This window comes from Prionailurus bengalensis, chromosome A3 (assembly GCF_016509475.1).
Source record: "Prionailurus bengalensis isolate Pbe53 chromosome A3, Fcat_Pben_1.1_paternal_pri, whole genome shotgun sequence".
Classification (NCBI taxonomy): Eukaryota; Metazoa; Chordata; class Mammalia; order Carnivora; family Felidae; genus Prionailurus; species Prionailurus bengalensis.
Genome location: NC_057354.1, coordinates 29196040 through 29324620, shown reverse-complemented (window position 1 = coordinate 29324620; position 128581 = coordinate 29196040). Strand labels below are relative to the sequence as shown.

General features: G+C 50.5%; 2 protein-coding genes across 2 annotated transcripts; both read right to left on the bottom strand.

Moving 5' to 3' along the window:
* Positions 1–12774: 12774 nt before the first annotated feature.
* On the bottom strand, positions 12775–69029 carry TGM6 (transglutaminase 6). Its single transcript, XM_043553309.1, has 14 exons — positions 68869–69029; positions 47191–47297; positions 39461–39670; positions 38698–38940; positions 37824–37942; positions 36194–36322; positions 34701–34878; positions 33540–33678; positions 31248–31351; positions 30928–31170; positions 20417–20758; positions 17321–17475; positions 16915–17048; positions 12775–15883 (listed from the first exon to the last, which is right to left on the bottom strand). The coding sequence occupies exons 1-14, from the start codon at positions 69027–69029 to the stop codon at positions 15730–15732; spliced, it is 2418 nt and encodes an 805-aa protein (XP_043409244.1). The 3' UTR covers positions 12775–15729.
* A 17475-nt stretch (positions 69030–86504) lies between these two features.
* TGM3 (transglutaminase 3) lies at positions 86505–125365 on the bottom strand. The gene is made up of 13 exons (XM_043602729.1): positions 125239–125365; positions 113829–114002; positions 113243–113485; positions 112495–112613; positions 111143–111271; positions 108272–108449; positions 108046–108181; positions 98591–98694; positions 97203–97448; positions 93536–93844; positions 91009–91166; positions 87498–87631; positions 86505–87124 (listed from the first exon to the last, which is right to left on the bottom strand). Exons 1-13 carry the CDS (start codon positions 125243–125245, stop codon positions 86977–86979), a joined length of 2085 nt encoding a protein of 694 aa, XP_043458664.1. The 5' UTR covers positions 125246–125365; the 3' UTR covers positions 86505–86976.
* Positions 125366–128581: the final 3216 nt, after the last annotated feature.

Sequence of the window (128581 nt, the reverse complement as noted above, 5' to 3'; positions counted from 1 at the left end):
TTTATATGATAAGGGAAGAGGCAAGTAGTAAAAATGAAAAACAATCCCACTGGAAGAGGAACAGTTTTGGTATAACTCTCCCACCGTCACACGTGCATATAGCCTAAGTCGTGGGGCTCTGTGATTTCTTCCCCCTAGAGTCCATGTTCAGTTGATGGTCACTGAGCGGTACTGTAGTGCTTAGTACATCAAGCTTTGAGGTTACAGAAATAGGAAGTGGATGCTACTCTTAGGTTACTGTCCGGGGGAAGACGATTCTAGATGCAAAGGAGCCCTTGGAAAAAAAAAAGGTGATGCACTACTGGGGTGTTAGGAATTTCTTCAGGAACGTGAGGGTGGTTCAACACAAACAACAGAATACCCCGCATTAATAGAAAAAAGTCCCTAATCGTTATGTCAATAGATGCGGAAAAAACATTTGACAAAATTCTGACACGCGTGATAAAGACACTCTGCAAATTAGGAATAGAAAGGAACTTTGTAAACATAGATGGGTTTATTTGAAAAACCTACAGCCAACAGAATAGTGAAAACTCTCCCTTTAGTGGAAGGAAGCAGTAAGCGTGCCTGCTTTTAACACTGCTGTTCAACATTGTCCTGGAGGTTACAGCCACAGCAATTAGGTAAGGATATAGAATGAAAGGTCCACTTGGAAGACTTGATACTGTTAAAATGGCAATACACTCCAAAGTGGTCCACAGATTCAAGTGCTCTATCTGTCAAAATTCCAATGGCTTCTTTCTGTTTGTTTCTTTCAGGAACAGAAGCGGATCCTGGAGTTCGCATGAAGCTATAAGGAAGAGGCCCTAATTAGCAAAAATCTTGAAAAATGCTCAAAGTTGATGTCTGATTGTAAAACCTAGTACAAAGCTTCAGTAATCCAAGCAGTGCGGTACTGGCATAAGAATAGACATATAGACTGATGGAATAGAATTGAGAATCCAGAAACAAACCCTTGCGTGCACAGTTGGTATAAGAAGTCTCCAACAAACAATGCTGGGACAATTGGATAACCAACGCAGAAGAATGAAGTTAGACCTGTGCCTCACTCCGTATGTCACTCATTAACTCAAAATGGATCAACAGTCTGTAAGAGCTAAAACTATAAACCTACTAGAAGAAAACAGGTAAATCTTGACCTGGGGTCTGGTGATGGTTTCTTCGATTTGATATCAAAAGAACAACTCTTGTGCATCAAGGGATATTATCAAGAATGCGATAAGGCAGTCTGTAGAAGGGGAGAAAATACTTGCAAATCCTAGATCTGACTTGGGTTTAATATCCAGACTCTGTAAGGAACGTTGACGACTCAACAGTAAAAAGATAGACGGCCCAACTTAAAAGCAAAGGAATGGCCATTTCTTCAAACAAGATCTATATACAAATGGATAACAGGCACTGGAAAAGGACGTTTAACATCCTTGGTTATTAGAGAGATGCAAATTAACACCACAATGAGCTACCATTTCATACCCACTGGATGGCCTTCATGGAGAAAAAGGGCCAGAGGTGGGGCTGGGGAGGATGGGGGGGAAATGAACGCTTGTGCTCTGCTGGCAAAACACAATGGTGCAGCCAGAGTGGAAAACAGTCTGGCGGTTCGTCAAAAAGTTAAACATAGAAATACCATATGATCCGGCAGTCCCACTCCTAAGTATATACCCAAGAGAAATGAAAATAGATGTCAACACAGAAACTTGTATGTGAATGTTTACAGTACATGAATCATAATAGCCACAAAGCGGAAACAACTCGACGGTCCGTCGATGGATGAGTGGAGAAACAAACTGTGGGCTATTACGCTCAATAAAATATTATTCAGCCATAAAAGAAATGTAAGTATTGATACGAACTATCTGGATGAATCTCAAAAACACTGAGCAAAGAGAAAGAAGCCAGAATCAAAAGGACCCGTTATGAGATTCCTTTTATTTGAAATGTCCAGAATAGGTAAGATCACAGAGGCAGCAGATTAGAAGCTACCAGGGCGTAGGGATGGGGCCAAGGGAAATAGAGATTGATTACTTAGTGGATATGGGGTGTTTCTACCTGGTGATGAAAAGGTTTTGAAACTAGAGATGGCTGGTTATTGCACAACATAGTGAATGCAACTAAATACAGTCGGCTTCTAATGGTCACATTAAAGTGGTTAATTGTTAATGTTGGGTGAATGTTGCCTGAATTAAAAAGGAAGGAAGAGACAGTTTCTTTGTGGAGAGTTTACCAAGGCTTTTTATTGTGGGCGGGATATGTTAGCAGAGGAAAAGGCCGAGGAGTAAGGTGCTTGGCAGTAGATTTTGGCAGAAAAATCAATGGCTGGCTCAGACAACGTCACCGGAACCTATACCCTGAGTTGCACAAACCGCAAAGCAAGGCTGAGGCACCCGCCCCCCTCCCCTGGCTAGCTTCCCATTTGCCTGCCAGGTGTGACCCAGAAGGGTTTTGTATTCTTAGCCTGAGCTGGAAGGCATAGACTCTTTCTTACTTTACCACACACAAAAAACATTTTTTTTTTTTTTTTCAACGTTTATTTATTTTTGGGACAGAGAGAGACAGAGCATGAACAGGGGAGGGGCAGAGAGAGAGGGAGACACAGAATCGGAAACAGGCTTCAGGCTCTGAGCCATCAGCCCAGAGCCTGACGCGGGGCTCGAACTCACGGACCGCGAGATCGTGACCTGGCTGAAGTCGGACGCCTAACCGACTGCGCCACCCAGGCGCCCCAAAAACATTTTCTTCAACAAAGGAAAAATATAGAGAGTCACGCATTGCCAAGCAATTAGCAAAGTAAAACTACGAGATGCTTACAACTATCCTTGAAAATCCATAAAACCCTCTTGAAGTATGGTCTGCGTGGTTCTGTGTATACAACCATATGCAGAAAAATCCTTAGGAACCATGTACTAAACAAGAAAAAGAAAAAAAGTCTGCTGTCAGACATCTGGGCATTCCAACTATTTTCTCTTGAAGATAATTCCTGTGTCTCTGGTGGTGAAAGAGGTTTGGGATTGAATGTACATTTGACCTGCCTGTAGGCTTTTCTCGGCTCTGGTGTTTGTAGTAAGCCTTTCTAACATTAGTTCAGTTAGTAAATTGGTCTGTGGCTTGAGGATTGAAAGAGACAACAGAGTAAAACCATCAGGTTTGCTGTGGGTTTACATCCAAATTCTTGGTCAGACCCATGTGCATACTATTGCATAGTTTATATATTCTGCTGGTTTCTTTTAAGAATATTTAATTGTATAAGTGTTCATTTAAGAATGACTGTAGAGGGGCACCTGGGTGGCTCAGTCGGTTAAGCGGCGGACTTCGGCTCACGTCATGATCTCGCAGTTCGTGGGTTCAAGCCCCACGTCGGGCTCTGTGCTGACAGCTCAGAGCCTGGAGCCTGTTTCAGATTCTGTGTCTCCCTCTTTCTCTGACCCTCCCCTGTTCATGCTCTCTCTCTGTCTCAAAAATAAATAAATGTTAAAAAAAAAAAAAAAAAAAAAAAAGAATGACTGTAGAAAAAATACTCGGTCCTAGCACTCTTAACGTTCATCGTGAATCTTTGCCTCCTTGGATTTTGTGATCTTGCTATAGCCACAACTTTCTGTTTGTTTTAACATCAGAACATCTCCAGATCTTTGCAAACATTATAATGACTTTAGTGTCTCATTAAGGAAACACTGAACATATCACTGTTTACTTAACCAGATCTCTGCAGTTGGACATTTAGCGTTTTCGCTGTCAAATAACGTGATAATCGTACTTGTGCATAAAGATCATTCTGTTTTTAGGTAATTCAAAAGGAGTGTCTGCGTCAAAGGTTGCAGATGTTTTCGTTAACTTTATTAAAACCCGAGTTGATTTGCCCTGTTCCAAAACACACGACTACACTTTTCACAGAATCCTCCTGAGAATTGATAATTGTCATTAAGAAGAAATACACTCCTGAAAATGGTATATCGTTGTTATATCATTGTGTTCTTTTTATTTCCAAGGGGGGATTTCTTTTTCTTTATTTTTTTCAAAGTGGTAGGTTTTATTTATTTATTTATTTATTTATTTATTTAGTGCCAGTGTGGGAGAGGAGCAGAAGGAGAAAGGGAGAGAGAGAATGCCTTCCAGCTCAGGCTAAGAATACAATACAGGTTCCATGCTCTGCTTAGAGCCCAGTGAGGGGCTGGATCCCATGACCCTGGGATCATGACCTGAGCCAAAATCGAGTCGGACAGTCAACCAGCTGAGCTACCCAGGCAGCTTAAGTTATCAATTTCCTCTGTTGTGTATGTCTTTAAAAAAACTTTTGTGATAGACGTTTTCCTGTTATTACCTAAGTCCTAAGAATGATGATGGATGGATGTCACCTGATCCTTCTTATTTTGGGAATTCATACTATCTCTGATTTTTCATGACTACAACCAGGTAGTAATGAATATTGCGTGTAGAAATACTTTCTCTTTGGATTTTGTAAGTTTTTAGGAGAAATACTCATGATTCAAAGGCGGGCACTAGAAAGAAGGAAGTTCTCGTTTACTGAATGGGGGCGTGTGCCTACACCCTCTGGAGGAGCTATGTACTGGGCTCAGCCAGTTAGGTTGCCTGTGGGGAAAGGAATCTAGTCCCAGGGGAACAGACATGAAAGGAAGTTCCCACTGTATACCATGTAGAACATTTAAACTATGAACCATGTGAGCGCATTACCTCATTAAAAAAATTCAGTACGTTTTAAAAGTTAAAAATGGCGAATAATGAATGTACTTAAAAACAAATCCACCAGGAGGCAGCATTGCTCTGTCAGGAAGGGAGCCTCCAGTGTCTGAGCTCAGTCTTGCACCTGTGCTGGGATTGTGGGTTGATCTTTTTTCTTCCTCATCTTCTGTATTGTTCTGATTTTCTACAAAGACCCACACGGAGATAAACTACACTTTATTTAAGCAAAGGAGGAAGTGTCAAGCCCTGCCCCTCTTTGGCTGTGGGCCATGCCTCTGTACGTGTGTATAAATTCCTGAAAGTAGATTACCAAAGGAGAGAATGGATACGCTTAAAATGCTGATAGATACACCAAATAAATAACCTTCCAATTGTGTTATCTTGCACTGTTTGTAACAGTGTAGGCAGGTGCCTGTTTCCCACATCCTTGCCGAGTCGGTGTGTTGATACATTGTTAGATCTTGTTCAATCTGATAAATTTAAAAAAAGGCTTGTTTTAATTAGTAAATAGTTATAAGGAAGGATAGTGATGTTTTCATATATTTATTTTTTTGTGAGAGACTCTTCCCACTCTAATGAGGGCAGGAAATTCATCCATGTTGTTTCCCATGGCTTTGTGCACTCCACACATGTTGTTGAATGAATGAAAGATAAAATAAATTTTCTAGGCTCTGGTTTCCTCATTTGTAAAATGCCAGCGTTGTCTTGTTGGGGGGATTGACACCCCTCCCATCCAAATTTGATTGAATAGCTGGGACTGATGACCCTACACACGCATCAAGGGGATATGAAAATTTTTATTGTTGACATAAAGTGGCTTTTGTGGCAGAGCGGGCAGGCTCCTAAGCAGGTGTGAAAATGGTTTGAGAGAGCAGGGAGAGGTGACTGTCCCATTTTATTGTGCTTACAGGGTGGGGCTGTGGTGAGGGTCCCTTGAGAGGGACCACACGTGCCAAGGGAGGGAGCCCAAAGGCTTTCTTGTGGGCTTCAAAGCTGTTAGCAGTGAAACATAAAAAAATGAAATTGGACTTTGTATTACAGGGTGATGGAACAGCACCTCACTGAAGATTAGACGACGTTATATAATATACATAATAAGGTTAGCACAAAGGAAGCCGGTAAATACTTGTCATTAGTATTGTTCTTGAGTCTTTCAATTTTAACTTTGTAAAGGGATTTTTTTCTTTTGAATATAACCCTAGAATATTTTTTTTCAGGAGTGGGATCTGTAGTTACAGGGTTTGGCTACTCTTATGTAGGATGTGGCTTGTTTTTTTCATCCCGGTGGATTAGCTACAGTGCTTTGCATGAAGTCAAAGATAGAACATGCTCATTTCCAGAATGCCTTGTATTGTGGGCCTTGCATAGTGCTGGGTGCTTCACATGTGTTATGTCAGGGAATGCTTGTTGACATGAAGGAAAGAGAATATCCCTGGGGTGTGGGGTGGGGAGGCTGGCTGGTAAAGCTGAACATATGCATGTTCTATGATCCAGCATTTCCACTCGTAGATGTGTACCCAACAGAAATGCTGGCATATGCTCACAAAAAGAAATACACAAGAATGTATATAGATAGCAACCCTATTCATACACAATAGCCCAAACTGGAAACCACCTAAATATCCATCGACAGTAAGCAGGATAAATTGTAGTATACAGTTTGAAAGATAGGAAAGATAAATTGCAGTATACCCACACCGTGCAATATTGCACATCAAAGAATATGACAGATCTACAATAATTTGCAGCAATATAGATGAATCTTCTATACGAAATGTCAAGTGACAGGAGTCAGGGCCAAATAAAAGATACATATGTGCAATTCCATTCATATAAAGCACAAACACTAATCTTTGCTTCCACAATTTAGGATTATGGTTACTCCGGGAGGGGACACAAAGGGAGCTTCTAGGGTGCTGGGAATATTCTATTTCTTGATCTGGGCGCCGGTTACCTAAGTGGGTTGTTTGTGAAAATGCAGCAATGCTGCACACTTTTGATATAAATACATTTTTGTATGCATGTTAAGCCCCTATAAAAATTAAAATGAAATTTTCATTGGGGGAAAATGTAAAAGGAAGCTTCCCGCTATGCTAACTGTGGTAGTGTCTAGGCGAGGAGACTCTGGCTGGTATTTTCCCTACTCTTTCTGTATTTTTTTTTTTTACATTTATTTATTTTTGAGAGACAGAGCACAAGTGGGGGAGGGGCAGAGAGAGAAGGGGACACAGAATCCGAAGCAGGTTCCAGACTCTGAGCTGTCAGCACAGGGCCTGACATGAGGCTCGAACTCACAAGCCATGAGGTCATGACCAGAGCTGAAGTCGGACGCTCAACCGACTGAGCCACCCAGGCGCCCCTCTTTCTGTATGTTTCTGATTTACTATAATTCATTCATTCAATAAGTATTTACTGCATGCCTCCTATGTACTAGGCACTGATCTATTCAACTCTGCTGGGTATAAGAATGAACAAAATAGGAGAATTCTCTGTACTTGATGGACTTACATTCTCCAAGAGGGAGATGGACACTAAATAATAAACATGTAAGTAAATTATGTCCAATGGTAACAATTGCTACGGAGGAAAACAAATCAGAAAGGGAGATGCAAAGTGCTGTGAACATTAGGGTGGTCAGGGACCGTCTTCTGATAAAGAGCAGTTTGAGCAGAAACCTGTTAGAACAAGGGAGCAAACCTGGTAGGTGTTGGTTGGGGATGGACCCTAAGGGTTCCAGGTGGGTGGTACAGCGACTGCCAAGGCACTGAGGTCGGAGCGCTCTGTATTTTTCAGAAAACGTCAAGAAGGGCACAGCCCCAGTTACAAATTTATTCCATCTCGGCTCCAAACCCACCTTTGTCAGTAGAGGGCGCCGGAGAGACACTGCAGGATGGAGAGGGCTTGCTTTCTCGCTTCTGGCGTGCTCTCGGCGGGCTTCTGCAGTTTCCATTGCTTCCCCAGGGCCCGGCTCCCACAGCCCCGGTGGTCTCGGCAGCACCAGGCTTCCGCAGGGAAGATGGCTTTGTTAGCACTGGCGCCTGCAATGCACCGGCCATCAGCAAGCACCCCGTGACCAGCAGCCTCCCCAGGCACCTGTCTTCGGCGGTTTTGTAAGAGCATTTCAAGGGAGATACCTCACCATGAATGGCTCTCCCTTGCACCTGGAAAGGGCAGATTTCCAGCAACTTCCACTAGTGAAGCACCACAGGGACTTCTCTGCCAATGTTCAGCCATAGCATATTCTCCCCAGTAGATGTGATCTCGACCTTGTTGGTGGGGGCGGGGGGTTGGGGGGGGTGGGTAGTGGGCTCTTCCTGGGGCTCTCTCCAGCCTAGGGCTAGCAGCCGCTTGTTAAATATGAAATTCCGAAATTCTTTGGAGGGCTCTTTATTTCTTATTAGCCAATCTCCGATTACTCCACCCCTTGTTAGAGTCATTAATTCTTTATATTATACTTTCCCCATACAGATTCAGCATGGTAGCTCCTGACTGATCCACTCACTCTGGCTCTGGAGGAGTGGTAAGTACGAGAAATGATAGGAGAAGCCAGAGAGCAGCCAAGGGGACGCCAGAGGACCCTTGCTTTCACTCTGTGTGAGATGGGGCGCCCATGGAGGGGGTGTGAACAACGGGATGACAAGATGTGACTTAGATTTGGAAGGCTCCCCTGATGGCCTCGGGGAGGAAGGAGAGAAGGCAAGCAGGAGCAGAGGCAGGGGAACCAGCGGGAAGGCGACGGTAATAATTCTAAGCAAAAAATGGCCACGGCTGGGATCTGAGTAGGCTTTTGGTGGTGGAGTCAAAAGGCATATGAATTCTGGACCTTTCGAAGGTGGAGCCCACAGGATTTGCCTTGGATGTCATGAGACGAGAGGGAAAAACGGGTAAAGAATAACTCCAAAGGGTTTTTGACCTGAAAGGCTGCTGTAAGGAGGGAGTTCCCATCTGCCATGGGAGGCGACGGGAATCAGGGATTCGGTTTTGGATGCGTTAAAATAGACACAAATTGAGAAGCATTTATTTAAGAAAATCTAGCAAACGACGGCAAAACCAACGGGAATCCACGGCATTTCAGCTCAGAGCAGCTGGTCTCCCTACCCCCAGCTCTGTGGTCCTACCGGGGCGAGGCAGGTCATGAGGATTGCAGCTCTGTGGGTGAAAGGGCCAGACTTTTTTTGTAGAAAAGGGCAGAAAACTACATGCTCAGGGTTGATCTCAAACCCAACAGCAAGATCAGTGGCAAACTATCAGGCAAGGCCAACGTCACAGTCATAAGACGTGACGTCCATACTGGTTGGGGCAAGCAGCAGACTGGTAGACCAGCCAGAAGTTTAACAACGAGGGGCACCTGGGTGGCTTATTCAGTTAGGTGACCGACATCGGCTCAGGCCATGAGCTCATGGTTCATGGGTATGAGCCCAAGTTGGGCTCTGTTGCTGACAGCTCAGAGCCTGGAGCCTGCTTCGGATTCTGTGTCTCCTCTCTCTCTAACCCCTCCCCTGCTCATGTTCTCTCTCTCTCAAAAATAAATAAACATAAAAAAATTAACAATGGATATCTGGGAAGGAGGCAGCCAGAGTGGGTCTTGATTAAGATCCTACTTAAATCCCTTGTGGGCTGGAAGGCTGAGGTCATACCCAAGGCTGTGAGCACCTAAAGGGAGATCAGAGGGCACATCGGCCAGCTGTTCCCTGCTGGTTGACCCTGAGGTGTTGTAAACACAGAACTTAAAAGATGGGGCCCACTTGTAAACTGCCCGAATTTTGCATTCCTGAAACCACCCACAGATTCATTAGCAAAGACTAGGAGCCTGGCTGCTCAAGGTGTTTCAGCGCAAGCTCTTGACTAATCTGCTGACCCAGGGATGACCTCTAAGAAGTCAGACTTAAAAACAAGGATCAAAAACACAACACCCCCAAACTCCAAGTGGAGAAATCAGTCACCACACAATGCAAGGGAAATAGACTTCATAGAATGAATCCAGGCAAACACACCAAGGACACAAAGAAGCAAATAAACAGCGGTAACAATTGTCTCTCCCGGGAGGGATCAGAATTCAATGTGAGAGCATTCTCTGATGTAAAATGTCTGGTCTTCCGTAAAAATTACAAGACCTGCAACGCGCATGTGCGCGCGCACACACACGCGCGCGCGCGCGCGCGCGCGCACACACACACACACACACAAGCTAGGAAAATGTGACCTCCCTTCTCCCCGCCCCCCCCATCAGGGGTAAAAAACAACAACAGTCAATACACACAATCTCTGAGCAAAGACTTCAAAGCTGCTCTTATCAATTCACTGGCCTAACAGATCTATAGGACACCCTGTCCAACAAGAACAGAATACACAGTTATTTTTTGGTTAAGTTTATGTATTTTGAGAGAGAGAGAGAGAGCTGGAGGGGCAGAGAGAGAGGGAGAGAGAGAGAATCCGAAGGAGGCTCCTCGCTGCCAGCACAGAGCCCGATGTGGGGCTCGCACCCACGAACCGTGAGATCATGACCCGAGCTGAAACCGAGAGTCGGACACTTTAACCGACTGAGCCCCCCAGGCGCCCCCCGGAATACACCTCCTTCTCAAGCACGCGGTAACATTCTTGAGAGTGGATGATATGCTACACAATAAAGCACACCTCTATCCATTAATTTTTTTTTAAACTTTTTATTTTGAGATAATAATAATTCACGTGCAGTCGTAAGAAACAACACAGAAAGATCCCAGGTACTCTTTAGCCAGTTTGCCCCAATGGTAACATCTTGCAAAATTTATAGGACGGCATCCCAACTAGGATACTGGCGGTGACAGAGTTCAGAGTCCACATTCGAATCATCACGGGGATGCTTGTGTTGCCCTGTTATAGCCGCATTGACTCTCTCTCGCCTTCAGTCCTCCTTAACTTCAGGCAACCACTAATCTGTGCTCCCTTTCTAGAATTTTGTCAATTCAAGAAAGTTCTAGAAATGGAATCCTATACTGTGTCACCTATTAGAATTCGCGTTTTTTTTTTTTAATTCGGCATAATTCTATGGGGATTCCTCCAGATTGTGTAGGTATCCATCGTTCATCACTTTTTATCTCTGAGTAGTATTCCATGCTATAGATGGACCACTGTTTTTTGGTTTTGTTTTCAAAGTTTATTTATTGATTTATTTTGAGAGAGAGAGAGCAATCAGGGGAGGGGCAGAGAGAGAGAGAGAGAGGGAGAGAGAGAGCGAAGAATCCCAAGCAGACTCTGCACTGTCAGTGCAGAGCCCCATGTGGGGCTTGAACTCCCAAACCGTGACATCATGACCTGAGCCAAAGTCAAGAGTCGGACGCTTAACCCACTGAGCCATGGAGGCGCCCCAATTGTTGAATTACTTAGCAATGAAAGGACATCTAGGTTGTTTCCAGCTTGGGGCCGCTACAAATAAAACTGCTAAACATCCATGCACAGATGTTTATATGCACACAAGTTTCACTTCCTGGAATAAATGCCCAGGAGTGCGATTGCTTGCTTGTATCTTAGTGGCATATTCCTCCCTCCCTGTCTTTCTCCCTCCCCCTTCTTTTCTTCCTCCCTCCCTCCATCCCTCCCTTCCTCCCTTCCTTCCTTCCTTCCTTCCTTCCTTCTGAAACCACCAAATTATTTTCCACAGTGGCTGCAACATTTTACATTTATTCCAGCAAGGTAAGAGTGATCAAGAGTCTCCTTACCAGCATTTGGCATTGTCACCTTTTTGAAACGTCAGCAATTGTGTTGGTATATAGTGACATCTCATTGTGGTTTTAATTTGCATTTCCCTAGTGGCTAATAATATTGAATATCCTTTCATGGTTTTTTGTTTTTGTTTTTGTTTTTGTTTTTTTTGCCATCTGTATATCCTCTTCATCGAAAAGGTTATGTCTTTTGCCCATTTTCTTAGATTGCTTTTTACCGTTGGATTTTGAGAGTTCTTTATGTATCCTGGATTCTAGTTCTCTGTCAGATACGTGGTTTGCAAACGTTTTTTCCCCCCAGTATGTAGCTTGTCTTTCATTCTTTCCACAGGATCTCTCACAGACGCACACATTTTGAATTGTGATGAAGTCCAATTTATCAAGTTTTCTTGCTGAGATTTTGATGCGAGTTGCATTAAACCTGTGTATCAATTTGGGGATAACCGACTTAACTCTGCTGAATCTTCCCATTCATGAAAAAGAGATGTCTCTCCATTTATTTAAATCTGCCTTCATTTCCCTCATCAGTATTTTTTAGTTTTCCGCACGGAAATCCATACGTTTTGTTAGATTGACATCTAAATATTTCATGTTTATGGGCTGTAAATGTAAATTAAAAATAAATATGGTTTGGATTGCTCGATGAGAGTCCACAGGAATACAGCTGATTAAAATATTGGTTCCCGTGATTCTGGAGGCAGACGGGTCTGATATACACATCCCGTTGGTTCTGTTTCTCGTGAGAACCCCGGCTCACACAAGCACCCCCATTACCACAACCACTTTTCCACCTTGCCTGCTTCGGTTTGGGAAATAGTCTCGTAACCCACCAAGCCTCGCCAGTGAAGAGGAGACCAGGGATCTTTTGCGGGGACAGTCTCTTAGGCCTGTGGCAGAGGCAAAGATTACGTGAAGGGGAAGCTATTGGAGGGGTCAGGGTCAAGGTACTGGCCTCTGAATCTCCCTTGTCGGTTACCATCTCGAGACTGAAGGTTAGGGCTGCTGACCCATATCAAGAAGGTAGTGAGCTGCAACACACTTTGGGCACATTGGCCTTCACTTTGTTCCCGGGGTGTCCCAGGACAAGGTTGTTTTTGCCTCAGCGTCTCCATGAATCAGACTTCTTGGCTGCAAGCGGAAGAAACTGATCCTTGTCGGCTTAAGCAAAGGGGATGGTGTAGAAATTAAGGGCAACCTGGAGAAGATGGTAAGACACGGAGCAGACATCGGGAAATATGGGATTCGACGAGTCTTCAGAGGGTCAAGAAGTAGGCAGCCCGAGACAGCACGGCAGATTGTGTCTTTCCAGAAATATCTACGGCGATATTTTCAGTCCGCCAAGCTCTTCCAGAATCTTTGCACCTTTTTTTTTTTTTTAAAATCATGAGCTATTTCCTCTTGAAACTTGGAGGAACCCTGTAAGTGCCTTGACGAACAGGATGTGGCAGAAGTGGCACTGGATGACCTCTAACCCCAAGGCATAAGGGCAATATGGCTTCCGTCTGACTCTCTTGAGATGCTTGCCCTTCTACTGTGTTGTGAGGAAACCCGGGCCACGTGGAGAAGCTGTAGGTGGGCGTCCTGGCTGACAGCCCAGCGTGGTGCTTGGCCAACAGCCAGCATCCACGGCCAGAAACGTGAGTGGATAAGCCTTCAGACATCCCCGGCCCAGCCTTTGAGCTGTCTCTGCTCCCCTAAGTCAAGCAGAGATGAGCTATCCCTACGCAGCCCTGACCAGACTGCAGTTTCATCAGCAAAATAATGGTCGTCGTGATTTTAAGCCTTAAGTTACGGGCTGGTTTGTTACACAGCGGTTGATAACTGGAACATGTGGCCACTATGTCAGAGCAGAAATTACCTGGCTGGGACACAGCCCAGGACCCCGAGGACCCCTCCACCCCTGTGAGACCGTCTGAACATTTATTCCCTCCATCCTGATCTCAGGAGAGAGCCCGTGCCTGCGTGAGTGAAGGTGCCCAGCCCTGGCTGCGCCGTGAGGCAGGTTGAAGATGGAGAGAATAATAGTGTCTCCTGCGCTGAGTCGTTATGAAGGTTAAATAAATTCATATGCATCAAGCCCCCGAAACAGTTCCTGGCATGTAGTAAGAACACGGATTCTTACTACATTAGTTTTAATCGTTAGTTTTGTTACTATGAAAACGTGAACTTGGATACCACTTCCTCGGGGAGACTTTCTCTGATGCCGCCATGGGGACAGGTGTCATCCTAGCCCCCACGCCTCGGGGACGTGTAATTGGCTTATTTACAGATTTGTTTGCTTGTTTCCTCTTAGGTCTCCTTTTACTTTCCGCACCCTTTAAGGTGCTGTGATTGAATACCTGTGTCCCCTGGCCGGAAAGTCATCGCCCTGGGCAGAGGGACCTTGTACTGTCACTGCTCTGTCCCTGGGTTGGACAGAATGCGGGTGGACGTGGCGACACATTGTCCAGACCTTCCTTCAGTGGACGGCTTGTTGCACCAACTGCTGGGGGTGCTGCCTGCAGATGACCGTCACTGTCAACCCCCTCAGGGATGGCCTCCACTGTCGGGAGCTATCTTGCCCAAAGTCACACCTCTTCGGGGGCCAATCGGCGACGGATGCAGGCGTAGGAAGGCCCAGCCATCTTGGCCCAACTTAGGACAACTCTCAAAGGCCATGTTAGCTCCACAGCTGCCCGTGGGGTGGTCCCCAGCTGGCACTGGGCCGGCATCAGCACTCTCTTCCTCTCTCTCTGCCTATCCTGCTTTGTCCCCCTCCCTTCCACTGTGTTGACCCCCAGGTCATTCCTTACTAAATGTCCTGCACCCTACACTCCAACTCAGAGGGTCAGCCTCCTGGGACGTGAAACTTGGTTCAGCCAAGCCTGAGGAAGATGGGCAGTCGGCACTTGCTTCAAGGATGGGGTGTCTGGGGCCACTGGGGGGGGGGGGGGGAGACCATCTTGGTCTCCCTGCTGAAAGGAGCGTCCCTTTTACTAAGAGTGGGAGATCCACTCTGTTGTACTGAGCCCCCAGTACCCCTTCCTGCTGCTCAATCCTGAGGAAATGGCTGCCTCTTCTGAACCTCCAGCTGCCCCTCTTACATGGACAGGATGAGCATCCAAAACCTAGGCTTGGAGAGGGGGTCCTTCACGCATCTGGGTTCTCTAAGCTGTCCTGCTGTGTAGACTCGTCAGAGAAGTGCCTTCACCGAAGCCTTGGTCACAAGGATCACCCACCCCTCACTGTCTGTGTGTTTGCCTGACGCCCTTTTAGCAAAGACTCACTACATAAATTGTTTCCACGGAAGTCCGTATTCAGGAGGTGTCTCACTGCCTGTTTTGTTCTTGTTCAGATGACTTAAATTCCGTGACTAATCGTAATTCTTTTGACTGTCTGGGACATTTCGAGCTGATTTCTTTGACCTGTGCAGTTGTCCTCAGGTCCTGGTGGTCTCTACTCCAGTCCTCGTTCCAGAAATCTCTGTCCTGTTTTGATGCCAAGAACACGGTCGTGTGTAGTAAGCGGCTGGGGGTGTTTTGCAAAGTTAACACTGTTTCCATTTTCAGAAAGTAAATAACCCCTGGGCTGGTGGTAGGAGGCCCCTGATGACCGTGATGGGATCAGATTTGGGGTTTCATCCTCAAATGCAATCCGGGCTTGATGGCCTCTCTCCTGCTGTCCGCAGGTGCTGGTCGTGGGTCTTCACTGAGGGAACATCTCCCATTGCTTCAAATCTAATGATTTCCAGAACATGACTTTGGGGGTAACACTTTGGTGGTGTAGATGGCATCCACGCGGACCCCAATTCTGTCTGTAGCTCCCCTATGGCTGTGGACAAGGCTCTTCCCTCTACGTAAAATGGGAGTGTGGAGGGATGTGTGGGTGTCAGCTCTAACACTTTCGGGTTCCCCTTCAACGCTGGGAGGACATTCTTGGATCTGGATCTGGTCAGAGTGTTGAGGACCTGAGATGGAAGCAAGGAGAACCTAGGGCTCGGCCAGGGTGATGGTGGGCTGGCAGGGCAGGGGTGGCAGAGCTGGGTGGGCCATGGTCACAGTGATGCTTGATCAGCCTCCCGGCAATGATGGTGATGGGTGACGGGGGGAGAGGTTCCCAACATCACCCATCGTTGTCCAAAAGTTTAAGGATTGCTGAGTCTAACACCTTGTTTCACAGATGGGGAAACAGGCCCAAGAGAAGAAGGGAGACTTGCCCATGTTCGCAAAGTGGGGCAGAAACCGAAGCAGGACTGGAACCCAGGCCTCCTGGCTCCCACGCAAGAGAGGCAGAGAGGTGGACAGGGAGGGACCAGGGGCCATCTCCTCCCCTCTCAGCCCCCGGTGGTGGCCAGTCACTTGGCTGTGGCCACGTGGATGATCACAAAGCCTTTGATGTCTGGGAAGTCAGGGCTGACGAGGTCCACCTGCAGCTGCCTTGGGCCGCTCTTGGAGGGGGTGATGTTGAACTGGACCGAGGCCCTCTCCTGAGGCTCCAGGCTGGGCACACTGGGGAAAGGGGATGGGAGAAAGGCAGACCATCAGCCCCCTCTCCTTCTGAACCTGGCCTGCCCTCTCCAGAGCCCTTGGGATCAAGGACACACCTTGAGACTTGACATTTAAGCCTCACCAGTAGGCTTCCAGCATAATTTTCCCTTCCACCACTTCTCACCCCTTTCCACCCAACCAGGCTTGTCTCCTCCCTGTGCCCTGAACTTACCTTACACTTCCTCTCTCTGGGCTTTTGTCTGCACTGTTCCTCCCACCTAGGTTGCCCTTTCTATTCCGATCACAACCAAGGGCCAGATCAAGTGTCTCTTCTTCCAGGAGACCCTCCCCGACAATACCAGCCATTGAGACCTCGGACTGGGAAACCCTCCATGCTTCTTGGTACCTGAAAACTTCTCAAGTCAGCATTCAAGGCCCAGCTCAAATATCAGCTCTGCTTCAGCTTTTCCCTGGTTCCACCTCATCCCCAATTAAGGGCTACTCCTGATTCTCTGGACCCTGGAGATCCATTCCTCTGCACAAATCACACGTATCTTCCTTTGAAGGACCACCTGTCTAGGAGAACACTTCCCCAGGCAGAACCCCATCTGTTCGTCCTGGTGTTCCCAAAGTTGACACATGGCTCAGAGAAGAGGTCATTATGATTAAGGATCATGTGAACGAGTGAGCGTGTGGATGCAAGAACGAAGGAGTGGATGGTTGAGAGTAAGTCAACAAGTGCATGAATGAACAGAACATGCGTGGATGAGTGGGGGAAGAAACCAGTCAAGACTGAGTTGAGCAGATAGATGAAGTGAATGAATGAGGGAATGAGTGAGTGGATGAGTTCCACAACTAAGCTAATGACGGAAGGAAGGAAGGAAGGAAGGAAGGAAGGAAGGAAGGAAGGAAGGAAAGGATACATAAATGAAGGCTGATGTAGGCTGTGAGCTGGTCCCTGGGAGTCCAGGGTATCTCCTGCACCCCTCTCTGTTGGTAGCTTCACCATCCTATAAGGAAGGTGGACCTTCCACTCCCAGGCTGGTACTTACTCAATGCTGAGCTGTCCCTGGAGAAGGCCACTGCCCTCCACCATCAGCATACAATCCTCCACTGTCTCCAGGAGGGGGTTGACCACCGTCACTTTCACCACAACCGCCACCCCTACCATGGCTGGGCCCAGCACCTGGAGGGGTAACACCCATAAGTCATCTTTCTCCTCCTCCACACTCCCCCAGGAAACCTATGGGGCCTGCTGGGACGCCGGTTGGATCCTGGCATGGGCATTAATCATGGCATCCTCCCACCCCCTCAGTGAGCTCCATCATTATATCTATCCCCCTGCATCCATGCCACCTCTCCACTGCCAGAGCTCATGGCACAACCCCCCGGCCTCTGATGCCCTCCCTCAGCTGTGAACAGGGACTTCCAGGAATGGGGGGTGCAGACTGGATTCACCTTGATGGTGATGACATCCTCCAGAGTGATGTCCTTCTCCACCAGGAGCTTCTCTCCTTTGGTGACAAAGCACATCGCAGCCAACAGGATCTTCTTGTCCTCTGTCAGGTCTTCCTTATACTGAGAGTAAGCTATTGTGATTGGGATCTTTTTCTCTGGAAGGGAAAGCAGAGGTGGGAGTTAGGGGTCCAATGTTTTCTTTCAGCGGGATCCAGAATGAGGCAGAGGTCTCAATTCCTAGTTATACTCTCTTTGGTCCTTGTCCCCAAGCTGGGATGGGCATTATTAGTACCAGTTCACAGATGAAGACACCTGAGGCTCAGAGAGGTTAATTTCTTGTCCAATAGCAGACAGCAAGTAAGTCAAGGAGCCAAGAGGAGGTGGGATTCAAATTCAGGCCAGTGGGCTACCTTCACACCACACAATTTCTCCATGAACTCCCGGAGGTGTGTTTAAACTTCCCCTCATCATTCCAGATGGAAATCCCCCAGTCCATTATGTATTCCTCCCATTAGGAATCCACTCCCCATTTATTGAGCACCTACTATGTGCCAGGTGCAGAGAAGAGAGAGGTCAAAGGTCTGCCTCAAGCTTCCAATCCAGTGAGGAGGCCAACTTCTTTGAAGCTTCTCCAAATCCTCCCTCGCCATGAAGGCCCATCCTAATCAGCCCCACCAGGGGTGGAAAGCCTTCACGGACACCCCACTCAAGTGATCTCGTGCCCTCTGCCTTCTGAGCTCCCATGGTCCTGGGACCCTCACCAGCCACAGACACCCTGCCTATGCATTTCCTTCTTTCGAGCAAGGCCACAGCTGATTGCCAGTCGTATTTGGGTTTTTTGGACCACCGTATGTTTTTTCTTTTAGGTACGATGTGTTCTTTCCAACTTGCTCTAGGTCCTACCACCTCCCACTGCTCTTCTTGTAATCCTGTTTCCTTCTTGTCCCTGAAGTCATCTGAGTTTTCAACGTGTGTATTTGGGTCCTTAAAGGATTTGAACTCGGTTCACTCCATGCTCCCCCAGAGCACATGTGCATACAGTAGGTGCTTCCTGAATGCCCAGATGCTGATCCATTCATCAAAATTCTACATTGTTTTATGGGTTTCCTTAGTCCAGTAGGCCATTACTAAGACTCCTTACTACAATCACAGCAATAATTAATAATGGGAAAAGCTGACTTTTACTAACTTCGCTGCTGGGCCCTGGGGATCCAGCATATTCATCAGCTAATTCATTCCGTCCGTACAACGATTCCATGAGCAAGTATTATTATCCCCAACTTGTAATAATATCAATAACACTGTCAGTCCCTGCAAAAAATCACACGTTCCTTAGGTTGTAAGAACTATGCCAAATGCTTGATATATTTTACATCATTCACTCCTTGTGTGGTGGGAGATGGGTGGTTCTCAAAGTGTGGTCCTGGGCCCAGGGGCACTAGCATCATCTGGGAACTTGTTAGAAATGCAAATTCGGGGTGCCTGGGTGGCTCAGTCGGTTAAGCGTCTGGCTTCGGCTCAGGTCATGATCTCACGGTTTGTGAGTTGGAGCCCTGTGTCGGGCTCTGTGCTGACCACTCGGAGCCCGGAGGCTGCTTCGGATTCTGTGTCTCCCTCTCTCTCTGTCCCTCCCCCGCTCACGCTCTGTCTCTCTCAAAAATAAACATTAAAAATAAAAATAAAAGAAATGCACATTCTAAGGCTCCGCAACAAATTAGTGACTTGAATCCCGCAACGTATACACAGAACTATCTATTTATTTAAAGATTATGCCTCTATTAAAATGATGCGAATGAAGAGCTTATAAAAATATTTAAAGAACAATGTGATGTGGAAAGAGTGGAAAGATGTGGAAAGAACAATGTGATGTGGAAAGCACTAATGAACATTAAGCATGCACAGTTTAATTAGAGCTGTTTCGCAAAAGGCAAGAGGAATTAAAAATATGGAAGGAAAACATGGTAACAATTTGTAGGTGGGTGGCAGGATCACGGGTGACCTTTCTCTGTGCTCTTGAAATCCTTAATGAATATATACTACTTTTTTTAAAATATTTATTTATTTTTGAGACAGAGAGAGACAGAGCATGAACGGGGGAGGGGCAGAGAGAGAGGGAGACACAGAATCTGAAACAGGCTCCAGGCTCTGAGCTGTCAGCACAGAGCCTGACGCGGGGCTCGAACTCATGGACCATGAGATCATGACCTGAGCTGAGGTCGGATGCTCAACCGACAGAGCCACCCGGGCGCCCCTAGTATATACTACTTTTAATATGAAAAAAAAAAAAACCCCAGGAGAAAGCGTCTGTTACTATTTCCTTATGCAGTGTTATTGTGTGAGTTGAGTTTCGTGAAAAACAAAAAGCAAAAACGCGAAAAGGTGCGTGACATCTCCTCTACGTGTTTTCACTCAGTCAAAACACACAAGCTTCCCCAGAAACGGGCCCAGGGGAGCAGTTTCTTTGTTTAATTGAATCCTGAGAGTTCAGAATGTCATGTGAGGGAGGAGAGGGAGAGGGGTGGGGGAAGGGAGAGGGTAGAGGGGGAGGGGTGAGAGTGGGGGAGAGGGAGGGGGAAGAGCAGGAGGGGAGGGAAGGAAGGAGTGAGGACAGAGAAGGGTTGTAGGGATGCTGGCTCATGTGTGCAGAATTCTCGGGACAGACCCTTGCACCTGCTACCACGTGGCAGCCATTTCTTACTGGTCCACGCCTCTCACACAGGACTCTTGTAGCCAGACGGGCTCCAGAATAAGTTGGATGTTAGAAAGGTAACACGGGGCCTATATCGTGAAACGCTCCCAGCAGGTATTTACTCGGGGTGTCAATATTCACACGAACTGCGATCCCCTCTTCTTCATACGTTTGTCACCAGACGGTCAGGGGCTTTTATTATTAGTCCCATTACTTAGCCCCTCTGAGCTCAGTTTTCTCACCCGCCAAATGGGGACGAGAGGCAGGCACTGAACAAATGGCCAGAAGCATGCCCATGTTTCCTGGGAATGGAGCAGGATGCTGGGAAGTCCCGCCCCGTCCCCCCAACTCCCGCCCCGGTCCCCCCAGTAAGGGATTCCCACCGAGCGGAGTGGCGGCCTTCCTACCTTCTTCGGGCCCCAGCCGCACCGTATGGGATTCGTGCAGGATCTCCGCCACCGGCCTGCGGGTGTAGAGAATGGTGGCGCCGCTCAGGTTGACTCGGACCCTCTGGGCCCGGGAGGTGAGGTTGGCCAAGCACAGGGCCAGTCTCAGGTCGTGGCCCAGCATGGGCGGCTCCAGCATCTTGAACTTGCCGGTGATGCTGGGCTTGGTGGCGGGCTCCAGGAGGTCCTCCCGCCAAAGACCACGGCCGCCGGCCCTGCGGACCCGGCTCCTCCTCCCGGAGGCTTCCACACTGAACAGCTTCCTCACGGCCTTGCGGTACACCTGCCTCTCCTTCCGGGATCCTGCAGGCATCGTGCAAGGTGAGGCGGGCACCCCTCTCCTCCTCCCCCCCGTCCGGGGGCCCCCGGGGCCGTCCCTGCCCATTTCCCTTCCTCTCCAGACAAAGCCACCGTTTACAGACTGACAGCCCAGGAGCCAGAGGCGCACCTCAGCCAGGTGCCCTGTGTTCGGTTCTGGGACCATTTGAATACGTTTCAAGTCAGTCGCCAACAACTTCAGATCGGGAAATTTCGCACAAAAGTGCAGGTTCGCGGCTTCCCTGACAACTGGGTCGGAAGACTCGTGACACAGATAGCTGACGCTTTTGTACACTTGCTATGATGTGCCGGGTTCTACAGTTCTAGATGCTGTATTCTCCCCGAGGAGGTCGGTACTGCTATCATCCCTGTTTTATAGGTAAGGAGATATATATGTATGTGTATATACACACACATATATATACACACATAAATATATATAAACATATATATTTATTTATTATTTACTTATATTATTTTATTTTATTATTATTATTTATTTTTAGTCATTATTATATTTTATATTTTATAGGTAAGGATATATATATGTGTGTATATATAGTGTGTATATATATACACACATATATATGTTTATTTGTGCATTTATTTATTATTTACTTGTATTATTTTTATTTTATTGTTATTTATTTTTATTCATTATTATATTATTTTATATTTTATAGGTAAGGATACATATATGTGTATATACACACATATAGATGTGTATATATATGTATTCATTTAATTCATTTATTCATTATTATATTATTTTATATTTCATAGGTAAGGATATATACACGTATGTATGTATATGTATGTATATGTACATATATGTATGTCTGTGTATATATACACATATGTGTATGTGTGTATATATATGTGTGTATATATATATACACACATATATATGTTTATTTGTTCATTTATTTATTTACTTATTATTTTTATTTTATTGTTATTATTTATTTTTATTCATTATTATATTATTTTATATTTTATAGGTAAGGATATATATATGTATATATGCACACATATATATGTGTGTATGTATATGTGTGTGTATATATATATACACACACATATATATGTTTATTTGTTCATTTATTTATTATTTACTTGTATTATTTTTATTTTATTGTTATTATTTATTTTTATTCATTATTATATTATTTTATATTTTATAGGTAAGGATATATATATGTGTATATACACTATATATATGTGTATATACATATGTATTCATTTTATTCATTTATTCATTATTATATTATTTTATATTTTATAGGTAAGGATATATATACGTGTATATATACACATATATATATGTGTATATACACACATATATGTGTATATGTATGTGTATATATATGTGTGTGTATATATATACACACACACATATATATGTTTATTTGTTCATTTATTTATTTTTTACTTATTTTTATTTTATTGTTATTATTTATTTTTATTCATTATTATATTATTTTATATTTTATAGGTAAGGATATATATATGTATGTATGTATGTATATGTACATATATGTATGTGTGTATATATATACACATATGTGTGTGTGAATATAATATAATATAATATAATATAATATAATATAATATAACAGTCTACAGGTGGGTAATGGCTGCCCCCACCCCCCCTCCCTGGTGGGGATGTACTTTGGGGTTCTCCACGGTCCCACCTGTAATCCCCACTGGCCTGATGCACTCTCGGTGCTGTCTACAAGGTGACGGGCAAGGTCAGGACCCCTGATCTCCCACCTGCCCGGTTGCTAGCACGGACTTGTCTTTTGACCTCCAGACCAATACGTCCAACTGGAGCCCTCCCGGCTCCACTGCATGATGTCCCACAGGTGCCCCAAACCCAACCGAACCTGCCATCTTCTTTCTGCCCAGTGGCATTCCCCCAGTGGACAAGCCAGAAACTGGCCGCATCCTTGGCTCTTCCCAGACCTTCCCCTCCCACAGTGGATCAGTCACCCAGTCCTGCGGAGCACCCTCATGGATCTCTAGAATCTGCCATCTTTTCTCCTCACACCCCCATATACATTGCCTCACCAGGGGCGCCTGGATGGCTCAGTTGTTTGAGCGGCAGACTTCAGCTCAGGTCATGATCTCGCAGTTCAGGAATCCGAGCTCCACGATGTGCTCTGTGCTGACAGCAGAGAGCCCAATTTGGATCCTCTGTCTCCCCGTCTCTCTGCCCCTCCCCCGCTTGTTCTCTCTCCCTCTTTCTCTCAAAATAAACTCAAAATTGCCTCACCATGGGGCCAGTTTGCCAGCAGATGCTGTGGACTTGTATTGCGATTATTATTACTTAGCCCTTCCTAGCCTCAGTGTTCCCATCTGTAAAGTGGAGACAAGAGGCTCACAGGCAAGGCACAAAGTGCTGTGTTCCAGAATGTTCCCTCCCTTCCTGGGAATGTAGGCTCCACCCTGACTCCAGTCCTTTTGCCGCCCTGAGCACCCCCAAATCTGGCTTTGATGGCTCCACTTCCCCACTTGAAAGAAACCTGTGGTGTGTGGGCTCCCACCATGCTTCCTCCCAAGCAACTTCTTCCAAGTGCCTTGATCCTATGTGACCTCTGCTTGAAGGGACCCATGTGGATCCAAAGGTTCTTTAACATCTCATGTTTCAATATTGAAATGTGTGTGAATGTTGCACTCTACCCTGTAATATAGTCCCAATATATTTTTTACTATAAAATGTTTCATTTCCCTGCCAAAGATTCTAATGTCACTTTCTCAGGGAGGCCTTCTCTGCCACTCAAGAACAGCCTTCCTCAGAGATAATTCTGTCAACTTCAAAATTCACCCATTTAAAGAATACAATTCAGGGGCGCCTAGGTGGCGCAGTCGGTTAAGCGTCCGACTTCAGCCAGGTCCCATCTCGTGGTCCGTGGTCCGTGAGTTTGAGCCCCGCGTCAGGCTCTGGGCTGATGGCTCAGAGCCTGGAGCCTGCTTCCGATTCTGTGTCTCCCTCTCTCTCTGCCCCTCCCCCATTCATGCTCTGTCTCTCTCTGTCCCAAAAATAAATAAACGTTGAAAAAAAAAATTTAAAGAATACAATTCAATGCTTTTAGTATGTTCACAGAGTCCTCCACTTATCCCCACAATCTAATTTTAGGACATTTCATCACCTCAAAAAGAAACTCCATAACCATTATTGGGGGCTCCCAACTCTGCCCCCATTGAGCCCAGTCCTAGGCAACTGCTAGTCTGATTTCTAATTTACCTATTCTGGACAGTTCACATAAAGGGAGCCATACAATGTGTGCTCTTTTGGGACTGGCTTCCAAAAAAATTTTTTTTAATGTTTATTTATTTTTGAGAGAGAGAGTGTGAGTGGGGGAGGGGCAGAGAGAGAAGGAGACACAGAATCTGAAGGAGGTTCCAGTCTCTGAGCTGTCAGCACAGAGCCCGACACGGGGCTCAAACCCACAAACTGTGGGGTCAGGACGTGAGCTGAAGTCAGACACTTAGCCGACTGGGCCACCCAGGTGCCCCTGTGGCTGGCTTTTTAAACATAACGTAATGTTTTCCAAGTTCGTCCGTGTCGTTGCGTGTATCAGTACTTGGTTCCTTTTCATTGCTGAATAATATTCCATTGTATGGATATACCACATTTTGTTTATCCATTGATGGATATTTGGGTTGTTTCCACTCTTTAGCTATTTTGAATAATGTTGCTATGAATGTTCACGTCCAGGTTTTTTGTGTGGATGTTTGTTTTCATGTCTCTTGGGTATGTACCTAGAAGCGCATCTGCTGGGAATGGCAACTCTGCGTTTAACATTTTGAGGAACTGTCAAACCGTTTTACGAGGTGGTTGCACCATTGTACATCCCCACCAGCAATGTACGAGTGGCTCCCTTTTCCATAAGCTCACCGACACTCATTGTCTATTTTTGATAATTGCGGTCCTAGCGGGTATGAAATGGTACGTTGTGGTTTTGGTTTGCATTTCCCTAGTGACTAATGACGTCAAGCATCTTTTCATGTGCTTATTGGCCATTTGTATATCATCCTTGGAGAAACATCTATTCAAATCCTTTGCCCATTTTCAAGAAATTGGATTATTTGTTCTTTTATTATTGAGTTGTAAGAGTTCTTTATATATTCCAGATATAGGTACCCTTATTGGGTACGTGATTTGCAAATATTTTCTCCTCTTCTCTGGGCTATCTTTCCATTTTTTGGAAAAGTATAATTTGTAGCACATGTTTTTAATTTTGATGAAGTCCCATTTATCATTGTTTCTGTTGTCCCTTGTGCTCTTGATGTCTTAACTAAAAAGGCTTTGTTTACCCCAAGATCATGAAGATTAACTCATGTTTTCCTTTAAGAGTTTATACTTTTAGGGATGCCTGAGTGGCTCAGTCGGTTAAGTGTCCGACTTTGGGTCAGGTCATGATCTCACGGCTCGTGAGTTCGAGCCCTGCATCGGGCTCTGTGCTGACAGCTCAGAGCCTAGAGCCTGATTCGGATTCTGTGTCTCCCTCACTGTCTGCCCATTCCCCGCTCAAGCTCTGTCTCTGTCTCTGCCTCTGTCTCTGTCTCTGTCTTTCTCTCTCTCTGTTTCTCTCTCTCAAAAATAAATAAACATTAAAAAAAGAGAAGTTTATACTCTTAGCTCTTACATGTCGGTCTGCGATCCACTTGAGTTCATTTTCAAGTATGGTGTGATGCCGGAGGCCAACTTTACTTGTATTTGCATGTGGATAATCAGTGGTCCCAGCATCATTTGTTGCAGATTGCTCGTTCTCTTTCCCCCCTTAATTGTCACGGCACCCTTGTCCAAATCAATTGAGCATAATTTTTAAGGTTTATTTCTGGACTCTCAGTTCTGCTCCGTTGATCCATATGTTCATTTTTATGCCAGAACCTTACTGTCTGAGTGATCGTATATTTACAGTAAGTTTTGAATTTGGGAAGTGTGAGCCTTCCAACTTTGTTTTTCTTTTTCAATTGTTTTGGCTATTTTGGGTCCTTTGCATTCGCAAATGAATTTTAGGATCAGCTTGTCAGATTTGGAAAAAAAAAAAAAATAACAAAACTCACCTGGAACTTTGATCGGGATTACACGGAGCCTGTAGATCAGTTTTGGGTCATTGCCATTTTTCATGCCATAAAAATGAGAGGTCTTTCCATTTATTTAGGTCTTTGATGTCTTTCAACAGTGTTTTGTAGTTTTCAGCGTCTCAACTTTGCTCTTCTTTTGTGAAATTTACTCCTAAGTATTTTGGTCTTTTTGATGCTATTGTAAATGGATCTGTTTTCTTCCTTTCACTTTCAGATTACACATTGTTAGTGTCCAGAAATACGATTAATTTTTGTAAATTGATATTGTATTCCACAACCCTGCTGAACTTAGTTTTTGGTTCTTAGAGCTTTTTACTGGATACCTTAGGATTTTATATGTACAAGATCATGCCACGTGCAAACAGAGGTAGTTTTATTTCTTCCTTTCCAATCTGGAAATTCGTCTATTTCTTTTTCTTTCCTCTCCCTCCTTTCCTTCCTTCTTCCTTCCCTTCTTCCCTCCCTCCCTTCCTCCCTCGCTCCCTTCCGCCCTCCCTCCCTCCCTCCCTTCCTTTCTTCCTTCCTTCTTTTTATTTTTTAAAACTGTGGTGAATTATATATAACATAAAATTTACCATCTTAATAAGAGGACACTTCAGTGGCATTAAGTACACTCCTCTCGTTGTGCAATCATCACGACCATCCATCTGCATAACTCTTTTCATCTTGCAAAACAGAAACCCTGTATCTCTTAAATAACGAAACTCCTCATTCCCTCCTCTGCCCAGCCCCTGGCAACTACTGTTCTATTCTCTGTCTTCATGAATTCGACTACTCTGGGTGCCTTATAGAAGCAGAGTCACAGTATTTGTCGGTACGTTTGGGACGGGCTCATTTCACTTAGCGTCATGTCTTTGAAGTTCACCCATGTTGTAGCACGCGTCAGAAATACCTTCCTTTTAAAGGCTCAATAGTATTGCATTGTATGTAAGTACCACCTTTTGTTTATGCATTCAGCTGTCAACAGACATTGGGGTTGCTTGTACCTTTTGGCCCCGGTGAATAACACTGCTACGAACGTGAGTGAAATATCTCTTTGAGTTCCTGCTTTCCCTTCTTTTGGGTATCTATCCAGAAGTGGAATTGCTGGGTCACACGATGACTCTATTTTACATCATAAATTGAATGTTATAAAGAACCTCCCTACTATTTTCCCACAGGAAATGGAATCCACAAATACGGTGTGAGCTATGGTTTTTTTATAGATGGCTTTTTATCAGGCTCAGAAATTCGCTTCTGTTCTTAATTTGTCAAGTGGTTTCATCACAAAGGGGTGCTGGATCTTGTCAAATACCTTTTCTGATTATATTGAGATGATCATGTAGCCTTCATCCTTTTTCTTCTTTCTATTGATAATGGTGTATTTTATTAATTAATTTTCAAGGTGAAAACCACCCTGTATTTCTGGGATAAATCCTACTTGGTTGTGACATGTAATCCTTTTTATAATGTTGCTGGATTCAGTTTGTTAGCATTTTTGTTGATGAGTTTTGCTTCTACATTCTTACGGAGTATTATCTCTAGTTTTCTTGTGATGTCGTCGTCTGGTTTTGCTATCAGGATGAATGAATTGGGAAGTGTTCACTCCTCTTCTATTTTTTTTTTTGAAAAACGTTTGAAGCATTGATATTTATGCTTTCAGTGTTTGGTAGAATTCACCAGTGACATCATCTGGACCTGGTCTTTTCTTTGTAGGAGGTTCTGGGTTACTAATTCAGTCGCTTTGCTTGTTACACACCCATTCAGAACTTCTATTTCTTCTTGGGGCGGTTTTGGCGATTCCTGGAGGAATTTGGCCATTTTATCTAAAGTCGCCTAATACGTGAGGACAGTCAGTGTGTTATTTGCACGTATGGTTTCCTTGGCTTGAAGGGCTTGCTCTCTCGTGGCTCAGCATCTGGGCTGGCTCGGGGGTACGAGCAAAGCACACTACATCCAGGAGCTCTGAATCTTTGTGCCCTATTGTGTGTGTCCTGCTTCAGTAGACAGAGCGAGCAGACGGGCCCGAGTCCCTGGCGTCCCACCTCCAGAATGGGCTGCCCAAGCCCATGACTTGGATGAACAGCGCTACCTACAGGGAGTCTGGAATCAGGAGGCAGAATGCTTTCCCAGCCCTTCGTCTCCTGGTTAAGTCTTGTTGCCTTCAGCCTCTCTTCCCCTGGAATGCCTTTCCGGACACTTCCCCTCTGGCTGAGTCAGGACTCCCTCCTCTGTGCTCCTTCAGCCTTCTGGCCTCCCCAACACAGTGCTGACCACCCTGTGCTGTCCTCACACTATCGGCTCACCGTGTAGCGAGTTCTCTGGACTCTTCTCTTTGTTTCCTGCCTCTGAATTTGCCTGTCAGTCAGGAGGCACTCTCTTTCCAGCACATAGGAAAGAGCTTAGCGGGTATACAGAATATTGTGGGCACTCATGGAAGAGAGGGGCAGTCTAGCCCCGGGGGGCGGGGAGAGGGGGTCAGAGGTCCTGAGATTAGACATCTCGTTAGAATCCCCGCTCTTTTGAGGCTTGGGCCACTTGGGGAGGTGACTTGACCAAGCTGTGCCTCGGTTTGAGTATCTGTAAAATGGCATTTTTATGAATATTAAATAAGATAGTGCATGGGCACCGGTTACCACCATGCGTCACACGTTTCAGACGCTCTTGGTGTGATTATTATTATCAGCCTAGACGTGAAGCCACTTGACCCACCATAGGCGGTCGATCAGTAGTAGATGCGACAAGACAGTGGCCAGAAGATGTACCGCAAGAGCGTGGGCTCTGGAGCCAGACTCCCCGTTTGCTAGCCACGCCCCTTGGCTGAATCCACTTCCTTAACTGTGCCAGCGTCTACCCTACAAGCTCACGCGAGCGCTTTACAAGCACTTGTTAAATACAATAACTAAATAACATGTGAAGACGGCCGGGCCCTGGCAGGCGCTCAGTGATGGTGACCGCTGTCACCTGTTACATGATGGCGATGTGTCCCGTGGCCATGGCAAGAGTTTAGGACAAAAGACTTCCAAGACTCCGTGCCCTAAGCTCCCAATGCTCCCAGCGGAGGGGACCAGACATCAACCCGCAGAGCTTAATGAGAGAGGCGCCAGTTCAGAGGAGGCCTCGCCACCTCCCGCCCCGTCCACAGCACCCTGAGACAGCAGGAAGGGGCCTGCGGGGGCGGAGGTCATCAAGAGCGAAGGAAGTGCCCCGCTCCTAGGGAAGGGACCGACAGAACATTGGTGTGCGTGAGGACGCAGGGGTGTTTACAAGAATCGGTGTGAGGGTTTGGGGGTGCTGGCTGGGAAAGATCGGGGTTGACTAACGGAAGGGGAAGCCGGCACTGCGTCCCCACGGGAGAGGTGTGCGGATCCTGCGTTGCTGACTGAACAAGCAGTGGAGAACTGACGGGCCTTGGCAGGGGGAGGACGGCGTGCCAAGGCCTCTCTCTCACCCGCCTTTGAGTAAAGGCCCTGCAGAACCTGCGGTCAAAAGCCGCCGTGCAGCAGAGGGAAGCCGTGTGACTACCAGTGTGGTCGGGGGGCATCTGCTGAAAGTGGGGGCCAAATGTCTCCAGAGATCGGCAGTGCCTGGCGGGGGAGGGTAGGGCCCGGAAGCGGGTCCAGATAGCCCAGGTTGTCCTGGAGCCACCACCTGCCCTCAAGCAGAGAGAGTGAACGGGGGGGCAGGGCACACTCACCCAGGGGCAGGGAATCCTTGCCTGCCCAGTACAAAGACATCTGCTCTCCTCTCTCCTCCTCCTCCTCCCCTCCTCCTCCTCCCCCTCGGCCTAACACTCTAGAAGACTCACACTGTGTTCTCAACATCAGCTGTGCGGCGGGATCACCTCAAGAGCTTTAAAAAGTCCTGGTGCCTGGGCCACACCCTCTGGGCGCTGTGATTCCTTTGGGCAGGGCACACGCAGTCGGGGCTGCAGCGATAGACTAAAAATGGCCATAATACTTTCACTGTAACTCCTACCACCAAAAGGTGGAGTCTGCTCCCCTCCGCCTAGAGCTGGGGCGGCCTTGAGAACGGCTTTGACCAACAGAATACGGCAGAAGTGGCACGATGCAAATTCTGAGCGAGGCCTCTAGAGACCTCGCAGCTTTCATTCTCCCCCTCTGGGAATCCCGCCCCTTCGTGAACGAGCCAGGGTTGGCCTATTGGGCCAGGAGAGGCCACGGCGGGGCGGGGGGTGGGGGGGAGGCAAGACCAGGCTGTCCAGCGGACCCATCCAACGCCCCAGACACAGCAAGATCCCAGCCGACTCCACACGGAGCAGGTGCACCATCCAGCCGAGCACAGCCCAGATTGCCGAGCTCCGGAATCCTGCTCAAACAAGGAGCTGTTTGTTCCATCTACACAACGAACCACAGCGCCCTCGGTGATTCCAGTGTGCGACTAGAGCTGCAGACCGCTATGCTGGGGAGTAGACAAGGGAGGGGTGCAGGCGTCCAGAGAGCCCAGTGCCCCCTCCTGGAGAGCAGCCTCCCGGGGGGAAACTGGCTTGCACTCAGGGGAGCGGAGAGAGACAGACCCGCTCGTTATTCAAATCACATTGTTTTAATAAGCAGAATTGGGCCATATTTGGATCGGATCATGGCATTGGTAAGAGACCTGTTATCCCACGGGAAAGAGTGACGAGAAGCGTGTATAGCTGGAGTTGGCTATTAAGAAAATACGCCTGTTGTCTTCTTGTACCCCGACGAGCAGAGGCTCTTCAGGAAACCAGTAACCAGCAATCTGTGAATTTCTAGAATTCACTAGAATTCTTGGCAGATGGTAAACTGAAGCTGCTATCATTACTATTATTATTTTAAACTATGCCTGGTGCTGTGCAGCCCACGTGCTCCAATACCTGCTGCTATCATCACCATTATTCGTATTTATGATCATGGGGGAATATACCTAACACAGTGCCTGGCAGAGTAAGTGGTCAATGAAATGTAGCTTTTATTATTAGATGTGGGAAGCCTTCCACTTATACACGGAGGAAGCTGTTAACAGAAGCTAAAGGCACTCGGCTCAACGCACAGACACGGCGCCGAATACAGCTCTCGAGGCTGCCATATTGTCCTTACCTTCCGGATACTTGTAGAAGCTCGTGATGTCCACGCGGGAGTCGCTGCCCACGGCCTTGGTGCTAATGCACCTGCCGATCTTCTTTGTGTCCGAGTATACCCGCTCCCGGCTCTCATCCTCGTGCCACAGCCAGGTGACGTAGTCTGCATTGACCTCCGCAAACACAAAGGGGCCGTCGTGGGCCAGGTGCACGTCCCCCTCGCGGATGGCGGTGACCGAGGCTGGGCCGCACCGGAACACGCCTGGGCAGGAGGGATGAGCGTGAGCGGAATGGGTGAGGCAAAGCGGGGGTCTGGGACCCGCCCGGCTGAGCCCCTACCTTCGCTCTCCTCCTGGGGGGTGGCGTCCAGAACCTGCCAGCCATTGTAAGAGGGGCCCAGGTCCTGACGGGCAAACCAACTCTCGTTCCAGACATGGAAATTCCTGCCACAGAGAGAGGATGGGGCAGGGTGGCCTTCAGTGAGACAGAGGCCCATAGGATGGCAAGTTTCTCCCGTGAGCCAGGCCCTGGGCCCAAACTCCGCAGTTCTGGGGCTGGATCTTATGAAACATTCAGTGCACCACGTTGATGAACAGTTCTATATACGATCTGTATGTACAAATGTATGTATGTGTGTATATATGCATGTATATATATATATTCCACTTGTAAGTATATGTATGTATGTACGTAGATGTATATATATGTGTGTGCGTATACATATATATACGTGACATATATATATATGAAACTGTTGCTCAAGGTATCAGAAATACAATCACAGACAACACAGAAGATCTTGCCCTCATGCAGCTTACGTTCTAACAAAGGAGAGGGAGGGGGAGGCACCAAAAAGAAGGAAGCAGCTATAAATAAAACAAATGCAAGTGACAATAAATACTGTGAAGAAAGAGAGAGACCTGAGTAGAGAGTAACTGCTGGAGACCTGCTCTAGGAAAATGACGTCTAAGGTGAGGCTTAAATAAGAAAGGCTTAGCCGTCCAAAGAGTGAAGGGAACAGTGTTCCAGGGAGAAGGAACAGCACGTGCAAAGACTCTGAGACCAGAAAAGGCGTTGTGTATTCAAGGAACAGAAAGCGTGTAAGTATGGGGTACCTGGGTGGCTCAGCGGGCTCAGCGTCTGACTCTTGATTTTGGTGTCAGGGTCCCAGGGTCATGGGATCGAGCCCCGCATCGGGCTCTGTGCTGAGCGTGCAGCCTGCTTAAGATTCTCTCTCTCCCTCTGCCCCTCTCCCCCACTCACACTCTCTCTAAAAAAAAAAAAACACACAAAAAACCCAAAAACTAACCAACCAACCCCCCCCCAAAAAAAAACCCAAAACAAAAAAAACCCAAGAAGGTATGTATCTCTAGGCTACAGCCAGCATGAGGGGCAGGTAGGGTTCAGATTACGCAGAGCTCTGTAGGTCTTGGTAAGGAGGTCAGACTTTAAGTTTCCCGTGTCAAAGATGGGACTATGAGAGCAGCAAGGCAAAGTGACATCATTCGCCCAAGGTCACGCAGTAAGGAAGCAGGAGGGAGAAACCCCGGGTTGCCCGTCTTGGCATCTTCAGAGCTGACCTCAGCATTCCTCTTAAGGAGGTAGTGATCTTTGGGAGAATATCTGGATAGGCATTTGGGGGCAAACTGATAACCTGTGAATTGACGGGCCCCGACACCAAAATGTCCATTCTGTGTGAAGAAAAACTTGTTGTTGTTGTTGGTGGTGGTGGTGGTGGTTCTCCTGCAGGGAGAGGGGATGAGGGGAGCCAACAGGAGAAGGAAAGGGGAGAAGGGAGGCAGAGAGAGAGAATGAGGGCAGAGACCCAGAGAGTGTGCATGTGGGGGAGGGGCGGAGAGCGAGAATCCCAAGTAGGCTCCATGCAGACACAGTTCCACGCCATCAGGGTGGGACCTGACTCGGGGCTCAGTCTCCCGAAGTGTGAGATCATGACCTGAGCCAAAATCAAGAGTCGGAGGCTTGACCTACTGAGCCGCCCAGGGGCCCCCCGCCGCCGCCCAGTTTTATTTTAAAACTGCGAAATGCACGAGCAAGATGAACAGTATTGCACTCTGGTGCCGATACTAAGTGGGTAAAAAGCGGGGCCGTGAGAAGACTGAGCGTGTATGTTCTTGTGTCTGTAGAGCCTCCCTCTGAAGGGACGCGGGAAGCGAGTCGCCATGTTGGCTCCGTGAGGAGGACGGGAGGCTGGCACCTGGCGGGTGGCCCATTTTGTACAGTTTGAGCGTGAACGCACATGCGTGTATTTCCTATCAAAAACATTAAATTAAAATGAATTGTGCAAAGCTCTCGGGGAAGAGTCTTGTCGCAGCTGAGGAGGGAGGTTGCCTCCCACCTGAGACACACACATGGCACGCAGGCAGCTGACAGAGGCAGGGGCGTGACACAGGGGCCAGGATGCAGAGGGAATCTCGGTCCTCATCCCCAGGTCACAGGAATCTAGGGGAAGGCTCAGAGTCCCCTGGATGGGGAACCAGGTTCAAGGCACTCAGATCTTGAGTCCCCTCTTTGGCCTCTGGGTCACCCCTGAAGGTGCCTCTCCTTCCTGCCGACAGGGTCAGGGAGCCCTTGGGCGGGGCTGGGTTGGGGACCCAGGGGACGAGGACCCACCACATGCTGTCTTCTGTCAGGTCCTCCAGGGTCCGCCCGAAGGAGTCCACGTATTTGTCCACGCTCAGGTTCCTGTCCGTGTCATGGGCCGAGTTAAAGTTGGACACGACCCGGGTCGCGATCCCCAGGCACCTGAGGACTGAAAAGCAGGAGGCTGGCGAGGTGCCCCCAGCAGGCAGTAGGCCTCATCTCTTCCACAGCCCCTCCCGTGTCTGTCTGTCTGTCTACTTTTCCTGCTTCCGCCCTCGGAAGCGCCTCGTTCCCTGTAGAACCTCTCAAGGGACTTCCGAAGACACTAGGCCACCCCCATTTGAATCGCAGGCTCTGAGGCCAGTGGGAACTTGGAAGCCATATAATAACCATGTAATTGCCAGTTTGGGTTCGAGGGGACTGGAGGCCTGGGGCGGGGGGGGCCACAGGACTTGCTCAAAGGCACTCAAAGAGCTCGAGACAGGAGCTGGGCCTCCTTCAGCAAAATAAAAGATCAAAAGTTACATAAACGAACTATCTGGTTTCTCTCATCGTTAACCAGACTTCTACTTCCCCATCACCAATTAAAGAACACTTGGGGTGCCTGGGTGGCTCAGGCGGTTAAGCGTTTGCCTTCAGGTCAGGTCACAATCTCAGGGTTCAGGAGTTCAAGCCCCATGTGGGGCTCTCAGCTGTGCACACAGAGCCCACATCAGATCCTCGGTCCTCCTCTCTCTGCCCCTCCCCCACTTGTGCCTGCTCTCTCTCTCTCTCTCTCTCTCAAAAATAAATAAATAAATAAAAACTAAAAAAAAACTGGGGAGCCTGGGTGGCTCAGTCGGTTAAGCGTCCGACTTCAGCTCAGGTCACGATCTCGCGGTCTGTGAGTTCGAGCCCCGCGTCGGGCTCTGGGCTGATGGCTCAGAGCCTGGAGCCTGTTTCCGATTCTGTGTCTCCCTCTCTCTCTGCCCCTCCCCGTTCATGCTGTGTCTCTCTCTGTCTCAAAAATAAATAAAAACGTTAAAAAAAAAAAAACTAAAAAAAAACTTAAAAAAATTAAAAAAAAGAAACACATTTTAAAGGGGGGTGAGGGTGGGGGTGGAGGGGTGGGGTGGACTGTATGCAAATATATACAAATGGAGGCAAAAGAGGGAGCCGGCCTGGGGTCAGGGACCCTCTTTCCCTGGGTACCTGTGCACATGACTCCAGCGAAGACCCAGCACTGGCCGTATTTGACTGGCTTGAACCTGCCCTTGAACCACTTGTGCAGAATGGCCACGCTGCCACGCCAGTGCAGGGGGCTGGTGCCACCGCCGTACTTGCCCTGCCACTGGCCTTGAACCACTCCCCGGTCGTTGTTGCTGTTCACCTGGACGGAGGGGGGCATGGGTCCGTCACCAGGCAGGGCCTCCCTCCTCAGGGCGTCGCCACTGTAAAGTCCCCTTACGCTTTGGACCCCCTCCTCGTTTGGGGTCACCCCTTACTTTTAAATTACCTGAAAATTAGGGGCATCTGTTCTCTTAACATACCTACTTTGGGTACCATTTATTAAATGACCTGCCATGAGGATTCTCTGTTACTGAAAATTACCTATGATTTTGCAGCATTTCCCCTTTTAAATGATCTGTTTTGGGGACTGGTGCTGGGTATAAGTATAGAGACAATGAGATTAACACCGAGATTAAGAGGGGTGAAGGGACCCGTCCAAGTCACATGGCAAGTTAGCAAAAAGTGTGGGTGACCCCCCAAGTTCAGGACTTTGACTTAGAGCCTGCACTGTTATCCCACAGGGCTGTGATGCTCTACTCTCTGGAACTGGTCACTGCTTTTGAGTCTCTGTGTTCCAACATCCCTCTGGGATCGTGAGGAATGAAGGGTACCAAATACGAGAAAATTGGCTCCATCCAATTGTGGAATCACAGGTAGCCATCCACTGATCTCGACACCTGCTTGCGGTCGGCCTTCTGGCTATCTTTGCAGGAGGAAGCGTTGTTGTGTGTAACGTAATAAGGAAGGCACTCTTCCCAGGGAGAGATGGGCCTGTGCACTCCCTCCCTGAATCTGGGCTGGACTGTGACTGCTTTGACCAGTGACTATGGCAGAAGGGATGCGGTGGCAATTTCCAGGGCTTCTTTTTTGGAACAGTTGTTCGGAGAGAAGCCAGCTGCTACGTCTGATGACCCTGAGATCGCCATGCCGTGAGGAAGCCCAAGCTAGCCACACGGAGAGGCTGCGTGGACAGAGAGCCGTGACGGGCCAGCCTCAGCTGTTCTAACCACCCCGGCCCAGGGACAGGAGAGTGAGCGAATCATCTTGACATTCCAGCTCCAGCAGACACAGCGTGGAAGAGAACCAAAGATCCAGACTTCTAGAACCAAGGCCGCAGATATACGGTCTCCTCAAACCATTTCCAGCCATCTGCAGCCATTCAGATGCCCCCAGCGGAAGCATCTTAGAGGAGAGACAAGCCATCCTGTCCTCACAGCGCTCTGCCCAAGTCCCTGATCTATAAAACCGTGAGCATAATAAGCGGCTGTTTCGTGCCACTGAGTTTTGGGGTGGTTTGGGGGCAGCGATAGAGAATTAAAACAAAAGGTGACTTGGGAAAATCATAGGATGGGACCCTGGGGTTGGCTCAGGGACCCATGAGAAAGTGTGTATGCAGGGACGGTGGGGCTCCTCACCATGGCGCTGATGGCCCTGGTGACGTAGATGGGGTCATGGCGGCAGGACACGTCGATGGCTGGGTCATCTTGGTAAAGAGGACTTCGGTCCAGGATGGAGAGGCAGATGTTCAGAATGTCCTCCTCAAACTGTCCCCAGAGAGTCTGTGCTTAGAGGCCAGAGTCTCACCCATATTCCAGACCCTCCTACAATACTTATCCAGTGGGTCCCTTGTGTTGTGCACGGGAATTCACCTACCCCCACCCTGGGACACCACAGAGCATCCCCAGCTCAGAAACCCTCCCTCAGAGAGTCACCGAGAACCAGAAGCTCAACCTTAATCAAGTCCCTGCCCTGTGCCGTAACTGCCCCCAACGCTCCCCACTACCCGCGGTAAAGTTTGTGGTAAACGAGTGACTCTGGAGCCGCGTCTACCCGGCCTGCCCACTCCTTCGGTTCCAATGATTTTTCCAAATACACTTGAATGAACGGACAACATTTAAACACCGGAGCATCTTGGGGCGCCTGGGTGGCTCAGTCGGTTAAGCATCCGACTCTCGATTTCGGCTCAGGTCCTGGTCTCACCATTTGTGGAATCGAACCCCATGCCGGGCTCTGCGCTGACAGTACGGAGCCTGCTTGGGATTCTGTCTCTCTCCCTCTCTCTCTGCCCCCCCCCCCATCTGTTTCTCAGAATAAGTAAACATTTAAAAACTGGAGGATCTTTACATACAAATTAAGATTTCAGGTCTCTGAAGCTCCCTGAAGGATCTTGGGAAGGTCCGGGGAACCCTGGGTTCCCTTGGCCACATGGCAGGAAGAGGTGGGTGCTGAGAAGTGGTTACCCCTCAGGCGGGCCCCAGACTCTCCAGTACCTCCATCACTACTCGGATTCAAACTCTGGCTCCTGAACCTGACAGTCAGGGTCCTTCACTGGCCCAGCCAACCTTTCTCCAGGACACCCGCAGCCCAAGCAGACCTAATTCCTCTAGCAGACCCTCCTCTGCTCCCTGACTCCCACCTGCTATGGGCTCTGCCCTCTCCCTGGCCAGGCTGTGCCCAGCCCCATTATCGGGAAGTCTCCACCATCCCCGGGGTGGATTTTCTTTCACACTTTTCTGACTTCCCTCTGGCCCCATCTCTACCACTCTGATGCCCGCCCCCCTCCCCCCTCCCCCACCACCATCACGCCCTTTATTGTCATTATTTATCTGCCAATGTCTCTTAAAAGTGTGGTCCCAGACCCGCAGCCTCAGCACCACCTAGGACCTCGTTAGAAATGCACATTCTCAGAGCCCACCCCAGATCTACAGAATCAGCAACTCTGGGGTGGGGCCCAGCCACCCGTGTGTTTTAAAGAGCCCTCCACGGGATTCCGGCACACGCACAAGACCGAGCATCCCTGATCGAAGCTATTGATTCTTCTACAAAGCACCGTATCCAAAGCACCTCCCCTTCCCAAGGACCCAGAGCCTGTCTTAGCGCAGCTATTAGTAGATTAGTGAATGAATGGATCTGTTCTAAGAGTCAGCCCGGCTTGTCCCCGCTGGGGAGGGAGGAAGTGAGCAGAGCAGACAGAAGGGCTCCTGGCCTGACTTTCTGCACACCCCGGCCCGCATCCCCCCGCCTCTGGCCTGTGCTTCTGGAGACCTGCCCGTAGTTCCAGCCCTGGGCTCGGATGTGCTTCTCCACGCCTCGGAAGATGATCCCGCTGTCATTGAGCACGTACTCCTGTCTCTCCTCCTCTGAGGCCAGAAACACGTCGTCCTCTGAAAAGCAGTTGTCAGGCTCAGCATGGGCTGGGGCTCTGGCCTTGCAGGCCTGGGGAAGGGGCTACATCAGGGAGAGCTCCGGGACGGGTGCCGGGAGGCTTGGGACGGGAGAGGGCAAGAGGGGGCTTGCGGGCTCCTGGGCTGCCTTCCGGCGGGGCCCCATTCCCCCCGGGGGCTCCGTTCCCCGGGGCAGGGACCCACCCAGCCCAGCCCAAGACTGAAGGACTTGAGGAATCCTGACACCTTTGAGAGGCCCTGCTTCATGGCGACAGCAGCCTCATATTGTAGAAATATTTAATAAGAATGCTGGCCCCAGTACCCCTTACGAGGGACCTTGTACATTACAACCATTAGCGCTATGAGTTCTCACCATAATCCCAGGAGGTAGGCACTGTTACCACTCCCGTGTCACCCATGAGGAAACCAAGACTCATAGAGGGAAGCAGAGCTAGGACTGAGCCAAGGCTGCTGATGGCTCAAGCCGGGCTCTTGCCCATTGCTGGGCCTCTCCTCCCACGAGGCCCCATCCCTGCCTACTGGCCCCCGCGCGCCAGAAACTGCTGATTCTTGCTCCTCCGGCCCAGGATCCTTTGTAGCACCTGCTTCCTCTGCCCAGTGCCCACCTCTGCCTAAGCTCAGCTCTCGCCAAGCTCTGGGCATCCACCTCCCCGTTGCTTAGTCTGTCTTCCAGGCCCCTGCTAAGGGCAGGCCCACCTCTAGGACAGCTTCCGGGAAAGCTTGCCAGCTCCTACCTGGGCACCATGGGTTGAAAAGGAGAACAAACTCGCCCAGCTTTCGGTCATTATGTTTTCGGCGAGAGGAGACCCTGGTGCTCATCAGGTAGCGGCCGATGACAGCGTTGGGAGGGCTGCTGATGCTGACGGTCACGGTGTTCTCCGTCTCAGCCTCCTTCACTGCTGTCCAGGTCTTGCCCACTTCTGGTTCCGATATCTGGAACACGGCTTTGGTGTGGCGGTCCTCGGAGGCCTGGGGTCCTGGCGGAGGGGAGAGGCACTCAGGAGATCCAGCTGCCCCTAGGGAACCCAGCTCTAGAGAAGCAGAAAAGCTACAAGCCTGGAATGCCCACCTTCGCTCCCTGAACTGCTGGGACACTGTGGGGGGCCACCTCCGCGGTTCTGATTCCCACCCACCTCCTGGATCTAGGAGAAAGTAATGGGGACTTTCAAAGCCCACCATTTGTCTAAGAAAGAAAAGCTTGGGCTCCCAAAGTACCTGAAGAATTTCCATCATCTTCCAGAGCCCTCGATTCCTTGGTATGCAAAGAATTCCAGAGCTGTCCTCTCATCTCCCCCACTGCCTGCTGGCAATGCCTGCCAGCCGTCCCCGCAAGCTGTCATCAAAGACCTCTAGGGTTCCGGAGTTCAGCCCCCCCCCCCCCCGCCCCGGCAGGGACATGCTTCCCTCTGGGCTGATGACCAAAGGGTCTCGGGTCACCGGTCACAAGACAAATCTTTCTGAATGTAGACCAGCGGAGGGCATTGGCCTGACAATTACCTGTCTCCACCGTGAAGATGATGGTCTCCTGGTCCTCCAGGGGTCTGCTCAGCTCCAGCACCAAGGTGAACGTGTGGCCCCTGCGTACCACCAGCTCAGGGCAGGGGTACTCCTGGGTGTGGTGGGCAACGCCATTTTTCAGGCTCTGCCAGTCCACCTCGGTGACTCTGATCCCTGAGCCGGGGGAGGACAGGGAGGTGAGGCCAAGCCCTTGACATGTTTCTCACCCCCCTCCGCCTTGCCCTCCTGCAGTCATTTGTTCACGCGGCTACTTTTTATCCTATGCAATTGATTCCGGTCATTCTCAGTAGATCACGTTCCTTAAAGTTTCCGCCGACATCGAATTAACGAATACCGAACCATGACTCTTACAGCAAATGCAGGGTTAGGTTCTTGTTAGCTTTTGTTCACAATTCTTCCATCCGCCGATCAATGGGTAACCTTCTCTTGTGTGTTCTTCTGTTTAAAGACACCTTATTTAATATATCGTTGAGTCATTAACGTTGCACTCACGGACAACATAATTCATGCCTGAACCAAGTTCATCTGACACACTGGTTTTCTTAGAAGGCACATCACAGCCTCCTGTGTTTAGGAACATTGGACAGCGCTTCAGCCCTACACTTGGGGCCCTTTTAAACAGCAAAATCCCCGACAGAGAGGGACAAACATGCAAAAACCCGTGGCATGAAATAGACCCAAAAGGACACACTGTTTCCAGTAGGAGAGTGGAAACAAGAAGGCAGGGTGTGGACTTTTTCAACCCTGTCTGGAAACGAGCATGTTAGGTGACTCTGTTTTTCCTATTCTGTGCCTGGCTGCAGGTGATCACGAAAGTACCAAGATTTGGAATTCAGAATAAATTTTAGGGGCGCCTGGGTGGCTCAGTCAGTTAAGCATCCGGCTTCGGCTCAGATCATGATCTCACGGTTCGTGAGTTCGAGCCCCTCGTCGGGCTCCGTGCTGACAGCTCGGAGCCCGGAGCCTGCTTCGGATTCTGTGTCTCCCTCTCTCTCGGGCTTGCCCTGGCCAGGGGAGGAGGTTGGCGTTAAGCATATAGAGCTCAGATGTTTAAGAGCATGCTTTGAAAGCGTCCTCACAGCACGGCCCCCAGTGCTCCCCTGAGCAAGTGATCTGAGGAACCGAGGTGGGAGCTGAAATGCCTTTTGTGACCTACCCTCCGAAGTTACAGGGTCGCCCCCACTGTCTGCTATTAGTCAAGGCAGCTACAAAGGTCTGCCCAGGTTCAAGGGGAGGGAACACACCCCACCGCTTGATGAAAAATGGGTCCATGTTACATGGTGGGAATGTGCTGGATTAGATATATATTGATATGACCATGCTGTGAAGTATGGCCTGCCACGGTCGGGTCTGTGATTGTATGGAACCCGCAAGCCCTGCTGCCTTTACCTTTGGCCCCACAGGAGTCACAGACCCCAAATCCCTGACTTTAAAACAGCATGGCTTTGGACCATGCGCACCAGAGCAGCGGCTCGTCTGGACCAAGGTCTGGGGAGAGCCGGCCAAAATGTTTGGCTTTTTAAAGGCAGATTGTATTTTCCAGAGATGGTTGCAATAATATCGCCCATCGCTCATGCTTTTCCTATCATATGATGTTGGTACTGCCCTCATCAAGATGTAGGATAAAGGTCAGGGTACCTGGGTAGCTCAGTCGGTTAAGCTCCAGGTTCGGCTCAGGTCATGATTGCACGGTTCGTGAGTTCGAGCCCAGCATCGGGCTCTGTGCTGACAGCTCAGAGCCTGGAGCCTGCTTTGGATTCTCTGTCTCCTTCTCTCCCTGCCCTTCCCTGACTTGTGCTCTGTCTCTCTCTGTCTCTCAAAAATAGATAAACATTTAAAAAAATTTTTTAAAAAGCAGGATAGGGGCACTCGGGTGGCTCAGTCGGTTAAGCGTTGGACTTTGGCTCAGGTCGTGATCTCACAGTTTGTGAGTTCGAGCCCCGCGTCGGGCTCTGTGCTGACAACTCAGAGGCTGGAGCCTGTTTCAGATTCTGTGTCTCCCCCTCTCTCAGCCCCTTTCCCTCTCTTGTATGCTGCCCCTCTCTCTCTCTCTCAAAAATAAATAAACATTAAAAAAAAAAAGAAGAAGTAGGATAAGTGCTCCCTCTGCCAGAATCTGACAGGACTTGTGGCTAAAACAGAGTGACACTTTGTGACTTGCAAGTCTAGACCATAAAAGTGGATAGAGCTTCTGCCTGGTTCCCTTGAGTTGCTTGACCCGGGAACCCAGCGGCGATGCCATGAAGAAAGTCAAATGGCCCGTGGAGAAGTCCACGTGGAGAGGAACCAAGACTCCCCACCCACAGCCCCCTGAGCGCCCACCTCTGGTCACGTGCCTCCCCTGAACCTGAGTGAGGCAAAGACAAGCCGTCCCAGCTGAGCCCCGCCCAGGTTGTGGGTTTGTGAGTGAGCGAATGATTGCTGTTGTTTTAACTGTCCGAGTGTCGGGGCCATTTGTTACGCAGCAGTAGATAACCGAAACATGCGGGGAGCCCCAGTAATAACTTGGATGGAATTTTCCAACACGCCCGGTGGGAGCAGGACTCAGATTCCTTTTGATTGAAGAGTATCAGTAAATGTGACCTATATTTCACATCCAGGTTTGGGTTGTCCATTCATACCTGTTAAACTTTTTAATGTGCAGCTCTGGGATCTGGATAAATCTTTAGGAGCTTCTTCACCAATAACACTCAGCTTCTTTCCAATACGCGTATCCTAACTTAGAGGCTGGGTAAGGCTGTCCCCGGTGATGTGAGAACCACCCTGCCCCCAACTATGACAATAAGAATAATAAGGTGGGGGCACCTGGGTGTCTCAGTCGGTTAAGCATCCGACTCTCGATTTCAGCTTAGGTCACGATCTCACGGTTTGTGAGCTCGAGCCCTACCTACATTAGGCTCTACGCTGACAGTGCAGAGCCTGCTTGGGATTGTCTCTCTCTCTCTCCCTCTCTCTCTGCCTCTACCCCACTCACATGCTCTCTCTCTCTCTCTCTCTCTCTCTTAAAATAAATAAACATTAGAAAAAAATAATAAGATGAATAGCTAACATATATATATGTATTTATATATATATTTAATGCTATGAGCTAGACATTATCCTCTGTGACTTACATTTATGAATTCATTTAATCCTGACAGCGATATTTTTTTTTCAACGTTTATTTTTATTATTTTTGGGACAGAGAGAGACAGAGCATGAATGGGGGAAGGGCAGAGAGAGAGGGAGACACAGAATCGGAAACAGGCTCCAGGCTCTGAGCCATCAGCCCAGAGCCTGACGTGGGGCTCAAACTCACGGACCGCGAGATCATGACCTGGCTGAAGTCAGACGCTTAACCGACTGCGCCACCCAGGCGCCCCAATCCTGACAGCGATCTTGAAGCAAACACTATTATTACCCTCACTTTACAGATGAGAAAACGGAGGCACAGAGAGGTGAAGTAACTTTACAAAGGTTGCACAGCTAAGGTGGGTGATGCCCGGATTCCGTGCTATCCTGCCTCTCTGATGATCAAGGGCTGAGACCGGGAATCGGCAAATCTTGAGTAGTTGGGGTGTGGAATGGAGAAAACACAGGGTTTGGGGCCAGAGAGACCCGGACCCTGACCCCGGTCGGGCTGTGTCTCGTGTGCCCTCGGACACATCACGTCACCTTTCTGAGTCTCGGTGTCCTGGTCTAAAAACTGAAGGTACTGATGGCACCTGCCCCACAGGCCTCTTGGAAGGAAGACAAAAAGACCGCCCCCATATGACATCCAGCGGTGTGGCATTTTGCATATGGCAGACACTCAGCAAGTGTCATTTTCTTTCATCTTTCTGGAGAAGGTGGGACCTACGCTCTGATACCACAGACTTCTGTCCCTCTTCCTGCCCGCCCTCTGCCTCCTCCCGTGGGCAAGGCAAAGTCCAAGTCCTCTGTGCAGCCTGGGAGCCCTGAGGAAGACCCTGTGACTAATTCCTCCCATCCTTCCGCCATAATTGGAATGGACCTGGTCCCAGGATTACTCTTCCTCAGCCTCTAACGATGATGGATCAGTGATAGTCAGTTAATAGTGTCTTTGTAGCCACTCTACCCCTGGCTTCCATGACTCCTTGGGGTGCTTCTCCTCCCCCAAGGAAGAGCCTCAACTCCTTGGTCTGGTTCTTGAGACCTCCACTGGGAGGCTAGCCCCACTTTCCAATCTGTCATCACCCATGTTCCCTCTCATTTTCCTGGAGTCACTTAGACCTGGGTCGGCATCCTAGGTTTGCTCATTTGCTCATTTGCTCATTTGCTCACCGTGTGTCCTTCAGCATGACTTCACCTCTCTCATCCATAAAATGGGTACAATAATCGCTTTCTCTCAGCTCTAATAACGACATTGAATAAGATGATGTGTGGAAAGCATCTAGCACATATTAGGTGCTCCTTAAATATCCATTTTGTTTCTTCTCCCGTTGCATGATGTGATAGTTAATTTTATGTATCAACTTGGCTGGGCCATGGTGCTCAGATATTTGGTCAGACATTATTCTGGATGCTTTTGTTAAGTTGTTTTTTGGATGAGTTTACATTAAATTGGTGGACTTTACATAAAGCAGATTACCCTCCGTAATGTGGGTGGGCCTCATCCAGGCAGTTAAGGCCTTAGTAGGACACTGACATCCCCTGAGCAAGAAGCAATTCTGCCAGCAGATTGCCTTCGGACTCCAACTGCAACTCTTGCTTGAATCTCTAGCCAGCCAGCCTCCCCTGCGGACTTGGACTTGGTGGCCTCCATAATCGTGGAAGCCAATTCCTTAAAATCTCTCTCTCTCTCTATCCCCTCTATCCCTATCTATCATCTCTCTCTCTCTCTCTCTCTCTCTCTCTCTCTCTCTCTCTCCTCTATCTCTATCATCTCTCTCTCTCTCTTTTAATGTTTACTTATTTATTTTTGAGAGACAGAGAAAGCATGAACAGGGGAGGGCCAGAGAGAGACCCACACAGAAAGAGAAGCAGGCTCCAGGCTCTGAGCTGTCAGTGTGGAACCTGATGTGGGCTCGAACTCATGAACCGTGAGATCAAGACCTGAGCTGAAATCAGATGCTTAACTGACGAAGCCACCCAGGTGCCCCCCTATCATCTATCTATCCATCCATCCATCATCTGTCTATTCACCCATCCATCATCTATCTATTCATCCATCCATCATCTATCTATCCATCCATTATCTATCTATCTATCTATCTATCCATCCATCCATCATCTATCTATTCATCCATCCATCATCTATCTATCCATCTATCTGTCCATCCATCATCTATCCATCCATCCATCCATCCATCATCTATCTATCCATCCACCCATCATCTATCTATCCATCCATCCATCCATCCATCATCTATCTATCCATCCATCCATCATCTATCTATCCATCCATCCATCCATCCATCCATCATCTATCTATCCATCCATCCATCATCTATCTATCCATCCATCCATCCATCCATCCATCATCTATCTATCCATCCATCCATCATCTATCTATCCATCCACCCATCATCTATCTATCCATCCATCCATCATCTATCTATCCATCCATCCATCATCTATCTATCCATCCATCCATCCATCCATCCATCATCTATCTATCCATCCATCCATCATCCATCCATCCATCCATCATCTATCTATCCATCCATCCATCATCTATCTATTCATCCATCCATCTATCCATCATCTATCTATCCATCCATCCATCATCTATCTATTCATCCATCCACCCATCCATCATCTATCTATCCATCCATCCATCATCTATCTATCCATCCATCATCTATCTATCTATCTATCTAGTCTACATACACACACATCCTGTTGGTTCTATTTCTCTGGAGAACCTTGAGTAATACACAAGGAAAGTGTGGAACATTGTATTTTTCAAAGTTGGCTTCACTAATTCATATAGATGATGGATGGATGCCATTCTACACATTTTTCTTATAATGTGATTGAAATCCTTCCCACTGTGGGGTGGGGTTTATATACTCTCTCCTTAATTCTGGGCAGGCGCTTGGGACTGTTCTGACCAATTTATATGGTGGAATGTGAATGCCATGGGCCTTCTGATGTTGAGACATAAACAGGATGCAGCTTCTGCCTGGCTACTTCTTCCTCAGGATAAGCACCTTTGAAGCCCTGAGCATGTGCCCTCTCTCCCTCTGTCTCTCTCTCTCTGTGTCTGTCTGTCTGTCTGTCTGTTTGTCTGTCTCTCTCTCCATCACATCTATCTACCTATCAACCAATCACCTATCTATCTGACAAAGTGCAGCAACACAGAGACCACCGTGCTGGAGAGGCCTTGAGGAAAGACCAAGATAGAGTCTGAGAAGCCCAAGCACCTGACAGGGCAGGAAGAAGCGTTTATGGTAATCCCACCCCAGCCACAGCCAAACCACAGGGATGAGGAGATCTGGGCAGCAGGTGCATGGCTGGACCAGGTGCAGCATCAGAACGGGGAGGGACAATGGTAATAAATGACTGCTACTGCCTGAAGCCAGTGTCTTGGGGTGATTTTTTATGCAGCTACAGTGAGATAGGATTTCAGAAGTTGCATCTCTATATGAAGAGGTGGAAGGAGAAAGTCAGCTTAGAAAAGATATGATTTGGAGAAAAAAAAATCCCTTGTGTGGTTTCCCTTCATTACATAGACTATGGGCGCCAGGTGTTCCTCTCTGGGTCAAGGAATGATGGGACCTCTGTGGCCTGAAAAAGGCAGCTCCTCTAAGTCCTGCTTGATATAGGAAACTGGGGAAGAGGTGGGTACATTTATAGAAGGAGGAACTCAGGAAGAAAAGAATGGGGTCCCTAAACTCTCGCCTTTTGAGGTTCAATATTACTGGAGGGTTTTTTTTTAATGTTTACTTATTTATTTTGAGAGGGAGAGTGAACAGAGGAGGAGGAGAGAGAGAGAGAGGGAGAGAGAATCCCAAGCAGGTTCCACACTGTCAAACGTGGGGCCCAACATGGGGCTCGAACTCATGAACCACGAGATCATGACCTGAGCCGAAATCGAGAGCTGGACGCTTTCCCGACTGAGCCACCCAGGTGCCCCTGGAGGTTTTTTTCTGATAATTAAGTGGTCTTGATTGGAGATCTCCTGCTGATAATGCCAAGGTTACATCTCCACTCTGATTTCTCCCTTGAAATCCAAACAATATGTTCAGCCATCTACTTGATGTCTCCATTGGGTGGTCTTCTAGGAAAATCCAGCCTAACACACCCAAAGCAGAACTCCCCATTTCTTCCCTACCCCATCCCCAAATCCCTGCTCTCCTGTGTCTTGGGAGATGTCCCATCTGCCTTGGCACTCAGGACCAAGGCAAGGAATCTCTGATTTCCCCTTTGCTCTCACCCCCCTTATCCGATCCATCATCAAGTCCCGATGGGACCACCTCCAAAACCTGCATCAAGCCCATCACACACCTCTACCCTAGGCCAAGCAATGAAGGTCTTTCTTGTCTAGACTGCAACAGCCTTCCAACCGGTCTCCACTTACAAAGAGCTGGGCTGGTACCACAGTCTCAATCCCCAGGCCTGAGATTCATGGAGAAGGTTAGTTCTAGCTAACTCTAACCAGGCTGGAAGCCCCAACCTGGCACCATGATCTGGGGATAATGACCAAACATGCAAATGAGAACATAGCTGACGCGTGAGTCCCAAGCTTGGGAGCTCCTACAGCCAACCAGCGTGCTGGGTGAGCAAGGACTGGTTACAACAGCGACCCCTGTCGGGAGGTGGCTGGAACAGCAGCGCCAGGAGACTTGCCTCGCTGGAGAGCTCCCTCTCACATCTGAGAGTAGAGTGGAAGCCTCCCACTGACTTTGCCCCTGCGGTTCTTGGTCAGGAACTTTCCTCTCAAGTCGCAGAAGTCTGCGATTGGGTGGCCTCTGTTTTGTCTGCACACACAGGCCAGAACCCGAGTTACCTTGTATGTAGGATTGTCTAATAACCGCAGAGCTGAGAGGGCCATTAGACGCCCAGGTCTTTTGTTTCATTGACAGAAACTGAGACCCAGAGATGGGAAGAAAGAGACTTCTTGCCTGAGGATGCTAAGCCAAGCCACAGCTTGCGCGGGGAAAGGCCAACACAGGGTGCAATTGTTTGTGTGTGTGTGTGTGCGTGTGTGTGTGTGTTTAGGGGATGAGTGAGGAGTGGGACGTGAGGTTGTTGGGTGGGAATTATCTCAGTGCTGGCATGCCCCAGGGATTCTTGCAAAGGGGGTGGTTAGGAGGTAAAAAGAGTCCCTGGGCTCCGGGTCATGGGTTCAAGTCCCGGGAGTCCCGCCTTGGCTTCGCCTTTCCCCACCACAGCCCAAAGCATCTCCCACCACCCTCCGGGCAAGAGCCTCATCACAGTGGGGCAAGAAGGGTAGAACGAGCCAGAACTGCCATTGTCACCATTACCCCCGAATCTCAAAGACCGCCTCTCTCACAACTTCCTGCCGGAGTCGAATTCCCTCCTCCGAATATCCGGTGGATACGTGACCATAGTTCCAGCTTGCATGCCTTTGGCAGGCCACTCACCCGCTGCCCAGATGTTAAAACGTCCTTCCTTCTGCTCAACCAAAGACTTTTTTCTTGCAACCTTTCCCCCAGCTGTTCCCACTCTGCCTCTCCGTTAACCCCCCCACCCCCGAACATGGCTGTTCTTTTTGCCCTTTGCTGGTTTTGCAGAGCTGTTACCGAGAAATCTTGACTTGCCACCCGTCCCCCCAGGCCAGACTTGCCCTGACCCAGGAGGTCACTGCTCTGGTCCTTGTGTTGTCTGTCCCTAGAGCTGCATCTCCGGTGACTTAAGTCATCCGTACTTGTGAACGTCACACCCTCAAGACCCGGCCTGGGTGGGCCGATTGTCAGGGCTAGGCAACCAGGATCCTGCTGGGAGAAAGCAACTTTTCTGGTGGTTACAGCCCAGTTCTTTCCTAACTGGTGTCCTCCTCAGCCCTCCCGGGGACAGATGGGCACAGAGGAGGGCAGCCCAAGGCCAAGGGATACAAGGGACACAAGAGATACAAGAGATACGAGAGATAGGGGATGGATTCCAGATCTCCAATTAAAACGAACCCAATGTCACCCCCTCCACGTGCTCGGCGAGAATCCTGCCGAGACCAAGGCTGTGTCTCTAATCAGTCGCCAAGGAAGCCCAGTCACAGTTGTTTGCTCACAGGTCTTTCTCCTCCACTGGACTGTGGGCTCCGTGAAGGCAAGACCTGGGTCTCATTCTGTCTGGGTTGTTAGAGCCCTGCTCAGGGCCCAGGACGTAGTAGAGGCTCAGTGAATATTGGTTGGATGAACAAATATCCCTCCCTGTCCCTTGGCTGGGACAAGGGTGTGAAAAGGGGAGCTCCCCAGCTTCCTGGAACACCCTTGGGGATCAACACCTATGCCCCGTCAGCTGCCCACACCCCGTCCTCTCCACCCACTTGTAATCCCCTCTCTCAAGCGGCCACATTCCAAAACCTGCCTTTCCTTCCTGTCTTCCTGTCTTCTGCAGTCATGGGCCCAGGACATGGGTAGAGCCCCGGCCACCAGCTCCCTGTGGGATGTGGGCTAAGTTGCTTCCTCTCTCGGGGCCTCAGTGTCCTTATCTGTGAAATGAGTCCGGAAGAGCACTTAGGGACTGGGTTGTGGGGGGGGGGGGGTTGCTGGACCAAGTGTCTCTGACAGCCCCAGGGCTCCTCTAAGCCCCTCCCCACAACACACCCCCCACACCCCCAAGCCCGTGCTGATGTAGGCTTGTCACATAGCCCCTTGGTGGGCACCGGGGAAGGGATGGGAGAGGCGACGTCCCACCAAGGCCTTCTCTGGTCCACACCTGAGGCCCTGAGGACAGAATGGATGACGTATTATTAACCCTGGGCCCCCACCCTGGGGATATGCTGGGTGAGCTCCAGCCCCGAGCTCAAGGCCCATGACCGCCAAACCTGAGGCTGTGCCCGCCACACATACAGAAAGAGGGAAGCCGTAAGAGCATTCTCTCCGCCTACCCTCTCACCCCAAAGCCTCGTGGCCTCTCCACCTGCCGTCTTTTTCTTCTCCTTCCCACCTTCCCCTCTTGGCCTTCCTTCCCATAGCAATTAGGCGCCCAACTTCAGAGGCACACACTTCAGTTCAAATGCAGACTTCGTGGATCCTTGGCTGTGTGACCTGAGGCAAGGGACTGAACCCCTCTGAATCCTGGGACTGGTGATAGTAGCCGCCTCCCCCGGTTGTAACGATTAAGTGAAACAATTTCCACAGAGTACGTAGAGCGGGACCCGGCACGTATTAGGTGCTCAGTAAGCATGCGTGTTATTAATCGTATGATCGTCAGTATTTGCCCAAGAACGGCTGGCTGCCAGTCCAGCGTTCTGCCAATTAGTGCTATCCCGAACCTTCCACTTATTGGCTGTGCGGCCCTGGATAAGTGAGTGGACCTCTCTGAGGTTCAGACTGCCTGCCCTGAAGCGTGGCAATACTAATACGTTCCTCATAGACTTTTCTGGAAGATGAGGTGACGGCCAGAAGTAGGGCGAGGAAGAGAACGCGTCTCCTAGCCCTGGAAACCCAGAGTGTGGATGGAGCTATCAATAAACACTCTTGAGCCACAAGCTTCAGCCACGGCGAGTGGTCTCGCTCTGTACACGGTACTTAGCCCGGCGCCGGGTCACCCTTAGCTGGGTCAGCAGATGGGAGTCCTCCTCCTCTCCCCGGATCCCTCCCGCCACTTCAGTCCACCCCTCCCTGTTCCTACGCCCATTGTTTTTCCTTTTACTCTCCCCTCTTCGCCTCTTGCTTAAATTACTGCCTGGCTCCCACAGCCTCCCGGCATTTTCCAGCTCATTTCATTCGCTCCATCCTGTTACTATGGAGAACCCGAGCTTCAGCAAGGAGAGGGGACCCTTCTGACCGCACGAGCGTCAGCATGTCATTGCCCCTGCTCTAGAGCCATCAGATCCACGGCCGTTAGGCTGGCGTTCAAGGTCCCTCACCATCTGCCCCCGCCTCCCACTCCCCTCCCGGCCAACCTCATCTTCGCTCCAGCTCACTTGCTCACCAGCTGGTCCCAGAGGCCAGCCGAAGAACGAGTTTTACTTGGAGGGAAGGTTGCCTCCCGCCCGCCCAGCTCTTCACCACCAACCCACCCCCAGCCCTAGCTCACCCCGACTATTTCTCCTCCCGCCCTTGGGTGACACCAGTCAGCTGATGATGCCTTCCTCCCCAGATCTCTGTCCCAGCCCCAGGGATGGCACCCAGTGGGGCCGAGCCCAGGAGGTTCTCTACTGACGCCAGCAATCTCTCCCAGACACTGGACTCAGCATAATCGGTTTTTAATGGGCCCTATTATAACCCTATCCGTAGTGTGCGTCATGGGCACCTGACCTCCACAGCTAAACGTTTAACTGGGGAGTTGCCTGGGGCCACTGTCCCTTTCCTTCCGGGTCCTCTTGGAAGCTGCTGGCCTCTGTCGCCAGTAGGCAGTGGTGAGAACATCCCAGCCGGAACCAACCATGCACAGAGTATGCCCCCTGATTCTTAGAATTTCTGAGCTGGGAAAAGCGAATTATAACCCACCAGTGGCAGAAGGGTCTCATTTCGTCTGCTAGCACCGATCGATTGCTAGGACTACTTGAAGAACTACGTTGAGGAGAACGCTGGGGCCCTGTAGGGAGGAGTTCGGGGGTCAAGCAGCGACGTCTGCCACGGACAGTGAGGGCAGGAGGAACAGCCCACAGGCCACACGCTTTGCTTCCAGAATCTGATGTCTCTGTCATTCACGTCCCGATTGCGTGATGGGCGCACGCCCACCGCTCTGAGGACTAGGTCCCCAAGAAGCCAGGAGGACCCAGAAGACCGGGGAATTGAATTCAACCTAACTATCTATCACTGCTATTTGCTAGGCGTGATGGATCTCACGCTGTGATTTTACAGGTGGAAAAATGAGCTGCAGAGAGAGGCATGGCCACCCAGCAAGTTAGTAACAGACCTGACATGGGAACTCTCTGTCACTGGCTTCGCCTCCCAGAAGGGTCCTTTCTCAGCAATTAAACTCTGTCCAGCGGAAGGCCCACAGTGTATCAGAGAATCGGGGTGGAGGGACCTCTCGGTGCGCCCTGAAAAGTAGATCCTGAAGCAAGCAGAGCCCGGGGCTCTGACGGGGAAGACGAACCCCAGGTCTCGAAGCAGCAGTCTGGGGTGTGAGCCGGGGTGGGGTGACCCTCAGGGAGCAGACCCCATCCGAAGAGCCAGAAAGGCCCAGGATGCCTGTAAGTGTTAGCAGCTCGCAGGGTGGAGCGAGAAGAAGTTCAAATATGACAAGGAAGCTAAACTACCTGGCTTTGAACGTCAAAAAATAAACAAGAGTTGACTCATGTAATTGTCACATGATCCTGGACGATAGAAAGCAGGAAGCACCACGTGAGGAACACCTTTAAAGACCTATGAGAGGGGCGCCTGGGTGGCGCAGTCGGTTAAGCGAACGACTTCAGCCAGGTCACGATCTCGCGGTCCGTGAGTTCGAGCCCCGCGTCGGGCTCTGGGCTGATGGCTCAGAGCCTGGAGCCTGTTTCCGATTCTGTGTCTCCCTCTCTCTCTGCCCCTCCCCCGTTCATGCTCTGTCTCTCTCTGTCCCAAAAATAAATAAACGTTGAAAAAAAAAATAAATAAAGACCTATGAGAGCAGGACCCCCGCGGGTGCTGACTCACTCACCGCGGGACCCCAGCACCTAGCCAGAGGAGGTGGGAAACCCATAAGTGTTAGCTACCCAGAAGTGTTGCCCCTCACTATTCTGGCACGTTTTCTGAGCCTGCTGCCTCCGAGGCCCCACATGTGAAAACTGTGGGGAGTTCAGCACCCTCGGTCCCATCAGTTCCTCACAGCGGGCCTGCGAAGTGTATTCTAACTCCCATTTTACAGATGGGAACATGGAGGCACCAAAGGCAAGTTCCCTTGCTCAAGGCCACATAGCTCCTTTCACCTCAGACAGAGCTGTTCTTGCCCTCGAATCTTGGGGGTGGGAATTAAGAGGAGGCGGCCCCTGGGGGCTCTCTCTGCCCCTTCTCTGTCTTCCCCTGCTCGTCCTCCTCTGGTTCAGCAAGGCCTATGGGGAAGGCCTGGCCCCAGCCCAGGAAGGGCTCTGCCAGGGACTTGCTGGGCAGTCTGGGGCCGGCTCTTTCCATCTCTGGGCCTCCCTCAGGAGCACGAGGGAACGACACACGGACCATGCAGCAGCACAACCCCAAGGATCAGTGATCCAAGCTTCCCCGCGCAGACACCCCCTTTCCCGAAGCTCCTCTCAGCGGCCCTGTGCCCCGAGGCCCCCAGGCCCTGCCCGCTCACCTGCCATGCCAGGCCGGCCTGCCCTGGCTTCCTCGGCGTGTGATGTGTGCACCTTCAGGACGGCGTGTCACAGCAGCCAGCCGGACCTGCGTTAACAAGGCAGATCCCGGGGCACTCCTAGGCAGGACGCCCAGCGTGCAAGCGGAGGCGTGGCCCCTCTCGCCCTAGCAGTGGCACCTAATCGCCCAGTAATTGCCCTGGTTTGCACCTCGAAGGTGTCCGGCGTGGGAGTGGCCTCAGCCAAGAGGCTTTCCTAACACAGAGTTGAGGGCTGGGCTGTGGGAGAAACTGAGGCCCAGAGAGGTCCCGGGACCTGGCAAGAACAGAGGAGGGAGGAGAGGAAAGCAGTTGAGGTGGGGGGGGGGGATCTGGGTTTGCCGTCTCCCATCCTTACCCTCCCAGCGAGAAAACAGAGGCTCAGAGAGGGTGCCCTAAGGGTACATCGTGATAAGCTGCAGAGCAGGGACCAGGACCCGGGTCTCGTGGCATCTGGTGCGGGGCCGTCTTCTCCCGTCCTGGGTGGGATGAGAAGGCTCCCGGGCCCCAGTGCCCTCTTCTGTGCGGCCTCCAGAGGCATGTACGGGGGGAAAGGCCCACGGTCCTCCCCAGGCCATGCCTCCACCACACCACACCCTCCACCTCCTGCACGGCCCCCCACCGACAGGCTCGGCCTCGAGGGAGGAGCCCTGAGTGTCAGACGGAGAAACTTTAGGCCCACACAGGCCTGGGTTTGAAGGCCAGCTCATCTCCTGGTGACAGGAGCAGTAAAATGCAGACGGCGGTCTCTCCTTACAGGGCAGCTATGGGGGGACTCACGGCAACCATGGGGGACTCGCGGCCAGGGCCTGGGCACCCAGGGATCCTGACTCCCCTGTCCCTCCCCTCTGGCATACTGTGGGAGCCGGCCCATTCCGGAGCTCTGTCTCCCTAGGCTCTTGGGAGGAGGTTAATAAGAAAGAGGGGAGCGGCTCTCTGGCTCGAAGGCAAGGCTAATTCACCTGACTTTGTGAGCTGGATCTATCCTGGAGCCACCGGGGGCCCTGACCTTGAGCAAGACCTCTCCATCTCAGAACCCCGGCCTCTCCACCTATGACCTAACAGGACTGGCCTAAAGTATTCTTAAGTGTCATCCTAGTTCACAGGCTAAGATCCCGGGGCTCCAAGACCCGGGACGGCAAAGCGGCTGAAGTCTCATGTTGTCGCTGTCGAATGAAATGGAGGGGTTTTTTTTATTTGTCTGGAAGCTGGGAGGGAGGTTTCTCTCTGTTGGTAAGCGCCTGACTTGGGGCCCACGGGGGCTGGGTGGGGCTGGGTGGGGGAGGAAAGGGGAGGTAGGGGGGCTAGACGCTGGGAGACAGGGGCAAGGAGGGGCGAGGTGGGAGAGTGCTGTGCGCCTTTGCTCTCTGTGATCACCTGAGCACTCAGGAAAGGGTATAAAAACCCCAAGTGTTTGATGTGGTTGGATTTCTTATAGAAAATGGCAAAGGGGTTGAGTTCTGCTTGCCAGTTTGGTGCAGGGCAAACATGTTTAATGGGCTCTTTGGAGGCCTACCCTGCCTTTAATTACTGCCTTCTGGCCCCGGCCCAGGGTTCTCCTTCCTTCTTGCCCTGCAGCCCGCAGACCCCGGGCCCTTCTGAAGCTGCTTTTCTGCCTGTGCCGGTCAAGCTCCTCCCCACTAATCACTGTCTCATCCAGGGCCCTTTATCTTTCATCTGGGGTTTGCCCAGACTGGGGCTCCCAGAATATAGGGCATTTAAAAACACCCCCCCTTCCCACAACCCCAAATAACAATTCATACTCAAGTTTAGAGGAGGGCAATGTCCTGGGATAAAAGGCAGAAGCCCGGGCTCTGTTATCTCCAGGCCAAACTGGCTGTGTGACCCTCGGCCAGTCACTTACCTTCTCTGGGCCTTGGTGCCTGATAACATTGCAGATTAGGTCTCGCCTGTCTCAACCTTCTCTGGTTCTAAATGATCAAGCAGGAGCCAAAGCCTGGGACAACTCGGGAGAGCCCAATCAATGTTGCTTCACAAGTTAAAATCTGTGCCTGTGGAATAAACACATGCTTTAAAAATAGTTTGTTTTTCTGACTCTAAAGATACTACGTGCTCGTGCTCGCGTAGAAAAGGCAAGCAACATAGAGAAAGAAGAAAGTATATACGCATATCACTGCAAACATATGTAAATGCATGTATGTGCCTCAGGGTTGTAGGCAAGAAGTGGACGGAGAAGTGAATTTGTAACTTAACCTTTTCACTCGGCCGTATGTTGGGCTCATATTGTGATCTGGGCAGGGCCTCTGCCCTTTCAACAGTAAGGGGTTATTGATATAACCAGCAAAGTGTGAGCAGCAAAAGAAATGTTTTAAAAATCAGGGGCACCTGGGTGGCTCAGTCAGTTAAGCGCTCGACTTCTGCTCAGGTCATGATCTCACAGTTCGTGAGTTCGAGCCCCACATCGGGCTCCGTGCTGACAGCTCAGAGTCTGGACCCTGCTTTAGATTCTGCTTCCCTCTCTCTCTGCCCCTCCCTTAACTCTCACTCTGTCTCTCTTTCTCTCTCAGAAATAAACATTAAAAAAATTAAAAAAAAATAAATTAAAAAAAAATCAAACAGAGGGGGCGCCGGGGTGGCTGAGTCGGTTAAGCGTCCGTCCCACCCTTGATTTCGGCTCAGGCCATGATCTCACAGTTCGTAGGATCGAGCCCCGCGCCGGGCTCCCCACTGACAGTGCGGGTCCTGCTTAGGATTCTCTCTTTCTCCCTCTCTCTCTGCCCCTCCCCACTCTCTCATTCTTGCTCTCTGAAAATGAATAAACAGTAAAAAAAAAATTCAAAAATATCAAAACGATCACCTTTGGGAAAAGGAAGGATTTTTTTTTTTTTTTTGGTTTATTTAATTTCCAGTTTAATTTCCAGTTTATTTATAAATTTCCAGTTTACTCGTTTTAATTGTAGGCAACGGAGGGCACCATGACTTTTGCGGGACTCAGAGCATCTGTCCGGCCCCGCCTTGGAGAGCGTCAGAGGCAGAGCTGTGAGTCCGTGAGTGTGTGGTCGTTGGGCCAGCTGTATCGGTGTCACCGGGGAGCTGGTTAGAAATGTAGACTTCTGGGCCGTTCCCCAGGCCCGCTGAACCAGAATCTGCATTTTTTTTTTCAACGTTTTTTTATTTATTTTTGGGACAGATAGAGACAGAGCATGAACGGGGGAGGGGCCGAGAGAGAGGGAGATGCAGAATCGGAAACAGGCTCCAGGCTCCGAGCCATCAGCCCAGAGCCCGACACGGGGCTCGAACTCACGGACCGCGAGATCGTGACCTGGCTGAAGTTGGACGCTTAACCGACTGCGCCACCCAGGCGCCCCAAGAATCTGCATTTTTAACAGTTCCTCGCATGATTCATCCGCATAATATGGTTTGAGAAACTCTACCGAGAGCAACCGTTCTCAAAGAGAGGTCTAGAATCACCAAGATGCTTTTAGGGAATCTGGGAAGTCAGTACTATTTTTCTAGTACTATCAAGGGTTTTTTGGGGGGTGTGGAAGGGGTCTCTTTCATTTTTATTCTCTCATGGGTGTACCGTGGAGTTTTCCAGAAGGCTGCATGATATGTGATAGTGCAAAACACTGAATGCAAAAGCAGATCTGAGACTCCAGCTGTTTTCCCATGAAGGCTTCTATTTAAAGCGGTTTTCAAAAAAAAAACAAACAAGGAAAAAGGAAAGAAAAAGTAAAACAATGCCCCTCTTACTGATATTATTTTTCGTTTTGGAAAATATGGTTCTTTTTCACAAATACATGTTAGTTGTGTTAAGATGCAGGGTTTATTAGTTTTTATCCATTTATTTAAAAATGCTTTAATGTTTATTTATTTTTGGGAGAGACAGAGAGACAGAGCATGAGCAGGGGAGGGGAGAGAGAAAGAGGGAGACACGGAATCCGAAATAGGCTCTAGGCTCTGAGCTGTCAGCACAGAGCCCAACGCAGGGCTCGAACTCACGGACCGTGAGATCATGACCTGAGCCGAAGTCGGACGCTTAACCGACTGAGCTACCCAGGCACTCCATGGTTTAATAGTTTTTAAGTGAGTTAATGCGTAAACATTTCTGTAAGTTTCTCAGTGTTAATTTCTTTTTTTAAAATTTATTTTGAGAGAGAGAGAGAGAGAGAGCACACACGAGCAGGGAAGGGGCAGAGAGAGAGAGAGGAACAGAGAATCCAGAGCAGGCTCCACGCTGTCAGCACAGAGCCCTACAGGGACTTGATCCCATGAACCGTGAGATCATGACCTGAGCCGAAACCAAGAGTCAGTCGCTTAATGGACTGAGCCACCCAGGTGCCCCTCTCAGTGTTAAATTCTAAATTGGTAAGTATCTCCTGATGTAACCTACATGAGCAAACGTTCTTTGGGGTTCTCAAAAATTTTTTCAGAGTATAAAGAGGTCCTGAGATGGAACTGTTTGAGGACAGCTGGTCTAGACTCTACCTCCCCTCTAGGAGCGGGAGTGGGGAAGTGGGGAGTGGGGATCTGAGGCTGTGGCCTCAAGCAAGGATGAGGCCATGGGCCAGAAGACTCCAGGGGCAGCTGTGCCCTGCAGGGGCAGCCCACTGAGCCCTCTGGTGCTGGGTCCCCTCCTTTCCAGAGTCCCGTGGCTCCAGCAACAGCCAACCCTCTGCTGCCCGTGGGGGAATCCCAAGGTCTGAGCAGCCAGCTGGACACAGGATCCTCTGTGCTCAGGCTGGCAGTCATCGACATTGTCTCGGGAATTCATCCTCACGGGACAACGAGTCATCAGGACCCACCTCAGTTAGACCTGGACTGGTCCGGTAGCAGGCTGTCCTTTCCCCTCTCTGGGCCTCTGATAACCCGAGCCCTGACATGGGAGCTGATACCGCTCCCCTCCATTGGATAAGTCATTGGGTAACTAATGACTCATCTCTACATCACTTCATCTTGAGAGTAATAACCTCGGTGACACAGACGGCCAGGGTTCAGGCTCTGGGAGGGAGATGTTTGCCCGGCCAGAGAAGGCAGGTGGCCATCTCACAATTTTCAGCGGACCTTATTGTTGCTTACCGTGTGGGGGCCAGAAGCTGTGAAGCAAGCCGGGAGGTGCCCTCATCCCTGCCCCCAGTGACCAAGTGTCGCCCTGTTCATCCACCTGCCTGTCTATCAAACATTAGCAGGACCTAGAAGCCACTATGAATCTACAGAACATGCACAGCTTACTGTGTTGTTTTTTTAAAAATGTTCATATATATATATATATAGAAAGAGAGAGAGAGAGAGAGAGGCAGAGCGGGCAGAGAGAAAGAGAGAGGGAGAGAGAGAATCCCCAACAGGCTCCATACTGTCAGTGCAGAGCCGGACGTGGAGCTTGAACTCACGAACCGTGAGATCATGACCCGAGCCGAAATCAAGAGCCGGACATTTACCCTACTGAGCTACCCAGGCGCCCCTGCCTACTGTGTTTTTGCATTGGGTGCTCGTGATCTCTTCACATCCTTATACATTCATTCCCCATTCATTCACTCCTTCCAAAATTCATTCAACAAACACTTCTTCGTGCCCACTAGAGGGCAAATGAATCTCTGTGAAACCTACAGAGACATCAGTACCTACATTTTTTTTTTTTTTTCAATCATTGTCAAGATACCAACCTATTCTGGACCTTCCCCTTGGTTCATTGTGGTTCACTCATTCTGCAGCGGGGGTAATATGATCCTCGAGGTTATTGTGTTGCCCTGGGGCCCCCTCCCCCCCCATCCCCCACTGAAGCCAAGAGTTTGGATGTCAGGCATCGGCTGCCTGATTGGGTGTTCTGGTTTGTTTGCTTTGATTAGTGCCTGATAAGACAGTGACCTTTGGGGCGCCTGGGTGGCGCAGTCGGTTAAGCGTCCGACTTCAGCCAGGTCACGATCTTGCGGTCTGTGAGTTCGAGCCCCGCGTCAGGCTCTGGGCTGATGGCTCGGAGCCTGGAGCCTGTTTCCAATTCTGTGTCTCCCTTTCTCTCTGCCCCTCCCCCATTCATGCCCTGTCTCTCTCTGTCCCAAAAATAAATAAACGTTGAAAAAAAAAATTAAAAAAAAAAAAAAAAGACAATGACCTTTAAAGCTAGGCTTTGCCAAGAAGGGACTTAGTAAACTCTAAACCTCCTCTAGCAATCAGAAGCCAGGCAGGCCTAATGGATACGATCCTCGAGGTTACTGTAAACCAAAGCCAGAGATCTCTAGATATTCCATTTAAATCCTTTCCATCCAGGAAGTGAAGGAGGCCCCTCTCTGCTGATTGCGGGGAAGAGAACGGAGACCAGAGGAGGAGAAGCCGGCAGGTTTCTTGACCTGACTTCGCCTCTTCAGACCAAATTTCCAGAGGTGGGAGGAAAGGCGGGGATAGTGGGTAACTACACAGTTTGAGGGAAAAGCCAGAATGAAAAGGGTAATTTCCAACGAACCTGCGGAGGGAGATCAGAACTGTGGTTGCCTTTGGGGGTGAGGTGGGGACGGGGATTGAGAGGGCAGGGGCATGAAAGAGCTTTCTGGGGTGATAGTTTGAATGGGATTGTTGACTGGGATGTTTGTTTACACCGGCATTCGTTAAACTTCAACCAACGTACGCTTAAGGTTTGTATATTTCATTGTATGCACATTTAACATTTAGGAAAAAGAAAGCTGTAAGCAAATTTCAAACCCTAGTCAGTGATAGGCATGTTGATTTAGAAGGAAGTGTATTGACATCTGGAATTTAATGATGGTACAATTGAAAGGCACCAAAAATGAGATGGATGGATGGATGTAGGGACGTGTGATAAACCAAGTATAGTCACATGTCAATGGTAGAATCTAGGTGGTGGTTATATGGTGTTCACTATGAAACTCTTTGATGGGGTGCCTGGGTGGCTCAGTCCATTCAGGATCTGACTCTTGATCTCAGGGTCATGGGTTCAAGCCCTGTGTTGGGCTCCCTGCTGGGCGTGGAGCCTACTTAGAAAAATCTTGGACAAAATTTTATAAAAGCCATGTCTGAACATTTTCCTAATAAAATGAAAAAGGGTTTTCCTTCCATGCTGTATCATCTTGTCCGGCTGCCCAGCCCCTTTTGGATGCCTTTGCTGTGTTTTATGAATTTCCAGCCTCAAGAGTCCCAGTATTCGAAGGCAGAACACAGGACACTCAAAGCCTAGCCTCCCTTGCAGCTTGGGTGCAGGCCGGTGACCGGTACTCCTCAAATCGCATCCGGACTCCAGCTCAGAGCGTGTAACCCACGCACCCACCGCGTTTGCTCGCGCGAATGGTGGCGGAGGCCAGCTTCTATGCCGGTTATGCTTTCCCAGACCTCGCAAGGGTGAGTTCCCGCCCCAGAGGCGGTCTGGGCAGGGCAGGGGCAGGGGCATCGGCAGTACCTACTCTTTCCTCCTCAGGCCAGTGGTGAAATGCCAGGCATCCTTCCTGGAAGCTGAGTGCTCCCGATGATTCTGTGAGTCCTCCTTATCCTTTTAAAAACTCATTTAAAAAAAAATTTTATTTAACGTTTATTTATTTTTGAGACAGAGAGAAAGAGCATGAACGGGGGAGGGTCAGAGAGAGAGGGAGACGCAGAATTCGCAACAGGCTCCAGGCTCTGAGCTGTCAGCACAGAGCCCGACGCGGGGCTTGAACTCACGGACAGGGAGATCATGACCTGAGCCGAAGTCGGACGCTTAACCGACTGAGCCACCCAGGCGCCCCTACTCATTTTTTTTCTTTGCTGAAAACAGCAGTTGCCTCCTCGGCCTGAGAGGTGGGCCCGGAACAACCCTCTTGTAGATAACAGGTGGGGATCCAGATGTGCCCACGTGCCCCTGGGAAGCGGAGAAGCTGAAAGGGCTGGTGGAGGAGGCTTTCCAGTTCCAGAACCTGCATGTCAGGAGCTGGGATGCCTTTCTGCTGTTCTAACAACACGCAAACAACTGAAAACCAACAGCTCCTCTTAGATCTGTTGGAGAAGTGAGGCCACAGGGCAAGCTACTGACCCCTAGCTTGGAGAAATAGACATGGAGAGAGAATGGCAATTTACTGGTGCAGAAACCTCCGTGAGAGCCAGTCCTGGGATGGGAAAGCCCAGTCTGTTATTGATGAATGGCTGGAGGCTCGGTGTGGACAAGTCTGAGAGATTAAAAACCCCAGGGGCACCATCCTGAGGGGACCCCACACCTTTGTGAGCTTTACCTCCAGAAGCCCTACCTGGATTCTCACAGTGACGATCATCGATCATCAGAGAAAAACACCCCCGTGCTTCAGTCAGGGGGAGGGGGAAGGAACCATTTAGAAACATGCTTCTGTTTTTCTTAACCAAGCCTGCCCTCAAGAGAAACTACTTAACTTCAGCCTAAACTACTGTGGTTTTGTAGAAGCCTAACTATCTTGGGGCAAGGGAAATAGCCAACTCCGTCCCGCTCTAGTCATCCTCTAGTCCCCACCGAAGGGGGTGGAGAGGGCTGAGAAACGCTTGTGAAGGTCACAGCCCAGAGGATCAGGTTCATTAAAATACTGTGACCCAATCGTAGAATGCTTCCCCTCCCCCCATACCTCACCGCCACATCACTAAAGGCCTATTTACCAGAGTTATTTTATCCCCGACATCATGTCCAGCTGTCAACAAAAAATCACAAGGCATCCTAAAAGGCAAAACACAGTTGAAAGAGACAGAGAAAACATCAGAGCCAGGCTCAGACACAGCAGGGATGTTGGAATTATCGGTCCAGGAATTTTAAAAGAGCTATGATTGGGCGCCTGGGTGGCTCAGTCGGTTAGGTGTCCAACTTTGGCTCAGGTCGTGATGTCATTGTTCCTGAGTTGGAGCCCCGTGTCCGGCTGTGTGCTGACAGCTCAGAGCCTGGAGCCTGCTTTGATTCTGTGTCTCCCTCTCTCTCTCTGCCCCTCCTCCACTCATGCTCTCTCTCTCTCTCAAAAATAAACATTTAAAAAAATTAAAATAACTATAATTAATATGCTAAGGGCTCTAATGGAAAAAACAGACAACATGCTTTAGGATGGGCAATGTAAGCAGGGAGAAGAAAATTCTAAGAAAGAATCAAAGGGAACGCCAGAAACACTGTAACAGAAATGAACAATGCTTTTGATGGGTTCATCAGAAGACTGGAAAGGGCTGACAAAGAATCAGTGGGCTCGAGGTTATGTCGATCGATAACTTCCAAAGAAGAAAAACAAAGAGAGAAAAAAATAAACAGAAACCAATTCCCCACCCAAACCAGAACAGAACATCCAGAATCGTGGGACAACTACAGAAAGTGTCACGTCTGCTTAATGGGAATGCCAGACTATAAGAGAGAGAGAAAGAAACAAGAAATACACAAAGCAATCACAAACGAGAATTTCCCCGAGGGAATGTCAGACGCCCAATCACAGATGTAGGTAGCTCAGAGATCACCAAGTAGAGTAAGTGAAAGCCTGTGGCCCTGGGAGCCAGCCCCACTCCCAGGGGGCCGCATGGGGTCCGGCACACATCACCTGTCACAGTCAAGGAGCAGACAGCCTGTCTGTGGACAGAGGACTCCATCATATAAGCCCCAGGTACAGTTCTGGAGAGAAACAGGGAGAGAAAGAGATGTGAGAGACTAGGCATTCATCCAGTAGGGGCTGGATCATCACTCTGGACCACTTGGACTAGAAGAATAAGGAATGACTGACTCACCTTTAAAATCTGTTGTTTCTGGGAGCAGCAGGACCAGGGCTCACAAAGATTAGGTCATGATATAACATTTAAGATCCTTCTTTTCTCTACCTTTTCCAGAAGCTACAATAGTCACCACGTACCGTTGTGCTTCCTATGTGCCACTGCTCAAACCTGCTCTTATGTATTATTAGTCACCGGTGTTGTGCCCCCTTTTTAGAGGAGAAAACCGAGGCTCGGAAAGGATGCGTATACGTCTCAAGGTCACAAATTTGAATACTGATAGAGGCAAACTTGAACCCGTGCAGCCTGAGTTTGGAGCCTATATTCTTTTTTTTTTTTTTTTCCACGTTTATTTTATTTTTGGGACAGAGAGAGACAGAGCATGAACGGGGGAGGGGCAGAGAGAGAGGGAGACACAGAATCGGAAACAGGCTCCAGGCTCTGAGCCATCAGCCCAGAGCCTGACTCGGGGCTCGAACTCACGGACCGCGAGATCGTGACCTGGCTGAAGTCGGACGCTTAACCGACTGCGCCACCCAGGCGCCCCTGGAGCCTATATTCTTAACCCGGGTTATGCAGCGGATCAACGTTCAGTCCGATGACAATTTTTTTTTGTTTGTTTCTTCATTTCTTCAGTAAATAGCTGCTGCTACTTATGGGGCGAGGATAGACACAGCAGGAACACAGCAGGCATACAAGGAGATTGCTACGTTCTTGCTTCTCCGGTTAGCACTATTGAAGACGCCCCATTTCTACTTGCCAGCTACTGAATGCGTGTTAGTACCTACACTGGGCAAGGCACTGTGCAAGATTAAGGAGTTAGACACACTCCTGTTCCCAGGGATTATCTTGCTCAGAAGCCCTTCATTCATTCATTCACTCCATCATTTATAAAATGTTTATTAACACCTGCTCCTGGCAAAGCGACAATAGGGGGGTGGGGAGAAAGAGATAAAAATGAATAAGACAGAGTCCCCAGCCTTAAAGAAACTCCGATGTTTATAAGAGAGAGAAACCGGGGCGCCTGGGTGGCGCAGTCGGTTAAACGTCCGACTTCAGCCAGGTCACGATCTCGCGGTCTGTGAGTTCGAGCCCTGCGTCGGGCTCTGGGCTGATGGCTCAGAGCCTGGAGCCTGTTTCTGATTCTGTGTCTCCCTCTCTCTCTGCCCCTCGCCCGTTCATGCTCTGTCTCTCTCTGTCCCAAAAATAAATAAACGTTGAAAAAAAAATTAAAAAAAAAAGAGAGAGAAACCAAATACCCCACATAATTACAGCACATGTTGGAAATTGATGATTCCCAAGAAATGCATAAACAGAGAACGGGTTAGCTCAGGGCTGGGAGAGGCCATTTTAGCAAAAGTTTCCCAGGAAATGAATTAAAGGTAATCTAATTCTGTTGGGAGAATGATGTTCTTCTTGTGAGTTCTGAATACTTTTATTTTTTATTTTTTATTTTTATTAAATCTCAAATGGAACCAGTTGGGAGAAATACTCCCACAACCGAATCCCCAATCTCAGCCGCCCCAAAGCATCCTTCAAACTCTCAAGGGAGCTGAAACAGAAAGAAAATGAACGATGTGTGAGAGCCTTCTGGTCTTCTGGCTCTGGCTGTGTCCAGGATGGTCCTCAGGCCCGTCACCCCAGAAAGCCAGCCGGGAATGCTCCCGCGCAGCCTTACTGAGAACTTTGCAGAACGAGGAGGGGTGGGGGAAGAGGGACACTGGAGCAGATACGGGCAGGCCTTTCCTGAAACCTCACCAAAATGGCAGGAAGGAACTTTTACGCAAAACGCATACATGCCCAGGAATGGGAGACCCCCGAGAGAGGGTGACAGCAGCAAAACTTAGAAATGTGGAGAGCAGAGGGAAGCGTGGCAAATCGCTAGCAGACCTGAAAAACACTTCCCAACCTGGAATCACCAATGGAGAGAGCCAGGCAGGGGTGAAAACCAACTCAGTAGTCACTGCAGAGCTCCCCCCTCCCCCGGCTGCCACCCCCCCCCCCCCCCAAGGCTCTGGAACAGACAGCGGCAGACATCTCCATAATCGGAGGCTGGGGTGCAGGGGCTCCTGCTAATAAAATAAGAGTTGGTTGGGAGTCTGTTTATGAAGCTTTAGTCTTCGGAGAGAACACAGCAGAGACTGGTGCACAGACACAGCGTTAGGGGCTGGGGTACCGCACTGGAAACAGGTGCTTCGAGGGGGCGGCTTGCACACGACAGGCTGAGATGCTGGCCCACCCCTCCTCCGCCTCCCTCTCAACTTCTGACCGGTGATGCTGGCCGCCAGGAGGAAACACCTGTCGGAAGCCTGACCGGCCCCAAAGGAAAGACTTCAAGACGCGGATTTGGAGTTTCCCAGCTAAACAGTCCAAAGCTGTCACGGCGCCCATGACGCTCCTGTCCCCAGGCCTCCCCCAGCACCTCCTATCAACCCTTCCTGCCCCCATCCTTAACTATGAGCAGAAAAGCATTACCAGACATCTGCAGAAAACTTCTCACCATGAACGAGGGGAAAAAATAAACATACTGAAACAAGAAACTTGGACGAAAGAGCCTGTTTGAGGAGAAAGTATTTCAGAAGAATACACTACATTTGGGAACCTCAGAACCATGGAAAGATAGTGCAGTCATGGAACAAAACCAGGCTATGATTAAAAAAAAAAAAAAAGGAATGTTCAAAACAAACAAAAAGCTCTAGGAAGCTGCAGATTTGATAGCACAAACAAAAAACTAGAATGTAAGTCTTGGCAGAGAAAGTTGAAGATATTGCACAGTGAGTAGTATAAAAAGAAAAGCAAGGAAGTGTGCATGATAAAGAAAAGATGAGAAAATTTCAAGGCCAGTCCATGAAGGTCCAATATGCGAACAATGGGAGTTTCATAAGGAGCTAGATGGGCACAGAGGCACCTGGCTCAGTCTGTTAAGCATCCGACTCTTGATCTCAGCTCAGGTCATGATTTGTGGGCTTGTGAGTTCGAGCCCCACATAGGGCTCTGTTCTGTCATCGCAGGGCCCACTTGGGATTCTGTCTCTCCCTCTCTCTGCCCTCTCCTCCCCCCCATGTCCCTTGCTCTCTCTCTTTCTCTCTCAAAGTAAATAATAAACTTAAAAAATATATTAAAAAAGAGATAGATGGGGGCAGACATGAATTATCAATGAAATACTTAAAATGTCCAGAACCAAAGGGCATGCCTTTCCAGGTTGAAAGGACTTTTTTTTTTTTTAATTTTTTAAATGTTTATTTATTTTTGGGAGAGACAGAGTGCAAGTGGGGCAGAGGCAGAGAGAGCCAGAGACACAGAATCCAAAGCAGGCTCCAGGCTTCGAGCTGTCAGCACAGAGCCTGACGTGAGGCTTGAACTCATGAACCACGAGATCATGAACTGAGCTGGAGTTGGAAGCTTAACCGACTGAGCCACCAGGCGCCCCTGAAAGGACTTTCTGAATGACAAATAGAATGGATGACAGCTGAATACGGACTCCTGCCAGGTCTTGTGAAATTACAGACTACTAAATACAAAGAGACGATCCTACAAGCCCCCAGGGGAAAGGAACAGAGCACATACAAAGAATTGGGAACAGAAGTGACTTCCATGTTCTCAATAACACTAGAATGCAGGAAATTCTGCTGGAAAATAATTTCCGCTGCAGATTTCTCGATCCAGCCAAGCTGTAAGCCAAGTGTGAGGCTAAAATAAAGACATTTGTAGACATGCAAGGTCTCAAAAGATTTTCCTCCAAGGACTCTTTCTTGGGAAATTACCGGAGCATATCTTGCAACATAAAGGAGGGAGTAAGTCAGGGAAGGAGAAAAGATCGGCGATATAAGAAACAGGAGCTCCAACAGAGAAGAGGTACAAATTCCAGAATGAGCCGGAAGGGAGACCTCCAGGACTCCTGCTGGGCACTGGCCATAAGGGGCAACCAGTCCAGGGTCCAGTAGGTCAGCAGGCTGTGAGAAGCTTCTCCAGCATGATAAAATAGAATAGCTGAGGTGTCCATAAAGCTTGAGAGGCTATTTCAGCAATTGGCAGAGTGTTTGATTTTTGAAATAGTAGTAAGTACATAAAAAATGAAGCAAGTGTGGGGTGCCTGGGTGGCTCAGTCAGTTAAGCGTCCGACTTTGGCTCAGGTCATGATCTTGCAGTCTGTGAGTTTGAGCCCCGCGTCGGGCTCTGTGCTGACCTCCTGGAGCCTGCTTCGGATTCTGTGTCTCCCCCTCTCTCTGCCCCTCCCCTGCTTGTACTCTGTCTCTCTCTCTCTCAAAAAGAAATAAATATTTAGAAAAATTAAAGAAAGAAAAGACAATGAAGCAAATATAAAGCTTAGATTTTAAATCATTAACTCCAGAAAAAACAAATTTTGTGCAGGAAAGGAAGAGTAAGCATGGTGTAAGTACATGGGTATTATAATAATATAAGCACTACATAATAATCAAACCAAAGTTATGACATAACCACCCAGGGAGGAGGAGGAGGACGGGAAGACTGTACTGGGGGTGGGGTGAGGGGTGGGAATTAAGAGGACCTGACCTTCATTTTCCATGGTGGGAAGTCAAGGGACAATTCTTACTCTATTTCTGGAAAATCAAGAAGCAGCAATTAAATTATCCAGAGCATGTTATCTGAAGATATGGATGTAGATTTTTAAATAATCAGGTACAAGAAAGGTGTATTTTGTTTTAATTTTCAATGTTTTTTTTAACGTTTATTTATTTTTGAGACGGAGAGAGACAGAGCATGAATGGGGGAGGGGCAGAGAGAGAGGGAGACACAGAATCGGAAGCAGGCTCCAGGCTCTGAGCCATCAGCCCAGAGCCCGACACGGGGCTCGAACTCACGGACTGCGAGATCGTGACCTGAGCTGAAGTGAGATGCTTAACCGACTGAGCCACCCAGGCGCCCCTTTAATGTTTATTTTTGAGAGAGAGAGAGAGAGAGCGTGCGTGCACACACACACACACACACGCACATGCACGCACAAGTCGGGGAGGGGCAGAGAGAGAGGGAGACACAGAATCCGAAGCAGGCTCCAGGCTCTGAGCCGTCAGCACAGGGCCTGACGCGGGGCTCGGACTCACAAACCGTGATCATGACCTGAGCCGAAGTCGGACACTTACCCGACTGAGCCACCCAGGTGCCCCTGTGTATTTGTTTCTTTAATTCTGCATAGTAAATTACCGCAAAGAGCAGCTAACACAACACGTATGGAAAAGAGTGTGGTGGCTCGGCAAGAAGTTAAACATAAAATTACCATACGAGCCAGCAATTCCACCTCGAGGTGTGTATTCAAAATAATTGAGAACAGGTCTTCAAACGGGTACATGTATACCATGTTCATGGCAGCATGATTCGCAATGGCCGAAAGGGGGAAGCAATCGAAACGTGCATCAACGGATGCATGAATGAACAAATTGCGGGGCAGGCATACAATGGAGTAGCATTCGGCCATTAAAAGAATGAAATGCTAATACGTGCTCCGGGGTGGACGAGCCTTGAAAGCATTATGCTGAGCGGAAGAAGTCAGACACAGAGGGCCACACGCTGCATGATTCCTTTTCTAGGAAATATCCAGGGAGACACCACTGACTGGTGGTTGCCAAGGGCTGAGGGGATGCCCAACACTGTGAACGTACTAAAGGCCACTGAATTGTTCCCTTTAAAGTGGTTAATTTTATGTTACGTGAATTTCACCACATAAAGAAAAAAACCCCGTATAATCTAATTGTATGGTGTCATTCTGGATTAGTGTATGTAGCAACCCACTAACGTGATGAAGGGAATTTATCATGCTCCTCCTCCTCCCCCATTGGCTGTTCCATTCTGGTTTTTGATTTAATTCTATTGCAGAAAATGGAGTAGTACTTCACTTCTCTTTATTTTAAAAAAAAGTTTTGTTTTTTTTTTTAAGAGAGAGAGAGAGCACAAGTGAACGAGAGGGGCCGAGGGAGAGAGGGAGAGAATCCCAAGCAGGCTCCAGGCTCAGCTCAGAGCCAACGTGGGGATCAGTCCCACGAACTGCGAGATGACGACCTGAACTGAAATCAGGAGTTGCACGCTTAACTGACTGAGCCACCCAGGTGCCCTGAAAAGAACTTCACTTCTCTTTAAAGGATGGAGGAAGGGGGGTGTGCTTATTAGTGTCTTTTGACAATGCTCTGAGTTCCTTAAATTTGAGTCGTAACCAAATATAACAAGTCCATATTCTGCAGCGCGGGGAGGAATAGTCAGAAATTATGACCTTGCATCTGTGAAATAAAACCGTTTTTGAAAAAACAAACCAAACCAAAAGAACCCCAAGCCATTTCTTAGGCCAGTTTCTGAAGGTCTAGGCTGAGTGTGACTAGATCCTCTGCTGAGGGCCTCACCTGCCTGAAATCAAGTTGTCGGCCAGGTCTTCCCTCTCATTGGTGGCTTGAGGCTCTCTTCCAGACTCATTCGGGTTGTTGACAGAACGCTGCAGGGGCAGGACGGTGGTCCTTGCCGTCTTGCTGTGGGCTGGGGACTGCTCTCGGCTGCGAGGGGCCATCCACGGTTACCTGCTAAGTGACCCCACAGTCTACCAAATTAAATGTTAATCTCATCCAAAAAACCTCACAGAAACACTCAGAACAACGTTCGACCAAAGATCCGGGCCCCGTGTGGCCCCGTGAAGTTGACACATAAAATTGACCATCACGCAAAATCAACCAAGCTCGTAGACACAGAGAACAGATTGGTAGGTGGCCGAGGCGTGGGGTGGAGAGTTGGCGAAATGGGTCAAAGGCGTTCAAAAGGTACACATTTCAAGTCATAAAATAAATAAGTCCTGGGAACGTAACGTACAGAATGGTGACTGTAGTTACTAACATTGTATTGCACATTTGAAACTTGCTAAGAGGGTACCTCTTAGAAGTTCTCACCATAAGAACAAAATTTTGTTAACTACGTATGGTGACAGAGGTTAATGACTTGTGGCGATCATTTCACAATATATACAAATATAAAACCATTACATTGTATGCCCGAAACTAATAAAATGTTGTACGGCAATTATACTCCAATAAAAAGAAAAAAAAAAATTAACGCTCACAGCGGCCATCTTAGAATTCTATTTACCACAAAAAGGGAAAGAAGTTGTCACTGGAGAGGGGGCAATTAGGGGAAAGGAAGTGGGTGATGGATGTTTTTCAGACAAACCTTGTAGAGTTTTTTGATTTGTCCTTAAGCCTGGGTCATGCACCGTGTCCCCTCCACCGCCCCCCTCCCCTCTCCACCAGGGAGACAATTCTTGGAAGCCAGAGGTCATGACCACATGGAACTTATGACGCCATCTTTAATTTTGACCAGGCTCTAGGAATGAGGAATGCCCTGATGGAACAGCTCCACGCCTGCCTCTGATTCTTTCCCCACGCTCGTCCCCAGTAGATCTCTCCCCCCGGGTTGGTCCTCTTGCTGGTGGACCGGACACCTGCTCTGTGAACCCCTAGATCCGCGAAGAGGACCAGGGCTGGCTCTTGGCAGATGGTGCCATGAAGCTTTTAATTCTGAGATAATTGCAGAATCACACGCAGTTGTAAGACATAACACAGAGAGAGCTCAGGTACCATTTGTCCCATTTCTCCCAGGGGTAACATCTTACGAAACTCTAGTACAATATTACCGTCGAGATGCTGACATTAACACGGTTCATGGGCTTTATTTAGATTTCCCGTTTTACTCATATCGATGTGTGTGTAGTTGCGTGCAAATTTTTATCACCCGTGTAGGTTTGTGTATCCACCACCACAGCCAAGATACAGAGCAGCGTCATCTACATAAGGATGTCACATGTCGCTCTTTTGTAACCACACCCACCTCCCTCCTGCGTGCCCCCTCCCCGTCTGTAACCCCTGGAAACCAGTAATCTGTTCTCCATGTCTATCATGTTGATGCTTTAAGAATGTGAAAGACGTTTAGCCATAAAGAGGAACGAGACCTTGAGACACACGACAACTTGAAGTCAATATCACCCTGATGCCAAAGCCAGATACAGGCGGGCCGAGAAAACCTGAGAAGTGTTCTTTTTTCTATGTTCTGTAAGAGACGGCACAAAAATCCGTGTCGATTCTTTCTTAATGTTTGGTAGAATTCTCCGATGAAACCGTCTGGGCTTGGAGATTTCTTGGTGGTGGTTGTGGCGGGATGTCCCTTGCTGAGGCCACCCGGCACCTGGCATCTCTGGGTGGGGAGGGAAGCCCCAGCTGCCTGTGGGATTAGGATGGGCCCCACTTGCTTGCCAGTGCTGGGGTCTGCTGGGTGGTGTTGGGGGGGACTCCTGTTTGATCCAGGGGAGGAATGAGCCTGGTTGGGCCACCTTCACTTGCTATGTTGGGGCCGGGGGGCGGGTCGCCTTCTTCTGCAGGGTGGCGGATGTAAGATGCCCTGCCGTTGTGTCGTTCCGCTAGTCCTGGGTCTCTAACCCGCTCGCCCTCATCTTACTGCCTTCCCTCTGGAAGGTTCTCTTTTGGTTGCCTCTTGAATTACTTCAAGGGTTTCTAACAGTATTGAGTGGGGACAAGCAGGGAGATCAAGTCTACGTCATCTTGTCTGCACTGAAAAGGCCGAGGTGTTCTTTTTGCACGCTGACGGGTGGCCCCCGGCCACAGGTGGGAAGGCATGTGGAGCTGATGAAGGGGGCGGGGGCTTGCTCTTTCCACACCATCGCCTGTGGCACAAAATCAGAGATTCTGAAATTAATGCCTGGTTTTCCAGGTCATCGCTTAAAAAAAAAAAAGGAAACATATCATCTCATGTAATTTGGCTCAGAGGCTGAAAAATGTGTAATTATTTTCATGTTGCCGATGAGGACACTGGGGCTCAGAGAGGGGCTCCTTTGGCCAAGGACCACGCTGGTGTTGGTTATGGCAAGATGGGGAGCTGTGTCTACCCCTCTCCCACTTTGCCCCCTGTCCCCGCCATCTCGGTGGCCTGGCCCTGGTTCCCCATCAGGACCACGGGTGAGGCCTCTCTTCCCAGACTTTGGTTGCTCCCCAGGGACCGGGCCTTTGGTGGAGCTGCCGTCTCATCCTGAATTTACAGGTGGCACTCTTTACAGGGGAGCAGGCCGGCGGCCTATCTTGGGGAACCGCCCCCTGAAACAGCCCAGGGGGACTTGGCACCTGTCAGGTATTAACTATACACACCAAATAAACGCTCTTTGCCTCCCTTGAGCAAATCTCGTGGCGTGCGGTGTTTGGGGGACCGGACAGGCCCAGCAGCATTAACAAGAGACTGGAACGAGCCGGCGCACTGAGCTGGGGCGTGTGTTGGGAGCTGGACTCCCTCCTACAGGTGGGAAGCCGAGGTCAAGAGGAACATCCAGCAGGTGCAAACATGGGGGTCACCATGACTCTGTCTTTGGTCCTGTTCTCTCATTCTCGACCGCTACAGATACATTTGCCTAAAATAACAAATGGAAAGTGTATTTTTGAAAAAAAGTGAACTCATAGGGACACAAAGAATGATGGTTGCCAGGAGCCGGGGGTCTGCTGGGGGAAACAGGGAGAGGTTGGTAAAATGGCACAAACTTGTAGCTAGAAGACGAGGAGGGTCTGAGGGTCCAGGGTACAAAATGGTGACTATAGTTGATAACACTGGATTGTGTAATTGAAATCTGCTAAGAGAGGGGCGCCTGGGTGGCTCAGTCGGTTAAGCGTCCGACTTCAGCTCAGGTCACGATCTCGCGGTCCGTGAGTTCGAGCCCCGCGTCGGGCTCTGGGCTGATGGCTCGGAGCCTGGAGCCTGTTTCCGATTCTGTGTCTCCCTCTCTCTGCCCCTCCCCCGTTCATGCTCTGTCTCTCTCTGTCTCAAAAATAAATAAACGTTTGGGGCGCCTGGGTGGCGCAGTCGGTTAGGCGTCCGACTTCAGCCAGGTCACGATCTCGCAGTCCGTGAGTTCGAGCCCCGCGTCGGGCTCTGGGCTGATGGCTCAGAGCCTGGAGCCTGTTTCCGATTCTGTGTCTCCCTCTCTCTCTGCCCCTCCCCTGTTCATGCTCTGTCTCTCTCTGTCCCGAAAATAAATAAAAAACATTGAAAAAAAAATTTAAAAAAAATAAATAAATAAACGTTAAAAAAAAATTAAAAAAAATCTGCTAAGAGAGGGGAATGTAAATATTCACACACACACACACACACACACACACAGATCAATCTGGGAAAGGATGGATGTTTTAATTAACTAGATGGAGAGGATCTTTTCACAATGTATACATATAGCAAATCGTCAGGGTGTCCATTTTAAATATCTTACAATTTTATTTGTCCATTTCACCTCAACAAAGCTGCAAAAGAGAGGTGTCTGAAGTTAAAACAGACATTCCTTCAGAAAGAATAGAAGTACTCTTTGGTAGAAATTCCTTCATTATTGTTAGAACCCCACCCTTCATGGGGTGCCTGGATGGCTCATTCGGTTAGGTGTCTGACTTGGGCTCAGGTCATGATCTCGCGGTTCGTGAGTTCGAGCCCCACATCCGGCTCTGTGAGCACTTAGGATCCTCTGTCTCCCCCTCTCTCTGCCCCTCCCCTGCTCATTCTCCCCCCCCCCAAAGTAAATAAATAAACTTAACAAAAAAGAACCCCACCCCTCAGAAATCACTAGTTAGATTGGAAAACAGTGATTCTGAAACTTCTGCTCTAAACATTCACCTTCACTGACCTCATCCAGGGCCAGGACTTTGAGTTGATCACTTACAGCTTGCTGTCTTTTGAACATCTGTCTCCTGAATTCCAGAGACCAATAACCAACCTTCCCCAGGATACCCCTCAGGCGCCACAAACACCCATTGGAAACCAATTTTTTGATCTCTCCCCAGTCTGCTCTGATTTCCACCTTCGTCCCTGCCAGGAGCTCTGGGCTCTCTCCTCTGGTCCTCTTGGCCCCTGGACTCCTGCTTCCAGTCACCCTGGCCTGTGTATCACACTTTCATTTTACATGAAGTGTTTTAAATGTTGTATGAAGTCAAGGGCCTTGATCGTTTTCTTTTGGCTACTTTTTCCTGAGTTCAGATGGCTTCTTGGAGGTGAAGAGGGCAAGGCCACAGCAGTCGAGAAGCATGGGGTCTAGGGATGCTTAGGGCAATCAATGGTTGTCACCCACCCAGGAGGATCCCCGGCAAGTGTCTGGGGAGGCCTGCAGGGGGCAGTGTTGAGCGGTGTCTTTGGCTTCCCCTGAAAGCAGTGCTTAAGACAAGGGCTTGGGTGCACATAGTTGATCTGGGAGATGATCCAAGGAAGCAGAAGGAGCACCCCGGGTGGTACGGAGGTGAGGAAGGTCAATCAAGCATGTGTTAGTAAGTGTCCCACCCAAAATTCATATGTTGAAATCCTCACCCTCCAAAGTGATGGTATTGAGAGGAGGGGCTTCTGGGAGGTCAGTAGGTCACGAGGACTGAGACTTCATGGACGGGATTAGTGCCCTTATAGAAGAGACCCCAGAGAGCTCCCTTGTCCCTCCTGCCACATGAGGACACATCGAGAAGTCAGTAGTCTGCAACCCGACAGAGGGCCCTGACCGGAACCTGAGCACACAGGTGCCCTCCTCTCGAACTTCCAGGCTTCCGAAATGTGAGAAAGGAGTTTCGGCCAGTCCGTGGGGCTTTGTTATAGCAGCCTGGATGGACCAAGGCACCTCCTCTGGGCAACTGGGGCTTCATCCTGCCGGCCACTTTCTGAGAACTGTCTGGAATACACCTTAGGACCATCCCTCCAAAAGATGGGAGGCCCGATTCCAAAGTACGGGCCAAATGAAATCTTTCATCGGCCTACTTCATACACCAACGGTCCTTAAACATCAGTGTTCAAGAGAACCTTCCAGAGTGAAAGTAAGCGTGTGTATTTCTGGGCTTTGTCCACACAGATCCTGCACCAGGAACAGGCATTACTATGTCTCCAATGAGAATGTTTGTCTTTTTTTTTTAATTTTTTTTTCAACGTTTTTTATTTATTTTTGGGACAGAGAGAGACAGAGCATGAACGGGGGAGGGGCAGAGAGAGAGGGAGACACAGAATCGGAAACAGGCTCCAGGCTCCGAGCCATCAGCCCAGAGCCTGACGCGGGGCTCGGGGCTCGAACTCACGGACCGCGAGATCGTGACCTTGCTGAAGTCGGACGCTTAACCGACTGCGCCACCCAGGCGCCCCGAGAATGTTTGTCTTAAAGTCTATTTTGTCTGTTAGAATGGACTCCCCAGCTCTTTTGGTTGTTGTTTGCGTGGTATGTATTTGTGTATCCGTTTACCTTCAACACACTTGCCTCTTTGAATCTAAAGCGTGTCTCATGTAGACAGCGTAGAGTTGGGTCACGTCCTTTTATTTTCTTTATGCATTCTGCCAACCTCTGCCTTTTGGGGTGGTGGGGGGGGCGGGAATCACAGAGACAGACACTGAGAGCATTTAAGGTAATTACCGTTAGGATAGAATTTATATCTGCCGATTTGTTTTCTGTTTTGTGTCTTCCTTCCTGTATTACTGATTTCTTTTGTGTTGCGTAGGTGTTTTCCAGTACACCATTTTCAGTGCCTTGTTTCTTTCACTGTAATTTTTAAACTTATTTTCTTAGTGATTGCCCTGGGCTTACAATTAGTATCTTAAAACAATCCCGTTTGGATGAATACTGACTTACTGTGAATTGCGTGTAGAAACTTTACTTCAGGGACACCTGGGTGGCTCAGGCGGTTGGGCGTTAGACTTAGGCTTAGGTCATGATCTCACGGTTCGTGAGTTCAAGCCCCACAGTAGGCTTTCTGCTGTCAGTGCAGAGCCTGCTTTGGATCCTCTGTCTCCCTCTCTCTCTGCCCCTGCTCCCCTCTCTCTCTCTCAAAAATAAACATTAAAAGTTTTTTTTAAAAAGGGACGCCTGGGTGGTTCAGTCGGTTAAGCGTCTGACTTCGGCTCAGGTCACCATCTCATGGTTCATAGGTTGGAGCCCCGCGTCAGGCTCTGTGCTGACAGCTTGGAGCCTGGAGCCTGCTTCGGATTCTGTGTCTCTCTCTTTCTCCCCCTCCCCCACTCATGCTCTGTCTCTGTCTCAAAAATAAATGAACATTAAAAAAAATTTTTTTTAAATAAAAAAAAAAGAAACTTTAGGATACCTCCCTCTCCTCCCCAATCCATCGTGTAATTATTGTTATACAAATGACATTTTTATACATTATAGACTGTATACATTATACATTTTTATACATTTGTCGGTTTTATTAATTTTTTTCAATAAACCAATGTTTTGCTTTGTTGAGCATTTCTACTGAATGTTTTCTGCTTCATGTTTTTGTTTTTGTTTTTGTTTTTGTTTTGCCCTTTCTCTTATGTCCTTTATTCTATTTTTTTCCCCCTTATTCCTTTATGCAAGGCTGTCTGGTATTGTTTTATGCTGTTTTCTTTTTAAAAATCCATACCAGATTAATAAATGCAGCTCTAACAAGCTCCCAGTGCTGTGAATGCACTTTCTATGGTGCTGATTCTGTCTTGTGCCCATCGAAATCACCCGGTTTCCTGGGTCAGTCTTTTGCTTGTTGCTGAATTTTAGGGAGACTGGTTGCAGGCTAGGTCTCCCTCTGTTGGTTGTCCTTAAGATTGCAGCAGGCCATCCCCAGCCTTCGTCACCCTGGAGTCCTTCCTTAATATCCAGGCCACATCTCTCAGCGTCTACATCTGTGATTCTCCGGAGGAGAGGACCTCTTCTCTACTCCAGGCAAACCCTCAGAGCTGTGAGCTGAGCTTCAGCCTCGGTCTTTCCCCAGTGCTGCCAGTTCAGCCCTGATTAGACCACCCTGACCAAAGGGGAGATCAAATCTCCCCTCCCAGTTACCTCCAGGCAGAATGATCGAGTCCTCCCTCCTCCCTAATACCCTCGAAACCTAGCCCTTAGAGAGGGGTGGGGAGCCTCTGGCCAGGGCGATGCTTGGACCAGTGCTTGGGCCTGGCAATAATAAAGCTGCCCTTTACCAAACACTTACTCTGTCAGGCACTGTTCTAAGAGCTCAACATGATTAACTCGGCTCCGTGAGGCAGGCACAGGTATTAATCTGCATCGTACAAATGAAGAAACGGAGGCACAGAGAGTTTAAGTAATTTGCCAAAGTCCTACGGCCAGTTGAGAGGCAGAGCTGGGGTCCCCCAGGCAGTCTGGTACGAGAAATAATATCATTTATTATTCTAAATAATTTTAATAATTTAATTCATTTAACCATTATTCATTTAATAATGTAATTTAATAACTTAAATACTTGGTTTGATGATTAATTTACTATTAATTTTTTAACCATACCGTTTCTGTGTCCAAGCACCACTGAGTGCTTGATCGTCACGACCACATGTAGTTTTGCAGATGGGAAGTCGGCATTCAGAGAGGAGGACTCAGAAAATGGCGTAGACTCGGGTTCGCCTGTCCCGAAGCTCCTCTGAGCCAGGGCGCCTGTGTTGGCAGAATTCATCGGCGATGCTCATCGAGTGCCTACATCAGATACATCTGGATGCCATAAAATGCATATGCCTCACGATTCTGAGCCAGTGAGTTTGGATGATGGGCTGTGAGAATGTGCATTTAACAAGAACTCCCTGTTGATCCCGATTTATTTAAAAAAAAGAAAAAGAAAAAGAAAAGAAAAAAGCGAGCAACCTTACTCCCCTGCTTCCTCCACCCATCAGAGCACATCCTATCAGTCATCTTAGACGTGAGTTACCTGAGCACGTGTCGCTTTCCCTCGATCACAGTTAAAAAAAGTGCTTTTGGGGCGCCTGGGTGGCGCAGTCGGTTAAGCGTCCGACTTCAGCCAGGTCACGATCTCGCGGTCCGTGAGTTCGAGCCCCGCGTCGGGCTCTGGGCTGACGGCTCGGAGCCTGGAGCCTGCTTCCGACTCTGTGTCTCCCTCTCTCTCTGCCCCTCCCCCGTTCATGCTCTGTCTCTCTCTGTCCCAAAAATAAATAAACGTTGAAAAAAAAAATTAAAAAAAAAAAAAGTGCTTTTGCTGCCAGTAATAGGACCTCTGACAACAGTGGCTTAAGTTCTGAAGGGCTTTATTGTCGGCTTAATAAAATGGCCAGAATGAGACAGTCTCAAGGCGGGTGTAGCAGTTCGGCAGTGTCATCAAGGGCCTCGTTCTTTTCGGCTTTCCGTCACGCTCTCCTTGGCTGTTGGCTTTTCTTCTTCACGCTTGTGGTTTCTTTTTTTCAAATGTTTTATTTAGTCTTGAGAGAGAGAGAGAGAGAGAGACAGAGCGTGAGTGGGGGAGGGGCGGAGAGAGAGGGAGACAGAATCCGAAGCGGGCTCCAGGCTCTGGGCTGTCAGCACAGAGCCCGACGCGGGGCTCAAACTCACGAAGCGTGAGATCATGATCTGAACCGAAATCGGATGCTTAACCGGCAGTGCCCCCCAGGTGCCCCCCACACTTGTTTCGTAGGTGGCTGCCGCAGATCCAGATATCTTGTCCAAAGTCCCCAGACTTGGATGCAGCAAGAGCATCATCATGTGACTTAGGCTCAACCAAGCACATGTGCTCACTTGGAATTTTTTTTAAAAATTTTTTAATGTTTTTATTTATTTTTGAGACAGAGCATGAGCAGGGAAGGGGCAGAGTGAGAGGGAGACACAGAATCCAAAGCAGGCTCCAGGCTCCGAGCTGTCAGCACAGAGCCCGACGCGGGGCTCGAACTCACGGACCTTGAGATTATGACCTGAGCCGAAGTCGGACGCTCAACCGACTGAGCCACCCAGGCGCCCCTCACCTGGAATTGTTAATTGGGAGGTGGTGGCAAGACTGGGGACAGTGAGGACTCCATTCTGGGGGACGATGGTGATGGCTCTGGGGGCCCAGATGGGTTCTTCTATATCTTATTCTTAGGTCGGCGATCATGTGCTCACTCCGTGGGTTTTGTGATGCAATTCTCGCTGCGATGCTGCCTGTGTGGTCACCCTTTGCTCCTGCCGCTTTCTAAGCCTTGTCCTCTGTCTTCCCCACCCGGTCTGGGAGTTTCCTGAGGTCCCTTTGAGATTTCCTCCTCTCCTGGGTCCAGCCAGAGTTGGCTTCCGTGGATTGTGGACAGGCCTACCAAGTGTGGCCCCTTCAGGTCTGAGCTGAAAGACGACTCCTCAGAGAGACATTCGCTGGCCACGGAGGGAAGGTGGCCTGTTATTCCCCAGGACAACACCCCTGGCTTTCCTTCACCGCGCTGATCGCAAACGGGTTGTATTTTATTTGTTCGCTTGTTCCGTCTGGCTCCGCATTACGGTATAGGCTCCAGGAGGCCACAGACCATCGTGTTCTCGTGTGTGGGGTGCAGTTCTGGACACACAGCAGGTGCTCCAGGTGGTTGCGATACAGACATGACTGGTGGATGGCGTGTTTGGGACGGGGCTGACGTGGGAGGCACCCGATGGGCAGATAAGCCCCCGATCTCGGGTCTCATCTCTCCACTCCCCCCCCTCCCCCCAGTCTCCTCCTTCATGAAGAGCGGGCAGGTCATATTACGAGAAAGCATTATGAAGAGAAAACCCTGCTCTTAAACAGGATCACAAGGGTTGTCCCTGCCTTGGGTGGGGAGGGTGCCTGCCTCCCCAACGCACAGGCACCAGCCCAGCACGATGGGGAACAAAAGTAAAATAACATTTAGATAAAAGGCCATAATTAGCCTTAACGCCTGTGCATAACGCCTACTCAGACATTGATAACCCTGGAAATAATATGGAGACATAAATGGCACTAGGAAATCATCCACCACGCTGACGTGTGTTGGGATGGTTCCAGTTGCTATCGATGCATAACAAACTACCCCCAGGCTTAGCGGTATAAAACATCCATTAATAGTTCTTATGTTCTACTGCGCCCCGTTTGTGAAGGCCGTCTCAAATGGCAACTCTTAGAAAGGGAGGAAGTTAGATTCCACCTTCTGATGGAGTCTGGAAGAGCATGGATGGAATTCTCACAAGCGCTGTGGCCCTTTCCGGAAAAATGGAAAACATCATCCGCTGCACGGCTCCTCCCCCTGCTCCGCCCCGCCAAACTGTAGTGGACTCTGGCCAGTCAGGGTCAGGCTTCCTGTGGTCCTTGGGCACCCGCCTCTCCAGCCTCACATTCTGACACTGAGCCAACACGGCTTCCTTCTCTTGTCTCCCCCTGCGAGGGTGAGGGAGCCCTAACATGCTTTGCAGGCCGGCTCCTCTGAGAAGTCCGCCCTGATTGCCCCAGCCTCCCAGCTGGACCTCAAGCTTTCTTCCCCGCTGGACCCTGCTCCTCCTTCCAGGACTAGCGTTGAGCTCTCAGCACCTGGGAACTTGGCTGAAGAAGATGCTTTGTGAGCTTAGGCCAGGGTCCCGGCACAGTGGCCAAGGGAGCTGGACGCAGAAAGGCGGCCGATGGGGGCGCAGGAGGGAGCCTGGAGGGGGAGGTAAAGAGCCTCCCACTTTACCGTTTCCCACGGCTCACATTGGTGGAGGAAGAGCAAAGCAGCCGTGCTGCTTGAGGTCTGGAATCATCGAACAGCTCGGACTATCAGACGATGTCATTCCGGCCTCCTTTCTTCACGCCCCACATCCAATCCCTTGGGACAGCTGGTGGGTTCTGCCTTCTCCACCACGTCTCACGCCACATTGCTGCCACCTTGGTCAGAGCTACCGGCACCCCTGCCCCGGACGGTTGGTTACGATCGCTTCCTCACTGGACGCCTGGCAACAGCCGTAGGGTTTCTTTAAAAACACGAGTCAGAGGGGCGCCTGGGTGGCTCAGTCAGTTAAGCGTCCGACTTCGGCTCAGGTCGTGATCTCTCGGTCCTTGAGTTCGAGCCCCGCATCCGGCCCTGTGCTGACAGCTCAGAGCCTGGAGCCTGCTTCGGATTCTGTGTCTCCCTCTCTCTGACCCTCCCCTGTTCATGCTCTGTCTCTCTCTGTCTCAAAAATAAATAAACGTTAAAAAAAAAATTAAAAAAAACAACAAAAAAACACGAGTCAGATTCTCTGCTCCTTCCCCCTCCCCCACCGCTCCTCCCGCCCTCCGTTGCTCACAGCAAGAGTGGTGCTTCCTCTGTGTCCCCTGTTACCTGCCTCGGGGCTTTGTCCCCACTGTTCCTGGAACCCATTCCTTTAGATCTCCACTCTCCCTCATAGTCCACACCGGGTTTCTACCCAGATACCACCCGTCAGAGGGCTTCCCCAACACATACCCACAGCCTGGATTTTGTTCATCCATTATAGTTCGTGTTTATTTGATTACTCCTTTTATTACCTATCTCCCCACACCCACCCCTGTACCTCTGCCTCCCCGCGATGACAAACTTCCAGAAAGCACAGATCATCCGTGCTGAATCCCTGGAACCTGCTCACAGTTGGGGCCCATGAATCAATCATCTGTGATTCAGTGAGATCTTGGCCATGGAATTTTTAATGGCTTGGTGACCCTGGGAGGTCACAACTTCCACGATCAGGTGAGTCAGACTGCCGGTGTCATACACAAAAATCACTCTGCAGAGTGGTGCTCCCAGCCCCCAAGGGCATTTCAAGTTTAAATAGAAGGCTAGGCCTTCAGTCTGAAGCACTGGCCATCAGATGCTTTTCGAAAAGCCTGCAATTCCCACAGTGGACCAGTGGGAGGCACCCCACTCATCCCTCAAGGACTCAGAAAAATCGGGAAGGGCACACACTCCAATCTCAAAACTCGGGTGTCCTCTGGGGGAAACAGTGGAAGAGAAGTGGGGAAAGGGAACCGTCTATCTTTTCACTCTTGCATGCTTTTGTATTTAAGCAATTTTTATATTGCGAACATATTTGCATAAAAATATTTTAATAAATGTGTGTGTATATTTTAAATTTTTTATTTCACAAGAGAGAAAGCTAATTTACTATGGAGTGGCCATAAACTCAAAATACATAAGTAATATTATTTTATTTTGTTCCAGATTGAACCCCCTCGCATACACTTTCCGAGGCATGCTAAAAGTGTGGGCTTACTCGACGGAAATCAGAGACATAGATCATCCAAGGCAGCGTGCAGGATTAATGGAATCGCTGTGTTAACACTCCAATTTTGTCGCAGTTTTGCACAGCACAACGAATTATGCCGTGCAATAATTCAAACGCGTTGAATTTATCATGCAATGTCACCGAATGTATCATATATTCTAATGTGATATCAATAAATCGTGTTTATGCATGTTTGCCAATGTTTGCACCCTGCAGATCGGCAACCATTGGCAGATAAATAGTTGCCATAAAATATTGTAGGTGATCATAAAGGCATGTGGAGGCTAGAATGAGAGCGAAGAATGGAGAGCGCTTGCTCTAAGCCTCTGCTTCCCCGTTGGTACAACGGTGGGTAAATACTGTCCCCTTTTTGAAGGTTGCCAGGGGAGAAAACAACATAACGAGGGAGCCTCTCCCACTGGGCAGGCTCCGGGAGATGCTGGTTGAATCCAGGTGTTTGAGGCTGGCTTCTGAGGCACGTATGATCAAGATTGGGAGGAGGAGGGGTCGAGAGCCAGAAGCAGGGCAGATGAGGAGGCTGCTTCTGGGAAGAAGGACTCTGAGGTCCCTTGGTTATGGCACCTCCTTAGGTTGGGAATGCGAGAGCCAGGAGCCAAGCAGTCGCAGGAAAGTAGGCTGGGAGGAAGCATCCAAGAGTGGCTCTCTGGGGCTGGGTGCCACTGCACAGACACACGTCCTTAAGTTTCTGCATCCTTTAGCCCCTGTCTCTTTGCAAACCTGGGATGGAATTCATCACTGGATACCTTTTTAGAATTTGTGCAGAACACCGAGGCGAGGCACTGGAGCCAGCCTGCCTGGGTACCAGCGCTGCCTTTGCTAACTCTCCCGTGACCCAATTCACTGGCTAAGTCTCGGTTCTCAGATCTGTAAAGTGACGGCAATATTATTAGCCCTTTCCTCAAAGGATTATTGGACGGAGTAGATCAACAAATACCTATGAGACGCTTAGAACAGGCTTCCGCCTTCCAGCTTCTGGTCTGGCACAAACCAAGCTTCAAAGTCGCCACTCCATCCTAACGAGTAAAAAGCTGAACAAACCAATTTTTCACGGTGCAAACCACTCCCCGAAATTGGAGACACTGACAGGCGAATAGAGAATCCTAATTTACAGGAGCAGAAACCCACGAATAGCATCTTCTGTAGAGGCCAGTGCCGGGGTAGGGAAACCTGAATGGTTATTGATGAACGGCTAGAGGCTCGGTGTGGGCAAGTCTGAGAGTTAAAATCCCCGAGGGGCCCCATCCTAGAGGGCACTCAACACCTCTGTGAGCTTTACCCCCCAGGAAGCTACCAGACTCTCACAGTGAAGATCAGAGAAAAATCTCCTCAGGCTTCAGGAGGGGGAAGGGAAAAGAAACTATTTTGAAATATGCCAGAACATTCTGTTCTTCTTAGCAAGGTCGGCCCCCAGGAGAAACTAACCAGAGCTGGGCTTATGTCAATGCCTAACTGACCCTGAGGAAGGGAAATACCCAATTTCAGCCTCTTCTAGCCTTCCATGTGGGAGAAGGGAAATACACAACTCGAACACACCCCCGCCTTTCAGTCCCAACCCCCTATGGAGGAGGGGCAGGGACTGAGAAGCCTATGTAAATTTCACAGGTCAGAGGCACAGAGACACTACAAAACAGACCTGACCATAGAACTATAGAATGCTTCCCCTCCTCCCACACCTGATGACCACATCACTAAAGCTTATTTACAGTAGTTCATCTTACCCAGTGCATCTTGTCTTGCTCTCAAGAAACAAATTTACAAGGCATACTAAAAGGCAAAAACACAGTTTAAAGAGACAGCGCAAGCATCAAAACCAGACTTAGATATAGCAGGGATGTTGGCATGATCAGACCAAGAATTTAAGACAACTGTTTATATGCTCAGAGCACTAATGGATAAAGTAGACAGCATGTAGGAACGGACGAACAATGTAAGCAGAGAGCTGGAAATCCTAAGGAAAATAAAAAGAGAAATGCAAGAGATCAGAAACACTGTAACAGAAATTAAGAATGTCTTTGATGGGGGGCCCCTGGGTGGCTCAGTCAGTTAAGCATCTGACTTCGGCTTTGATCATTATCTCACGGTTTGTGGGTTCAAGCCCCACATCAGGCTCTGTGCTGACAGCTCAGAGCCTGGAGCCTGCTTTGGAGTCTGTCTCCTTCTCTCTCTGCCCCTCCCCTGCTCGCTCCCCCTCCTCTCTCTCTCTCTTTTTCTCTCAAAAAATAGCTAAAATAAACTTTAAAAAAATGTCTCTGATGGGCTTATTAGTAGACTGGACACTGCTGAGAAGACAACTTCTGAGCTTGATATCTCTCAATAGAAACCTCCAAAACTGAAAAGCAAAGAGAAAGAAGGGCTGGAAAAAAAAAAAAAAGGAAAAGAAAAAAAGAAGAACAGAATATGCCAGAACTCGGGGACAACTATATATGATGTAACATCCATGTAATGGGAACACCAGAAGGAAAAGAAAGAGAGAATGGAATAGAAGAGATATTTTAAACAATAATGACTGAGAATTTCCCCCAAATTAATGTCAGACCCCAAACTATGAGCCAGGAAGTACGGAGAACACCAGATAGGATAAATGCCAAAAAAAAAAAAAAAAACCCACAAAAAACAAAAACAAAAACAAACAACCCCCCTCTGCCAAAAAAAAACCCCTATATCTACATATATCATTCTCAAACTGCAGAAAATCAAAGAGGGAGAAAAAAATCCTGAAAGAAGCCAGAGGTGGGGCAGAAAAACAAAAACAAAAACAAAAACAAAAAATCCACCTTCTCTATATAGGAGCAAACATAAAAAATTACGTCTGATTTCTCAGAAAACGTGCAAACAAGAAGAGAGTGGAGCTAAATATTTAAAGTGTCAAGAGAAAAAAAAAACCCATCAACCTAGAACTGTGAAATTATCCTTCAAAAGTGAGGAGAAATAGCGACTTCCTCAGACAAACAGAAATGAGGGAATTTGTTACCTTGCAAGAAATGCTAAAAGCAGCTCGTTGGAGAGAGGAAAAAATGATCTAGTTCAAGCACTCAGCTCTACATAAAGAAACGAAAAGCACTGGAGAAGGAATAGGTGAAGGTAAATAGAAACTTATATTTTTTTTCTTTTTTTTTGTTTTTATTTTATTTTATTTTTTATTTTTTTAAATGTACATCCAAATTAGTTAGCATCTAGTGCAACAATGATTTCGGGAGTAGACGCCTTAGTGCCCCTTACCCATGTAGCCCATCCCCCCTCCTACAACCCCTCCCGAAACCCTCAGTTTGTTCTCCAAATTTATGAGTCTCTTCTGTTTTGTCCCCCTCCCTGTTTTAAAAAAAAATTTTTTTAATGTTTATTTATTTTTGGCAGAGAGAGAGACAGAGCATGAGCAGGGGAGGGGCAGAGAGAGAGGGAGACACAGAATCCAAAGCAGGCTCCAGGCTCTGAGCTGTCAGCACAGAGCCCGACTCGGGGCTCGAACTCACGAACCGTGAGATCATGACCTGAGCTGAAGTCAGCGCTTAACCGGCTGAGCCACCCAGGCGCCCCTCCAGATGGATTTTTAATGTCACACCTTAGGAGTGTCACTCCAGGAGAAACCCAAGGATAGGGATCATGCTGTGGTTGATTTTTAATCTCTCTTGACCCCATGCCCAGCAGAAAGCCTGGCACAAAGTAGGTCCCTCTGGAAATGCTTGCTGATAAGATGGCTGTTTGTGGAAAGTAAGGTCTGGGGCAGGCCTCCCAGGGATGGCAAGATACGGATTTCCTTCTTTCTCTCGGAGTAGGTGTCTGTTGATTTCACCCTCTCCTACCTCACTGGGGACTGCTGCAGAATTTCCGAGGAGGAACGGAACACCCCATCTTCAGGCCTAGTGCGGGGCCAAGGCCCCCAGAACGCTTGGAGAGGGTGGCAGAACTTTCGGGAAGAGAGACAAGCCCCTCGCTCCGCAGGGGAAGCCTCTGCTGCGTTTAGACACAGGAGCCGGGGTCTGGTGATGGTTCCTTGATGTTGGGAGCAGAGTTGGGCCCGAGTGCTGGTGCCGGCTGCCTCCAGGAAACCGTGGAGGTGGGAAGCTGAGCCCGGAGCGGCTTGAGTGACAGGAGGAGGAGAGAGGCAGCTGGGGCCGGCCAGCTTACCCCTTTTGGTGGATCAAGGAGGTTGCGAGTGTCCCATGGGCCAGGGGACCCCACTAAGGGCAAGTGGGCTCAGGAGAAAGCACAGGACCTTCCGGTGCAGTTAGAGGTAGTGGGGTGAATCTCTGGGGGCTGAAATTAAGGGCCATGTTGCCCCCATCATGGAACACGTAGTGGCGAAAGCCTGCCTTCACATGCTGGCCGACATCAGTGGATCAAGCCATCCGAAGGGAAGGGGGAAGGAAGGAGGAGCAGGTAGGGCCTGAGCCGAGCAGAAGGCAGACGCTTTGAGCTGGACGTTGAGGCAGAAGCTTCTGTTTAGCCCGGACTGGCCGACTCAAGAGAGCACGGTACGATTGCCAAAACGGAATCTGTCAGCACAAGGGACCGGAAAGCTATGGGCTCTGCTTGGGGTCATTTCGAGGGACAGGGAGACCGAGGAACCACCAAAGCGTGCGCGAAGGCAGAGAAGGTTCCGGCTGAGTTAGCAGTGCTGTGGCCTCCTGGCTGCAGGAGGAGAGGTGCGGCTTTGAGGAGGGAAGAGCCCGGTGTGAGCAGAGGCTGGGCCTCTCCGGGAGTGTCCTCTGCAAAAGGGTTCCAGGGAGGACTTTGAGGTCCCTTCCCACTCGGCCCAGCAGCCACACAGAGAGCACGCAAAGCCTGCCTGGGACAAGGGGCTCCCTCTCCGGGCAACCTCGTCTATTTTTGGACATCCTATTAGAAAGTTTATTCACTGAACAGTGATCTGTCCCACACAAGCCCACACTCCCTTTGGACACTGGCATGTGGGGAACAAGATGTCCTTGGGTCATCCCTTCTCCAAAAGAACATGGCCGCCACCCCCCTTCCTCCTCCACCACCTTAGGCAAAGCAGCAGTCTAGTACAGCCCGTGCTGATTGTGTTCTTTTTAACTTTTATTTTGAGTGTAAAGATGTGAGTGCCACGACAGTGTGAGTGTGGGACAGTGCCTCCCGCGGTGGCCCGAGGGAGGAGTGGGAATGTCCTAACTGCATAGGCTTGGGATCAGCAAACCGTCCGGACGTCTCCTCCCCCACAGCCATTCAGAGAGTCGCTGGGTCAGATGCCACTCTGTCCTGCAGCATTGCTGGCCTTGAGGGCCGAGCAGGGCCACGGGGCTCATGGGAACGTGCAAAAGTGAATGCGTCTCAGGGCGGGAGGTAGCCAGCCCAGCCTGGGAAGGGGGGGGGTGCGTGCGTGTGCCAGAGGCTGGGGGTCCCGTCCGGGCCGGCTCGGGGGACGTCGTGGATTTCCCAGGCTGGACATCATGGGCAGGAGGGCTCACTCCACAGGCGAGCGCCGCCTGCCCCGTGTTACCCAAGTTTGTATGGGGCCCCCTTGAGCCCTTCATTCGGCCACGTCGATGGACAGCATGGCCTTGATCGCAGGGAATTTGTTGCAGGAGAAGTCAGCGAGCAGCTGCTTGGTGCCACTCCGGGTGGGCAGGATCTCAAAACGCACCCGGGACCGCTCCTTGGGGCGCAGGGTCGGCACACTGGTGGGGAAGCGCACCGTCAGGGTTGATGGCGAGGTTCGTGGACCTCGGGCTAGAGGGGCCCCCGGCAGCCTCAAGTCCTGCACTGGTGGGGCTCCCTCTGGCTCCCTCCCTGAGTCATGCCCCACCCCCTGCTAGCTTAGGGCCCCTCAGCCGGGAGGGAGGGAGCCCCATGATCTCCCACATACGGAAAGCCCTTGAGGACCGGCTCCAAGCGCTGGTGATCTGGACTTCCCGGGAGTTCAAGTCTGGTCAACCCCCACACCAGATGCAAACGTGCGTGCCCGCGTGCGGACTCTCCCAGGGGCTGCGGGGAGGCCGCCTCCGACCCCCTCCCACCGCCCCACACTGGCCCCTCGGGCCCCGGACTCACTCAATCCTGAGGCTTCCCAGCAGCAGGCCGCTGCCCTCCACCATCAGCACGCAGTCCTTCACGGGCTCATCCAGCGGGTTGGAGAAGAGCATCTGGACGTTCACGGGCTGCTGCACCCGGGCCTGGTCCAGCACCTACGAGGAGAAGGGCTGCCGGAGTCAGGACATGGGCTGCTAGCCTCACCTGCCACTTGGTGAGAGCCCACGCAGGCTGGGTGGACAGCTCAGTGACGGGCAGACACCCCGGCAGGGGCTTCCTAGGAGACTGCTGCCAGGCCCCATGCTTCCGACGGGACCCCAGGCTCAGAGGGAGAGGCGGCACATTGTAGTGACTGAGAGCACTTTGTCTTCTCTGCCCCTCTTCCTGGTCGTGCTGGGAAGGGCAGCCCTGCTTCCCAGGACGGCCCCGTTCCACGTGGGCTGCTCAGAGGGCGGGGGACTGTTTCATTCTATACTTAGAACTTTCCTGGGGCGCCTGGGTGACTCGGTCGGTTAAGCGTCCCCCAGTCTTGGCTTCAGCTCCGGTCGCGATCTCACAGTTTGTGAGTTCAAGCCCCAGGTCGGGTTCCGCGCTGACGGTATGGAGCCTGCTTGGGATTCTCTCTCCCGCTCTCTCTGCCCCTCCCCCAGTTGTGCATGAGTTCGAGCCCCACGTGGGGCTCTGTGCTGAGCTCCAGCTTAGAGCCTGGAGGCTGCCTTGGATTCTGTGTCTCCCTCTCTCTCTGTGCTCCTCCCCCTCTCACACTCTGTCTCTCTCTCCCTCTCAAAAAATAAATAAACATTAAAAAAATTTTAAAAAAAAGAAAAGATAAAGAAAAGCAGTATTTTCTTTGAGGCTCCCACTCATCGGTCTTTTTCTTCCCTTCCAGCCTGGAAGCCCCCTCCCTGGGAGGCCCGAGCCCACTCAGACCCCCACTCAGAGCCTCATGCTCCTCTCCACAGGACATGGCATTGGGCCCCTCAATTCAGGCCACTCTCTGATGACACCCCGGCCTATCAATGTCCTTTGAAACTTCTGGAGCCAAAGTTTTCCCTGTGTGTCATGTGTGGTCTGGACGGGGCTCCCGCCCCGCACTGTCCTTGGCCAGAGAAGCCTCGGGTTCCCATCAGGAAAGCAACCTGGACTATTTGTTTGCTGTCGAAGAGAGAGCTGTGCTTCTGTCCCTCCCTGCCTTCCAAAGAAGGAGCCAGATGAGCTCATGGATACGTAAACACTGACGTAGCGTTCACACTGATACTCGGTTTTCGTGTTATTTGTTCTTCTTGCATTATTGCTGCTTACCACCCTATCCCGTTGACCCAAATCTGTATGTGCACCCAAAAGGGAGGATAAGAGCCACCAGAAATCTGAATCTGATTATCAGTGGTTCACGGGCCAACGTGAGGGACATCACCCTTTGGGACGAAGTTCAGATTTCGTGGTCTGATTCCACAGTACAACGTCCTCAATGCTTGCTGCGAATCCGTGCTGGATTAGAGAATGGGACTTCATCCGAATGGTTACCTTTTCATACAGATTACCCTCACGGGTTTAAAAATCCGCACCCTGGGGCGCCTGGGTGGCGCAGTCGGTTAAGCGTCCGACTTCAGCCAGGTCACGATCTCGCGGTCCGGGAGTTCGAGCCCCGCGTCAGGCTCTGGGCTGATGGCTCGGAGCCTGGAGCCTGTTTCCGATTCTGTGTCTCCCTCTCTCTCTGCCCCTCGCCCGTTCATGCTCTGTCTCTCTCTGTCCCAAAAATAAATAAAAAACGTTGAAAAAAATTAAAAACAGCTCTGAGTGAGCTGTGCACGGATTCTTTCAAATCAAGGTAAGAGTGCGTGGTGCTCTGCAGGTTGATGTCAAGGCGAGATTGTTAGGAGCAAATTCGCACAGAGATGTCCGAAAGAAGAGAGATCAGATGCCCTTTTGAAAGATTAAGTAAGAGAGTTCTTGGTGGCACATTTCCAGCCTATTTGTATTCTGATCTCCTTTCTAAAGATATTATAGTCTCTTCAAAGACAAAGGCCACTCGATATGGAAACCCAAAAGCAACAGTGTTGCACAACAGTGTTGAATAAAAGGGAAAAGATAAAGCTACAGGGGCGCCCGGGTGGCTCCGGTGGTTGAGTGTCTGACTTTGGCTCAGGTCATGATCTCACGGTTCTTAAGTTCGAGCCCCGCGTTGGGCTCTGTGCTGACGGCCCAGAGCCTGGAGCCTGCTTCCGATTCTGTTTCTCTCTCTTTCTCTCTCTGCCCCTCCCCTGCTCATGCTCTGCCTCTCTGTCTCTCAAAAAATAAATGAGCTTTAAAAATGAAAAAAATAAATAAACATTAAAAAATTAAAAAAAAAAGGTAAAGCTATAAGAATATTTGACGATACCGGATAAAGGAGTATAATGGGGGGAAAATTACCTTCACTTAACCACTGATCATTTTAACACAGAATGTTTTCATAACTGAACCAGCTGCTACCCAGCGTCCCCTCCCAGCTTCAGCTGTCCATCACGTCCACGGAGAGGATGCGCGGTTCTTGGAAATGCCTTGGGAAGCAGGAGAGGCTTGGGCACACAGGGGACAAGCACCGGCTGACAACGAGGACGCGTGGGTGGGGAAGAAGGCAAGCCGGAAGCCAAGTGCCCTGCTCGGCTCATGATTATTTTACAAAATCTGATTAGCTTCTAAGATGTGGCAGCAGGGGAGCCAGTGATGGGCCCAGAGCAGGGGCAGCGCCTCCCCGGGTGGAGTTTACAGACGGGTAGGAGAACGGAGCCAAGATCAAAGTGCACAAATACAGGTATGACTTCAACTAGAACCGAGGCCATAAAGTAAGAGCACAGAAGGCTCTCAGGGACGTATAACTGGAGACCGAGCCTTATTTGGCGGGGCAGGGAGGGGGCGTGTCAGGAAACGCTTGTCTGGGGAAATGGCCCCTGCAAGGGAGGTATTTTATTATCGCGATGACAGAGTTAGAGCAACGGAGCCACAGAGATCAAGGGACTTAACTCAGGGTGGCTGCTGGTAAATGGTGGGGCCTGGGTACAAGGTCAGGCCCAAGGGCTGAATGGATGCCCCTCTCTGCTTTCCCCTAAACTCCCTGGCCAGGACAGGGGCTGCCCTTCTGAGGTGGGGGACCACTGCCCACGCTGAAGCACAGTCTAGACGATGCTTTGCAAACGTGGCCAGCGGCTAGACTGTGGGCTAGACCCACCCTTTGTGAGTCTCTGTGATTCTCGAGCCGGCCCCCCCACCCCCGAACACGGCAGGTGCTCAAAGCTGAGGAACCCCTCCAGCAGCTTCTCAGCTGATGCCCCCAGTGCATCTGGAACCTGATCCGAAGAAGCCCAGGGGCAAATGTGCTTGTTTATTACCAGAAACAAGGATTCCGGGCTGAGCGGGAGCTCTGGGCCATCCACTTGGCGGAGGCTGGACCTAGGTCCCTGACCCTCTCAGCGGGGAAGGAGCTGCTTTGCGTTTTGGGGGTATTGGTAGGGCTGGGCTGGCTGGGGAGGCGCCCATTCACCGCCCCCCTTACCTCCAGGGTCAGGCTGGGGTTGTCCAGGATGATGTCCCTTTCTACCACCACCTCTGCCTCGTCGGAGACCTGGCACACGGCGGTGGTCCGGATCATGTTGTCTGCCTTCAGGTACTTCTCGTACTGAGCGTATGTAATCTTCACGGGATGCTGTATTTCTGGAAGGGGAAGCCGGGGAGGGCAGAGTGAGAGAGAGTGGGGTGGACTTCTGAGACCTTCAGAGCTGATGATACCAAGCCAAGGCTGCGGGAGCCGGCCGGGAAGGTCTGCAGCCCGGGGCTTGACTGAGCCCTCCCTGCCGGGCCCGGTGGGAAACAGGCCCCTGTTCTGTGCAGCCTCTAGAGCCGAGGCTGGGGAGGGACCAGGACTCCGGCTGGCTGGGCAGCTTCCCAGGAGGATGGGTTGGATGGGCTGGAGACACTTCCCTTCCTGGAACATGTCGGAGGGCAGGGAAGAATACAAATGTTAGCCGATTGCCTAACGATGACGACAATGGCGATGACAACAAAATCTTAACTAGGAAGGGAAGCCAGGGATCGGCTGAAGAAATCGAATAGCCTGGGATTCTATTGCGACAGGTCCCCGAGCCACCTCGCCACCGCTGGTCTCTCCTGCTTCCGAGTTCCCCCCCCCCACACCAGGCAGACGCGGCTTCGGAAGCGCTCCCCCCACCCACCCCCTCCAAAATCATGTTCCTCCTCTCCCTTGCCACTTCAAAAAGCTCCTTGCTGGCTCAGAAACGAACAGATGATCATAAGGGGGAAAGAACAGGAAAAATGAGGTAAAAACAGAGAGGAAGGCAAACCATAAGAGACTCTCAAACACAGAGAACAAAGTGAGGGTTGATGGGGGGGGTGAGGGAAACGGGGGATGGGCATTGAGGAGGGCGCTTGTTGGGATGGGCACTGGGTATTGTATGGAAGTGATGAATCATGGGAATCCACTCCCAAAGCCAAGGGCACACTGCATACACTGCATGTTAGCTAACTTGACGATAAATTAAACAGAAAAGAAAAGAAATAATGTTCCGATGCGTCAGTCTGGCCCTGCATCACTGAGCCCAACTCACCTCCCCCTTGAAAGAGCCCTCAGTGATTCTCATTGTCCCTTTGACCACACAGACACATGGTGGCCAAACCACAAGGTTCCTTCGGGTAGAAATGCCTCCCCCAGCTTCTGTCCATTCCCCTGGCTTTTCCCAAGTCTCAGGGCCCCTCTCCCTCCTCTGTGGTCCAGGCCATTCCCGCCTCTCTCCCAGGGGTCATGCTGGGTGGCCCGGGGTGCCCCGGCACCCCTACGCCCTTTGAGAGGGAAGCTGCCTCGGCTGTTCGCACTGGAGGAATGTACGAGGCCTGCCTCGACTGTACAGGCGGATGTGCAGAGTGAGATGTTGTTGTTTCAGCCCTTTCCCTCACGTGAATTCTTTCTGGTCCACAAAAATAGCTCTCCCCTAGAGCTTTGAAGGGAGACAGCAGCCCGGCGGTTGCTTCTGGAGGGGGGAAGATTTCTGCTGAAATTCTGCCAGAAGGCAGGTTGCTAGGGCTGCAGCCTCCTGACAGGTGTAACACATCTCAGTGTCCCTACAGACAGAGCTCTTCTTTCAAGACGGGCTGTATAATTAATCAGTTTTTATTATGGGAAGCAAGTAGCCACCCCACCCTTGTTAATCTGCTTTGTAAGTCCCAACTTTTCATAACAGCTTGGCGGATTTTGCCAACGTGGGCACGCCTGCGTTCTAATCCTCTCAGAGCGCCGGGCCTTTTTCTGCTCCGCCTCGCTCCTTTCCCATCTGCGCTACCCAGGAGCGGGGAGTTTCTGCTCCTCCCAGATTCTCTGGCCTCCAAGAACACCCGTCACTGCCGAGGGAAATCGGGAAGCTTCCCCCGTGGCTGCGGTGTGGGAAGGAACACTGGACAAGGGTTTAAGACCCTGCTCTGTATTGCGACCCGTCCGGGGGGCAAATCTGAAAAGTGATTCGTTGTGGGGTGGGGGTGGGGGTGAGGCGTGTGGGAGGGGTAGGCAGACATATAATCTAGAAAATGGGGGGTGGGCCTGGATTTAGCATCAGGACGCCCAGGGCCGAGACCCCCGTACTGCCGCTAGCTGTGACGCGTAAGCTCTTAAAGCAAGGTCACAATGTCTCCAAGCCTCAGTTTCTGCCTCTGGGAAAGGGGATACTGAAATCCGCCCGTTTCAGAAGATCAGATGAGAGAGGATGTGAAGAAGCTCTCTGCACGCTGAGCGAAGTGCGTGTACCTGCAAGGGACGTCGCGGTGTGGCTATTAACTGCCAAAGCCTCCTTCCTTCCTCCCCCCCGGGGTGTAGGATTTGGGTTGGCACCGCCCTGACCTGCACTGTTCTCACTGTGACAGCTTTCAAAACTTCAAAACCCAAGGCTTAACCACAGCGACCATGGGCTGCTGCTCTCTTAGTCAGCCGAATCCGTTCCAACAGGAACCCTCCAACCCCAAAAGAACACGAGCCGCCTTGGATGCATGGCGTCCCCACAAACCACAGGGCGAGTTACCTTCTTCGGGATCCAGGGATATTGTGACAGAGTCCTTCCACACTTCGTGTACCAGTGTGCCGTTGTAGACGATGGTCCAGGCCGTCATGTTCACGGTCACCGTCTTCATGTCGCTCGTCAGGTTTTTGAGTATCAGGGCCATGTTGACTTCTTTGCCCACCTCCAGGATGCCGGTGACCTTGAACTTCCCAGAGATGCTGGGCTCCCTCCCCTCTCTTTCCAAGTGTCTCGCAGACGTGGCACCAAAAGCCATGCGGGGTTTAAGTTTCCCCAAAGCCTTCTCAAACACTTGTCTCTCCTGGCTGGAACCTGTGTGGTTGGAAAAGAGGGAAACATCTCAGGGAGGGGGCGGAGCCTGGACAAAGGACAGCGCTCTACCTGGAAAGGCAGCCTGGGACTAATTGGCTTGGCCCACTGAGCCACGATTCTCATCGAAGCAAGTGGCCACGCTCTCGGGGCCTCCATTTCATCCTCCTTAACGCGAGGCTCACGGACCCACCAGTCTGTGGCGCTTTCCCTTTCAGTGGGGAAAGCTTCAGCGCCACCTGCACCAAGTTACCATCTGGCTTGATATTTTGCTCAGCTTAATCAGTGTAGATTTCGTTATGTTTGGATAAAAGGTCCCTGGCGAGAACAAGCAGGTACTTTAAAAATAAGTGACGGGGACACTCGTGTGGCTCAGCTGGTTAAGCGTCCGACTCTTGATTTTGGCTCAGGTCACGATCTCAAGGCTCGTGAGTTCGAGCCACACGCCAGGCTCTGCAAGGACAGCACAGAGCCTGCTTGGGATCCTCTCTCTCTGCCCCTTCCCTTCTCGTGCTCGCCCTCGCACTCTCTCACTCAAAATGAAGAAAGGAGCTTTTAAAACAGAAAAAGTAAGAAAAACGGAGTCAAAAAAGGTTAGAGTGAGTTCATAAGCAAAAAGAGGGGGAAAAAGGTTATGATTTAGAATTGGCTTCATTAAAAAAAAATTTTTTTTTTCCAAACCACTTCACCGTGTTATTCTGCTTTGTTTCTAGAGGTACTTTGGGGTCCAAGAATGGCACTTCTGTCCATGTCAAAAAAGAACTTCCCGTGGTTGGTTTGGTTCCGTGTTATGACTAGTTTAAATTGTCGAGAGAGTCCAGGTTTTAAAACCCCAAGGATGGATTTTCTGACTCCGACTCAGATTGTGAACACTACTAAATGTGACGGTAGAGATGTCCCCTGGAGGATGGCCATGGTGACCCTCAAGGTGGTGGCTCTTGGGCATTAAGGTGAGTAGCCACCTCCACGCCTCTGGGCCAATGGTGGCCACACAGTTCACATAAGGCTCCCTGCCTTGACCTGAAGATAGACCCAAGATCAAGGAGAAGGTGCACTGACCCTCCAGGAATGTGGGCAGACATACACAAGGAAGGATTCCCATGTTTGTATCTGCAGACCATACTTAACGGCCCCCGTCTTCCCCAACCAACTTGTGACATTTTTAAGACACCAGATGACTTATCGTAAGCACTTTACAACTTAGCGAGGCCTTTCCCATAAGTTACACGTAACAACTGGCTGAGACCTCAGAGGCCAACCCATCCAAGGCCATCGTGTTAAAAGGAAGGCCTTAAGAAAAGACGCAACCGATTCAAGCAACTGGTCTAATCATGGGGTTAGAAACAGAGAAGAAGGCCAGTCCCCACGTGTCTATACCCGTAGTCCAAGGTTCCCCCCGAACATCCTACTGAAAAGGAGACAGGCAGCCAGATTACCCAAGCTGAAAGCTCCTGGTGGGCTGGGTTCTTTCTGGTGCCTTCCCATCTTCTAGCAGAATTGTAAGTCCACACCCAGGGCTGGTGTCTGTGCAGGGAGCTGAGCCTTCTGTCCCCAGGACCTCAAAGCAGGCGTGTTTGCACAACAAGGCGCAGAGCCCAGATACCTATATAGGTCACCTGCTGAGCTTACTCAAGACTCAGCTTCCTGCTACTGTCTTCTCCCTTGGTGTTGACGTTGCGCAAATGCTTAGCAACCCATTTTATGAGCTTTTCCTCCCCGGGGCCCTCGGAGACGGGCCGGCCGGCATCATTAGGTAAGGAGAACCGGGGACAACAGTCATCAGCTCTGCTGTCACGCAGAGGCTGGGGCACTGTCCTGCATGGACTCACCCCAACCTGGCCACGGCCCAGCCCTTCTCCATTGGTGAGGAGGTTTGGCTGGGACAGGCAGAGCCCCTCAGTAAGCAGAATCAAGGTGTGACAGCAAGGTAAGGAAATCCACGGGACATATGTCCAAGGGAGCAGTACCCTTCAAAAGGCACCTTGGGAGGTCATCATTTCAGTGCAGCGACAGAAGTCCAAGTTGATAAAAATCACCACTATTTAATACATCCTCACTGTGCCAGGCACTGCTCTTGGCCCTTCCTGTGCACAAGCTCATTTATTTATTTTTTAACGTTTATTTATTATTGGGAGACAGAGAGACAGAGCATGAGCAGGGGAGGGGCAGAGAGAGGAGGAGACGCAAAATCCGAAGCAGGCTCCAGGCTCCGAGCCGTCAGCCCAGAGCCCGACGCGGGGCTCGGACTCACAAACCGCGAGATGGTGACCTGAGCCGAAGTCGGATGCTCAACCCAGGCGCCCCTGCACAAGCTCATTTAAATCCTACTGAAGGCAGGCATTGCTGTTCTCATGTTACCGGGGAGGGAGCCGGGGATCAGAGATCCTAAGACTCCTGCGTGAGGTCTCCTGGTTATAGGTGTATGACGGGAACCGACCTCCTGCCCCCCGGCCCCTACCCTTGTTTCTACGTCATGACAGTGTTGAAAATTCTTCGGCATCTCCCTTCCCCCTGGCCTGTGAGCTCAGGGAGGGCAGGGTCCCCGTCCGCTGTGTCGCTCATTGCCTCCCCGGAGCCGGTCACGCAGCGGGCACCAGCTGGGTCTCAGTCCAGGTTTATTGACTGAGAGAAGGGCTGTCTGATCCCAGCCCTGGGGATGGCCTGCAGAGGCAGCTTGGGGACCAAACTCAGGCTACCGATCTCATTACCCTAGGCCTATGCTTCCAAATGCCCATAAATACCACTACCCGGGCAGGTTCCCTGCCCTCCGCCACCAGACTTGGAGTCAGACCCCGTCTCCCGTGCTCAGCTTTCTTCTTTTGTGAGCTGCAGCCGACACCAACAGCCAGCATTTGTGAGGGTTTTGGGCTTCACTCCAGGGCGTGCTCTGGGTCCCTTTAGGGGAGCACCGAGGCAGGGACCCACATCTTCGGGGGCTTTGCCCATTTCCGAATCCGGATAGTGTTTCCTGCCTGTGTTTCTTGGAGGCTAGCAATTTCTCCTAAAGTCCCCAGGGCAGCCTCCCACGGGAGTCGTGTTTCTCCCCGTGATGTCCCATCGCAGGGCTGTCACCCCAGTTGTGGGAAAGGGACGCGGCCGGAGAGGAGCCGCACTGCCAGCTGCCAGGCCCCGCGGCAACATTCCACGGGCGCCGCGTCTGCCTGTGATGGTTCCGTCCCCACTGGAAACAGTCGGAGGAACTGGGCGTTAGGCGCCAGGGAGCAGTCCTCCCATTCAGGCCGAACGGGCTGAGAGCACAGGAGGAGGAGGAGGAATTCTCTCTCTCCTCCGCCCTCAAAGCCGTCTTCCCACCGCCCAGCCCTGGGCGGCACAACCCCCAGGGGCCGTGCCCCCTTCCTACCTTCCGGATACTTGTACTTCTCCGTGATGTCCATGCGAGAGTTGCTGCCCACGGCCTTGGTGCTGATGTACCTGCCGATGCTGCGGGCGTCCGTGGAATTCTGCTTCAGGGTGTTGTTGCGGGCGTCGTGGATCCAGGTGATGCGGTCGGCGTTCACCTCCGCGAAGACGAAGGGCATGTCGAAGTCCAGGTTCACGTCACCCTCTCGCACGGCGGTCACCGAAGCGGGGCCGCACTGGAACACCCCTGGTGGCCCAGGCGTAGAGATTGGATGCGTGCCAAAGCCAGGCCAGGCGGGCGAGAGCTCCCCCCCGGGGAGGCCGCCCACGGCGACGCAGCCTCTCTGCCTCTACCCCCTGAGACTCCTTCGGCCCCGGCTGCCTGCCCCACTCCCTTGGCCCTCGGCACGGGCCCTCCCGGGGGTGCTGTTATCTGCCGCGGCGACACCCCGCTCAGACGGCACTTCTCCGGAAGACTGGCCAGTCCTGCAACCCGCTGGCCGCCCCGGGGCTGTCTCCTAAAGAGGAAAATCTGGCCGTCTTGTGCCCTTTTATACCTTCCCAAATCCTCACCCCCTATTCCCAGAAGAATACCCTAAACCCAGCCCGCAGGGGTCTTGCTCCTCTGAGCTCCCAAGCCCTGCCTGTCCCCTCGCGCCTCCGGCACTTGGCCGAGGTGGATCAGATAGGTAGAGACAGGTGTAGATGTGGATACACAGGATACAGTTTCATGTGACACTCAACATGAACGTAGTCCGCGACACACGGCCCGCGGGTCACAAGCGGGAAGAAGGAAACTTCCTGGAGAGTCTGGGGCCCAAGCCGCAAAGGGAGAGGCCGGAAGTGGGAGCCGAAGCCCTGGGCACCGGGACAGGGAGGGGGCCAGCCTGCATGAGGAGAGCTTGGCTTGGCAGAGGGGCACCGTGGAGGGGACAGAGGTGCTGGGGGCCCTGATCACGGAGGTCTCCAGCTGAGCGGGGGACTCTGGGCGAAATCCCTGGGCAACAGGGGACCGGAAGGTTTCTGTGCTGGGAGGGACAGGCTCCTCGAGGCAGTGTGGGGAAATCCCTGTTGGCAGAGCGTGGCGTCTTCCCCTTGTCGCCTGGCACGTGCCAGGGCCTCCACAGCAGTGACAACAGTCGCGTGGGCGCAGGGAAGCCACTCGTCCAAGTAGCAGCCTGAGCCAAGGAAAATTAGGATGGGAAATCTATGCTGAAAATATTTTGTCTTCGTTCCATCGAGCCTTCCTGACATCGAGCCTTCCTTTCCTTCCATCGAGCCCTCGGGTGGCTTTCCTGAGCCGCGTCCACTGCTGCACAGAATTGAGAGGCCGGGACATAGGGCGAAACCCAGAGGAGGGGGCGGTAAGCAGGGCTGCTGGAGGGTTACCTTGGCTCCTCTCCTGGGGGGTGGCGTCCAGGACCTGCCATCCACCGTACGAGGGGCCCAGGTCAGTCCGCACAAACCAGCCTTCGTTCCAGACGTGGAAATTCCTGCGGATAGAACCACAGATTGCAGAGCTGGCCAAAGGCCACGCAGCAGGAGGCGGCAAAATACCACGCCTCTGCCTGACAGTGCGGCGCCCCTTAGTCACCGAGCGAGTTTCCCCTGCGCCGGCTACTGTGCTAAACCTCGCCGAGCACCTAAGTCCTCACAGCGCTAGGAAACAGCGCCTTAATGCCGATCTCATAAGAAGGAGAAACTGAGGCTCGGGAAAGTTAAGCAGCTTCCAACGGTACGGTCAGAGTTTGGATCCAGGCACCCCTAGCCCCCAAACCTGGGTCCTCGACCACGATGCTCTACTGCCTTTCTGAGGAGCAGAATGGCCCCCGGTGGGAGCGAGCATCCAAGCAGGGAAACCCACACAACTTTGTTCCTGCGCGTCCTGCTGGGAAACACGTCTGTATCTCACGCCAGCTGAAAATAAATGGGGCTGCAGCAAGAGTGACAGGTCTGGCGAAGAGCCACGTGCTTCTGGGCTGAGGTCTGGCTGAAGAATGACACACGCCAGCGCAAAGATGTTCGTCGTCAACCGCGTCACCTCGTCTCCCAATCTGCGGGGCTCAGTCGCGTCTCCAGGGATAGCCAATTAGCCGATGTCTCCATCATCCCACCTGGTGGTTCTGCCCTCTCCTGTCCTCTCTACGCCCACTGCAACTACATTAGCCTTGGCTTTGGCAGCTTTGATCCAACTAGAAGAAACTGCACGTCGGACACGAATCCAACTTCCATTCGACTTGGAAACACAGCGTTTTATACTCGTGAGGTGGAGAGAGTTTGAAGCCGAGTGCCCACTCAGAAACCATAAAGGAAAAAGATCGATACATTTGACTAAGCAAAGATATTAAACTTGCATATACCAGCCAAGCAAGCAAAGTGTAGTTCCATTTCCCGTATGGAAGAGGAAGCTCCTTGTACGTGGTCCCTTCCGCAGGTAACGATAAACTCGGAAAAGGAAAGCAAAACAAAACAAGCCCCCCCCCAAAAAAAAACCAAAAAGAAAATAAAAACCAAAAAAAACTAGACAACTACCTGAGCGTGAACAAAACAGAAGGATTTTGGAAAGGAGTCTGAACTTGGAGGAAGGAGCCAGCACGGGGCAAATTGCACTTTGGGTGACTTTGCCCTAAGTCAGACCACATCTGGGGCAAGGTGCAGGGCAGTAAAAACTTCAACGGGTAGCCCACGTGTTTCTGACCCGAGGAGCCAAGAAACAGCCTGGGTCAACCAGGGCCACTAGACAGTGAGGGGGAAGCCCTGGAGGGAAGGAGTCAGAGAAAGAAAATCCCAGATATGTATATAAACTCTGCCCAAGCCTCTGGGCGACTCTGACCCATGCATGTATACAGCAGACAGCAAGCAGTCGGCTAAAGATAAAAGAAATGAGCTGAGATTCGAGTTGTTTCCTGCCATAGGGTGAGACGAGGTTTGCAGTTTGGACCCAGCCCAGGCAGGCTGCTGAAATAAAATAACAGAATCCAGACATACTCAATGCCCGGGATGCAGTCCCAGATGACTCAACATAGGAAGAACCAGAAAAACATGACCCATTCTTCAAGGGAAAAGGCAACAACAGAGAGTAACCTTAAACCAATATAGATGTGGGAATTATTGGACAAGGACTTTAAAGCAGCTCTCGGGACGAGGCTCAGTGAAATACGGGGAAATATGGCAATAGCAAGTGAAAAGAGAACTTTTAGCCGAGCAAGAGAAACTATTTGAAAGAAAGAAAGAAAAAAGAACCCAATGGAAATTCTCAATGGAAAAAAGACGAATATCTTAAATCAAACCATTCGATGGATGAGCTTATTTGTGGAATTGAGAGGCCAGAGGAAAAGTTCTGTGAACTTGAAGATAGACCAGTGGAAATTGTCCAAGCTGAAGAAGAAAGAGAAAAGTGGTTGAAAAAAGATCAATAAAATAGGGAAAAAATATGTAACATATACATAGACAGAGATTTACTCTAATTAATATTATGAAGGACTTATACATCAGTAAGAAAAACACAAGAGGACGGGTCAAACACACCAAGAAAGGACAATGAGCAGGCAATTTTGGTAAGAAATACAAACGATTAGGGCACCTGGGTGGCTCAGTTGGTTACGCGTCCAACTCTTGGTTTCAGCTCAGGACACGATCTCAGTTCGTGAGTTTGAGCCCCACATCGGGCTCTCTGCTGTCCTCGCAGAGCCCGCTTCAGATCCTCTGTCCCCTCCCCCACCCCCGACCTTCCCCTGCTCATGTGCTCTCTCTCAAAAATAAAAAAATAAAAACTTAAAAATTAAAAAAAAATAAAACCTGTCAAGTAAACATATTTAAAAAAAAAAAGAAATACAAACGATCACTGAACATATGATTACCCTAGCGTATGTTTAATCCCATGACCACGGAAAGAAAATTAAAGTGACAAAGAGATACCATCACACCCATGCACGGAAAAAGACAGGCCCAGGATGATGCGTGTGGTTGTGTGATGCTTGTTTCCAGATGTAGGAACACAGGCACTGTCAGAGCTCACTGGTGGGAGTTTAAACTGGGGTGACATGTATGGAGGGCCATTGGGTAATGGGTACGAAAAACCTTTAAAAATCCACATACCCACTGAACTGGTAATTCCACTTCTAGGGATTTCTTCTATAAAATAATTCACACGGGCTCACATAGGTACACGTGGAAAGGCGCTCACCGTGGCATTGTTTGCAATAGCAAAAACAATGGAGGAGAAATTCGTCAGGAGGGAAATTGCCAGAGAAATTGCGGCACAGCCATGCACCAGAATATCAGAAAACCGCCCAAAAGAATGAGCAAAATCAAGGTAGCATTTACGTGGAAAGATGTCTAAAATATATCAAGTAAGAAATGGTGCATGGTCCCTGATTTTTAACCACCACACGATCCTATCTGTCTCTCTACATTTTTACTTATTAAAAAATTTTAAGAAAAGAAAATGCAACAAAAAGAAAAGAAAGAGAAAAGAAAAGAGAAGAGAAGAAAAGAAAAGCCAAGAAAAAAGAAAAAGGGGCACCTGAGTGGCTCAGTCGGTTAAGTGCCTGACTTCAGCTCAGGTCACGATCTCATGGTCCGTGGGTTCGAGCCCTGCTTCAGGCTCTGTGCTGACAGCTCAGAGCCTCGACCCTGCTTTGGATTCTGTGTCTCCCTCTCTCTCTGCCCCTCCCCAGCTCCCTCTCTCTCAAATATAAAATGAAACATAAACAAATTTAAATTTTTATTGATTGACATAGAAAGATATAAAAAAATTATAAAATAGACAGTTTAACTTGATCCTATTTGGGTCATGAAAACCACCACACATCCATCTAATGTGTGTGAATAGAAACAGGATGAAGGGTCTGGGAGAATCCATCTCAAAATGTTATTAGTGTTTTTCTTTGGGAAGTAATATTGCTCATTACTTATTTACTTCTTTGTTATTATTTCATAATCGGGAAAAATTTGTTTTCATGTTGCATGTTTGGAAGAGGCTTCCTGTGGGGCCAGACGGGAATCTGTGTATGCTAGGCAGCTACCGGAGGAGTTAGAAGCACCCCGTCAGTACTTATGGGGTGCCACATGACCGTGCTAGTCCTGCAAGGAACAAGGGGAGATATAAAAAGTCAGCTCGGGGCGCCTGGGTGGCACAGTCGGTTAAGCGTCCGACTTCAGCCAGGTCACGATCTCGCGGTCCGTGAGTTCGAGCCCCGCGTCGGGCTCTGGGCTGATGGCTCGGAGCCTGGAGCCTGTTTCCGATTCTGTGTCTCCCTCTCTCTCTGCCCCTCCCCCGTTCATGCTCTGTCTCTCTCTGTCCCAAAAAAAAAAAAAAAAAAAAAGTCAGCTCCAACACAAGGCAGAAGGCGATAAGGCCATAAGAGGTGAATAAACAGATGAGTAAGAATAATACGAAGCAAGGATACGAGTGAAGAAAAACAATACTCTTATTCACGACTGCAGTGACCATAGGTCATCACAATCTTTCTGGAAGGCAACAGTAGTAGATGTCAGAAGCCTTAAAAATGTTCCTTCCCTTTAATCCAGGACATGCCATGTCTAGGAATCTTTCTTACGGGACTAATCACAGATTGTGCTCAAGATTTATATCTGAGAACGTCCATTCCTGTGTTATTTATAACAGGGAAATAGATAGGTAACCTAGGGAATAGGGATTATAGTAATAGCAAAGGTAGGAAAAGAAATAATGGTTCAACCATACAGTGGAATTTGACACACTCAAAACCTTATTTTTGGAGACTATTTAAAGACATAGGGAAAATGCTCATCATATAATGTTTGGGCCAAAGCACAGGACTTTAAAACAAACAAACAGGGGGCGCCTGGGTGGCTCCGGCGGTTGAGCAATCCGACTTCGGCTCAGGTCACGATCTCACAGTTCGTGAGTTCGAGCCCCGCGTCGGGCTCTGTGCTGACAGCTCGGAGCCTGGAACCTGCTTCGGATTCTGTGTCTCCCTCTCTCTCTCTGCCCCTCCCCCACTAGTGCTCTGTCTCTCTCTTCCTATCAAAAGTAAATACATGTAAACAAATAAAATAGAAAACAAACAAAACAGCGAGGTTCGTTTCCAGGTGCGGAGAAAAGGAAGATGCCACCTGTGATATGCTCCGTCTTGTACCGTGCCTCGTAAAATGTATAATCCCAATTCCATAAACAACTGATGGAGGAAAGATTGGCTGGAAAACGATCAACTACTCAAAGTATGTGAACAGTGGGACTACAGAGGGCTTGCATGTCTTTATTCTGAAACTGCCTGTAACCGGGGGGGAAAGGGTCATCATAGAAAGGATTGCTAGGAAGGTCCACAAGTCTTTTGGAACGGGCCTCCAAGATCAGTGAGAGTTCGCCCGGGGAGAAAGCAGGGGGTGTGAGGTGATCAAGGGACGGGACAGGGATGGGAAGGCAGTAGGGAACACCAAGTTTCGCGTTCGTCTACTTCCTGGCAGAGAACCCTAGGGGAAGGGCGGGTTTGTATCAAAAATCGATAAGTCGCTGGATTTTAATATTTATTTGCAGGGCGGGAATTTAAGAGCAGATAACAGATTACATCCTGGTCCCTCCCTCATTTGGAAGCCAGGACTTTACGCACGATTATTTGGGATGCATGTGCCTGTCTCTCGAGGGGTTTCGGGGGGGGGGCTCAAGAAAAGGACACACTGCAGGTGTTAGAACTACCTGAGGCGTTTACTATAAGATGCGAATTCCCCTATCTACTCCCACCCCCCCACCTAAGTCGGTTCTAATATAATCTTGGAAGTTTGTAAACCATTGCCTTAGAGACGGCATCTGCCCTCTGCTGAATTCATGGGGTCAGGAGACCCCATCTAGAAAGGGACCCCCAAAGCCCTCTCCCTTCCCCTGGTAGACTCCCATTTGTCCTCAAAGCAGTCCAGACACAACCTCCTCCAAAAAGTCTTTTCCTGATGCGGGGAGCCAGTGCCGGCCGCACGTCTGGGCTATCTCTGAATCTCGCTCAGGATGCGGTTATTTGGGCTTTTCTCCTCCACACCTGCCAGTCTCCTTACGCAGCCGCGAGCTCCTCTGGCCCAGTGCCTGCGTCTCGCTCCTCTTGGGGCCCTGGGCCCCGGGCAGGGCCTGGCACGGGGGACGCACTTCATCGTGTTTTCTGGGGCCCGGGCCATTCTGGGAGCCTTGGTTGCCTCGCCACAAGTGTGAGCGAGGCGCGTTGGGGCGGCCGCGTGTTAGTGGAGGCCGGTAGCCATGGAGAGATTGCATCACGAGCCAGCTAACAGGCTGAGGTGTGGTTGCCAACAGCTCTGCCCCAGAACTGGGCAGCTCTACCTCCCTGTGACCGGGCAGGGCGGGCCCCACGTGCCTTCTATCTCAGAGCTATATAAAGTCTGCAAGCAGAGTCAGGTCTGTGACTCCAGAAATTGGGGAATCGAGTCAGGCGAATTAAGAAAACAAGCCAGAGATGTCAAGGGAACGATAACCTTGGCCTTACTTGTTCCAAATCTTTTGCTTAGCGTTCAGTGACAGAGCAAGGCCCCACAGGCCTCCTCTGCAGTGGCTCGGAAAGGAACCGAATGAAAGAAGCATCTCAAACTAAGCTCCCTGCCCCCACCCCCAGAGGAGCCTGATTCTCGAGAAGCGAATACTCCAGAACCCTGACCCTCTTAAGCCGAACCACTGGCATGAGCAGAATGGCTTGGCAGAAAACCTACCCCACTGGATGCAGTTAATGTGATTTGAAGAAAGATCTGGAAGAAATTGCTGAGGTCCCCCGGCCTAGCCCTTCGTTTTGCAGATGGGAAACTGAGGCACAAAAAAGTTAAGGAACCTATGTAAAGTCATACACTTTAATTTAGAGAGCCTGAATATCTCTCTTACTTCTCTCCGGGCCTTTGTTTTCTCATGTACGGAATCAGCAGGTCCCTCCCCAGGATCCTTCCAGTCTCCTAAGGTTCTCTGACTCGGGAGAGTCCCGTTGACAGGGCTCTGTGTTCCACTCCTCACTTGGACCCGAATTCACAGTTTGACTTTGGGCAAGCCATTTCCCCTCACTGAGCCCATGAGATAGCATTTAGTCTTTTTAAAAGACGTTTAGTTTTTAATTTTGAGACAGAGAGAGAGAGGGAGAGAGAGAGCGCGCACCAGCGGGAGAGGGGCAGAGAGAGAGGGAAAGAATCTCAAGCAGGCCCCTGGTTATCAGCGCGGAGCCCGACTCAGGGCTCGATCTCACCAACCGAACCGCGAGATCCTGACCTGAGCCGAGATCGAGAGTCAGACACTTAGCTGACTGAGTCACCCAGGTGCCCCGAGAGAGAGAGCGTTCAGTCTCCCAGAGAAGGGCCATCTGCCACCTAAGTGTGAATCAAAGAACCCGGCCCCTCCATCTGCACGGGTTGGACGGCACCCAACCTCACCGCAGCCCTGCTTGGCATCCAGCCAAACCGGGAAAATCTCAGAGTCAGCAGGGTTCGATTGCTCAAGGTAACATTAATCAGGAATAATAACAATGTTCTGTGGCATGTCTCTGGTACCAAGTTGCCTGGGTTCCAAATCCCACCTCCACCGTTTGCTGGTTATGTGCCCTGGGCGGGGGGGGCGGGGGGGGTGACTCTGTGTCTCAGTTTCCTTGACTACAGAACGGGGGTGATGACGATACCGCCCTACCTCATTGTTCCCGAAGACCCCGCGTAGGCCCCGAGAGAAGTGTCCGGTAAGCGGCGATTGCTCAACAGGCTATTCGTCGCTGCTGTCCTTATCAGGCACTATTGGCCATTTCACCTCACTTGATCCCTACCTTCTATTTATTACCTGAGGCAGATCTGGGCAAGGTTCTCCAGGCTTTCAACATTTGCAACCCGCAGAGATTCGGATCAAGGTTTATTCTGTCCAAACCCAGACTATCCCTTCTGCTAACAGGTTAGCGAAGTCCCTCCAGGCGGAGGACGACTTGTGGTTTCTCTGCGCCCCCCCCCCACCGCCGCATCCGCACAGAAAGGACAGCATGGGTCCCCTTGGGAAGGAGAGCTCTCAGACAAAAAGTGGGGTGAGCCGGAGTTGCAGGGAATCGAAACAACGAAAGCCGGTGAGAGTCTTAAGGGAGCGTTAGTCTGGTAGTGTGAACCAGTAACCAAGAGAGCTGGATCCTAATTCCAAAGTCAGCTTAAAGGCCCCACATTTCTGTTCTCAGGGAGCCTTCCTTGAGGCCTCCTTTCCCGAGCTCCCACGGTGCTTGCCGTCTGATGTGTTTCCCTGGCATACCACACGCCATCCTGTGTCGCTAAACGGTCTTGACTAATGGCTTGCGCCTTCCCTGTCTTCTGACAACAGCAGAGGGACCGAGTCTCGAGCTCTCTGGTCCCTCTGAGGTTCCTAGCCTGTAGGACGATCACAGAAGGGTTGTGCCCAATGGGACCTCCCCTCCCAAATGGTATTGGGCCGAGCATCAACTCTTGTGAAGGAAACCAAGGCCAGGAATGACATTGCCCCAGCGATGAAAACAGGTTGCAGTGGGATTTTGGACACAACAACAAAAGGGAGAAGAAAACCGGGGAGAAGAAACCGGGGAGAAGAAAAGGTGCCCACTTACGAGAAGCCGGAAAACAAAATCTTGCGAACGCAGCAATGCCATTAGAGAGGAAGTTGTACGTGCCCAGATCAAGAAAGGACATCCTGAAATGAGCTTTCTCTCCCTCATTACTCCCTGGAATCCACGTGACCTTGGGTGAGCTCCATAAGCCTTACTCTCCTTCCGAGGCGAGGGGATATTGATATCACCCAGTTCCATTGTTGGTGTGGGGTTGTTGTTGATTTGTCTGAACAACTTTTCCCATTAGTATTTAGTCCCCTCTGACTCATTCAACCGGTTACACTAAGCACATTTCAGAAAAGCTGGACCTCCCTCTTCTGAGAATATTAAGTAACGGGGAATATTTTATAAGACTGTCTCAGAATTGAACGTCTGGAAATAGATCGCATCAGGTTACCTAGCCATATGCATGCATGTGAGTGATTGTGTGTGTGTGTGTGTGTGGGGGGGATAGCCTGTGAAATGGATTAAAACAGTAGATTATTGACATGGGCCTGTAGTTCTTTGCATATATCGGCACAGAGATATCTACGTGTATGTACAGATATAGACATAATTCTTTTCAGTTGCCATTTGGTAATAACTTGGCTTACTGCACAATCTCAGATAGCTGTAATAATATTTATGGCATGTATATATATTGCCGTATGAAGTCATAGGTCTATGTCTATAAGTTTTATATAGCCTGCCTCCGGGGGCCATCTACTATACGTTACATGTGTATGTGTATGTATAGATACACGTGCACATGCCATATATACGGTTAGAAATGTATGTGTTCAATTACATACCAAGCTTCTTATGTTCAGCTGGAATCCAGAATAAACTAGCTTTTTATCGTATCGATCCAGGTACACGTAAAGTACATATGCGTAAGAGAAAATGTGTTGCTTTCCTTTAAGAAAGCCCCTAAGTCATACGAGTCGCCTGAAATAAGGTAAATTTATATTTATCAACGGAAAATCAATAGTTTCAGCATTTACGGTTCTCAAGTACAGAGGGTCTAATGGGCCCTGTAAATTCAGGGCGATTGCACACAGCCTGTGAGCCATTGGCTTTCACCGGTAGCAGAGCCTTCATCTGAAGGCAGGGCGGTGGACCGCCAGACTTCCCAGGACCCTGGGAAGGGGTGTTTTGGATCTTCCTAGACGTCTAATCAGCACTGCCCACGTTTCCATTCTAAAGCTTCTGTCGATGCGTTAACTTGCCTCCCAGCTCCTGTTGGGAGCTGGGTCCCAGAAGCTGCTCAGGGCTGGTGCTCAGAAAGGGTCGACTACTCACCACACGCTATCACTGCCCTTGTCCATGGGTCTCCCATAGGCGTCATAGTACACGTCCACACTGAGGTTTCGGTCTGTGTCATGAGCCGAGTTGAAGTTGGTGACCACCCGGGAGGGAATCCCGAAAGACCGCAGCACTGCAAGTCAAGGGGGCCGTATGAGGACCCAGGCTGCTGTGGAAATGACCCTCCTGGGGCCCCCTACTGCGGCCCACCGACGCAGGGTACCTGTGTTGAGGGTCCCAGCAAAGACCCAGCACTGGCCATATCGGACTGGCCTGAAGCCAGACCTTTTCCACTCCTTGAGGATCTCCACGCTGCCATTCCAGTTCCGTGGGTCCCGGCCACCCGTGTAGCTGCCGCTCCAATTCCCAGAGATCACACCGTTGTCATCATTGCCGTTGACCTGGGCAGGAAAAACCCCACATGAACCAGCGTAGAGTTCAGGGGACAAGGCGGGGAGATGAGGAAGGAAACCGGGGAGATGGTCTAGTGGTTTCTCTGTGTCTTTCTGGCTGATTTGGGGATGATCATTGTAATAGCGATCCTCTAGGGGCACGGAACAGTTTAGCAATTTAAAAGTGCTTTGGGCCATGATCAATGGCCCATGACCCATCTATCAATCCTCACATGGCCAACTGAGGCTCCACGGCTTTTCAGTGGTGAGGCAGAGTCAGGACCCCAGCCTGCCAGAACTCAGGGACTGTCGTTGATGTCTGACTTGGGAGTCTATGAAGCAGCCAACTTCTTCTTGGAACGCGTAAAGATGGAATATTGCTTTTCATTCATTCATTCATTCATTCAACTTAAGACGTGATTCTTGGGGAAGTAACAAGCAAGATGCAATGTGAACAGGGCACCCGATTAGGAATCAAGAGACCGGAGTTCCATTGTCTTTTAGAGACACATATTGAAGTCTTTACGAATGAAATGATGTCACCAAACAATCTGCAAAGGAGGGGGTCAGAGATGACACAAGACTGGCCTTGGGTAGAGTAACTACTGAAGCTGGGGGTGGGTCCACGGGAGTTCAGTTTACTCTTTCCTCTACTTTTGCGAAGCTCTGGGCTTTTCCATGACAGAAAAGTTAAAAGAGAAAGAAAGGAGAAACCAAGTTATAAGGCCAACTTTGCCACTTGTCAGCTGGGTGACTATGGGCAGGCCATTCAACCTCTCTGGGCCTTGGTTCTTCACCTTCCTTCCCCGACAGGGAAAGTTAGAAACAAATGACTTCTAGCGGCCCAAGTGTTCGAAGTTTAGGAAACTTTGACAGGCATTTAACCCAACCATCGAGGCTGCGAGGCCTGCTCCCTCTCTTTGTGGGGCTCCGCGAGTGGCAAGACGGGTGAGAGCAGATAGTCTGGACCCAGAAGGATCTTCACCCAGCCTCCCGCAGCCCCTCCGTATGAGGGATGTGCTCTTCTGCCCAGCTTCCGGGAAGGCCTGGGCTATAATCGTGGAATCAGGCAAGACGGGCCTCCTCCAAGATGGAAGATTGCACGGCCCAGCCCATCTCCTGAGTCACAGGTACCCCCGCCACAGCCACCGCAGTGGTAATCAGCAGGGTCATCTCCAGCTGAAAGCAGAGCATCTCAAAGCGCTGCGCAGGCCATAATTAGCTCAAAGCCCAGCCCGACCAGGAGGTCTGGAGAGAGCGGCAGGGAGGTGCAGCTCAGGAACTTGGCACTGAGATACGGTGCTTTGTCCCCAGGGTCAGAGTGAGTCAGCAGCTGCCAGAGCCGGCTGGCCTCACCCACCCTCTCCTGGGCCTGTGAGGCTCAGCCTCCCTTAACCTGGGCCTCAGCTCCATCCCACCCTTCCCGGGCCACTTGGTTTTCAAGGCTCAGCCCAGGCCCCACTTCCCTGGTTCTAGCCCACCGCCTCCATACTCCCTGGGCCTCCCCTCTCCTTTCCTGCAAGGCTCTGTTTTAGACTCCATGCCCTTGCAGGAAGCCCTTTGGTTAGTAAGCAGTCAGAAGGTGGTTCCAATTTCTGACAGCGTAACGAGCTCATTAACTCAGGCTCCAACTCAAAAGTAGAGACCAGGAATGCCTCGTCCATTAACAACAACCAGAAAAGGGGACACCTTCTGGGCAATTAGTTTCAGAGGATTAACGTTCGAGAACTCTTTAGCTTTCAGCTTTAAAAAAAATTTTTTTTTAATGTTTATTTTTGGGAAAGAGAGAGAGAGAGAGAGAGAGGGAGACACAGAATCTGAAGCAGGCTCCAGGCTCCGAGCTGTGAGCACCGAGCCCGACATGGGGCTCGAACTCACGAACCGTGAGATCGTGACCTGAGCTGAAGTCGGAAGCCGCCCAGGCGCCCCAACTTTCAGCTTTTTAACTGGTAACATGACACCATGTTTGGACCCTTTCTAATGGGGGCTTTCTCTACACAGCCAGTACCTGAGAGAGAGAGAGAGTCCTCCAGGATCCAGCCTGTGTGTGTGTGTGTGTGTGTGTGTGTTTGGGGAGGGGGCACAGGTCTTCCACGTGAAAGAACTGAGTGAATGCCAGAGGCCGTGGGCAGGCAGCTTGCAGACTTGTTCTGGTTTGACTCAGGCTGTGTGCTGTGAGCAAGTCACTTCGGTTCCCCCATGGGTTCCCACTTCGGTTCCCACTTGGGTTTCCCCAACTAGATAAAGAGCGGGTGGGCCTGCTGCCTTTCCAGTCTGACATTTGAGCACTCTGCTGCACGGGATGGAGCACAGCAGAGGCGGGTTGATACCCCGGACTCACTTGGGAACTCACCTTTTCCCCCCCTAGGGGGCCCGGTGATGGAGCAAAGTTTCAGTTGTGCACCCTACTTAGCGTGGGGGACAGCGAAAGGGCAAGTGCCCTTATCATCGGAGAAAGGCCTCAGGATACAACGGAAAGGGCCTTGGGGCCCGGCCAGTTTCCGCCTCGGCCATTCACTCACCATGTGCCTTGAATTTAGAGGAGCCTCACCTCCATATGTGCCAAATGGGGTGGTTATAGCCACCAACTAGATTTTGTGAGTCTTCAATAAGATGGCAGGTGTAAAGGACGCAGGTGCCTAACCCATAGTTGGGTTTGATCTATGGGAGCCACGAGTTATTATGGTTCTCCTGTCACTCACCATGGCACTCAGCACTCGGCCGACGTATTTGGGGTCGCTTCTGCGGGCCACATCGGTAGCAGGGTCCCGACGGAAATTCAGGCTGTGATCCAGGATTGAGAGGCAAATGTCCAGGATGCCTTCTTCAAACTGTTCCAAATGGGACCATCCGTTACGATGAGACAAATGACAAGCAGCGTTCACTATTGAAGGGTACGGGAGCTACATACCGGTGGGAACCACAGGAATGACTCGGGCCCTTTCGCTCTGTGGCCTCTGGGACACGGAGCTCTCTAGGAGCAGCCACCTCGCCCAGCCTCTAACCTGCAAACTCGTCCGGAGCCCTCACCATGCACGAGGTCCCGTGCCGAGGTCCCGAGAGGGGACGAGACCCCCTCCCTGTCATGGCCCGGGGAGCAAATCACTTAGCCTGCCTGGGCCTCGATTTCCCCATCTGTACGACAGGGGATCGGGCCAAGCTCATCCCAAAGTTTCCATCTGGCCCTGACTATGATTTTGAGCATAGTCTTTAGACTCCGGGGAACTAGTTATAAAGATAAAATATCTCACTAAAAGATTTTGAAGCCGTGTTCCCCAAATAAGACTTATTTGTTGTCACTGCTTCTCAAACAGAGAAGGCCACGCTCTCTCCTGCCTTAGGCGCTTTGTGTGTGCTGTTCTTTTGCCTCTAATGTGTTTCTCCAAGAGATCTATCTGGCTCCCTTCCCTTTCTCAGGTTTCTCATTAAAAGTTCCTTCCTCAGAGAGGTTTTTCCAGACCACACCGTCAAAATCAGCCTGCCTTCCACCCCTGGGTGCACTGTATGCCCTTATACATTTTTCCTCCTTTTGTCTTCCTTCCAATGCAATTTGACCCAAAGGGCCAACATCTAACTAGGCTGAGCACAGCTGAGAACTCTGTGAACTCAGATTGGGGGGGGTGGGGGTGGGGGGGTCACAGTAACGAAGGACCAAGAGGCTACGGCTTTGAGAGGCCAAATGCTCACACTAGGGAAGTTGCGTCGTATCCTTACGCGGAATTACGATTAACAGAAAGTCTGTGGTTAACCCGAGCGTCTCTACTAGGTCTTATCCTCATTCGTCTGTCGTGACACCAATAATTCCTCAACGTATTGATTTAGCTGTATATTCGTTTTGCCCCCCTAGACTGTGTCCCCCTCACAGAGACAGAAAATGTGCTTTTCTCCACCTTCCGTGTCTCGAGTGTGCGGCGGGGGCCTGGCACACAGCGGCTGGTCAATAAATGTCTTCTGAACGAGTACATGTATGACCAGCAGGGCAGGCAGGTAGGCAGGTTTGGGAACTTCCGCCTCTCCGCTGGGACTGCCACAGAGCTTCTTAAGACCCTTTTACCTGCCCGAAGTTCCAGCCGACCATGCCAATTCGATTTGTGCTCCCCACATAGATGATGCCGGCATCTTCCTGAACGTATTCCTCTCTCTCCGCGTGGTTGCTCATAAAGACACCATCCTCTGTTTGATACAAAAGTCAGATCCCAGGAACTAGACTCCTACAGAGGACTATGGAGACCTGTTCTCCCATTCCTGAGGGCCGGCCTGGTGGCTGGAGCAGGCCACGCCTGCAGCCCGTCCCCCAACCTCCACCGAGGAACGAAGCCTGTGAGCTCTAATGTTTCCAACTCATATTGTGGGAACTATAAACTTGTGAGAGAACCTGAAATGACCTGGAGGGCAGAAAATGAGACCCTAGGAGGGAGATGCTTGCTCCTTCGGGCAGGAAGCGGCCTCCATGCTGTAGAATTATACTGCGGTCATTGTTTTTTTATAGTTACACCACGTGACGCACTTTGTAAAAGCTCATGGGGTCCCCACAGTAGCCCCGGAGGCGACAGCAGGATTTCCACGTAATGGTAAAGACTTTGAGGCTCAGAAGGATAGAGCCACTGCCCAGACTTACAGAGCTGATTAGGTGGCAGAGCTGGGATGAAAATCCGTGACTTCTGACTTCTGGCTTCTACGCTATCTCCATATCCCACGCACTCCTGCTACTCAAACTTGAGCCTATAAAAATCATCCCCCCATCTCCTTTCCATCGGTGTTGCTTAGCCGATGGCTAGGCGTGTGGCTGGTTGGATGCCTACCTTGCACCCAGGGGTTAAAGAGCAGTATGAACGTCCCAAGTTTCTGAACGAAGTCATTGCCCTGGGAGGAGATCTGGGTGCTCAGCGTGTACCATCCGATGGGCGCATTGGCAGGACTAGAGATGGAGATGGTCAGAACATTGTCCTTGTTGGACACGAGCTGTGCGCTCCAGCCACCACGACTTATCCCACTGGAGAGCGGAAACACAGCCTTTGTCCTGGCCGACTCTGAGGGGTAGGGCCCTGTAGAAGAAGACAGAGGGCAATGAAAACCGAAGAGTGCTGGCCAGACAGTGGGGAGCGATCAGATTCCAACCTAACCACAGGGGCGCTTTGGAGGGGGACGTCATCCCCCGAAGCACCACAGAAGAGCGCTGAAAGCGACGACAGAGAGCAGGGAGGCCAGATCTCTCTTGATTTGAAGAATAGGACTCTTGGGCTCGAAGACCGGCAGAGGCTTGCCCAAGGTCACACCAAGTATCAATGGCAGAGCGGGGTTAGGACCCAGAGCCTAGTGGCCCAGTGTGACACCACCGAACCCTTGGAAGCACAGCCCCAAGGGCGTGTGGGAGCGGGGAGCAGGTACCTGTGGAGGCTATGAAGCCCAGACTGTCTCCACTGTCAAGACTTCGGTTCAAGATCATGGAGAAGCTGAAGGGTTGGCCTCTGCGCACGGTGAGCTGCTGGCCGGAGAACCTGTCTGTGCGATGCGCCTGCCGGTTGGAGGTCACCTGCCAGTTGATACTCTGGGGTTCTAAAGCTGGAAGACAGAAGAGGGGACCTAAGGTCCTGGAAGGTGAGGGAAGGTGGCGTGGGGAAAGGCGTACGTTACCACAAGGACAAGCTTTTGGGTGGGGCCGGTTGGGGAAGAGTCCAACTTCTAGGAAGCACCCCATTAAAATTCAAAGACCTTGATGGAGCAAGGTGAGCCCTTCACACCCTTTTCCCCCGTTCTGTCCCTTCAGGCAGCTGAGCCTCTCTACACACGCTACCCACAAGGCTTGAGAATATCCTCTCTTCCACTCGATCAACTGTCACTCGACCCTGAAAGAACAGGCCACGCGTTCAGCATAGCTTCACCCAATCAGCCAGGAGAACCAGGTAACCAGCCCTGAGTAATCACACTCTGTCCCGGAAGCATCATTGCTTTGGGGGTGGGGGGCTCACGCCGGACCGGGAGGGGGCGCTGTCTCTCACATCCGCCACGCTGGTTTGCCTCGCTTTGCTTTTTTCCCCTTCGCGCCTTCCCAGATACCAAGTGCCTTTTCGCTCTCCAACATCCAGCAAATACTGACCCGTGTATTTCTTGCTTTCCCTAGATGTGCAGCACCCGGATGTCGGCCTGGGTCTCTGCTGCTGGCTGAGGAGGACAGCAGGACTCCTTAGTGCTCTAAGGAGCACTTCTAGGCCTAGAGATGGGGCGATCACTGGTCCGGAGGGGACTTTCAAATGCTCACCGAAAACAGTGGTAGACAGCAACAAGTCAAAGCTCCAGGAGTTCTCTGGATAAGATGCTGAGGACAAACATCTCGGACGCCTTCTTTTTTAAAAAAAATTGTTTTTACTGTTTACTTATCTTTGAGACAGAGAACGAGACAGAGCGGATGAGCAGGGGAGGGGCAGAGAGGGAGGGGGACACAGAATCTGAAGCAGCCTCCAGGCTCTGAGCTGTCAGCACAGAGCCCGATGCGGGGCTCGAACCCACGGACCGCGAGATCATAACCTGAACCGATCGGATGCCCGACCGACTGAGCCACCCAGGCGCCCCCAAACCCCTTCTTATGTGATTATGGAACTAAACTGAGAAGGGTTTATGACACACGCCATGATGTACAAGGAGTATCACCTGCATAAACCTTCTGAGAAAGTTTATTCCTTCAAGCAAGAATCTGAGATGTTTTATGATCCATTCCTCTGCAAACCAAACCGTTTTTCTGGCTTTATGATGGGAGTGTGGTGACGCATTCCCATAGACGTGCCGGGCACAACTTTTTTTTGTTATATGTGTCTGTCTCTCTCCATCAGAATATGCCTTCTTCTTCTTCTTTTTTTTTTTTTTTTTAATGTTCATTTATTGTTGAGAGAGAGAGAGAGAGCTCTTGAGCAGGGGAGAGGCAGAGAGAGAGGGAGACCCAGGATCCGAAGCAGGCTCCCGGCTCCGAGCTGTCGGCGCAGAGCCTGACTCGGGGCTCGAACCCAAGAACCGTGAGATCGTGACCTGTGCTGAGGTCAGATGCTTGACCAGCTGAGCCACCCAGAATGTGCCTTCTTGATCTTCCCGTTCTGATGCCTGGCGCCTTGCTTGGTGGTGTTAGGACAAGTAGATAAACCAATGGATGAAGGAATAACTGAACAAATAAAAAAACCAGGCACGCAATGGCCACGATGACGACAGCTCAAAATGTAGTCCATAAGGAAAGGTGCGTAGGGGGCATCCACTCGCCAAACACATCTAGAGTACCTAGTGTTTGCAGGACATTACATTAAGCGCGACGCCGGCGGGGGGGGGGGGGGGGGGCGGAAACATGTATGGAAAGCAGTTTTAACCCTCCAAGAGCTTCAGCCGTGGGTAAGACAAGCCCAAGTGGGACTGGGTGATGGGAAGGGGGTGAGTCCACTCTCCCCCGATAAAAGGTGGCTAGGAGAGGCGGGCAGAAAAGAACCACTTCCACTCGTAGAGATCAGAAAAGGCTTCGCTGGCAGTGCCAGGTCTTGGAGAGAGTTTTGTTCGATGCGAAGGGATTCCGGAAGGTGGGGAAGGGAATCCGAAGGCAGGGCAAGCAGGGGTGTCGTTTGGCTAGCGCAGAGGCGCTCCGCACAAGAGGAAGGGGAGGCGGGAGAGGGTGGGCCTCCGAGGCAGGCCTGGGGCCAGGGGCTCCGGCCCAAGCAGCTGGGGAGGTGGGTACAGGCTCATCAAAGACACTCCCAAGTGAAAGGCAGGCTGTCTGGGCTGGTGTGAGCCGAAGACAGCGGGTCCAGGGAGGGATCTTGCCACCAGCTCAGGGTTTAAACCCCCGTGTCCTTCTCTGCATCTCCCGACACCAAGCGTGAGCCCCGGCACGAAGGAGCCAAACTCCGCAGCAGGGTGCCTGCGGGATGCACCGGGGCCTCTCTGAGCGGGGAGGTGAGGAGAGCGGGGCTCACATGTGGCCTCGGTCTCCTGCAAACGCCAGCTGCTGTTAACAATACACAGAGCACATGGCCGACATCGTGGGTGGAATCCTCATACGTGTTGGAAACTGACGCTCAGGGGGATAAACTTCTGAGTTGGGGTCCGTAGGCCTAGTAACTGGCAGAGCCAGGTTCTGAACTCAGGTCTTCCTGGCACCGTCCTGTTGCCGGCGGCCCCCGGGTCCCTGCCTGGAAGGGGGACCCGTGCAGGACCTTCAGTCCAGAAGTTACCCAGGGGGTGAGTGAGTGGACCTCACCATGCATTTTCCTCCCCGTGGGCATGTTCATTCCGACAAAGAGGAGAGAGTGAGCAGGCCAGGGAAGGGAAATGTGTTCCCAAACAGCATTCGCTCTGCACGGGGGGGTGCATAAAACGGGAGCAGCCTGTCCCTGCCGCCCGGAGTGGACAGGGCAGCTCGAGTGCCTGCTCGTGAAGCCTCCGGTGTGGTTTCTGGAACCTTTCTCCTTCCACTGGCTGCCACCTTCAGAAATTGTCCTGCCTCTGAACCCTAGGACTGGCTCTGCCAGCCCCCAAATCGAGGATCTGGTCATCCTGTCTGTGGATTTCCTCATTTCCCTCCCCCCTCCACCCCTTCATGTCCCCCTAATCACAGCCCCCTCTGCCGGAGGGGAAGGGAGGGGAAGGGAGGGGGAAGGGCAGGGAGTGGGGGAGGGACACAACCACGTAAGGTTCTTCTCAGGTTTACGAGCCTCAGGGCAGTTTTCTGCACCAGTCTGGACAGAACAAAGGGAGGAAGGGAGAGTTGTGTGATGTGACTCCGACAGTGGACTCATTAACACATGCTCTTAAAAAAACATCAGAGGGAAAGGAACCTTGGAGACGGATCATGTGCTCACGTCCTTATTCCGGAGGCGAGCACAGGGAAGCCCGGAAGGTGGCTTGCCCGCAATGGGCCACTCTGGATTCTCATTCCCGTGTTCTCCTGGTCCCATGCCACCTCCCTGAGTTCTGCTCGCCTCTCGTGTCAGGCCTGGGGCCACGTCTCCAGCTCTTTCTCCTGAGAATAGCATTGCCACCAGCAGTCCCAATGGGGCAGAGATTACTAAGTGTCCCTCCCGATATTTCCTCGCCCCTTCTTTCTTGGTAATTAAGTCCCCCATATAACTGGGCACTACATTTCCTGGCCCCCCCTGCAGCCGGGGGCGGGGGCGGGGATGGGGAAGAGTAGTCATGTGAATGAATTCTGGCCAATGACCCGTAGGCAGAAGTTCTATACGTTAACTGCCAGGACACGTCTTTTTTTTTTCATTGAGCTAAAATTCACAGAACATGAAATTGACCACTTTAGCCGTTTTAAAGTGGACACTTCAGAGGCGTTTAGTACGTTCACCATGTTGTGAAACCATCACCACTATCCGGTTTCAGAACCACTCATCAATCCCCATTCCCCCTTGGCGACCACTAACCTGCTTTCTCTTCCCCATGGACCGGCCTCTTCTGGACATTTCGTATAAAAGGAACCACACAGAGGGGTGGTCTTTAGGGTTGGTTTCTTTCGCTTAGCATTACGTTTTCAAGGTTCATCCATGTGATGGCGTTTTGGGGGAGTTCATTCCTGCCTCTGGCTGCATGATATGGCTATACCACATTTCGTTCAGCTGCTCATCAGTTGAGGGACATTTGGGTTCTTTCTGCCTTTTGGCTCTTCTGGATAGTGCTGCTATGAACGTTCATATGCAAGCATTTGTTTGAATACCTGTTTTCAGTTCCTTTGAGGAAACCTCTTTTTAAAAGCAGTTGGCAGGGGAAACCCCGGGTGGCTCAGTCGGTGAAACATCTGATTCTGGCTCAGGTCAGGATCTCGCAGTTCGTGAGTTGGAGCCCTGCGTCGGGCTCTGCACTGGTGGTGTGGAGCCCACTTGGGATCCTCTCTCTCTCTCTCCCTCCTTCTCTCTCTCTCTCTCTCTGCCCCTTCCTCACTTGCATGCTCTCTCTCTCTCAAAATAAAGAAATCAACTAAAAAAATGAAAACAAAAATAGTTGACAAATGCCCTTAATCTGCTTACCTCCAGAGCCCAGGTCCCCGGGGATCCGTGCGCCTGCCTTCCGCACCCAGAACTGCCTACATCAAGATCAATTGTTGAAGGAAGAAGTCAACTCCTGTCTTGTGTCTCTAAGCCATTGCTCCTTGGGAACTCAGTGTTATTCATTACCAAACCTAATCGCATACACCCGAAAGGTGACTCCCACCCACTCATTCTGTGGTCTGCCTTTGGCAGGGATAGCATGAGAAGCACAGAACAGATTCCAGACTGTGCTACTAGTCAGCTGTCTCCATCTTTATCAGCCTGGCTCTGTAATTGAATCACCCACCGCAGACAGGACAGCAGCAGAGGTTGCCAGCTGTGTGGTGGCTGGGGTTCTTCCTTCCTATTCCTGGGGGGGGGGGCCACACCATGCAATTGCTGGTCGGTCATCCAACAGGACATAATTGATACTCAAGTGGTTAGGTCTTCCCCACCTGCCCAGGTCCCGTCTCTAGACAAGACAGATGTTTATCGTACAGATTTCTAGACCTAATTAGATTGATAGATACACTAAACACCGTCTAGCTGAGTGTCTTCAAGCATTTTGTTAGAGACCACATCAAGAAGTACATTTTCCAGAGTGTGGGGTGCCTGGGTGGCTCAGTTGGTTAAGTGTTCACCTCTTGATTTTGGCGCAGGTCATGATCTCACAGTTCATGAGTGTGAGCCCTGAGTCGGGCTCTGAGCTGAGTGGAGCCTGGTTGGGATTCTCTCTCTCTCTGCTCCTACCCCACTCACTCATGCTCTCTCTCTCTCTCTCTCTCAAAGGAAGGAATGAAGGTAGGAAGGAAGGAATGAAGGAAAAGAGAGAAAGAAAGAAAGAAAGAAAGAAAGAAAGAAAGAAAGAAAGAAAGAAAGAAAAGAAAGAAAGGGAAGGAAGGAAGGAAGAAAAGAAAGAAAGAAAAGAAAGAAAGAAAGAAAGAAAGAAAAGAAAGAAAGGAAGGAAGGAAGAAAGAAAGAAAGGAAGGAAGGAAGCAAGGAAAAGAAATGAAGGAATGAAGGAAGGAAGAAAGAAAAGAAGAAAGGAAGAAAGAAAGAAAGAAAGAAAGAAAAGAAAAGAAGGAAGGAAATAAAGAAAAGAAAGGAAGAAAGAAAGGAAGAAAGAAAAGAAAGAAAGGAAGGAAGAAACAAAGAAAGAAAAGAAAGGAAGGAAGGAAGAAAGAAACAAAGAAAGAAAGAGAGAGAGAGAGAGAAAGAAAGGAAATTTTAGAGTGTTTAGATACATGGGTCTACAACTAAGTTTCACAAAACAATACTAACCTTTACTATGTACAATGTACCAATATTTTCTCTTCTACTTCTTCCTTTTTTTTTTTTTTTTTTTGGGGGGGTGGCTGGTCATAATCCACTAAACTGATTTTACAGTCTTCTAATGAGTGACAACAGGCAGCTTGAAAAACAGTGATGTAATCCCATATTCCCGTCTTACAGGAAGAACACTGAGGCCCCCAGAGGGTTATAGGGTAGTTTAGAAGCAGAGCTTGGCTCAGAAACCAGGTCTGAAATCCTGGTCACTGAGGGGCTGTGAACCACTCCCAGTTCTCCCTCTTCTCCCTGTCACTCCCCTCTGGGCACCTGGAACACCCCCTAGTTCCTGGCCAGTCTCCCACTGGCCCTGGGCACACAGGGCTTTCCTCTCAGATCTCAGGTCTCTTGAGCCTAGCCCATTTCCCTTCGTCCCCCCCCACCCCCTACCATGTTCGGACAAGTTCAATCCCTGTGCAGCATAGAGGGGGTGGGTACTGTCCCTTGGACCCAGCTGGTGGGGAAGACGGGGTTCTGTGGGCAGCTGAACAAGGGGCTGGTGAAGCTCCCTGGGGTGCCGGGCCATGAGCCTTGCACTGGCAGTCTGGAGGGCCTTGGGCAAGCTCCCCACATCTCCATCTGTAGAAGGGACAGTGACACCTGAACATCCTCCCTTGTAGGGTTATTATTGGGATCCAACGTGTGCCCTTCACTAACGCCTGGGCCCCAGCGGGGGTGGGGCAGAGGGACAAATCCCTTGGGCTCCTTCCCACACATAATGGCAATAGCAACACAGGATACAAGAGGGCTTGAGCTTTCTCATGGGCTGCCATCGAGGGCCTCGGATGCACCAGGCACCGTGCGTTTTTTACCTGCGTTACGTCCTTCGATAGTTACAAGACCCCTACGATGTCGTTATGCCCATCTCACGGATGAGAGATTTGCAAATCCAGTTGGCTGACGTCATCTGCCAAGTAGCACGTGCTCAGGCAGCTCCTGGACCCAAGCCCAGACTGGAAGCCAAGTTCTGCCTGACCACACGTGACTCCTAGCTGCCACCAACAACTTCGGCACGGTGCCAGGAAGCTGCCAGAGAGAAGGGGCCCCCCGTGGCCTACTCCCTGCCTTGACATTACGTGGTCAGGGGCACGGGGAGGAAGAAGGACTCCTTGGCCCCTTCACTTCCAAAGACAGGTGAGAACCTCTTGGCCCCGTGGGTCTCCGGCCTGGCCGCACATAAGAATGGTCTGGAGAGTCTTATTGGCCTGAGCCCCTTCCTAGACCAACTAAATTAGGATCTCACGGTTAGGGTCAGCCTTGGTGGGTTTTGTTGGTTGTTTTTTGCTGTTTTAAACCCTGCTGGTGATTCTAACACGCCAGCAGGACTGAGAATCACTCCCGGAGGCCTGTGTGTCATTGGACATCCATCAGAGGACTCTCACAACCAAGTGCCTCACCGGAGCCACAGGGCAGCTCTGGGAAGCAGGAGGGGGAAATCGCTGCCTCCTTTTTACAGGGGGAGGAAGCTAAGGCTAAGAGCAGGGAAGGTCAGACACCTTCTGAACCCATCCCTCAGCCCCTACCAAAAACCCTGGGGCCTTGTTCCCTCCGCTCCGCTCCGAGGTGATAGGGAAAAGAATTTCCTGCCTTCAGCTCACACCCCAGGCCGGCATGTGGGCCCTGGGGAGAGGGATTGCCCCATCCGTGGAGCACAGCCCAGCAGGGTGGAGACAGACTGAGAAGTTATATGAGGTGAATAAAAATGACACAAAGACAAGAACTGGGGACTTGAGAAGGGGCTGGTGAGGGGGTCGGGGATGGGGGTCTTAGTGGGAGAGGTTCCTTGGAAAAACTCCTCGATTAAAAAAAGGGACTTCATGGGGCGCCTGGGTGGCGCAGTCGGTTAAGCGTCCGACTTCAGCCAGGTCACGATCTCGCGGTCCGTGAGTTCGAGCCCCACGTCGGTCTCTGGGCTGATGGCTCAGAGCCTGGAGCCTGTTTCCGATTCTGTGTCTCCCTCTCTCTCTGCCCCTCCCCCGTTCATGCTCTGTCTCTCTCTGTCCCAAAAATAAATAAATGTTGAAAAAAAAAAAATTAAAAAAAAAAAAAAAAAAAGGGACTTCATCTCATAGCGTCTGTCTTCAGACCCCAAGGCAAGGAGGAACTAGGCTCAGGAAAAGAAGTTCCCAAGTAATAATGAGCCATGCGGCCTGAGCATCTAGAAAGGGGATATTAAAAGAGCCCCATTAAAAAAATTTTTTTTAGTGTTTATTTTTGAGAGAGAGAGAGAGAGAGAGAGACATTGAGCACGAGTGGGGGAGGGGCAGAGAGAGGGAGACACAGAACCTGAAACAGGCTCCAGGCTCTGAGCTGTCAGCACACAGCCCGACGCGGGGCTCGAACCCACGAACCACGAGATCATGACCCGAGCTGGAGTTAGATGTTTAGCCAACTGAGCCACCCAGGCGCCCCTGAAAGAGCCCCATTTCAGAGAGGAAAGAGCTGAGATACACGGTTAAGTCAGCTGCCCAAGGTCACTCAGCTGGCAGAGGCAGAGCTGAGACGCAACCCAGGGCCCCCCTCTGGATGTGAGCCCGTCACCCTTCGGCGATTCGACCTCCCTGTACAATCTTGGGTAGAAAAAGTGGAAACGGGCAGCCTGCGTTGCAAGGGGATACAGCCGCTGGCAGGTCTGGGTCCCACGAGGGCAGGGGGACAGCAGCGGCGACCCCAGGTGAGAGGAAGCCGCTGGGCCTGAGGCAGGCAGGGGGCAGCTGTCCTCCTCCACAAGCTGAGCCTGAGGGCTGCAACCCTGAGCCCCTGAGCCTTACAGGGCGGCTCGGCCTGCAGAGAGAGCCTAGATGTTGCTCTGGTCCCGGGGGCTGACACACAAAGCGAGGGGCCCTGCGAGGAGAGTCCTGGATGCTTCCGGGGCTGCAGACGGAGGCAGGACCCCAGCAGGAATGCCCGACTGCTTCTACAGCAGAAAGAGCCGCCGGTGTCCCAGCTCCGGGGAAAAATGCTTTGCGGCAGACCCACAGCCCAGAATGGCACGGGTCCTTTGCACATCGGGAACGAGGCCCGGAAGGTAGTGGTCTGCCCAGTATAGCAATTGGCAAGAAAGCTGACGGCCCCAGGGGGACGGAGGGTTTAGTCCCCAGAAGGTCGGTCCTGGCCTCCTAAAAGGTTTGTACCCTGAGGACTCTGCCTCTGACCCCGGGCCCCCAAGTGGCTCTGGGGGAGAGGGAACAAGGCTTCCCCTGCAGGTGAGCCCAACGTCCTCAGTGGGCAGCAGGCCCAGGACACCCCCCCACCGCTGCCAGCCACGCCTTCCTCTGCCACCGTGGTCCCCACCGCAGCCCAGGCTGCTCTCTCTGAGCCCCTGCAGATTCCAACTAGAACCTTAAGTTAGGAACGGGACACAGAGTCCTCTCAAACCAGCACACGTGGGACCCTGCCGGTCCCCTGGGTCACGCCTGCCGGCCCACCCACATTTCTTTTCCTGTTCCCTGTGCCCAGAACACTCCTCACCCCGCAAAACTCCTCGCCGTGCCCGACTCCTTGTGACCAAATGCCGTCTGCTTCGCTCCCCCGGCGCCATCCCTGGCTGAGTTAATCTCCTCCCCCCCTTGGCCCCCACAGCACGGGGGTCCGATTCGCCATGCAGCCTCGTGACAGTCCACCTTGCGGGTCACTTGCCTACCAACTGGTGTTTCCAAGCGCTGTCAGGCTGAGAGCTCACGGAAGGCAGAGACCACAGTCCATTTGTCTTTGTCCCCGTCTGCACCTCCCCTTGGCTCCTTTCCCGAGGTGTCCAACAGGTAAAATTCATTCATTCGGAAAACACTTTCTGAGCACCGCCTGGCTGGGGGACTAAACGCTGAGCTAGGAACTGCCTGTGTCACAATGTGACACGTCGAAGGGAGTGAAGATAATTCACCTGTCTCTCCCCTGCCTTTTTAAAAAATTGATTTTATTTTTCCGCCCACCCGGCTATTGTCTCCCTTCTGTTGTGACCTTAGGACATCTCTGGTCGATTTAGATGTTGAGCTCTTAGAGCTCAGCGTCTCCACGAGTCACAGGCACTGACACGCTGGGCCCACACGTGTGGAACGGCCTCACGGCGGGCAGGTTTGGGGGGACGGGGCTTGCAGGGCCTGCAGAGCTATTGGGGGGGTACACTAGGCCCTGGGGCCCGTGCTCCCCGCCCCTGGTTTTCCTCTCATGGCACAGCATTTCCTACTAGAAGGAGCCTGGAGTCTGTTTACTCCAGGCCTTTCCTCTTGCAAACGGAAACCTGAGGCTCGGTGACGTTAAGGAACACAAAAGCAACTGGGGAGGAGAGTTCAAGTTCGGTACCGCGTTTCCGCGCCACAGAGGTCACACACGGCTCATCTAGGAGCTCAGCTCTGGTAACAGGACAGAGTGGAAAGGGCAGTCTGGCTTCTGCTACCAACTTTCTGTGCGGCCCCGACAGTCCGCCTAGAGGGAGGGAGTCGGCCCAGGGGACCCTGACATCCCCTCGTGCTAACGTCTACAGGATCCAGGGCTCTTCTCGGCAACCCAGCAATGCTGCAGGTGCACAGGAGGAAATGGGGGACCGTGGAGGGCGGGGGGGTTCGCGTTTGCAGCCCCCCCCCCCCCGTCCTGCTCTTTGGGATTCCGAAGTAACCGGCCTTGGCCGTTTGCATCGCATCGTGCTGAGCGATTTCTTTGGCAAAGCTTCCCCAGGTCCTAACCCCCACTCGCGATATTTTACAGGTTTGACTCATGCCTTGTTTGGGTTTGGCGTCTCTGGCAACCCACTAGGCTGAGCACCCATGACAGGCAATAATTAGCACGCTGCCTGGCAGGGGTGCTCACAAGAGCCCAGAGCCTCCACCGGCGACCGGCGACCGCAGAACTAAAAAACCTGTACCTCTTGTAGCTCCTTTTCACCTCCTTCCCCGGTGCTGCTTGCAGGGACGGCCTGTGGTACACCTGCTCCTTCCGCCCCGGGGAAGTTTCAGCTCATCAAGTCCCTTTCAAAAAGAGCCTGCGGTGCTTCCGGATGTGTGGTTTACTTAGGAACATTCCAGCCGCGCTAATGATTTTTTTTTTTTTTTTTTTAAATCAACTTACACGCCATCACTCTCTCTCTCTCTCTCTCTCCCTTGGAGCTCTGAGATGTGCTTTTCTTTGCCGACATGACTGACAGCTGGGAAAACCGCCCTGAGAAATACGGGAAGCAGGTCTCAGCCGGCTTGAAAGGGGCGAGACTCGTCCATCTGTCCGAGGGATGTGAGGTCCAGCTGGGTTGGATACACGGCCCATTACTCTGGACTACATTCCAAGCATGTTCTACCCCTGGAACCACGCTGGAGGGACTAGGCAGCCACTGAGGAAGAGGCGCCTTTGAATGCCCTCCTTAAATACTAAGATCTAGCCTTCAGAGCCCCTGGGGCAGCTGTCCCGAGCTGAACACTGGCCTCTCAGCCTGGTCCAGGAGAAGCTTCCAGCAAGGACCTGTAGAGTAGATGCCACGCACTCACCCGTCATGTTCGCCTTCCTCTGCCTCTTCTCTGGGAATGGCGCGGACAGACGGACAGAAGGTGTGGGGAGACAGCTGGGGATCTCCTTACCATTTATAGCAGCCTCTCCACATCCAATTAGAATTCTAATGAGGTGGGCGAGGCACCAGGTCATTCCTGTCGTGCGTGTAAACGTTTCACTTACGACATACTTGTCACCCAATGGAAGGTCATCCTGCTTGTGCAAGACCAGCTTAGGGAGAAGAAGGGAGATAAGAAACACCAGGCGTTCACTTTTATGATTTTTTTTTTTTTTTCCCTAAGACAAACTTCCTGGATTGTGGGGTTTAGGAAGTGATGTCATGCTTTTCTCCAGGTACCTTGTCCAGAGTTGGTGCTAAGAAGTCCTCCGGGAGGTCAAAGAGTTGTTTCTACAGAACCCAGAAGCAGAAAACGGCGTGGTCCTTCTCAGGGTACACGGTGCTGGTGTCTCCTCCTTGCATAAGAGGCAGGGGACGCTCGTCACAGCCTGCTTGCTCAGAGTTGCAGCAGAAAGAGCTTTGATTTGGAGCTCGACGCGGTAGGTTCTGAGGCCGGCAGGGCCCCGGGGCCATCATGGAACCTCAAAGCCCTGGAAGCCCCACCATCCGCGGCCAGGGGGTGGTCGTGTGCACCCTTCTCTGCTCCCTAAGTGGTGGAAACAATCAAATGAGGTGGGGCAATGTGAAGTGCATGGACGTGGACCGTAATGGGCGAAACCAGCTTGAAGGGAAACTGCTCTTTCTTTTTAAAAAAATTTTTTTAACGTTTATTTATTTTTGAGACAGAGAGAGACAGAGCACGAACGGGGGAGGGGCAGAGAGAGAGGGAGACACAGAATCCGAAACAGGCTCCGGGCTCTGAGCGGTCAGCACAGAGCCCGACACGGGGCTCGAACTCACGGACCGCGAGATCATGACCTGAGCCGAAGTCGGACGCTCAACTGACTGAGCCACCCAGGCGCCCCGGAAACTGCTCTTTCTAAAGAAGCAGCAGGGACAGCCACAGAACGCGTAGTCGTGACACGGTTTCATGCCACTTCTGCCGCGTGCTCTCTGTAAGAGGGAGGGTAGGTCCTGCATGGTCTGTCTCTGGGCCCAGGGTCCACACCGGTTTAAAAAAGGTGGAGGGGGGCATGGGGGTGGGGGGGACTCAGACAGTCTACCTTTTGTGTGTGATTGTTTGTCATTTACGTATTTTCCCCAAACCCCTCTTGTGGGTATTTACAAGCACCAAGGTTTCCTGTGATCGACAAAGGAGTTTAAAAAAATCATTAAAAAAAAAAAAAAAAAGGGGGCGCCTGGGTGGCTCCGTCGGTTAAGCGTCCAACTTCAGCCCGGGTCACAATCTCGCGGTCCGTGAGTTTGAGCCCCGCGTCGGGCTCTTGGCTGATGGCTCAGAGCCTGGAGTCTGCTTCCGATTCTGTCTCCCTCTCTCTCTGCCCCTCCCCCGTTCATGCTCTGTCTCTCTCTGTCTCAAAAATAAATAAACGTTAAAAAAAAAAAATTTAAAAACATCATAATGCCGGAGCGCTGGGGTGGCTCAGTCCGTGAAGCATCCGACTCGTGATTTTGGGCTCAGGTCACGATCTCACAGTTTGTGGGTTCGAGCTCAGCTTCGGGCCCTGCGCCGAGAGCGAGGAGCCTGCCTGGGATTCTCTCTCTCCCTCTCTCTGTCTGCCCTCCTCCGGCTTGCTCTCTCTCTCTCTCTCTCTCTCAAAAACAACGAACTGAATAAATAAACAACCAAATAAACACTAAAAAAAAAAAAATGTAGCATAATGCTTCAAAGATTCATGACAGAGCAGAGACGATTCAAGGCCTCCCCCAGAGGTGGAGGGGGAATGGAGACCTAGCACCACAAAGACAAGATTCAGTCTCTAGGGACAAGGCGGGCAGGCTGGGCCTTGAGAAAGCTGAGACGGAATAGACAGGTGGGTTGGAAAAGAGAAATCAGCATCCTCTGTCCATCCTCTCAGCTCCCACGGGCATTTTGCACTGTGTGCACTTTGGGACCTCGTTTACCGATGCATGTCACCACACCAGATCACCTGTTTACGTCTGCCCCCATCCCTAGACTGAGCTCTGGGAAACATAGGCTGTGTGTTACTCGCATCTTCTCAGAGCCTACGTCGGGCTTGGCACACGTATTTTTGGATAAGTGAATCAATCAATCACCGTAAACGCGGAAGTGTTGAAAGTTTATTTACTTATTTGGGGGGGGGGGCGGGTAGGGGCAGAGAGAGAGGGTGACAGAATCCCAAGCAGGATCCGAGCTGTCAGTGCAGAGCCCGACTCAGGGCTCGAGCTCACGAACTTTGAGATCGCGACCTGAGTCGAAATCGGGAGTCAGATCGTAACCGGCTGAGCCACCCAGGGGCCCCAAACATGGAAATATTAACCACCGTCAAATTAGTGCTCGCCGTGGGCAGATCAAACATCTCATATCTGTTACCTTTTCTCATCTTGATAGCAATCCTATGACATAGCTACTATCATTGCTATCTCACAGCGGGAGAAACGGGGTTAACTGGAGTCTCTGCAAACCGGGAGATTCACACCCATATGTGAACAACTCCAGAGCCTGTTTGAGGTCCGCTGGCCAAGCGAGGTGCCATCACACCCATGACAGGCAGAATGTGACCCCCCCCCCCCACCTTGGCTCTGGCAAATGACCAAGAAGAGAGCAGTGGGGTGGATGACAAAGAGTGCTGGACCCTGACGAGGAGGTTTGAGTGGGGGTCTCGGCCCCCACTGGCTGTGACTCGAGACCCTAAGAACTTCGTGCATCATTTCGGCTGAATGGGTCTGATGCCCTAAGATGCGCTACTTTGGGCACGTGGATTTTTTTCGAGCTGACAGCAGTCAAGGCCCACAAGACTCAGGAAGAAACGTTGACCTCCCGCCTCCCCAGTGGCCTAAAATGGTTTTTTATAGAGGACCTCCTCCAGGAAGGGAGCCGTCATCACAGATAATGGCAGAGTGACATGAACTTGGCTTGGTGGATAGGGAGGAGCCCGGCAAGGCCTGTCTGATCCAAATCCTCCCTTTGTCCCGTTGTTCCTGGGTGGCCCAGCAGCGACCTGCTCACCAAACCTTGGCCCTTCCCATTCTTCCAGGGGGGCACTGCCTTCCTTCGCTCGGAGGCCCCAGACCCCTACCTCATTCCCCTTAGTCCAAGATGGCACAGATACCTCATCTTGCCTGACGGTCTCGGGAATCGCTCACGTTTATGGTGGATTCCCCGCATGTATGTAATTAAATTCGATCTCCTCCTGCTAATCTGTCTCGTATCAAGTTAATTCTTTTTTTTCTTTAACTTTTTT

Bases quoted from the DNA above. Each gene is read 5' to 3' on its own strand.
- TGM6 (XM_043553309.1), bottom strand. From the start codon at position 69,029: ATGGCCCCTCGCAGCCGAGAGCAGTCCCCAGCCCACAGCAAGACGGCA. The intron at 47,298-68,868 runs GTGAGGCCCTCA...CTCTACTCTCAG, and splicing joins GACAACTTGATTTCAGGCAG to ATGTGAGAGGGAGCTCTCCA. The intron at 33,679-34,700 runs GTACCCAGGGAA...CCTGCTTTTCAG, and splicing joins CGCTGGAGTCATGTGCACAG to TCCTCAGGTGCCTGGGGATC.
- TGM3 (XM_043602729.1), bottom strand. The intron at 97,449-98,590 runs GTAACCCTCCAG...CTGGGCCACCAG, and splicing joins CCCCCAGGAGAGGAGCCAAG to GGGTGTTCCAGTGCGGCCCC. The intron at 91,167-93,535 runs GTAACTCGCCCT...TTCCCCTTCCAG, and splicing joins ATCCCTGGATCCCGAAGAAG to AAATACAGCATCCCGTGAAG.